Source organism: Chenopodium quinoa, unplaced genomic scaffold (assembly GCF_001683475.1).
Source record: "Chenopodium quinoa cultivar QQ74 unplaced genomic scaffold, ASM168347v1, whole genome shotgun sequence".
Lineage (NCBI taxonomy): Eukaryota > Viridiplantae > Streptophyta > Magnoliopsida > Caryophyllales > Amaranthaceae > Chenopodium > Chenopodium quinoa.
Window position 1 is genome coordinate 859085 of NW_018743850.1, and position 121896 is coordinate 980980.

Below are 121896 nucleotides of genomic sequence, written 5' to 3' on the forward strand. Positions count from 1 at the left end.
GAGCCAAAATTTATCAATCAAGAGACATAGTGTCTGAGAGTACATACGGAGCGATTGACGTGGGACAATGATTAATCCACATTTGCTCGGTTCCATAAGGTATGATTCTAGTTAAATGATGAGCAACATAATTTCCCTCCCTATTTACATGAGCCCAACAGAAAGAAGAGAAGTAGCTACTCAAGGAGATGATATCTTCAAGAGCACCATCAAAGTCTGAGAAGAACACTGCTGCCTTTGTAAGCCTATTGATGAGGACTTCACAATCTAATTCAAGAATGACGTCCTTAAACCCCTACCTTCTAGCGAGCTTAATAGCCATAACAAGAGCTTTGCCTTCTGCTATTTCAGCAGGCCACCAAGCCCTCACTCGTCTGCAGGCCGAGAACTTCACCTCCCCTCTGCTATCTCGCGCTACCACACCCCTCCTTATCCAACCCTCTTCAGCCAACCTCGCATCTTAATTAATTTTAATTACCCCCAAAGGCGGAGGTAACCACCTGGTAGGACTCTTCTTTGGTTTCAGCTAACGAATGTCATATATCTTCTTTGTATGACAATCAAACTCCTCAACCAATCAAACCAATCTCGCAAGAAACACATCATTTGGGGTAGTAGTTCTCTCAATGATCTTTTTATTGCGCTCACCCCATATAATCCACATCAGAAATGCTGCTTTCTGTTTCAATTTGCCATCCGTGTTCTTCCATCTAGCAATCAAATCACACCAATTCCCTCTCCTATCTATTAAAAGGTCTCCACATTTACTCTCCTCCCACAATTCCTGAACTCGGACACAATCAAAGGGTGCGTGAGAACTTATTTCCTCCTGCAAACCACACCAAGGACAAATAATATCTTCAATTAAATGACAGCGGTTCAGCAAGGCTTTTGTGGGTAACGAATTCGTGCACACTCTCCACAAAAAGTGACATACCTTTGGCAATACATTCATACCCCAGATTTCCACCCAAGCTTGGTGAAAATCGTCAAGATTACAGCCTTTCCCCAACATATAAGCTGTTTTTGTTGAGTATAACCTGTCCTTAGTAAACGCCCATGTTAACATATCCTTGGTTACCATAGAGTTATCCGGAATTGCCTGAATACATTTTTGATCAAGCTCATTAAAAATATCAGCTATAATATCAGTCTTCCATTCTCTCGAATGTTCATCAATCAAGTCACTTACAGTTGAAAAGCCCACCACCTCTGAACTTGTAACAAACCTGCCCTCCGAGTCAGCCAGCCAGGGTTCTCGCCATAAATTCACCTCCTTCCCACTCCCAATTCTCCATATGGTGCCTTCTTTAACGAGAGCTTTACTATTCCAAATGCTTCTCCAAGAGTAGCTTTACTATTCCAATTACTTGCCTTTCAAGACTTTGCTAAGCAAAGAATTTTCTTTATGAACGAGTCTCCAAGCTTGTTTCCTGAGTAAAGCATCATTAAACACCTCCAAGTCTTTAAATCCCATACCTCCCAAGCATTTCGGAGCACACATTGAATCCCAAGCTTTCCAATGTATCTTTCTTTGAGCATTCCATTGACCCCAAAAGAATCTATCCATAACCATTCGAATGCTATGAGTAACCGAACTAGGGAATTTGTAGACTCCCATTAAATAAGTTGGAATGGCTTGTATAATTGATTTAAGCAAAATCTCTTTCCCGGCTCTTGAAAGAAGCTTTTCCTTCCATCCTACAACTTCTTCCAAATTCTATTAGTGAGCGCCTCAAAAATGGCTTTTTTCAACCTCCCTGCCACCGTGGGGATCCCTAGATATTTGTCATGTCTCTCCACATGTCTCATATTCAAAACCCCCATCAAATCATCTTTTTGTTCGTCGCTAACTCCACTACTAAAGGAAACCTCCGACTTCTCATAATTAATTTTTTGCCCGGATGCTACTTCATACTGGTTGAGTATATCAACTATAATTTCGCATTCTCGTCGGTTCGCTCTAACAAATAATAAACTGTCATCGGCAAACAAAAAATGGGAAATAACAGGGCCACTCCTACTCGCCTTAGCACCATGAATCACCTTTTCCTGGACTTTGTTATTCAACATATGGGAGAAAGCATCAGCAACTAGAATAAACAAATAAGGAGAAAGGGGATCACCCTGACGGTACCCCCCGGTTGGGAATACCGAACCACATACTCTCCCGTTAATAATAAAAGAGTATGAAACAATCATAACACAATCCATAATCAAATTTACCCATCTACCATCAAATCCCTTTGTGAGCAATAGCTTTCTCAAAAAACCCTCACTCAACCCGGTCATAAGCCTTACTCATATCAAGCTTGAGGGACATCGTACCTTTTCTGCTCCGACTCCTCTTCTTCATAGTATAAAAAATTTCAAGAGCAATAAGTGAATTATCTGTAATCAAATGTCCCAGAACAAAAGCACGCTGATTTTCTGTGACTATCCGGAAAAATGGATTTTAAGCGGAGAATAATAACCTTCAACACAAGCTTATACAAGACATTGTAGAGACTAATAGGCCGAAATTCAGACATACAAGTAGGCGTATCAACTTTCGGAATCAAGCAACATTAGTTCTATTTACAAAGCTTAGAGAAGAATTATCTTGTAAAATGCTGCTCACGAAATTTGCAACATCACTCCCTACTATGTGCCAAAATTTTTGATAAAAAATTGCATGAACGCCGTCAGGACCCGAAGCCTTCACAGATGCATTTGGTTCAGAGCCAAGAAAATCTCCTCTTTTGTGTACGGTCTAAGCAGAGCTGCATTATCAGTCTTAAAGATGACTGATTTTACATGGTGGAGCACCTCATCCATACTAGCCTTCGAAGGATCAGTGGTAGTGAACAGATTCAAGTATTAGCCACAAACAATTTTTTCGATATTCCTCTCATCCTTCTGCCATACCCCATCAGCATCTAAAAGCCCCTCAATCCGATTTTTCTTCTTCCTTTGTGAGGCCTTGTGATGAAAATAACTAGTATTTCAATCCCCATCCCGTACCTCTAGCACCCTAGACCTTAAAAACCAATAAGCTTTGTGCTTCGAGTGAAGATCATCTAATGTAGCTTCAAGAGTCACACGATCCTCACAATTTATGCGTGTATTGGGCTGCTGTTGAAGCTCTTTTAGAGCACTTTCTAATTTATCAATCTTGCCCCCAATATCATCAAAATTCTTCTTGCTCCATTTCATCAACTCACCCCCCATAATGTTCATTTTCATCATAACGTCGCTACACATATTAGAACTTCAAGCTTCCTTGATCACAGCTTCACATGAGGTGTCCAAGAGCCACGCTGTCTTAAATTTGAAGCTTTTCCTCGGTCTTTTTTGCTGCTTGTCTCTAGGCCTAGTACGAACCACTATGGGAGTATGATCCGAACTATGCCTTAGCAAATGCTCAACATAAGCATTAGGGAATAAGTCCATCCAAGAAGGGGAGGCTAAATATCGATCCAACCGCTCTCGAACATAACTTTCTATTGAATTCCCTCGTTCCCAAGTCCACCATTGTCCTTCGAAACCAAGGCCCCTCAATTCACAAGTGTCCACCATTTCTCTAAATTTAGCAATTTCACTCCTTTCTCGATCCGAGCCCCCGTCCTTCTCTTCATGTGAAAGTAGCTCATTAAAGTCTCCACCAAAGATGATTGGCACATCAACATCTCTACAAAAATGTTCAATAAGCGCCCAAGTACGAAACTTATTTCCACTATCCAGCCATCTATATATCCCAACAAATCTCCAAGTCACCTCCCCTTTATTCACATCACCACAAATGTGATTTTGCGAAAAAGAAACAAGTGAGAAGTCAGTCACTTCTTCGTTCCAGAACAAACAAAGTCCCCCTGATTTACCTTGACTAGCCACCCTAAAAGCATTAGAGAACCCAATTCTCCCTTTTTTCATTTCCACCGCTTCCTTACTAATCATAGTTTCTGAGATAAAAACTAGATCAGGGGAAATATGCATACTCCACTTCCAGAGCTTTCGAACTGTCACAGGGTTGCCCATCCCCCGACAGTTCCAACATAAAAAATTCATTGTTGTTCGCAGGGTTGGTCTAGGCCAACCTCTGCTACTTCAAATTCTTGTCAACTTTGTCAAAACCCCACTATCATACTTTGGTTTTTTGACTTCAATAGAGTTTTCACCAAACTCCAAAATCTCACCAGCCATCTCATTCTTTCTCTTTTTTCCTTCCCTTTCATCTACAGCCATATCACTACTTTCCAGGTCCTTAGCTAATGGGGGTCGCACTTTTTTCTTAACTCTCTTCACATTGTGAGTCTTAGAATACCCCACCCCTATTTGAAAATTGTGACCATCTCTCTGCTATCCACCCCTGTACTACTCTCAACTACCATAGTACCCTACTGCTCACTTCCCTGGTCCGCCACACTTGTCAACAGGAGTTGGCCATTCCCCTCACTCTCATCCCCCACCTCACTGCCAATCGAATATCCCTCACCCTCTGAAATTTTTTGCCCCACTTCTTGTATCTCCAAACCCCCCCTCCTTCACCTTCCCCAACTCACCTCTCTCCCTCATATTACTCTCTTCAGATTGCTTTGTAATGAACAAAGTTTTCTTTACCCTACACAACAACTTCATCTCCTCTGACTTTAGTTTCCTCCCCCTTCTGGGAGAAGCTTTCAGCCAAGTCCCCCACCCCATTCCTCTCGTTTTCATATCCTCGGGCACATTAATTCAATCTTTCTCACTGTGGCCCATCATACCACATAAGAAACGAAAAAAAAGGAGTCGTTCATATTTAAAGTTAACTCTAACAATATTGCCTTCCCTATTTTTAATGTTCTGGAATCGACGCAGAGGTTTGTTAACATCTAGCATCACCTTAATCCTCCTATTCTTCCCAATCCCAAACTCATCTTCTTCAATTTCAATCAATTCCCCCAAATTCACTGCAATTGCCTTAACATGGGCATCGGTTCTACAGTTGAAAGGCCAATTTTCAATACAAATCCAAAAAGGGGAGTGTGTTAGTTTCACCTCATTCGGTTGCTCATCTCCATTGATGTTATTCAGTATCAAAAAAATTCTGCTCAAAACACCAGGGAGGACCCGATAAAACCTTCTCTTTGTCACGCCAATGGAAAAATTGGAATCCGAATAGGTTCGATCCAATATTCCTGATTACAACCTTTCCTTTCATAGCCCATGATTGAGTTATGGTTCGCTTAAAAGCTTTAAAGTTCACGCCCCTGCTAGTCAAGAGTCTCCCAACAAGCATTAAGGAAACCCTAGCATCTTGTTTAGAGATATAAACTGCTCCAATGTCAACAATTTCGTTCTCTTCCTCCTCGATGTTGAGTTTCGAATAGCGTTCAATTAATTCGTCGGCCATAGTAGTCGGAGAAAAACCACGAGCAGTGGTGGTATCGACCTTTACCGCGAGGGAGTCCGCCCTTTCTTTCGAGGGAGTTTTAAATTCTCTCCGAATCTAAAAGATCTTCTTTGTTTATTTATAGCTTTACTTTGTGCATTTGATTGATTGAGATTGTATACTTTATAGTACTAGAGTGAGTGCTTGACTTAGGTAATCAATTGATTTTAGATTTAATTTACTACATCCGTTCTCATATGGATTTTAATGGATATAACCTTCAATCTCGGTTGAAAGGTTTGGGATCTTGAGTCTCGGTCAAGAAACACTAAGCAACACGAGCTTTAAACCTTAACAAGGCCAAGAATACACAAGCACAAGCTTACGTAAAACTTTATAAATTTCAAATCAATCAATCATACTTTTCGTTAAACACCATCAAGTATTTATAAGCTAAATAATTAGCCTAAAAGTCGTGCATAACAAATTCTAATCTAAATAGGAAACTAACCTTAACTTGTAAAGATAATATTTTGCAAATATGATCTTTAAAGTTAAGCTTATCTTCTACTAACCGAATTAAACTAACAAAAATATCCTAATAAATTCGGTCACCTAATAATAAAATTAAAAATAACATAAAAATAATTAAAATAACAATATTGATGCCTTAGAACCACATCATACTCCCCCTCTTGAAAAAACTTGTCCCAAGTTTTAGCAAAGCATGGAACCAAGATATCATCCAAATTAATCGAACATGAACTAAAAGAATATGTCTCCATCCAACCACACCATGTGTAGACACCTAATTGTGTCTCCCCAAAAACCAAACCCAGTGATGAGTACCTTTCACGTCTTTGATTATTGAGTTAGGTGAAGAGTTGAACAGTCTCGTGAATTTCCCCTTTCTAACCCTTTCTTTAAATGTTTTTAGCCAAAATAGTTCATTTTGTGTCTTTGAAATCATTCATTTCGTGTCCTCTTTATGAAAACATCCAATCCAGTTAATTTTGGTCCATAATCTGGGTCCAATTATTGTGTAGTTGGATGGGGCTTGAAAATAGCTTTCCAACGATATACTATAAGCCCAAATCCGAGTTATAACGAGGAAGTTATGGCCAAAATACTAAAATGGGCCCAAACCGAGCTTTATATGCGGACCCGGTGATCATGTGGAGGGACCAATATATTTCTAAAATCATTAGGATTTATCTTAATCTTCTAGAATCTTTTAGAAGAATATTTTAGATTCTAATTATCCTGTTTTGAAAAGATAATGATTAAGAATTTTATTTCGAATAAAACGAGTGTTTTTAATAGGTTTAATTATGATAAAATAAGGATAAGTACGGATATTCGACTAACCCAATTTCATTGAAAGTCGGATTCTGTACGAGTCTTATCTTCTGAAAAGTATCGCGCAGCGATGGATCCATCGCACGACAATGAAAGCATCGCGCAGCGATATCCCCATCGCAACGCGATGAATCCATCGTCACGCGATGAATCCATCGCCACGCGATGAATCCATCGCCACGCGATGAAACCTATTTTATTCTGGATGGAATTCAGATCGTTTTCTAATCTTTTCAGTCGTTTTTCTCTATAAATAGGGGACGATTTCCTCCTTTTTCATTCACCAACAATCATCATCTAATTCCCTCTATAAGCTATAAGCTTCTCTCTCTCTTTCTAAGCCTAGCCTAAACACATCACACCCCACGTCCTTTGCGAGACTTGAATACTCCAAGCCCTTCTCGTAGTTGCCTTCGACCTCGACACGAAAGGTTGATATTTCTGAGGGTTTGGTCTCAAATCTATATTTCAATTCTTATTTGATTTATTTGTTTGATTATGTCTTTCTTGAAGTTACTAACGTGTGTATTGTTTTGATAGAAAGAGATACGAGGCATCAAAGTGAGTAGATCTACTATCTTTATTCCTTGATTTTGATATAGAAATCATGCTTAGAATATTATTTAATTCCTAGTATCATGTTAGGATGTTTATTTATGATTTCTAGTATCACGTTAGGATGTTTATTTATGATTTCTAGTATCATGTTAGGGTTATTTTAATATTTCTAATATTATCATGCTTTCTAGCATCTTGTTTAAGTTAAAGCTTTGACCTTTATTGTCTAGTGACATGCTATAGTTTGTTATTAATCCGTTAGTATCATGCCTAGGAGCTTGCTAATATTATTTTGATGACTATTATCATGATGATTGTTGTGTCAATATTATGCTGCTTGATTATTTATGATTTTATTGTTATTGCTTGATCACGCCCCTTTCCTACAGGTTTAAAGGGAATTTGTACTTGAATCACGCCTAATAAGATAATTAATAATTTGTTTTAGGCTTAATATGATTTTAATTCAAGTGATCGCCAATAATAGATTTATATTTTTTGCATTAATAATCAACCAACATAGAATAAACAGGTTTAGGGTTTACTTGTTGGATGTATGTTGATCGGAAAGCGCACATGAATATCATAAGAATTAAGTAGAGGGAGATTTAGGGGGCAGATTCAATCTCTTTTAGGTTGGATTTGTACCATCATCCCCGAATATCTAGTCATGGTTTCGGACCACTATGGAGTTAGCGATCTCCGTGATCGTGAATGGGGTGTAACCTTCACACCCGTGAACGATTTACAAGTTCCTACAACTTGTTGGCGACTCTTTTATCTCTAATTTCTTTCCCTTTGGACGCCACCATGCTTAACTGTATGATCACAGTGGGGCTCAAAGTTGATATTTGAAATATTCTCTACATCATGCTTATATAGAACAATTAAGTAGCCTAACCGTTCTCTTTTCCTTCATCATTTTACGATTTTAGGAAAGGAAAAGAGAACAATTGTGATTAACAACCGTTCTCTATCAGTCAGCACATAGAACGCCTATTTAACCCGTTCTCTATACTTTACACATCGCTTAGCAGAAGAACAATCCTAAGGCGTTCTATAAAGGCTATTCTAACCGTTCTCTAAGCCCTTTTTTATAGTAGTGTATTTTGCAAATATGATCTTTAAAGTTAAGCTTATCTTCTACTAACCGAATTAAACTAACAAAAATATCCTAATAAATTTGGTCACCTAATAATAAAATTAAAAATAACATTAAAATAATTAAAATAACAGTATTGATGCCTTAGAACCACATCAGTTTCATATTATTTACAGTAAATGAATATTTTATGTCTCATAAATAATGCACTTTGTTGCAAATAATATGAAACGAGGGTAACATATCAAATTGACTAGTTGTTTCTAATTATTTAAAGTATTCTACTTTTTTTATTAGTGAGAAGATAGTTGATGAAAGAAAAAAGAAACTTTGGATTAGTTTGTTCAAAAATGCAAAAAAAGTTTTTTTTTTAATTATTTCGTACGTTGTTATGATTAAGTTGGAAACTATTTTAGACCCCTCCATTTATAAATTTCTGAATTCGCTACTGGGGTGAGCTAACACTATTATGAGATTGAACCTTCAGAAAATTCACAATCTTAGTTTTACGTACGTTGTTAACAAATTTTTCTCTTAGAATATAAAAAAGGTACCACTAATTTTCTATTTTCCTTTTAGTTTAATGTGGAGAACAATAGTACTATATGGTTGGTTGGTTGCTTGCGTTGAATCAAAATGCTGGTCAAATACAATAATTTTCTTGATTGACAAGTAACCAACCTCCTATTACATCTCATCACATTTAATAATAACCACAATATTTTATGAAAAACGTAGTATTCGAAATTATTGTGGAATTACTAAAAAGGTAACACAACTACTACACAAGTACATAAATCTAATTGAAATCAAATTACGAGGCTTATCCTTATGGAATAAATTAAACATGCTTATTTCTATAAAGTTGAAGATCAGATGTACGTTTACATTACTTTAATTTATTCGGCCTTTTAAGTTTTAATTTAGAGAAATTTATTTAATTATTTTTACCGAAAGTTGTCAATAATGAGACATCATTTCAATGGCAAAGATTTTGTAAAACTTAAAGGGCTTGTTGATTGGTTCATTCTTGAGTGAGACAATGCAATTGCAAAGCTACTGAAAGAGTATATACGTAGGTTTATATAGGCTCTCCTTTTTCTTTCATAAGGACAACTCAATTATATTATTGCTTCATGTTCATCTATATTGGCTTAAGCTTGTGTATGTACGTAGTCCAGTTTCTTCAATGATCTGCTGTACGTGCTTGGATCGTGCATATACAAATTGAAATAATTTTCAAAGCGTATTCGACAATAAATTCTCAATTTGGATTAAATTAGCTTAATCGTCATTTTAATCTATATATATAAGAGTTCCATTGCAACTTTTTTTAACTTAATAATGATTTTTAATACAAGTACTACTATTGAGTTACTAGCAGGATGGATTGCTAGTAGCCAGCAAAATTTGCTATTTTATCTAAGCGCTAACAACTTGAAACAAGCTATTAGAAAGGTTACTATTAAAACCCTTCTTGATTAAGTGTAATTATCTTGATCTCTTAATGATTCCGAAGATTTGAACACATTATTTTTAGAGTATTTGAGACAAACTTAACACATCTATTTCAAGCAAGTACTTTGTATTTACTTTCCAATTTCAATAATTTCTTTACATCCCCAATTCTCTCATTCCTTTTACACAATTTTTTGTATGCGGCCTACTATACTGTGTGGTAAGGGTTACTCGAGTTACTCGATCAGGGGTTACTCGAGTTGTCAGGGTTAGTTACTCGAGCTTATCGGTCAGGGTTACTCGAGTTGCCGAGGTTACTCAAATTACTTGATCATGGGTTACTTGAGTTACTCCTGACCGAGTAAATTAACCCCTGACCGAGTAACCCCTTGAGTAATCCATGATCGAACCCCTCGAGTAACCCCTGACCGAGTAACCCCTAACTGAGTAACTCCTGACTGAACCTTCAAGTAACCCCTAACCGAACTCCTTAAGTAACCCCTGATTGAATTACTCGAGTAACCCCGATCGAACTCATTAAATAACTTCTAACCGAGTAACTCGAGTAACCTCTAACCGAGTAACTCGAGTAACCCATGACTGAGTAACCTCTCGAATAACCCTAATTGAGTAACTCATGACTGAGTAACCTCTCGAATAACCCTAACTGAGTAACCCATGACTGAGTAACCTCTCGAATAACCCTAACTGAGTAACCGTTGATCGATTAACTCGAGTAACCCCTGTCGAGTAACCCTTGACTGAGTGAACCCCTCGAGTAACTCATGTCCGAACCCCTCAAGTAACCCCTGACCGAATAAGTCGAGTAACCCCTGACTGAATAACTCAGATAACCCCTTACAAAATAACTTGGGTAACCCGTGCCACACGGTGTGGCCTGCTGCACTAAAAAGTTGCTGTTGTTTTTAATATCCCTCTAGTCTAATGTTTTCAAATCTTCATTCTGAGTATCCATAAAATTATTGTCAAACTCACATTGTGTAAAATAGCTATAGATAAACTGACAAAATATATATACTATACCTTTTAAAAAATAAATTACAAATAAAAAGCTCTTAATATACTTCGTATTATTGTTATGTAAGTTTGACGAATAAATTTTTTTCTCGGTCCAATTTATTAGTTTTTTGGGCCTAACTGACCTGCTGGGCCTTGCTTCCGGGAATCTCAATCTAATGTAAATGTAACCATTAGAAGTCCAGTTTGACGAATATACATTTATTAATTCTGCGAAATATTTAGAAAGAAATAGGCCCAACAGGCTCGAATGATGTTGGGTTTGGTTTGTGGATAGACCACTTTATATTGGGCCACGTTTTTATAATGATTCTGAGTAGCACTGAATTGCAGGCTTTGCAGCACATATATGATGGCCTATAGTCAACAAAACGATATGAGTCTAATTTTGATCCGTTTATTGTCTGTTTGGTGAATGGTTTTTATTAATAATATAATTACTACGTAATTAATTTGGTAAGTGGCTTTTCAATATGTTCAAAACTTTCCATCCAAATATGAAATAAGTTTATTTGAGTTATCGGGTGTACAACAGTACAAGTAAATTATAAGGTCATTTTGCACATAAAAAAAAATAAAAAATAAAAAAATAATAAATAAAAAAAACCCTAACGAATTACCACTTAAAGAGTAAGATTATCACAATACATCGCCAAATACTTCTTTTAAGTTGGTAATTAATTAATTACAATGGAGTATCATAATTTGGTAAGAACAAGAAGAAAAGTAATGGGCCTAATTTCTTGCGTAGACATTTCTTCATCAAGAAGTTGAGCATACTTATTAAACAAGGAATCAAGAATTTCATCACCAAAATGATGGCTGATCATTGATTCTTGTATAGCTCTCACTGTACTCGCCACCGCCATTCCATAGCTAACCCCATTTTTTTCAACCTCTGTTTCTATTTGAAACATCTCCAAATTTTCCATTTTAAAAGACCCTTCTATTTTCACTTCCTCTTCTATTTCTCCTTTGGAAGGTGCATAAAAGTGTATATCATATGAATCCAACTTTTCCTCATCAACTTGTCCCTATAAAATACAAAATCATAATGTTTAGACATAGTTTAAACATAACTTTAAAGTGAGAAGTTTTTTGAGAGGATGGATCGATAACCTGACTAATAGAGTACCTTAGAAATTAAAAAGGCGAAGGATCGAGTGAGAAGCTCCCAAAGAAATGAGTTGCCTCTATCAATGTGGTTAGGACTCTCTCTTCCTAGAAAGACTAACACCATTCTTCCTCCTGTGGTTAGTTCTTGAGATCGAAGCTTCAAAAATCGCGAGAAATCTTCTTGGAATTGTTGAGCATACGCTTCGATTATTGTAGGAGGACTACTTTCACATATGTAGATGCAATCTTTGTTCATGGATTCCCCATGCTCATCATAAATCTTAGGGGGGACCTGATCATATAAAATGTGAATCAATCTTTTTTTTTTTGACACAAATGTGAATCAACCCTTTAATAAAAGCATGTTTAATAAAAGTATGATGCATGTTACAAAACTCTACTTGTTACATTTTCTTTAGCAGGGTAAAATAATAGTCTCTGTTGGACCGACTTAGTTCCTACTACAATTTTTAGGGTACGAGTGTCCTGACACAATAAGATCATTTGCTTCAAGGATAGGGAAAGAGCCGGGATAAGGATTTTCACTCTCAACACATCTTTAATGGGATTTCATTCCATTACATCAAATTCACTAGAGAAAAGCATTAAACCTCTAACCATTAAGGGGGCATTTGGTTCGCGGAATATAGGTATGAGGTATGGGTTTAGAATGACTAAAACCCATACCATATGTTTGGTAGTCAAAAGTATGAATTTTAAACCCATACCTCAAACCCATGAGCTATGGGGTTTAGACACTTTAGGGGGGAAGGTGGGTTTGGCTCATTCCATTCCCTTAGGTATCAAATAAAAAAAGGGAATAGTGAGAGATTTCATTCTAGAATTGAACCAAACATATGGTATTAAGTATCAAGTTCCAACCCGATACCATCTTAACTCCATTCCTAATTTCAAACTCATACCACTCTGTGAACCAAAAGCCCCTTAAAAAGGGTTTAATAAGTTCAATTAGGTTTAATAAATTTTAATGAGTTAAATTAGGTCTAATAAGTTCAATAAAGTGATCTAATACATTTTTTTTTTAATTTATTTCATAATACTATATGTTGATCAATAAATTTCATTTGGAATTATTTGTAGTTAAACCCGTACTAGTCTATAAAGGAATTGAAAATACTCAATAAACTATTTATAAGACAGTTATTGAAAAAAAGGTGCTGGCCGAAAAAAACAAAACGAAGGGTAAAAATTAAAGTAATCCTATTGATGGAGCTAAGCCACTAAAGTGGGGCATTTAGTGGGGAAGAAAAAGACTCATTCCGTTGGAGCATTCGGGGAGACCCTAACAAAACTTGTAGTGGTCACAATCACAAGGTCAAATGGTTAATTTGGATGAATGATTTGATTGAGTATACATTTTGTCATAATGATTAACTAAGGCAATTGGTCACCTATTGCATAACATCAATCTACTATCGCGCTGATAAAATGAGTTAGTGTCTTTAAATTTTGTACGTCTTGTATGATTATTCAATAGCCAATAATACCTGCTCTTTTCTATGCGAAGAAAGAGAAGAAAATTGGTTCCGATCCCTTATTCAAACATAGATATTTATTAAAAAATATACTCAACTCATGTCCATATATGACTATATATCCATCAAAGCAATTTATGATTGTTAATTTGTTATGCTTTTCTAGTTCACTCTTGTCTAATTTAAGCAAAATTTATGGTTGGGGAGAAAGAGGTGGTGGCAACCTAACTTTCCAAAGTCTTTATTTATTATATTTTAATTCTTTGAAAAATTTGTTTGTCTCAACTTGGAATAATAAGTACTTTCCTCAAAAAAAAAAAAAAAAAAAAAAAAAAAAAAAAAATCTCAATCCGTCTATATTGCTAAACTTTTGAATAAACATAGAAGTGAAACAACTACACTACACATCACTTTGTTTCTAAATACTTTGTATATGTCATAGTTTAACTTTCACGCTTTGCGATGGCTAAATTTAACCATCAATAACAACTAATATATATTTACATATTAGTAAACATTTGAAGTCAAACTGTAAAAGTCAAAACATTACATGCATGTATTTTAAAATGGCAAAAGAACATGACTAAAAAAAATAATAAATAAAAAAAAAAAACCCTAAAATTTAAAACTTCAGCATGAATTTATTTATTTATTCTTTTTTTATAATTTATGAGTTCATTCCATGTAAATTTTTTTTTTCCTTTAGCTAACCTAGTTAATTACTTTTACTCTATCAGAATAAACTTGTTATTGAAAAGAAGTTATCTTGATGAACAAGTTGATGAGTTACCAATATTTTTTTTCCCAATTTTGACTCAAATTACCTTCATAATAAGCAATACATTAATGATATATTTTAATCAAAAGATTAAAGAAAAGAAGAAAAGTTAATTTACCTTGGAAAGCCAGTGCAAACTGTAAGAAGAGTAAACGAAGTGCAAAAAGTTGGGAGGAAAGATAGGATCATAAAAGGAGCCAGGTGAGGCTGCAACAAATAGAGATGGACTAAAATGCCCCTGTTCAAACATACTATCATCTTTCAAGAAATCTGGCAATGCCCTGAAGATGGAATTGAAGTCATTTGTTGGTAAATCATTCAGATAAACTGAAATTGAGGGTGCTGATTTTGGACCGTTGATTTGACTTTTCCGGTATGCATCCTGCACCGCACGATACAAATCTCTGATCATTGATAACGAGTTCCGGCCCGATGAGCAGCCCAAGTCTGCTATGGTTAGGATTTCTGGAGTTGTGTTTAAGTATACTTCTTGAATTGCCTTCATTGTTATGTGTTTCACCATATCCGAGGCCTTTTTCTGTGTGATATAATAATTTGTTAGATTATGCAAAACTCCTCAAATTGGAGTGATATGCATTGATCGATATTTACAGGGTTACAACATTAATAGTTCTAACTGTGTTAGGAACCTAGTACGATAAGAGGAAACATTTACATAAAAATATATCCGAACATATATACATATGGCAAAGAATATATTTCATGAATTCTCTCTATTATAATTTATGTACTAGCTAAAATAAATACTTTGTTTATAATCATCATCATGTTATTAAATAAGAAAATCGATTGTTAAGAATGAAGAATAGTGAGAGAGAATATGAGCACCTGAAGGGAGGAGTTTTTGGAGTAGCTAGTCTCATCATGTCCACCTTTCATGTGAAAGATTTTCTCAACATCCATTTTTTTTTCCCCCTTTGTTAATTAGTAGGAGATTTGGAGTGTACTCGTATTTGTCTTTCCTTGGACTAGCTACTTCATTTGTGTACATTATATAGGAAGTTGGATTTGAGTGATGGCAATTATTGATTACGTGTTTTACTTAGTGTCTCATCTTACAATAGTTAAAAGCAGTTGGAAAACCCCGGCTCAAGAAATAAATACAAGTAGATTATTTGAACCTTGTACATATAATTAAAAACACTACATATATGGGGTTCAATTAATCTATTTATTTACCAAGCCAAGCTTGGTCTAGTGGGTTAGTTTGTATCTCATAATCAAGAGGTTGTGGAATCAAACTCTACTAGAGGCGCTTTGGGGGTGGGATTCTCTTACCCTCTCCCCATTCTCAAAGTGCCTAGTCCACTATTCCGAGACGGGAGAACTTATGAAAGGTTTTGGCCCTGTAGGGCCCTTCTCCTTATCAACCTAAAAAAAAAAAAAATCTATTTGTTTGTAATATTAGGGCGTGCAATTTGCCCTGTAGCTTGCCCTAGGAAGGCAGGGCTGCGCAAGACATGACATGGCTATTTGGCCAATATAAGCGCCTTAAAATGTGCAATCTGCCTTGTAGCCTAACCTTTCCTAGTCCTCCGTACAAAATAGTGCTCCGAAGTCTAAATTGAACGATAATAAAATACACGAAATCAAACCATTTTTAGAGAATGCTAATGTTAAAAATTCAAGTAATAATGGGCTCCGAGTAGGCCTCCTAGCTGAAATGTTATATGAAGTATAATTATTTTGAACTTTGAAATTTTTTTTAAAAAAAAAAAAAAAAAGTTTTTGTTAATAATACCCATAGAGATAGAATGAAAAACAAGTGGTTGACAGTGTTATATGACGTGTAGACTTTCTTTGAAACGCTTTATAATAGATAAAATATAAATATGCTAAAATGATACTTAAATGACATATAAAATAAATAGTTGATTAATGTTTTTAATAAAAGATTAATCATTTCTTAATTTAATTATCTTAGAAAATGAATAATAAAAAAGTTTTGTTATTAATGGTTTACATCGTAAAACCTCTTTTGTCCCTCTACTCATAGCACTCAAGTAGGTGATTGAAGCTTGCAATGGACCATATCGAAAGCTCTAGAGAGCAACCATGACATTCAAGTACAAAACTGGTAAAAAGGGCGAATCAACTGCTTTCGGCATTTCTCTAGGCCACTAAAGTGTAAGCTAAGATTTCACAGCAACTTATTTCCACCTTTTTTTTTTGGTCCAACAATTTAATCTCCACTTTTTAATGTTAGCGTTATTATTTTTCCTTGTCAAATCTCCATAATTTTCTTTGTCTAATAGAGGGATCTCCGTAAATATCAGGGTACCACGAGTTGGAGTACGATCAAGGAAGAAGGATGAAGTGAAAGTAACCAAACTCACTTTTACGTACTTATTAATAAAGAAACACCTGTGTTACTCCACAGTTATCTTTTGAGAATGGACGAATTAGACTATAATCAGAACTTTGGAATACTATATTCTAGTTATCATTAAGTCATGTAAATACGTAGTATTTAAAAAAAAAAAAATTAAAGTTATATATAAGTAATCTAATCCCCTTGTGAGCTTGTTCTTATATGACATTCATTAAAGAGGGAAAGAAAAGAGTTAAAGTAAGAAGAACAAAATAAACTCAATTCTAAAAGTTTTACGAGCTTTATATTATTGTTAGAGGGTCAACTCAACCAAAAGGTTAAGCTGATGGTTGAGGTCCTTAAATATGTTTTATATTCTATCATGCCCTCTTACACGAGAGCCTATTGGGCTTGATGTGTGGATGCAGCATGTGTCCTCCTCATACCCAGCGCTATTTAAAAGTGGGGGGGTGGATGAGATTCCAACCCGTGACTTTTGTGTCACGTTGGCTCTGATACCATGTTAGAGTACCAACTCAACCAAAAGCTTAATCAGATGGTTGAGACCTAGGAATATGTTTTATACTCTATCAATTATACTCCCTCCATTTTTAAATACTTGCTCAATTTCTACTTTTTGCACTATTGATTAGTCCTACTTTGACTAATGTTTGTGATTTATACATAAGAAAAAATATAATTTTGTGGGTACTTGTTGGAATCGTCTCAATGAATAGATTATTTATTTTCAATTGTTAGAATTTATACTTTTTGATAATTTAAGATGTTATTGATCAAAGATTAGTATCGGCATACGTGCCTAGGAGAAATGGAGCAAGTATTTAAAAACGGAGGGAGTATTAGACACACTACTAGAAAACAGGTGATTTTCGACAGAAAAATTCCGTCGGAACCGGTTGTTGGAAACCCTTTTGTTGGAAAAACGGCCTTTTCCGTCGGAACACACTGTTCCAACGGAATTTCTTCGTCGGAAGAGGAATTCCGGTCACCGGAAAGTCCGTTGGAAATTTCCGACAGAATACAAATCCGACGAAAACTTCCGTCGGAATATGCTGCTAAAAAAAATAAAAAAAAAACCCTGCCACCTCCGACACTACCACCCACACCCAGACCCCCCCTCCCGACCAAACCACCACCGTTACCCAGAACCCCCCCCCCCCCACCCAGACCACCACCCAACCCAACCCAACCCAGACAAGACCCCGCACCACCCCAGACCACCACCCACACCCAGAACCCCCCCACCACCCAGAACCCCCTCACCCAGACCACCACCCAGAACCCCCCCACCCAGACCACCACCCAGTACCCCCCCCCCACCAAGACCACCACCTAGAACCTACCCACCAGTCCACCACCCTCATCCTAACCCGAAAAACATAACCCACCACCCTAATTATAACCCGGAAAATCCAAATTCGTACAAAAAATCAACAAAAAATTCGTAAAAAAAATCAACCCAAATTCGTAAAAAAAAAATCAAACAAAATTCGAACAAAAAAAAAATCAAACCAAATTCGTACAACAAATCAACAACAAAACCAAACCAAATTTGTACAAAAAATCAAACAAAAAAAATATTAATAACACAAAAACATACCTTAAAACCCAAATTGAATTCGAATTTGGTTTATTAAGGCCAAATTTGACCATGAAAAAGTCTAGATCTAGAATTTTTCATGGTCAAATTTGACCAAAAAACCCATTCATACCGTCACACCACTCGCTGTCACACCATCCGCCGGAAAACGCCGTCACAAAATTCCAAATAGAGGAAGGGGCGTATAGAGGAAGGAGAAAGAGAAGGAAGGAGAAGAGAGAGAAAGGGGCGAGGAAGGAGAAAGAAAAGAGAAGGAAGGAGAAAGAGAAGGAAGGAGAGGAGAGAGAAAGGGGCGAGGAAGGAGAGGAGAGAGAAAGGGGCGAGAGGCGGGGAGGAGAGGAGAGAGAAAACCGAAATGTTAGGGGAGGGAGGGGAAACCGGGTTTTGTAGGGTTTTTTAGGTTTGTGTTTTTTTTTATTATTTAATTAAATTCCGATGGAATTTTCCGTCGGAAATTCCGACGGATTTTATTTCCATCGGAAACATAATGTTCCGACGGAAAATTCCCTCGGAAAGTTCCGACGGATTTCATTTCCGTCGAAAGATTAAGTTTCCGACGGAATATTCCGTCGGAAAACCCATAAATTCCAACGGATTTGTATTCCATAGGAATTCCGTCGTAAATTTCCGACAGATTTTAATTCCGTCGGAATATTCCGTCGGATTTCATGTCTGTCGGAACTGATCCGTCGTAAATTGGCCTATTTCTAGTAATGACATACACATGTATAAATGGATACACCCAATGCATTCTATACACGCGCGTATCTCGTCTAGCTAGACTACATGCGGATGAACTGCATTACAATTTACTAACAAACGCAATCTTAGACAAACTTGCATGATTATTATTGTTAACAAAGAACCTACGGGCAGTGAATGCTCATTTAGTAGACAGCGAGCGAGCAGGCACAACAAAAGCGAAGCTAGTAGTGGATAATCTAGATTTTAATTAAGGTATTAAGTGGTAAGAGGGTAAGACACGTCTTCTAAGCCACTTGATTAGGGCTATACATATTAGATTGAGTGGGCAGTTGAGCAAATTAGGTGAGTGGGCAATTGAGCAAGGGGCCCGGGGCATTCCTAGCTAGCTTTAAAAGTTATCAACAAAAGTCCACCACCATGATTCTACGACTAGTAGTCAATTAGTCATATTCGATCTTCATCTGCTTTAAAATAATGATTGTATCGATTTTTAAATACGAAGTATTATATATACAATTACTCGGAAAAAAAACTTTGATCATCAATTATTACTAAAACATCATGAAAGACATAGTAAATAAGATTTTGTTAAAATCTCCATAATATATGTTTTCAAATATTTTAACTTTATATTTCGTATATTCTATACAAATCTACGGTTTAAACATATTCAAATTAGTGCGCCCAAATGTGTAATAGATTTAAAAAAATAAAAAAATAAACAATGCAACTATATTTTGAATGGAAGAAGTATATCTCGGTATATAAATATCCCAATAGTCCAATAGCTAGGAACTTTGGCCCCTACCCATTCAAGCAGAATATTTGTTATTATGACATGACTGACATCGTGTAAATGTTTCCATGACTTATCTATGAATCTTTGTCCTTAAGGGGAATCTGTACGCAAAAATAAAATAAAGACATTTTTGTCTTTAGAATATTGAAGCTGGGAAATTGGGGATTAGTACTACTCGTATTCCTTATTGAAAAGAAGAATGATCATTAATTAGTTCATCTCATTTACCTCAAGTTAATTATTTCAAGGAAATTTAGGTCAGTATAAATAAAGCTCGTTCATCACCGATAACTAGCATAATGATTATTTAGCTAATTAATGAGAGACCGATAAAATCGACTGAATTCAATTCATCACAAATACATTAGTTCTAGTATTAAGTTCAACTATTCATTTATGTAAGTTAAGATGAAGGGAAACCATGAAAAAAAAAACCGCACACGCTTACATTTAAGACTAAATCGATATAGGTTGATCCATTTTATATCCATAATATTGATTTTAGTGTGAAGTACACTTTCTTACAAAAAAAAAAAAACAAAAAATATGTACTCCGTCTTAGGATAGAACATTTTCCATCATCTACATCCGGTGTATGCACAAACGCACAATCAAATTATGGCACTTGTATAATGGATAATATAGTTAAGGTTGTGATAATCCAATCCATGGATAAGGAACTTAAGTTTCAAGGTGAAAAGACAGTTATGAAAGGAATGCCATTTAGAATTATATAAGTAATTAGTTTCAACAATGGAATTAGATGATTATTAAGCTAAACACAAATATATTGGATGGAATCGTAAAATGACCATTTGAGTTTCCTTACTGTCTTTGTAATTATTACTCCGAATATTGTACAAGCGTAATTGTGTATAGTATATTGCGTCATAGTACATTTAACTCAACACACAAAAGTATCTACATGGCTACATTGTACTATAAAAAGACGTGTGTACTTAGGAGAGATTCTTATGTTAGAATAAAAAAAAAAAAAAAAAAAAAAAAAAAAAAAGAGGATAATTTTGTAGGGATAATCTTTTGAGTATCATAGGATGAATTTTTCTTTCTTTCTTTTTTTTTTTTATAAAAAAAATTAATTTTAATTTTAATTAATTTTTTTTCTTTTATGCAAAAGTTTCTTTCTTTTATCATATGATATGGCTAGGAGTAGGAGTGTGTATAAATTGCCAAGTTACGATGTGATATTGGACGAATACCTAGCACGCTATGACTAGTACAGCTAGCGCTCGTCTTTGTTACATAATAGAACTTCACCTCTAGCCACCCATATTAGGCCGTTCCGTTAGACTTTAGCCACTAAAAAAGCAATTAAAAAAGAACGAAAAAAAATAAAAAGTAGAGTAGAATACCAGGTACACCACATAAAAATACAAAATAAATGAAATACAAATAAAATAAAATGAAGTAAAAATAGAATTAGGAATAAAATCAAGAGTGAGATACCATCAGAAGTCAAATTGCAAGTCCCCAATAACCATCAATAATATAACTTCATTAGATGGACTATGATTCTATGAATATTAATTATTTCTTTAGGAAAGATGGACATGCATTTTTATGATGATTGGACCACTATTTCTTATTTCTTGTACATATGGTGTAATTCATTATGTTGGCATCCTCAAGCTACCTTTCACTCTAAAGAAGGAAAAAAAAAAAAAACTTTCTTCAAACACTTGAAACTTGATGAACTAACTATTAAGAATATATAACTAACCATAAATCATAGTGAAAACACTAATGGAAATAATTTTGATTCAGCTATAATCTAATTTATTTTTAATATATATTAATTAGGATAGAAACTGATTAGTTCAATGTATACGGAGAGTCTTAATTATTAAATTCAAAGGTATAGTTGTTGAAATGTTTCTTATTAATCGTGGACTCATCGTTGTTATCAAATCAATATACACTTATCTTATTTCGTTCGATTTTCCGTGTTCCAATGATGTATGTAGCACTTAGGGGTATATATAAGCATTAATTATAGTTTCTAAAATGGAATTAAGTTGAAAATTTATGACAAAATCACGCGCAAATCGATATAATTAATGTTAATCTATCTTTAATATTTCCTTTTTAGCTTCTTATACATAGTCCTAAGGGCTATGTTTATCATTTTTCCTGTAAACAATAAAGCTAAGTTTAAGAACTATGCATGACACTAGGTTATGTCATATGGATGGGGAAAAAAATTAATTGCCTAAAAAAAACATTAGGGTTTTGGACAATTTTGGTATAATTTGAGTTTGTCATTATCCATGAGCAGCAGTGTAAAACACATGATTACCGCTCAAAGAGGAGCAATTAAAAGTGGTACTTATTTTTAATTAATCTAGTACTAATTTAATCATTGGTTGGTCTCTACCCTTATGATCACTACTTTTATCAGATCGATTTTGTCTGGAAATTTTTTGTCTTTTGTAACATTATTCTGGATATTTCTAACATATATGCGTATATGGTGCGTTGCAATAATTAATTATTGCTACATCTTGTATGATTAAAGGCTAATCAATGAAAAGTTGGTGATTAATAAGAAGAGTGAAATGATGATTCTAGGATTTCCAATAAGCACATAATGGCTACTAACTTATTGATCTAGAAGGACTCTCACTAGACGTAGTGAGGTGGAAGGATAAGGGATAGTCACTCATAAACTTATGAAAATTCAATTTTATAACCTTAAGGGTTTAAAGATGTATCTTCAACCAATTTTCATGGCTTGATATGATATATGAAATTAATATTGTAAATTCAGTGTTTATTTTAATTATATTCATAATAATACGAAGGTTAAATGTTCATTTTAGCACCCTATACACTTTTTTTTGGGGATTAGAAGTATGATTTGTTAATTTTCGACTTTCATATATATTTAAAGTTGATAAATGATGTAACAGAAGTACAGAAAAAAATAAAAATGAATAAACTATGTATGCATTAGGCCTTTAAGGCTTTAATACAGTTTTAGTGGCATTGCTAATTTGGTGTTGACTACACTAGTGGTTCTACATGCTCGGCAGACCCCATAGTGCTAGTTAGTCAGGCAATGAGTAAATGACTTTATTCACTTTCAAAAAGTATCGTGAATATATGTGTTATGTAGGTGGGTGACAAGCATATCATTTTGCGGAATCCCCCCAAAAAAGAATAAAATTTAAAAGTAAAGGCCTAAATTGGATTCTAAAGATTGTATGATGGGAGTAGAAATTGATTTGTACTTTGTATATGTTGTTTTCATTTGTAACTTTTGTAATAAGGTTAAATTTAACAGGTGTTTTTTTGATAGTATATTTTTATAATTTTTATTATCAGAAGTTAAATAATACTTCTTATATGATATTTATTTTTACACACTTTGTTCACCGCTGTACATCATGTACTATATAAAATAGCGTTGGAAAACATTTTTAAAGAGTGATCCTCCGTGGTTCATTCCTCCTACATACTCCTTGAGTGTTCCTCATACACAATTTCTATAGATGTTGACGTTATTTGAAATGCAAGAAAAACAGCCCACTCCAAAAGTTTTGGGCCTCCTTGTTTGGAAGCCCATTGCTAAGATGACTGGGATCCAACTCCACCTTGCACCATTTCATGACTTCAATCGATTTTTTCTCATGCTTCTGCTTCACATGATATTGATGATAAGTTCTTTGAGCTAAATTCAATTCATCCTTTATAGGCAAATTCGTGTAAATACATAATTTTTTTGTGTTGATGAAAGTTTTGTATATGATAGGTTGTAGCCTTGTAGGACGTTCTGTGTAAATGTTCCATTATTAATATAATAACGTAGCATAATGCAAGTTACAATTGATACATAAAACAATGTAGGTAACATGAGAGTATACCATAATAACTGTTATGAGAGATTGTGGCAATTTTACAAGAGGTAAAAAATCATCTATTCTAAGAGTAAGTTATGATGTCTCTCACCAACCATTAGTTAGTCGGTCTAAACCAAAGTATGAGACCTTAGCCTAGCTTTCGCATCAATGTTTTACTTAATTTGTCATCTTCTACAATGAAAAAGACCATTGATATGTAATACGATCATTATATTTACAAAATATGCTTAGTCATAATCTAGCAATTGCATTACAGATAAGCAATTAACATGTAGAACAACATATCTTAAAATCTTGTTAATTAATTCTTTACTACATGTTTCGGGTAAAAACAATGGGATCTTCGGCAAGGTCCTTTTCTGTGGGCTGAAGACTGATCTCGGTCCACGTGATGACTGGGCCGAGGATTTCCTGCACAGCAAACACGCGTAAATTGGCCTTGGGGGTTGTGCCGAGAAAGGCCCCTTCGATGCCAAAGTTAATACAATGTTTAGAGAGAGAAAGCTATGCAAGATTATTAATTGCTTGAGGCTTAATGTGAATGAATGTAAAGAGAGAAGCTTAAAGGCTTTTATACCTTTTCTCAATGGATAAGTGGACCGTGAATCAAGTGGGCTTGCCACATTAACCAGGCCTTAACTGACTTGACATGGTTTGGAGAGTTGAACCTCAGCCTTGGGCTATGTAATTAAAACATTTGTGGACCGGCCCAATTGAAGTAAATTGGACCCAAACAACTTGCCCCCCAGACCCGATTCAGAAGCATGAAGGGTCGGGTTTTGACTTGCAAAATGGAAAGAAGTAAACGATTTAATTAAAGTTTGAATTTGGATAGTTATTGAGGTAATAACGGTTATTTAAAGAGTAATTAGGGAAGTTGGAAAGTTTAGTGGGTAGTTAATTAGGGAGATGTTTAACGGTTGCATTGAAGTGGAGTTAGTGGGGGTTTTAGTGGCGCGGACTCCTAGAATTCCACTTCTGGAAAGTTTTTAAGCCACTCGTCCCACTCTCTCTCCTCATTTCTTTGCTAATTCTCTTCCGTTCTTCGCTAATCACCACTGTTAACCCGCTTTCCTTTTTCCGCTTATTCTCAGCAATCTGAAACCTGAAACCGAAATCTGTTGCTCCAAACTTGTAGTTCAGCGAATTTCGGTCCTAATAAAGGTAATTTTCTTCGAAATCTCTTCGGTTTTCTTTGATTTTTAGAGCACCCCCCTTTTTCTCGATTTTTCGAACTTCCACTGACAAGAATGGCTCGAGACCGAGGAAAGAGACCTATGGAGGTCGATGAGGATGAGGAAGTTCCTCAGCTGATTTCGCGACACAATCGTCCGTCGGAGATGATGCCGCCTTTGAGCGGCCACAACCCTCGTCCCAGGGTTGGGACATCAGCTTCTTCTAGCGGAGCCGCGATTCCTACGGTGCCGTTGTCATTTGCGCCTCCCCGAGATTTGGGGGAGGCTAGAACCTCCAGCCAAGGCGGGCTAGGCGCCCGGACCTTGGGATTTTTCCCCCTGGAGCAAGGGAGTAGGGCAACGTCCCCGAGAATTTTGCGTTAATGACCACCCCTCCTTATGACTGGTGGGTGGACGAGAGTCCCCTCTACCACTTTGCCGAGCAAATTGAAATTTTGTACGGCATAATGGAGGCAGATGGATATTGGTGTCGAATGCCCACAGCTCAAGATAGGATTCACCGTCCTCCCCCTGGGTACATCAGGGTGTGTACTCGGCAGCTGCAATTTAGGCTTCGGTTCCCTCCGCACTCCTTTGTTGTTGAAGTGTTGAACGGGTACAACATCTCGTTATGCCAATTAACCCCCGCCAGCATCCAAAGGATGATGACGTTCCTCTGGGTGTGCCTCTTTTATGGTTTTGCGCCGAGCCTCCATGTTTTTCGGAAACTCCACAAACTGGTGCCGAACTAACAATCAGACGAACATCATGGCACTGGTTGGTGGCGGATTGAGACCCATAGGGGGCATCTCACCACTTGGTCGAATGATACTTCGGACAAGGATTGGCGGGGCCAAAGGATCTGGGTTCGGGCGCCTTCAAAAGAGGACCATCCGAATTATTTTGGTGGGCTGAGGTACTTGAGCGAGCCTGATCCCCAGATGAGGAGCATCGGACTTGACGAGTTCGATGATCATGAAAAGGAGCTGCTGACTCTCTTCCGCAAAAAGAGGAATTCAGGGGGCACGGACCGAACGTCCCAAGTGCCCACAACTTGGCTGCCCTGCTACCACTACATCTTCCAGGAGAAGATGCTTCTGTCCTCGGCCTCAGCTGAAAATACCAAGGGGGTAAGGAGTTCAGGAGAAGATGCTTGCCGTCGTTGGCCTCAGCCGAAAATACCAAGGGGATAAGGAGTTCAGCTAGGGCCGAAGACCTTTTCTTTTTTCTTTTACTGTTTGTTTACTTCTGCTGACTAACCCTTGAATTTCGGCTTTTCAGTGCTGCACGAGGGAAATTCTGGTATTAACTACAATCGACTTGGGATCAACGCTGCAAGGCGGGTGGCGAAAAACGCTCCCGATATAACTGAGTCATCAGACCGGCCCCGTTCTCTGTGAAAAATTAAACTTCAGATAGTCAGCGTCGCTGAGTACGAGGCGCAGAAGGTCTGGTGGAAGAAACGTGACCTCTTCTTCCTTCTGAGCCCCGTAGAACAGGCTGTTGCTGGTGCAGCGCCTCTTGCAGCTGGAGTACCCAAGGCCGCCGAGGTTTTTGGGAGCGGTGCTGAACCTTCTACCTCTACTGCTGATCCTCAGGCAAAAGAGGAGAAAGTTGAAGAAGAGGACGGGGCGGCTGAAGATGAACGCCTGTTGAGGACTTTGGTGAGCCTTCCAAACTTGTCTTGATGTTGCCTTTCTTTTTCCGTTTTGTATTTTTTTTGTTTTGTTTTTGGGTTTTTTTACTTGGTGCTCATATCGCTCTTTGCTTCCTTATTCCTTCTGCTGTAGTCTGACAAAAAAGGAGGAAATAGAGGAGAGTCGGCTGAAGAAGAATCCTCTTCAGACGAATCTTTAAACGAAGAAATGTTCGGCCCGAAGAGAAGACGGGTTGTTTTTAATCCCGGGCAGTTTCAACCTGCCTTTGTTCCTACCAAGAAACCTCGAGGAGGACAAGCCAGAGGAAAGGAAAGAGAAGACTCCTCCCCCTCCTGAGATTCGTGCCGAAGGAGATAATTTGACGAAGACTACTCCTCTTGAGGCATTTGGGGAGGATGAGATTCTGCCGGAAGCTCCTCCTGAGACTCAGGAAGTTTAAATTTCCAGTTTGGCTCCTCCCACCTCTCCTCGGCATGTGGCCGAGCCTTTTATCGACTAGGTTCAGAGGGAAGCTGATGCACTGCTTGTCCACCCTGAGGACGAGGAAATGCCAATTTTGAATGAAGGCCTCAAGGGTCTAGATGCTGATGGTGTGAAGGAGGTCGAAAGGGGAAAGAAAGCTGAGGAGACCAAGAATGCCAAAATGCCTTCAACTTCGGTTACTGAATCTTTCAAGACGTTTCAGTATACGGAGATGAGGTTCGGTTCTGCCCTTTTGGTGCCTGTTCCCGACTATGCTAGGAACGTCTTCGAGTCTCGGTGTAGCTCGGCCATGGAATACTTTGGAAACCTCTCTAGCATGTCTGAGCTGGAGAGGGCAAGGGCTTGGACCATTGGAGCTGCCGCTGGCGCGTTTGAACCACTTGCTAAGGTCCCGAATCCCTTTGTTGAAAATCAAAGGCTGCTGATGCAGGTAAATCTTTCAGCACTTAAGCTTTTTCACTTAAGTTTTTTTTTATTATTTTTTTTTTATTTTTTATCCCGGCTGAGACCGAGAATGTAAGCTTCGAGGCGGACTCTTAGCGTTAGATTGACTCGACCGATATGAGCTTGTCCGCTGTTGAGAATGGTGAAAAGGTGGCCTCTCAGATGCAACCTTTTCTGAAGAGGGTGCCTCCGAAGAGGATGAAGAAGGTTGCGGAGATGGTGGAAAAAGTGGATTCTTCCTCACCGGAATTGGACCTTTCTTCTAGGAAGAAGGACCATTCTTTTTAGTACTCTTGGTACTCTTACCGCTCTTAGTCATTTTTGCTAAGATTGACTAATTTTTGGCTTACTTTTGAATTTCTTCCCCACAGACGGCGCCAAATAGTTTTGGGTAAAAACAATGGGACCTTCGGCAAGGTCCTTTTCTATGGGCTGAAGATTGATCTCGGTCTACGTGATGACTGGGTTGAGGATTTTCTGCACAGCAAACACACGTAAACTTGCCTCAGGGGTTGTGCCGAGGAAGACCCCTTCGATGCGGAAGTCAATACAGTGTTTAGAGAGAAAGAATTATGCAAGAGTATTAAAGAGAGAAGCTTGAAGGCTTTTATACCTTTTCTCAATGGATAAGTGGGCCGTGAATCAAGTGGGCTTGCCACATTGACCGGGCCTTAACTGACTTGACATGGTTTGGAGAGTTGAATCTTAGCCTTGGGCTTTGTATAAAACATTTGTGACCGGCCCAATTAAAGTAAATTAGACACAACATATTTGCATCTATACAATTTATCTAATTAATAACGATTCTCTCAACCGCTAGTCTGCTACATGCTATAATTTGATCCAATTATTATTTTTTTTTATTTTTGATCCAAGTGAAGATGCTTACATCCAAAGAAAAAGAAAATACCGAAATAAAAAAATAAACACAAGCAAAGCAAACTAACTAAGGAGGGATTAGCCGTGGCATAGCCACACCTCGAATGTCCTCCTCTAAAATACGACTAAGCTCCACCGGAATGTTATTATTAAAATTTTCAAGTTGAGAGTCTTGAATGACTCCGCGGTTGGCCAACCAATTCGGCGCTCTATTGCCCTCCCGGAACACATGGACCAACTTCACTTGCCATCGATTGTCATTAAGGAGATCTAAACATTGCCTAATGTCATGGATATTCTCCCCATAAGCAACTTGCTGCGTGTTCAAAGCGTGTACACAAGCCTGATTATCAACTTGGACTTCTAGCTTGTCAATCTGAAGATTGCGAGCAATTTCTAGCCCTCGAACTAAGGCCAACACTTCAGCTCGAAATGCAGAACAATACCCAAAGCTAGCTGCAAAAGCAGACACCATGTTTCCAGCATAATCTCAAATTATTCCCCCTCCCCCAGCTGGACCAAGACATCCCTTAGCAGCTCCGTCACAATTAAGCACATACCAGCCATAGGGGGGGGGGGCATGCCAAGTGATGTTGACTGGCACCTTGTAGCGTGGCTTTGCATTGCTATCGTCCAATGCATCCCAAATTGCCCGTCTAGCCTCTTCATACCTCACTTGAAGAAACGCTCCCGCATCAATGGGAAGTTCATTGCGTCTATTATAAACATAGCAATTCCTCCATCTCCATATCCACCAAACCGCAACTCCAAAGAAGGTTGCCCAAGACTCTGTTCCTTCCAAAGAGTCTTCTTTTATATTCTCAGTGATCCACTCTTTCAAATTGCCATGATAGAATCTGTCCCTAATTGAGTCATCCACCACATTACGCCACACAACTCGAGCAGCCGCACAGTCCCTAATAATGTGGAGGGTACTCTCATCAGCACCACCACATATGTAACACCTCGGGTTGTCAGTCATGCGCCTCTTGAACATATTTGAGTTGCCAAGCACCCTATCGTGACAAGCTAACTAGAGGAAAGCTCTAATACGCTGTTGGACAGGGGCATGCCAAACCGCATCCCAACATTCTTCATCTAAGACATCGGTATGATGTTGCATAATCTGGATGGCCGACTTGATTTTGAACTTCCCCTTATCACCATCCTTCCAATACACCAAATCACCAATCGAGGAATCAAGTCTCACCTCATAATTTTGAATTTTCTTAAGAACACTTTGATCAAGGAATGGGGCAAAGATGTTCCAACGCCATCCAAGCCCATCCTCCCACATCTCACCCACTGTCGAACCTGCCAATTCCATTTGATCCAATTATTTGGTTGTTATGTAATTAGATGTTATAAGTGTAGCTCTCAATTGAAATGTAGCTTATTGCACCATTTAATTATAAGATCATATTACTCATTTATATATAACAATCCACTAAATACTTTACACATATTAATATATTGTTAAGATATTGTAATACTGTAAATTACCCCGTAGTTTAAAAATTGTGTTGTACTTAATTAGTATGAGAGACACGTCGGCAGATTACATTTTGTAAAGTTGTGATAAAACTTTGGCTTCCCTTCATTCATTCATGAGCAAAGTATTTATATTACAATATGCTTAGTTTCCTAAGCCTTGTCAAAGCTGTGTACAGCTAGCTAACTATAGATAATCATAGGAAAATATATCTTAGTGAATCTAAATATTCACCCAATCAAATATGCACCTATATATTTCCTAAATATATCTCAATACATTTTCAAAATTTAATTCACCTATTTTTTATTTCAAGGTTTGCACGAATCATTTGATAATAAATCGTCAAAACTTTTCCTTAGCTCATGAGACTCATGAACTCATGACCAATTCTACCGACAGTTGTGTTTGATTTGTAAAAAGACATGACATACGTATAAGGTGAAGACAATTTTTTTAAATATACTTCGTACAAAAGTTTTTGTGGTGCTTTTTTTGTGTGACCACACTGTGTGACCGGGGTTACTTATTTAAGGGTTACTCATTCGATCAAGGGTTACTTATTCTGAGGTTACTAAGTCGGTTAGTGTGTTTTTGTTGAGGTTACTTATTCAAGGGTTACTCAGTTGGTTAGCGCATTACCGAGTAACCCATGATCGACCAAGTAACTCATGAATAAAGTAATTCGGGACACACGTTGTGACCAGTTACGAATAAAATTAAAGTTTTTGCAAGGTGAATGGGCCGGGGTGATGTGATGAGTTAGCCGAGGTCACGATATTCTAACAAGACACAACCTGGGAAATCATACGATTGCGATGATAATTGACAAGCCTCCAAATCCAATCCGATTTCTCTAAAATTCGATCAACAATTACATTATTAAAAAAAAAAAAAAACAAAAAAAAAAATTTCCTCTTTCTGGGTTGCGAGAAATTCACACCAAGAACTCAAATTAGCAGTAATTAGAAGAAATTCAAAAATGGGGTTGCCCAAAAATACAGTGTTTTGTGTAGGCACTGCTGATACAAAGCTTGAAGAACTCCGCTTTCTATGTCAATCTGTTGCTTCCCACTTTAAATCTTTTTCTCCCAATTCCTCCCATTCTCAGGTTTGAAGGTTTTTTATTTCCGTTTTATTTATTTATTTAATGATCTTATTTATGTTGGTCATTAAATTGCTAAGCTTGATTGATTAATTTTGTGGTTGGTTAGCATTCAATTTTTGTTGATTATGTCTCTGTTTTTGCAATTTGTTTTTCTTTTCTGATTTGTGCAGATATATATAATCTATTTTTAGGGATTGTGACAATTGATTTGTCCATGAAAAAGTATAAAGTACTCTCTTAGACAATTCTTGGAAAAATTAGCAATTATGTGGTGGGAAAATTTTAAATTAGCTTGGTACACTAAGGCTATTTTTTAATTTTTTTTTTCTCATTTGTAGAAGTCCAAATGCACCAAATAAGCATAAATTGCACTTGATTGTACGTAGAGATGGGAACACCCGTGTGTATAATAAATTCTCTTTATTATGTTGCTTAAAGGATTTTCAGATTTTGCTATATGCATGTTCATATAAATATATAATAGTTCTGACTGCTGAGTGTGACTATAATAAAACCAATCAAGTCTTCCCCTTAAACCCTTATAGAAAATACAAATTTATCTTCTTGATTAACTATGGCATAATTTTGCACTGTTCATAGGTAAAGCGGCTAACATTAGCGATTTTACCCCAAAATATTACAATTTTACCACTTGATAAACAAACTCGGCTATGAGAGACATTGTGCTGATTTATTATCATTTAAATCTCTGCTTAATTTTGTGTTACTTGTGGAGTTTCTGGAAACAGCGCAATTTTGACCCTGCACTTGAAGTGCTCTTTTATTAAATAACATCATTTCAGAAATTCAGACTGTGACCCTTGATTTCTTTTATCATAAGGAATTGAATTTGGGAATGGGAGGGAGTGGTTTAATTGATCCACAGGTTTGCAAATCTGATTACTCAAAATGGTAGTATAGATTAATATCTGTTCCAAATTGGATATAAAGTTGTCTCTTATCACTAGTTTATGTGTGCCTTGTATCATATTCAGGTCACTCTAGCTGATGTATGCTTTTATTCTGATTACTCAAAATGGTAGAATAGATTAAAATCTGTTGCAAATTGGATACAAAGTTAAATCTTAACACTGGTTCATGTATGCTTTTAATCAGGTTCAGGTCACTCTGGTTGATGTTTCCTCAGGTCAGAAGGTGATCCAGAGTTTGGAAGACTTTCATTTTGTTCCGAGAAAGGATGTGCTATCTTCTTATCTTGGTCCTGGAAACCAAGATTATTTGCTTCCTGATGATCGAGGCAGAGCAGTGAAAATAATGAGTAAAGCTCTTGAACAATTCATAAAGAAAGCTTACGAGGATCATGTAGTTGTGGGAGCTATTGGTCTTGGAGGCACTGGAGGAACTTCTTTATTGTCTTCTGCTTTTACAAGTCTCCCCGTTGGGGTGCCGAAATTCATTGTTTCCACTGTAGCAAGTGGTCAAACTCAGCCTTACATTGGTACGTCAGATTTGGTATTGATTCCATCTGTGGTTGATATATGTGGAATCAATCGAGTGAGCAGGGTTATTTTGTCGAATGCTGGAGCTGCATTCGCAGGAATGGTTCTTGGAAGCTTACAGCGGTCATCTAACTCTGCTAGTGTTGAGGGAAAACCTACTGTTGGAATTACTATGTTTGGTGTCACCACTCCGTGTGTGGATGCTCTTAAGAACAGGTTGCTTGAGGAAGGTTATGAATCTTTGGTGTTCCATGCAACTGGGGTGGGGGGCAAGGCAATGGAGGATCTTGTTAAAGGTGGTCTAATACAGGTAAATTTCTCATTATGGTACAAACTTAGAATGACATGCATGTTTGATTTGTTGCAAAGATCTGATAACCTACCTATTCATGTCTTATGTGCTACATGTTGTTCATTCAAGTGTGCTGCTTTCCTATATGTAATTATTTGCACTGAGATGGCTAATTTGTTTTTATTTAATTGTTGGTCATCTGCTATTCCATCCATGTCCTTCACAAGATCATTTGATATTGTTACATAATTTAATTGTTATCAGACTAGATTCTTGAAAACTTGGAATGAACTTATCATGTTTGCCTTTAGTTCATGATATTCTCAACTACTACTTTGGTTTCTTTTTTTCACCAACTATTATATCTTTCTTGAGTAGGGAGTGTTGGATATCACAACAACAGAAGTTGCTGATTATGTGGTCGGTGGTGTCATGGCATGTGACAGCTCTCGCTTTGATGCTATCATAGAGAAGAAGATCCCCTATGTCCTAAGTGTCGGAGCCTTGGATATGGTTAATTTTGGTGTGAAGGACAGCGTGCCTTCCAAGTTTCAGGATAGAAAGATTTATGTGCATAATGAGCAGGTAATCCTCAACATCGTCAGGTTTTGTGCAACATTGGTCAAGCAATTGGTTTTTGTTCAACTGTTATTGGTGTACTTACTTGCAAAATGGCTATAGAAAATCATTACAAAAATTAGATAAAATCTGGTATCATATTACAGTTCTGTGATGTTAATAGCATCTCAATTTTATTTCTGTAGTGTAGTTCTGTGCTCTGCTCTGCAGTTCTATTTTGTACCTCAAAAAAAAAAAATTAAAAAAAAAAAAAAATGAAGGCTTTTTAGAAACAACTTCTAATAATCTTCTATCACTTAGGGTTAAAATTGATTGTTTGGTGGCTTTTTATAGGACATCTGGGGTTTAATCACAGGTAACATATATTTGTAATCATGTACAGGTGACACTAATGCGGACCACACCAGATGAAAACAAAAAAATTGCGGAGTTTATTTCAGGTAAACTGAACAAGGCAACATCAAAAATTTGTGTCTGCTTGCCAGAAAAAGGTATCTCTGCTCTGGATGCACCTGAAAAGCCTTTTTATGATCCTGAAGCAACTGGCACCCTACTAAGTGAACTTCAGAGGTTGATTCAGACTAACGAATATCTGAAGGTTCTGTGGTTAAACAGATATCTTATAGTTCTTAGTTTCTTGTGATTTGTGAAAGCTATTAAATCGACATTCCAATTACCTATAACTTGACTACTATTTCTTTGATTAATAGGTAAAAAAATATCCTCATCATATCAATGATCCAGAGTTTGCAACTGCATTAGTTGATGCATTTCTCGAGATCAGTAGCAAGAGTGCAACAAATTCACATTTGAAAAAACTTACAGCTAATGGACACAATCAAGATCTTAGTGAAGATGTGAAAGCTAAAGCAGACTCATCTAGTTATCCATCCGTAGAATACAGCTTGAGTGAATTCCCGGACGCAAACAAAGGTTCTTACTTTATCTTCGCATACTTGATTGTTATAATTTTTAGTTTGAGTATGAGGATTTGGAATCTTTAGCTATGGTAGATTCAAATAATTGGTTTACGATGGCATTAGTAATCAAAACAATATGTGACGACAATTGTTCCTAACAACTGGATTACCTGCCTGACACCTAATATAACCAACTCCTTTATACTCCCTCCGTCCTTTATTAAAAGCCTATTTCTAATATTTATTACTCACATAATAAAGAGAAATAGGCTTCTAATATAGGGACGGAGGGAGTAGTATTTATATAATGTTCTGATGACATTTCAGATGTTAATGTGCAATACACCCACAAGCTCCACCTATTTTGGTGTATAGCAGAAGGCAAAGGAGGGGACAGGAACAGCAGGGGCTGCAGGACACTCCACCAACACCAACACAAGCAACGGTTATCTGAGTGTAGCAGGGGACACTTTTGGAGTATTAGCTTATTAACTGTGGTAACTCTAGCTTGTTGACAAATTGTAGTAAATTTAGCAATTAAGGCGTTTTGTCCGATTATGTATGAGTTGTAGTAGTATAAATAGGTGAGAAAAGAGTAGAGGAAAAAAGGAGAAATTTGTAAGGAACTCTTGGAGAGTAATGGCCTAAAGCCATTGTTATCTTTCTCGCAAGCTTTTAGCTGCCATTAATCAATCAAACAATTCCCGTCTTAGCTATTTATTGCCGTACCACGTAGTCCGTTGCACTTGGTATCAGAGCCGGAATGCCGCCGACTCCGTTAACGGTGACGCCGGAGAGGGTGGCGGCGCTAGAGGAAAGAGTGGAGGAAATCTTCGAAAAGCTCGGTGAAGGGGAAGGTTCGCTTCAGCATACACTCTTGAAGAAACAAGATGAATCCATTGACAAGGTGAGGTAATCGTTGGAGGGAAGAATGGATCGATTCCGTCAAGACATAACCCAACATGTGAACATGGCGACGAGCCGACAAGATAAGGTTCTAGACGAGATTCGCGACGCCTTGAAGGGACTGGGGGGTCAGCAGGCGCCATCGCATGGGGCGGAGGAAGAAGTGGAGCAGCCTCAACACGGGGCAGGGGGTTACCAAGACACACCAATCGGAGCAAGGGCTTTCAATGGCCTCCGCTTTGGAAATTGGGAGGCAGGGTTGGGTGGTGCATTTCGCCACCACGAGAACAACCAGGAGAATCGCAACTACCACGAGACTCGCAACAACTGGAAATTCCGTAAGTTGGACATGCCCACGTTCGACGGAAAAGACACAGACGGGTGGATCTTGAGAGGAGAGCAATTTTTTCTATTCTATCAACTGTCGGAGGCCGAGAAAATACAGGCGGCGGTAGTGGCGTTTGATGGGGACGCGCTCCGGTGGTATCAATGGGAACACCGTCGTCGACCGGTGGTGCTCTGGGAAGATTTGAAATTACGAGTGTTAAACCAATTCCGACCTATTAACGCCGGCTCGCTACACGAGCAATGGTTGGCGGTGCAACAAACCGCCACGGTGGTGGAGTATCGGAGGTTTTTTATAGAGAAGGCGACGCCTCTTCCTGACATTCCGGAGAACATTCTCAAGGCTCAGTTTATTAATGGATTGAGGGAGGAAGTAAAGGCTGAAATTCGAATGTTGAATCCGATGACCTTGGATGAAGCAATGGACTTGGCGGTGCGGGTCGAGGAAAGAAATCGGGTAGCCGGGTTCAAGAAGTCGGGTGGAGTGTTTACCAAACCCGGACCCTATTCCTACTTTAACCGGAGCCCCGCCACCACCATATTAGGGGCTGGATCCAACCAACCTCATCAACCCACAAATCAACCCAACCCCACTTGTAATACCCAACCAGCCCGAAGCTTCAGCCCAACTCCTACTGGCCCAACCCACAACAATCAACCCAGCCAATCCTCACAAAACTCCCTAGCCTCTGTAAACCAGCCCACAAATTCCTACTCAAACCGACCATACCCAAATTCCTCTCAGTTTAGTGGAAGTGTGAGAAGATTGACTGAGTGGGAAATGCAAGATAAAAGGGCAAAGGGCCTTTGCTTTAAGTGTGATGGAAGATGGACCGGACCTACCCATGTTTGTGGAGCTAAGGGGCTTAGTGTGTTGTTAGTAGAGGAGGAAGAAGGTGAGGAAGGGGGGGGGGACCTTGCCGTGAAATCAATAATAGGAATTTCTTAAAGGTAGTTTACTTGCTTACTCAAGAGGTGATGGAGGCACCGGAGTTGGAAAGTGAGGAGAGCCCGGTCGCCGTGTCTATGAACTCAATTATCGGGTTATCCAATCCAAAGACGATGAGGCTTAGAGGAAAGATCAAGGGGCAACCGGTGGTGATCATGATCGACCCGGGGGCCACCCATAACTTCATATCTTTGCACACCGTGGAGAGTCTTGGGTTAGTAGTATCGGGTGACACTAGTTTTGGGGTGTCACTTGGGAATGGGGAGAATATCAAAGGGAAGGGGCAATGTAGAGGAGTATGCGTGGAATTGGGAGAAGGGGTAGTGGTAGAAGAGGATTTCTTACCTCTTAAGTTGGGAAACTCGGATGTGATCATGGGTATACAATGGCTCGAGAAATTAGGAACCGTGCTCACCAATTGGAAGTTGCAAGAAATGAGTTTTTCCATGGATGGGAAGACCATGGTAATTAGGGGGGATCCAAGCTTGACCAAGTCGGGAATTACCCTTAAAGCCATGATTAGAACGTTGAGGAAGGAGGAAGGAGGCATACTAGTGGAAATGAGCAAGTTGGAGAAGCAAGTGGGCTGCCCCATTGAGGATGGGCCGAAAATCAGTGGGCCTCCAGAATACTTGCAAGAAGTATTGGAGGAGTTTGCCATGGTGTTTGAGTGTCCAAGTGGATTACCCCCAACAAGAGGACATGAGCATTCTATAGTGCTTAAGGAGGCTACTAACCCCATTAGTGTCCGACCCTATCGATGCCCACAATTCCAAAAAGATGAGATCGAAAAGCTCATCGGGGAGATGTTGCAAGCGGGTATCATAAGGCCGTCCACGAGTCCCTTCTCAAGTCCGGTGCTTTTGGTGAAAAAAAAAGATGGATCATGGAGATTTTGTGTGGATTACCGGGCCCTCAACAAAGAGACCGTTCCCGATAAATATCCCATTCCGGTAATCGATGAGTTGCTAGATGAGTTACATGGAGCAAGGGTATTTTCAAAGCTTGATCTCAAGCGGCTACCATCAAATATTAGTTAGACCGGAGGACACTCACAAGACCGCATTCCGGACTCACGAGGGGCATTACGAATTTCTTGTCATGCCTTTCGGTCTCACTAACGCCCCGACGACTTTCCAAGCTCTCATGAATGAGGTATTCCGACCCTATTTGCGTAAATTTGTCCTTGTTTTCTTTGATGACATTTTGGTGTATAGTGTTAGTGAAGAGGAACATAATGCTCACGTGAAGTTAGTCTTAGCCACCCTTAAAGAGAACTCACTGTTTGCCAACTTAAAGAAATGTGAATTTGGGAAGCCCAAAGTGGCTTACTTGGGCCACATAATCTCTAAAGAGGGATGTGCTGTAGATCAAGAGAAGGTGGGCTCAATGGTTTCTTGGCCCACACCGAAGTCCGTCCGAGATTTGAGGGGGTTTTTGGGTTTGACAGGATACTACAGGAAATTCATTCATCACTACGCTCATATCGCAAGGCCATTAACAGAGCAACTCAAGAAAGACTGTTTCGGGTGGACTCCGGCCGCCGATGAGGCGTTTAACGCCTTGAAGCAAGCGATGATCTCGGCGCCCGTACTCATCATGCCCGATTTTTCGAAGGAATTTGTTGTGGAGTCGGATGCTTCGGGGTACGGCCTCGGAGCAGTTTTGATGCAAGGTGGGAAGCCGATGGCCTTCTTTAGTAAGGTGCTCGGCCCTAGAGCACAAGGAAAATCGATATATGAGAAAGAATTGATGGCGGTTTGCCTCGCCGTGGAGAAATGGAAGCACTATTTGTTGGGTCGAAGATTTGTAATCCGAAGCGATCAACAAAGCCTCAAATACATAACACAACAGAGGGAAATTGGGATGGAATTTCAGAAATGGGTTCGGAAATTGGTGGGGTTTGACTTTGAACTTCAATACAAACCCGGGGTGGCCAATAGGGTGGCCGACGCCCTGTCGAGGCGTGGCGAGGATGAGAAAAAAGGGGAATGTAACGCGATTGTGGCCACGCAATTGGTGAACTGGGATGAATTGAAGGAGGAAATCGCGAGAAGTGGCGAAATTCAGAAATTAATCGCGGAGGTCGAGGGTGGACAAGGACCCCGTGGTTATACGGTGGACAATCATCAGTTGCTGTACAAGGGTCGGGTCGTCATTCCAAGGAATTCGGTGCACAAAACCACCCTATTTCGAGTCTATCACGACTCATCGGAGGGAGGACATGTCGGTGAAACTAAGACCTATTTGAAAATCGGGGCGGATTGGTTTTGGAGTGGGATGCGGAAGGATGTGATGCAATATATACGAAGCTGCTCAATTTGTCAGAGGAATAAACACTCTCAACAAACTCCGGCAGGGTTGTTGCAACCGCTGCCCATCCCCGAGAGAATATGGGAGGATATAAGCATGGATTTCGTAGAGGGTTTACCCCGGTCGAAGGGAGTGGATACCATATTTGTGGTAGTTGATAGATTGTCGAAGTACGCCCATTTTATTGGGCTCAAGCACCCTTTCTCGGCGTATACGGTGGCGGAGGTGTTTGTTAAGGAGGTGGTCCGGCTTCATGGAATTCCGGCCAGCATTGTATCGGATCGGGATAGAGTGTTTTTGAGCAATTTTTGGAGAGAGTTATTTCGGTTGCAGGGGACTGTTTTGAAGCGCAGCACCTCCTACCACCCCCAGACCGACGGACAGACGGAGGTGGTAAACAAGCGGCTTGAAACGTATCTCCACTGCTTCGCGGGGGGTCAGCCCAAGTCTTGGGCAAGGTGGCTGCCGTGGGCCGAATTTTCGTACAACACCACCCCTCACTCTGCTACACTGATTACTCCTTTTATGGCGGTTTACGGTAGAGAGACTCCCAAATCGATACGGGTGGGAGCAGGACATACTTCGGTGGGCACCGTGGAGGAATTGCTGCAAGAACGGGACTTAATCTTGGACGAATTGAAGTTCAATTTGGTGCGTGCTCAGCAGATTATGAAGAGTAATGCGGATGGTAAGCGTCGGGATGAAGAGTTTCAGGTGGGGGACTTTGTGTTCCTCAAATTACAACCCTACCGACAGCGGTCTTTGGCTAGGAGGCCTTTTGAGAAGCTAGCGGCTCGCTTCTATGGACCCTATGAGGTGGTGCAGCGTGTGGGTCAGGTGGCGTATAAGTTATTATTGCCGGAGGAATGTCGCATTCATCCCATTTTTCACGTTTCGCAATTGAAGCGCGCTGTTGGTGGTATTCATGTTTCCCCCACCATCCCCGCACAATTGACCCCGGAGTTGGAGATGGTGGTTGAACCAGAGGAGGTGTTGGATGTTAGGCGCAAGAATGGGCAGCAAGGTCGAGTTGAGGTGTTAATTAAGTGGTTGGGGGTTCCAGAATTTGAGGCTACATGGGAGGATGCCGTAGCAGTCAAAGAGCAGTTTACGAGCTTCCACCTTGAGGACAAGGTGGCTCTTTTGGGGGCCGGTATTGCAATACACCCACAAGCTCCACCTATTTTGGTGTATAGCAGAAGGCAAAGGAGGGGACAGGAACAGCAGGGGCAGCAGGACACTCCACCAACACCAACACAAGCAACGGTTATCTGAGTGTAGCAGGGGACACTTTTGGGGTATTAGCTTATTAACTGTGGTAACTCTAGCTTGTTGACAAATTGTAGTAAATTTAGCAATTAAGGCGTTTTGTCCGATTATGTATGAGTTGTAGTATGAGTTGTAGTAGTATAAATAGGTGAGAAAAGAGTAGAGGAAAAAAGGAGAAATTTGTAAGGAACTCTTGGAGAGTAATGGCCTAAAGCCATTGTTATCTTTCTCGCAAGCTTTTAGCTGCCATTAATCAATCAAACAATTCCCGTCTTAGCTATTTATTGCCGTACCACGTAGTCCGTTGCATAATGCAAGGATTATGTATTGATAGCCACTAGCCAGACCTAGTCATATTGTAATATGACACTTACTGCTGCTCATAGCCCATGGATCTGATTCATGTTCTGTTAAGTTGTAAGAGTGCAAAATTTAGTGCCTGATCATGATTGATGGATAGTTAAAGTTACAATTTGCTATAAAAGAGAACAGATACATATGTTTGCTAACTTTGAATTTCATCATATAATTATATTGAAGGCAACCAGCAACATGAAGTTATGAGTTTGAGCAGAAAATGAAGCTAGCTAATTATCAATGTGACTGTAATCTGTCTTATGTTTCTGACAGTTCTTTTTGCTGTCCAATTTTCTATGATTTGAATTATAAATAATGTAAATATTCTTGTTTTAAAATACTCAGCATCTTATAATCTGCAGTGTTTTCCCTTAGTATCATTATTTATGTTTATAGGTGCCACTATTCTGTGTGCGCAAGAATACTTGTTAATTCCACTTTGATATGAATAGAACTGGGTAAAGCATGATTTATGTGTGATTAATATGACACTTAGTATGTTTTATCACTTGAATCCTGCTTTTGGGTTATCATGTAGTGAAAAGTCATTAAAATGAAGCCATAATTCATGTATCTTGTATACCTAAATATATATTGGTGATTACAATCTGTTTAAGAAGCATATTTTCCTTTCTTGTACATAGGAATATTTCAATATTTCATAGTAATTTTGGACTTATTTCTCTGTACTACAACAAATTTGCACATCAAATTATGCATTTATGATTTTATGGTTCCATTTTCCTGATTTGACATTGATTATATTAATATGTTTAGAATAGTAATAACTTCTATGACCTTTGCAGACACTTTGCAAAGAAGGCATATGATACTGCAGACATTCACTCATCAAATAAGCAAAGGCATTCCAATAATTGGTGCTGGTGCTGGGACAGGGATATCAGCTAAATTTGAGGAAGCAGGTGGTGTTGACTTGATTGTCATATACAACTCAGGAAGATTTCGTATGGCTGGAAGGGGCTCTTTAGCCGGGCTGTTGCCTTTTGCTGATGCAAATGCAGTAGTTCTTGAGATGGCCAATGAAGTTTTGCCAGTAAGTTGCAACCTCTTTCAGATCAATATCCCCCTCCCCCCAGGGCTTGTTAAGTGGAAGTTCATCCTTATTATTTCCTTTTACACGTGTTATATTTTAGATTTTGTGTGTAAACCTAATTAAAGACTACCATAGGATACTTCAGCTTTTGGAGTCTTTGTCTGAAGGAAAGAAAAATGTCATCTTATAAAGCTACTATGATCCAACCTTGTTGCCTAATTCAAAAGTGAAACTACGCAATTGGCCCTCAAAAGAAATAACATGTTATGCAGGTGGTGAAAAATGTACCGGTTCTTGCTGGAGTATGTGGCACTGACCCTTTCCGCAGAATGGACTATTTTCTTAAGCAATTAGAGGCAATTGGATTTTGCGGGGTGCAAAACTTTCCAACTGTGGGCCTCTTTGATGGTAATTTCAGGAAGAACCTGGAGGAAACGGGAATGGGATATGGGTAATCTCATGTAATTTCTATTTTATAAGCTCATCCTTGCGTACCTTATTGCCCGTTACTATCTCTAACTCTCTCTGTCTTTACCATTTCTATGGCCAGCTTGGAAATTGAGATGATCAACAAGGCACACAGAATGGGCCTTCTAACAACTCCATATGCATTTAATGAAGATGAGTCTGTAGGAATGGCAAAAGCTGGTGCTGATATGATAGTGGCACACATGGGACTTACAACTTCTGGATCAATAGGTGCAACAACTGCTGTTTCCCTAGATGATTGTGTGATTCATGTTCAAGCGATTGCAGATGCTGCACACAAGACCAGGCCAGATGTTATAGTGCTCTGTCATGGAGGTAGATATTGCAACTTCTGAATTCTGTTAACTTTGAGTTTCAGCTTTTATTTCTGCTAATTGTTCTCTGTATTAGGGTTATTACGATAGTGCAGAGAAACTGCCTTTAGATCATAGGCAGTACAGTAGTACTATAGGTGAAGTTTTAGTGTAAATAGCTAATTTTGAAGAGGGAGGGTCTTTCAAGCTAATGTTTAAAGATGTTGATTAAATCTACTAAACACGTAAATGTAGTAAAATTTACCGCTCTGGAACCCAGGATTGTTTGTGCTTGCCCAAAAGTTTTGTTCTAGCCAAAGATAGTAGAAACCCTGCATATAGCTGCTAAGTATGAGTTCTCCTCTGACACTAATAGTTGTAAGACAGTAAGAGATGTACGACTTGGCTTCCTGACGTCTGCTATCATCCCTTATCTACATTTAACTTATAATATCCTTAAATAATTCATTCTGGTGTAAAATCTGTCTGTGTCACATACGTCACCTTGAAATTACTCTTTGTACATTTCTATATGATAAGGCAAACTAAAGCCTAATACATTTTTGGGACTTTCAAACTACCTGGTTGTGCTCTAAAGTCTAAACTGATATAAATGTGTATTGTACTATCGAAATTCTTGGCCTATGTGGGCTATGTCAATTTGTAAGTTTCTTTTTTTTCTAAAAGAATTTGCCGGTTACTCTTGTTACTCCCATCTTGAATGAAAGACTTGTACTTTAAGTTTAGGCAGTGTCGCAGTGAGTATATCAAGTTAGCTAACTCAAGCAGTTTAAACCTTACAGGTCCCATATCAGGCCCTAAAGAAGCAGAGTTCATACTAAAGAGAACCAAGGGAGTTCACGGATTTTATGGGGCATCAAGCATGGAGAGACTACCGGTTGAACAAGCTATAAAGAGTACAGTTGAACAGTATAAATTAATTTCGCTTTACTGAGGTTCTCTCAGGAATCAATTTCTGGATTTTCTATGTAACTGTTTCGCCTGCTGCCGTAGAATACCAAAGAGCTGCTGCTATGGTATGCGCTACTACCTGATTGACCTTATGGTAATATTCTCGAAGTTACAGAATAATTAAATAATTATATAAATGACAACACTTGTATGAGTTGTATCGTTGTATGTAACACTTAGATACTGTGATTTGCAACACTTCCATGTAAAATGTCTAATGTGTTACTGTAAATTGTAACATTCTTAACACTTTACTTTGAAGCTCATGAATAAATTCAAAATCCCATCAAAACCTTTTAATGTTGGTTATAATATTTTATAGTCTTTCAATTTCGTTTTTTGTAAACAGTATGTTGTAATATTCAGAATATGATGTACAGTATTTAACAAGGAGTCTATCCTAGCAACACGTGTAAATGTGGCTCAACATTATTACATTTCTAAAATATATTTATATTTTCTGTCGGTCTATATTCCATGATAACTTAATGTGAAACCAATGTTTGTCAATATGAGAAAATTAAGGTGATCGATTCGTAGTAATAAGGAAATTGCAATAGTACTCGTAGTATTTCATGTTATCCAATATCCACTAGTGAAAAGTATTAGGACCTAAATGCACATCAAGAAAGCTTCTTGCATATTGGTTATATTGGGGCTTTAGACGTGTTTTTCAGGGTCGTAAGTCAAAAAGGTTGAGCTTCAACTCTTTGGTATTTCGTCCGGAGACTTGAGCTTCAACTTCATAATTTCTACTACGTAATTTTTTTAGTCATGAAACTGCAATTTAGATATCATTAGCCAGATCCCTTCAAACTTGTTGATTACGGAGTAAATAGTTTGCTCAACTTATTTGACTTGTATCTTACTCCATTTTTACTTTTTACGCTTGAAAGAACTTATTTTTCTTGAACTTATTTAAATTGAACTAATATGAACTTAGAATATATTTTCTTCAACTTATTTAAAAAACTTGTTACTTATTCTTGTTAAAATTAGACACATTGAGATGAATACAATAACTTTCCAATGAGAACAATCTTGACCGACGACTTTGACATACTAGGATGCTCCGTTCACTTCACCTTAAAAAAATAGTATTAAGTAAAAATAATTTCAATTCAGTAAAAATCAGTTTTAATCAGTAAAAATAATTTAAGTTCAATAAAAATAAGTTTAGTAAAAATAATTTCAGTTCAGTAAAAAATAATTTCAGTTCAGCAAAAATAATTTCAGTTCAGTAAAAATAATTTCAACTCAGCAAAAATAATTTCAGCAAAATTAATTTAAGTTCATGTATTTTGATGCTTTATTTTTACTAGGTTTTTTTTATGTAAATTATTTTTTCCATATACTGTAAAATATTGTCGTACAAGATTTTTTTTAATACTTCACATATATTTTTTTATGCATCACTTTTGTCTACACTTTTATCACATATTGTATAGTTATAAAATATAATATCTTTTTTTTTGTCAAGTATAAAATATTATGTCTTATTGATAATATTGTAGTCGGTGATATTTGTTAAATACAAGTACTATATTTTATAAAAGGGTAACAAAATTCATCGTAATAGCATACCTAATCATTTACAATAAATTCAATAAGATTTTGAAATATGATATTCATATATGATTATATATACATGATCTATACAATACTACCAATATGTCGTTATATTTTTTTTGCTTGAATATCACATGCCTTGATATGATCAATCAATCTACCAATATTTGCTATAATTATTTGTAAATTCCATGCAATTAACCAACGTATACGTAGTAAAAAATTAATTGACAATTCAACAAAAAAATTTAATTAACAAGATTTTTTTCATGCATGTCATAAATTGTGCTAAAGTCTTTAGGTTTGAGATCGTTAACTCCAACTCGCTACTTTCGGAAATATTTTAACAATCAACTATATATTTTAATAGTCTCATATATATATCATAATAGTGTCAGTGTGTTTGACTTTTATTGTAGAATGTTTAGTTTTATGTTCAACAAATGTAATTAATTATTAAACCAAAATACAAATTTTTGTTTAAAAAGGATTGTTTAAGATATTTATTTTATTTGAAAGTAAATTCCTAAATTGAGTACATATATATGGTTAGCATATTGTGTGTAAGATTTCACAATATTGTACAATTTTTTTTTTTTGGAAAAATAAAGATCATAAATTATATGTCAAAGTATCTTTATAATACTCTATAGTGCCTATAAAAACCTCTTTTTCATAGTTCTAGTTCATCCAAGTCGAGCTTGTAGCTTTCAAATCTTCATGGGTTCGAGAACCAAATTCACCAATGACACTACTAGAAATTTTTTGGAGATTCTTCTCCAACACAAATTAGATGGAAACTCAAAGTTAGATCAGGAAAATTTTTTGCGTAATTTGAATGCAAACTGGACATAATTTTTCTGAGAAACCTTTGCAAAATCATTTTGCAGATTTGAAAAGAAAATATATAGCTTGGTATGGATTGAAGACGGGTGCTTGTTGGACGGGTCTTGCTTTTGATGCAGTGATTGGCTGCCCTCTCATCAAACAAGATGATAGGTGGGCTGCATTTGTTAAGGTATTAAACTTTGTTTTTTGTCATCTATTATTCAAATTATGTTAATGATGTATGGTAGTAATCTTAGTTACTGTAATTATTTTGTTATACAGAAACATAAAGGATGGCCCATACAATTCTTGAAGAGGCCATTACCTAATGAAGATCTGCTGCATGCTTATTTCAAGGGCACTTTTGCAACCAATAAATTGGTTATCTCCCCGTCAATGGCAAAAAATGCATCACTATTTTCTAATTATAAAGATCAAGAACCCACAGGAGACAATGATGATGAGCAAGATCATCCTTTAAACTTAACCCCCGAGGATAACAATGTAGATTATGAGAATGATTCTTCTAGAATATCACCTCCTCTAGGAAAGCGTAAGAGTTTGGGGGAAACTAGTAAAATTAATAAAAAGAGGATGAGCGACATTGATAAGTTATAGAGGTTGTGAAGTCAACTATTCAGGCTGAGTCATCAAAGGTACAAAGTAATCCAGTACAAGAAAAGTTCAATTTTCTTGCTGCAACTCTTAAATTGATTCCTCAAATGAAAGATTACATTGATGCTTTTTATATCCATGTTTTGGAGTACTTAACTAAGGATCACAATGGGGAATTTTTCATGGCACTTGCTACTAATCATCAGAAATTGCTTTGGTTGAAGTCGAGGGATATAGCTTTTCCTATAGACTATTATACTCCCTAATTAGCTGATGAAATAAATGACTTGGACTTGTCATAAGCAGTAAAAACTAATGTGGTGGAGATTATTATGATGAAACAAATGAGTGTTTATTTTAATAAAAACTTTGGTGCTTCGTTATAATATGAATAAAATAATTTCATTTTATTTGTTTTGACATTGTATGTATATTTTTTTTTTGAAGAAGAATTGTTGTATGCTTATCTATTCAATAGTAAAATATAATTAGAAATGATGAGAAAAAGATATTTTATTTCAATAGGGACAATTGGCCTGGGGATTACACAAAAATAATTAATAAACGAGTATATGGGCTATAGTAATGAGACTATTGACCTTTTTCACATGCAAAATCAAAAACCAATCGAACTAAAAAATAAAAATAAAAAAAAGGAAGTTTTACTAAAAACTTAGAAAATAGTTGTTTGATCCTGACCAATTGGATTTTATGCTGGCATATTTGATGTATAAAAGGAAAATAAAATACCGCTAATGTAATGTGATAATTAATTGAATCTTGGCATGAACATATTTTTTGACAGGACTTGAACATATATTGATCGATAAGACAAGTTTAATAAATTCTCATAAATATTGCTAATGATAGAAATTATCATCAACCTTTTAGGATTTTATTTTTTATTTTTTTTATTTTTTTATTTTTTTTTGTTTTGTTTTAATAATGAACAATTTATTACTTTCATTTTACTGAATAATAATAATAATAATAATCAATCTCTTTCCTTTGCGTTCTTTGTACTCCGTATATATGGTAAAACAAATAATTCCCTTGTATTACATGTAGTTTTACTGATTTAATATATATATATATACTACTTGGGTGGGACGAATTGGACAATCATAAAAATATACAATGCTTTTTGTAATCATCTACATATTGAAGGTTATATCTTAATATTATATTATATTTTTATTTTTATTTTTTTTTGTTTAAATGTGAGATCTCACTTCTTGTTGTTGCTTTTATATTGTAGAATGGACAATGAGTTGCTTCAAAAATGCATACTATTTTTGGTACTATATGAATTGTTGAGACTCCTTACCCCAATTCATCGCATACCTTTAAGGATCGGGGGTGAAAATGGATCAGCATATATAACAAGGTTGTTAACAGTTCATCCTGGTTTGTTTAAAGAGCAGCTAAGATTGGATAGGGATATGTTTGTGCGACTAGTCCAATTGAAGATAGAAAAAAATTTATTATCGGACGGAAGGTTTGTAAAAGTGGTTGAACAAGTAGGAATTTGTCTATTTAGGGGCATCTCAACGCCAAACTGCTGACACATTTAAGCACTCAATATCAACAATTCGCAAATATTTCAGAAGGGTGTTGCAAGCATTGACAAGATTGTCATGTGATTTAATTCGTCCTTATCAAGATTTGGCCGATACACCACCAGAAGTACAAGAAAACTCATTATATTGGCCTTTTTTTAAGGTTAGTATGTTATTTAATTTTCATATAAATACATTTATAAAAGCATTATTTTATAATAAAAATTTAATTTTCATGTGTTAGGATTGTGTTGGTGCTTTAGATGGAACTCATATTAGTGCAGTTGTGTCCGATGGTGATGGTCAACCATTTCGCGGATGTAAAGGAACTAAAACTTGGAATGTACTAGCCTCATGCTCTTTTAATAGGTTATTCACATTTTTCAATGTTGGATATCAAGGAAGTGCTCGTGATATAACGGTGTGGAGAAATTGCTTAACTGATCCTAAATTTGAATTTCTACACCCTCCTCTAGGTAGGTAATTCTTTAATATTATTTTCTTTTAGCAGGATAATTTATTGTAATAAAATTTTTATTTTCTTATTAGGAAAATATTATTTAGTGGATTCAGGTTATTCTAACACACTCAGTTATTTGAGTCCAATTAAAGACAAGCAAACAAGGTATAATATGCCGGAATTTCACAATGGTCCTCCACCTCGAGGAATGCTGGAACATTACAATTATCGTCATTCTTCATTGCATACTACAATTGAAAGGTGTTTTGACAACGTTAAGGGGCAATGGAAGATTTTGAAAAACATGCCACAAATGTCTCAAACATATCAATTATCAATAATCTTATCAACGTTTACTTCATATTTTTATCCGATTGTACACTTTAGGGATACCAATTTCAGAAAGATGTGCAAATGTTGAGCCTAGAGCGGAATACTCCATATTTGATGAAGGTAGGAAAGCTCAGATGGATATAGTACAAAATTAGCATATTTGGTAATCAATTAGGGACATCAAGGATGAAGATCATCATATGCATGGACGTTTAATAAAAAACTTAAATAGTCATATGCAATAAGAAGCAATCCTTGTAATAATTTATGATGATAATAAAGTTATGATTATATTCTTATTATTATTAGTTTTATTGTTTTGGCATGTTTGGCGGTAAAGTTAGGCAACGAAAGGCAGTATCCCTAAACCTAATATCATATACAAGTATATTAAATACATATTCCCATAATATATAGGCTAACCATTTTTATATACGAAATATTATGTAAAATTTATATGGTTGGCATAATATATTATCGTTATATATGCCAACAAAAATAGATTATTTTACCATATATATATATTAAATCAGTAAAAATAATTTCAGTTCAGTAAAAATAATTTCAGTTCAACAAAATTAAGGTGAAGTGCACGGGGCCGAAGTGTTGGTATAGATAGGGTGCTTCTTTCTCCATAACAAAAGAGACCCATACGTACTAAAAATCTCAAATACCTTCATACAGGCATTTTTGACAATCATACATAGAATGATAGAAAACTAATTACTTGATTAACAAGGCCAAAAATATTGGCTCATTATTCTATGAATTCCTTGGCTTCCAAATATATGTTAATCTGTAGATCCAGAATATTAAAACACTCTAATCTTATGTTTGTCACATGTCATATCTCATATTAGAGCAGTTGACCCAATTTTACGAAATATACTATACTCTTAAATTAAATTAAATTTGTCTTCAAAAAAAAATTAAATTAAATTTGGCCCCTAATTTGGGACACATCCCATTTTTTCATCCGTCCGTAAACCCACGTCACCGTCCATCGTTAGGACTTTAGCTTAAGAATTCATTAGTCAACCAAACGAGTCTTTGAAATTTCACTAATTACGGTCAATATTTATAATCTCACCTTCGTTGAATTTTCTAAGTAACGAATTTGAATCATCAATACATGTAATAAATAGTGCTCAAATTGATCACACACTAAAACATAACCAACAAACAGTCACTAATAATCCCATCATTACACAAATTCTCACTTTGATTATTTTATAAAACGTTCTCATTTCATGGCTTCTTCCAGCACAATGATGGCAGCAAAATCAGTGCTGTCGACGGTTGGCTCGGCAGCCGCCGCGGTAATGGTGGCGCGATCGGTCATCAACGACTTCCTTCCCTACGAAGTCCGTGACTACTTATTCTCCTCCATCCATTCCATCTTTAGTCGAAGGTTTTCCTCGGAGATCACTATGATCATCGAGGAGTTCGACGGCCTCGAATGTAACCAAATCTTTGAGGCCGTCGAACTCTTCATAGGGGCTCGAACCAAAACCACGTCCACAACGTCTGCATCAGCCACCCGGCTTAAGGTCCGGAAGCCTGAATCCGGGGATAAAATACTGGTCAACGTGGATCGAAATGAGGAGATCGTTGACGAGTTCGAAGGGTCAAGTTTCGATGGATGTTACATTGTCACACCATCCAGTCTAACAACTTTTACCATCCAAGAGATATGAACTCAACCTTGAGGTCAGAGGTTAAATCCTTTCACTTAACATTCCACAAAAAGTTTAAGGCTATTGCGATGGAAAAGTATATCCCTCACATTATAAAACAAATGGAGTTTCTAAAAATGGAGACGAAGACGATCAAGCTATTTACAGTTGATCCAAATAACTCGTATGGTAATCCTGCAAATGCGTGGACACCTATTACTTTAAACCACCCAGCCACTTTCGATACAGTGGTGATGGACACCGAGTTGAAACAAATGATCATCGAGGATCTCGAAAGGTTTTTGAAGAGGAAAGAGTACTATCGACATGTAGGGAAGGTGTGGAAGAGAGGTTACTTATTGTACGGGCCTCCTGGGACAGGAAAATCAAGCTTGATCGCGGCTATGGCAAATTACTTGAATTTTGATGTGTATGATTTGGCGTTGAGTGGGTTGAGGTTTGATTCTGAGCTCCGGAATGCACTGTTGGGTACCGCGAATAAGTCTATAGTTGTGGTTGAGGATATTGATTGTTCCATTGAGTTGAACAACAGGGAAAATGAAGAAGGTCCTTGTGGTTTTGATGGGCGTTTTCCTGGTGGGCAACGACAGCAAGACAAGGCTTGTAGTTTCCCTTTAATTGATGAAATTGATCATAATGTATTGAGGGACCAATTCAATCGAAAACTTATCAAGCAGATGGTTAAAATCTTAAGATTAGTTTTATACTGATCTATCTTAATTTTGATCAATGTATTTGTTTCTTGTCAGGTTACATTATCGAGATTAATGAACTTTATTGATGGAATATGGTCAAGTTGTGGGGATGAGCGAATAATAATATTTACGACAAATCACAAAGAAAAGTTGGACCCTGCATTGCTACGTCCAGGGCGCATGGACGTGCACATTCACATGTCTTATTGCACTCCTTGTGGATTTAATCTCCTTGCTAACAAGTACCTCGGCGTAAAGCATCATGAACTCTTTACAGACATTGAGAGGCTGGTGGAGGAAAAAAAATGTCACCCCCGCCGAGGTTGCTGAGCAATTAATGAAGCACGACAAGCCTGATCCAGCACTTAGAGGTCTAGTTGAGTTCCTCGAATTGAAAAAGGTGGATGAAGCAAATGAGGAGGCTAAGAAATTGAAGGATGATGAGTCCAAGCTTAAAGAGACTGATAATAAAAATGATGAAGTGAATGATGGTGAGGATGTTAAGGAGGCCAATGACAAGGAGTCAATTGAAAAACAAGATGTTAATAAATGAAATTTAAGGATTGTTCTTATATTTGCAATGTACATTTACAATATTTCTAATACTATGGATTTTTTTTTTTTTAATCTAGAGTTTCATCTGTACACAATACAAATCTAAGACTTATACGTTGACGCATAATAATATTAAGACTTTCATTTTTGAAGCCAATCCTACAAGATCACGGAAACATCACAAGACCAAAGCCAAAAACAAAAGTAAAACAATTTTGCAACCAATGAAGTTTTGCCAGTAAGTAGCGACCTCTTTCAGATCAATTTCCCCCTCCCCCTCCCCAGGGTTTGTTATGGATTAACACTTCAACATTTGTTTGTCAATATACTTTTATACATTTCTAAAAGTATACTAGCAGTACTTTTATATTCAACAAATGTAAATTCTATTATTTCATTTTTAAAAGACTAAAATATACTTTTATTATTTTCAGTTAGTTTACATTCCATGATAATAACTTGGGGAAACATATACTACTTTGTCAATTTGAGAAAATTAAGATGATCAATTCAGAGTAATAAGGGAAACACAATAGTACTCGGTATACCTATGTAATTATTTTTAGAAATGAGAGCGATAAAGAGAAAAAAGAGAACTCATGCGATATGAGAGAAAAATTAGATAATTGTAATGCATTTCAATTGAAACTTCGATATATAAAAGTACTTTGTAATGCATTAAGAAAAACGAATGAAGTATTAGAGATTAGGGAGGATCGACCAAAATTCACGTCATATTGGGGCTTTAGACGTGTTTTTGAGGGTCACAAGTCAGAAAGGTTGAGCTTGAACTAACTTTTGGGTATTTCTTCCGGAGACCTGACCTTCAACAAATAACCAGCTTCATAATTATTACTACTCCGTACTTTGCATTTTTTAGTCGTAAAAACTTGTTGATTATGGAGTAAATAAGTTGCACAACTTATTTTAATTTGCATCTTACTTGATTTTCATATTTTTTAAAAAAAATTACTCTGACTGAAATTAATTTAATATCAGCTTAAATCATGTTTTCTTCGACTTATTTTAAAAACCTGTTACTTATTTCATGTTAGAATTAGACACATTGTGATGAAAATAACAAAATCAACAAAAATGATCTAAATTGACGTACTAGAAGTGCTCTCCATATTAGACAGAGTGCTTCTTCTCCTAACCAAAAACGGGACCCATATAATCTTAAAGTCTCCCATATCTATCTTCATGCAGGCATCGTTCATTGACAAATCTTACATAGACTACAAAATACTTGATGAACAAGGCCAACAATATAGATTATTCTATGAATACCTTGGCTTCCAAGTATATGTTAATCTGAAGATCCGTAACATTAATTATAACACCCTAACCTTATGCACATGTCATATACCATACTAGAGCAGTTGACTTTAGCTTATGCACATTAACTATACTCTAAAATTAAAGTTGGCCCCTAATAACTTGGAACACACCCCATTGTTTTCAATTTTTCATCCGTCCTTAAAGACTTTAGCTTAAGCTTTCATTAGCCAAACAACGAGTATATGAAATTTCACCAATTTACTCAATTTTTCTACGGTTGAATTTTCCACGTAACGAATTTGACTTATCGATACAATGTTATAAATATAAATTAAATAGTGCTCAAATTGATCACACACTAAAACATAATTAACCACACTCACTAGTCATCCCATCATAATTACAATAATTCTCTCTTTAATTATTTTTATAAAACTTTCTCATTTCATATTTCCATGGCTTCTTCAAGCACAATGATGAGAGCAAAATCAGTCCTGTCGACGGTTGGCTCGGCAGCCACGGCAGTAATGGTGGCGCGATCGGTCATCAACGACTTCCTCCCCTACGAAGTCTGTGACTACCTATTCTCCTCCATCCATTCCATCTTAAGTCGTAGGTTTTCCACGGAGATCACTATGATCATCGAGGAGTTTGACGGCCTCGAGAACAACCAAATCTTTGATGCCGTCGAACTCTTCATAGGGGCCCGAACCAAAACCACGTCCACGTCTGCATCAGCCACCCGCCTTATGGTCCGGAAGCCTGTAACCGGGGATAAAATACTAGTCAACGTAGATCGAAACGAAGGGATCGTACATGAGTTCGAGGGGGTCAAGTTTCGATGGATGTTTTATTGTCACACCATCCAGTCTAACAATAACTTTTACCACCCAAGAGATATGAACTCAACCTTAAAGTCGGAGGTTAAATCATTTCACTTAACATTTCACAAAAAGTTTAAGGCTATTGCAATAAAAAAAAATATATCCCCCACATTTTAAAGCAATCGGAGTTTCTTAAAATGGAGACGAAGACGATCAAGCTGTTTACAAATAATCCAAATTGGACATCTATCACATTAAACCACCCAGCCACATTCAAAACAGTGGTGAAGGACACCGAGTTGAAACGAATGATCATCGAAGATCTCGATAGGTTTTTGAAGAGGAAAGAGTACTATCAACATGTCGGGAAGGTGTGGAAGAGAGGTTACCTGTTGTACGGGCCTCCCGGGACAGGGAAATCGAGCTTGATCGCGGCTATGGCAAATTACTTGAATTTTGATGTGTATGTGAAAGTCTAACTGGCTAATACAAGAGGGGGGGGTGAATTGTATTTGAGGTGAAATCTAAAAACTTTTTGCGGAATTTAACTAAATGAAATAGTGACGAGAGAAGATATAGGCTTTTCTAAATTTCCACTAAGTAATCAAACTCTTTACAAGTGAAGATTCAAACCCGTTAACAAGTTCCACAAATTAGGAACTTGTTCCCAACTCTCACAGAAGACTTCAGCAACGAAGCTTCCTTGACCTCACTTTACAAACTCACAATCCCAACCCCTAAGTACTTGAATACAATCTGTGATTACAAATACCTATTGCACTCAAAAATATATGAAGGAAAATAACTCTCTTTATGTTATTAGATGGCTACTGGAATTTTTATGCTCAAGAGTTATGTTTTTCTGAGATAGTTTGCACGAGTATTTATAGAGAAGGCTTAGTCATTAACCTCCACCATAATCACGTCCACATGTCAACAACCCACTAACAACTTGTGGAGTTATCTTGACAGATTGTGATCATGAAGAGGTTTCCTAGCCTTATCTAATTAAACCACTATCCTAACAACTTGATAACCATTAGCCGTATAAAAGATTTTCTCACAGAAAAACCACTTGCTAACTTTATCAAATATTTTATTTAAAAGATTATCAAAAGTTTGTTTAAAAAGATTTTATTTGAAAAGATAAATTTATTATTTATTAAAACAACTAGATAATTATCTTCGATAATTATCTTTATTAAAACTTTTACAAATTATCTTTTCTTTAAGAAATTATCTTTTAAAACTAACTTTTATTCCAGTAGTCTTTAACATAAGTCATTGAGTTCCTTTCCGACTTTATATTATTGAGTGCTCACAATTAAAACTAGAACGTGAGATTTGCACGAGGCTTTTTAAAGAATGCTACTCCGCATCCAAGTTCCTACTCCGGAACGAACTTTGCTTGAATCCTTTATTCACCAAAGACTCAAAACATTCATTAGTCGAGTTTGTCAATTTGTCCATCAAAACCAAAAGGCTCAACAAATTCCCCCTTTTTGATGATGACAAACATTGACAAACTTAGGTAAATAAAATCATCCAGGCATGCAACAAAAATTTAAAGTAAGGCATGAAAACAAAAAAACAATTAAAGAACTTAGAAAAATATTAAAAAGTATTTTTTTTTTTTTTTTTTTTTTTTTTATTATTATTATTATTTTTTTTTTTTTTTTAAAAAAACTGAGCAAAAGAAAAATTAACAAAGACTTTAAAAACTGAACTTAGCAAAAGTTTGTACCTTCGATGTGTGAGTTCCTTGGTAAACACCTTAGCCGCCATGAAGTTTGTCTTTTTCCCCCTTTTGGCATTATCAAAAGATTGAAAAAAACATTTTGCTATACTCCCACTAGACTACGTAGGGAATAGTGAGCTCAAATAATGCAAGGCAAAAATAAGTTAGGTACTAAATCATCAGCAAACACACACAATCATATGAAAAATACGAGCCAAGTTCCCATAGACGAAAATCAAAAGCAGGAAAGAGTAGCAAAAGTTATGAGTTACAAACTGAAATCCGAATGGAACAAGCAAAAACAAAAGAAGTAAAAGTGACAAGTTTGAAATTGCAATTATGGTGAGTAAGTAGGTTCATCAGCTGGGGTTTTGGGGTCATTGGAAGCTTCCTCCACCTCTTCAAAAGCCACCCTGTTAATCGTCTCCAATATCTCCTGAGTGCTGTGCAGTATGTTCTTCTCAGCAGCATCAACTTTGTTCTCCATCCCAGTAAAACTGGTTGCCTGAGCATCTGCCACAGCCTGCACTTGGCGTTGAAGAGAAGCCAGCTGCTTTGCCATGTCCTCCAGCTTTGTGCACACCATCTTTACCAGCTTCTCCATTTCTGCTTTCACCTGTTGAATATCAAAAACAGAAGCATTTGTTCCAGAGAAGGCAGCAAAGCCTGTAGGCTGTGATGTAGGAAAAGCTGGGGAGGGAGAGGGAGAAGTCTGTTTTGGTGAAACAGGAGGGGAAGAGGGTTTAGCTTGGTTTGTGGGAGAGGCAGGAACAGGAGATGGCTCGGAGGCAAAAGGAACTTGTGTAGGGGTGAAATCAGGGTCTGAGTGATCAGAAGAGCTAATGTCTTCAATGATCACAGGCTTTAGAGTAGAAGTAGCAGGTTTGACAATTTTCCTCTTACTCCGCCTTAGTCCTCCTGTATAAGGGAGGTCGAGACTCTCACTTTCTGAGCTAGATTCCCCCTCACTCTGAGTCTCCTCTTCTTCCACAGAAACTGCCTCCTGAGGTTCCCCCTCAGAAATTGCTTCCTCTCCTTTTTCTTCCTCTCCTTTTTCTTTATTTTCCTCTTTTTCAGACTCACTTTCCTCCTCTTCTGACTCACTTGTATCTCCCTCTACAACCTGTGTTTTCCCTTTTCCACGATTTTTCTCCTCACTTCCTCTCGTCAAGAAAGTAAGTGTCCCACTCTCAAGTTTAAGGCTCAGGCGAAGCAAAGATTGCTCCGAGAGAATGTTCTCAGGTTTAATATAAGTGGGTGACTCACTTTCAACATCAATCCCAAAAGACTTAAACAACACAGTGAGGAGAGATCCATATGGAATAGTAGATTTATTTGCATAGAAAGCCAAATGTTCAATCATCAACTTTGGAAAGTTTATTTTTATTTTCCGAGCAAGACAAAAGATGATGGTTGCATCTAGTAGGGATACTGTGCTACGTTTTTGCAAACGAGGAACAATGCCTCTCCATGTGAAATTGAACAATAATTTGTGAAGAGGGGTGAGTATGTTATGATGCGAAGTCTTGCTTTTCGGGTTTCCACCGATAAATTTAATAACCCTATTCTCATCATAATGCCCAATTTGCACAATTTGCTTGTGTTTTAGGTATGAACTATAGCCAGAGGTGGGGACTTGAAACAAGTTCCCTAAATATGCAACATCAAAATGAATGTGAGTATCTTTGACTGTAGCCGTGCAAACACCATTGTTGTGTTTGAAAGTATTTTTGAATTCAAACAAAAGCTTAGGGTAAATTGGATAGTGAGAACAATTTTGGAACAAATGCACCCATTCTTGATAATCAATTAAGGAGATGAATTCGGAGAACTTACTTGCCGTACACCAGTCATAATTGATGTGATAACCGTGAGTGTAATTCCAAGATGGAGACTTTTGAGAGCTTCGCCTCTTTCTGTCACCTCCTTTCACGGTTGTAGCCTTTCTCTTTGTCGAAGCTTTAGGGTGAACAACGGCAAGTGGGACTGGTTCAGGGGAGCCGCCAGCAGAGGAAGGCTTCCGGGTTTTTGGTTGTTTCGGGGTTGAGGTTAGGTTGGTTTTCATGGTGATGAGGATGAATTGAAAGGAAGGAGAAGATGAATAGTGTGAATAGGGAGGAGAGAGAGTGAGGCCGGTTATGGAAGTTTATGGGGAGTTTAATTGATTTGATGGGTGAAGGTGGAGTGTTAAAGAAAAAATTTAATTGGGAAGGGTGAGAAAAAGTGACGGTTTGTATGGTAAGGTAGTAGGGTAGTTTTAGGGGTAGTATGGGTTTAATAGGGTGTAATAATTGCATCTTTCAAACGTACCACAATAATAAGATAGATAAAAATACGGAAGGTAAGGAGTAATGAATATGTTAGCTCCTTATCTTACGTGAAAAAAAAATCTTTTTGTATTTTTGAATTTTATGAGGAATAGAAAAATTGATCATGAAAAAATAAGGAAGGAAAAAGATAAGAATAAAAAAAATGATAGAAATAAAAGATAAGAAAGAAAATAACAAGAAGAAAAACAGATAAATAAAAAATGAAAAAGATAAATAAGAGCAAATTGATTGTAAATTATGATGATAATTTACGTGATCATGATACAGAGAGTAAAGAATGATGAAAAGGGAACTTGAAACAACATGGCTCAATATTTTTAACATATTAAAAGTATGTATAAGTGACTTTTCAATACTTCACAAATCTTTCCCCTGGGTAATTTCAGCTGTGTTATTCACACAAGATTGAGCGTAGCATTGTTAGTTACATCCGATTTTACCTTAGGGGTTCCAAACAAAAATCACTTGAGCCGTAGCATCCCCAATTCCACACGCATCTTTTCAAACTTGTCTCTGCTTAAAGGCTTAGTTAAAATGTCAGCAATTTGAAATTCAGTAGAAATAAAATCTAGCTTAATTAAGCCCTTTTCAACATTATCTTTCAAAAAGTGATGCCTTACATGTATATGCTTAACTTTAGAGTGTTGTACTGGATCTTTAGAAATGCAAATGGCACTTGTGTTATCACAATGAATAGGAACGCACTCTAAAATAATGCCATAGTCACGCAACTGTTGTTTTATCCATAGCAATTGAGAGCAACATGCAGCAGCAGCCACATATTCTGCTTCGGCAGTGGATAGAGCAACAGTGTTTTGTTTCTTGGAACTCCAAGAAACCATGCAAGAGCCTAAGAATTGGACCATACCTGACGTGCTTTTACGATTTACCAAATCTCCTGCATAGTCAGCATCAGCATATCCTTTTAGGTCAAACGAGTCACTTTTTGGATAAAACAGACACAAGTCTTCCGTCCCTTTCAAGTATCGTAGAATTCTTTTGACGGCTGTTAGATGCGATTCCTTTGGATCCGATTGAAATCTAGCACAAAGACCTACACTAAACGAAATGTCAGGTCTGCTAGCAGTTAAATATAACAAGGAACCAATCATACCTCTGTATTTTGTTTGATCCACACGAGTTCCCTTGGGGTCTTGGTCCAACCTTGTGGTTGTTCCCATGGGAGTGTGGTTTATCTTTGTGCTTTCCATACCGTATTTTTTTAATAACTCCTTCACATATTTCTGCTGATGGATCATTATTCCTTCGTTAGTTTGCTTAATTTGGAGCCCAAGGAAGAAGTTGAGTTCCCCCATCATGCTCATCTCAAACTCACTGCTGATTGTAGCCTTTAACAACCAATCTTGCCTTGTTCCTTACAATTGTGCCATGTTCATCTAGCTTATTCCTGTATACCCATTTGAGACCAATAACCTTTTGATTCTTTGGTTTAGGTTCAAGGTGCCACACTTTGTTTCTTTCGAATTCATTTAATTCCTCTTGCATGGCAACAATCCAATCAGCATCTTCCAAGGCTTCTTTGTGATTTCGAGGTTCCAGTGTTGATAGGAAGGCATTGAATGCGCAAAAGTTTCTCAGTTGGGATCTCGTCTGAGTTCCCTTGCTTAGGTCACTTATAATTTTATCCAGGGGGTGTGACCTTTGATGTTTCCATGGCTTTGGTTGGAATGATTGAGCTGGTATAAAAGTGTTATTTTGAGTTGCTCTTTCTTCCATTTCTTCATGGTGTTCTGCTTCTGCATTTGCTTTGCCTTCTGTATTTTCTGTTTCTTCTGTATTTTGATCAGAGGCTTCAGTATTGTTTGGAACTTCAGTAGGTTCCTTATCAGCATTTCCAGTAATTCGAACAGGCTGCTTTTTGGGAGTTAATTCTTCATCTTGGTCTGTTGAACGAGTGAGACCAATTTTGAAATCTCCATCTTCATATTCCTGTACACATTCATAATTATTAGTTTCATCAAAAATCACATGTATACTTTCTTCTACACACATAGTCCTCTTATTGTAAACTCTATAAGCTTTACTATTAGATGCATATCCTAAAAAGACTGCTTCATCACTCCTTTCATCAAATTTTCCAAGATTTCTTTTATCATTATTGTGAACAAAGCATTTGCATCCAAAAGCTCTTAAATGAGTAATATTAGGTTTTCTCCCTTTTAACAGTTCATAAGGTGTCTTGTCCAACATTGGTCTGAGCATGGCTCGGTTGACGATATAGCATGCTGTGTTGACGGCTTCTGCCCAAAAATTCCTTGGAAGCCCACTTGCTATTAGCATTGTTCTTGCCATGTCTTCCAATGTTCGGTTCTTCCTCTCAACCACACCATTTTGTTGTGGTGTTCTTGGCGCTGAGAAATTGTGACTTATTCCCTGTTCTCTGCAAAATTCATCAAACTTGGAATTTTCGAATTCCGTACCATGGTCAGTTCTCATATGAATAAGTTGATTACCTATTGATTTTTGTGTCTTTTTCAAGAAAGTCATAAACATATCAAAAGTTTCATCTTTACTATGTAAGAATATGACCCATGTAAATCTAGAATAATCATCCACAAGAACTAAGACATATCTTTTTCCACTTCTACTTTGAATTCTAACGGGGCCACACAAATCCATATGAATGAGTTCCAATGGTTTTGTGGTGCTTACCATTTTCTTTGATTTAAATGATGATCGAACATGCTTTCCTTTGATGCAGGCTTCACAAATTTTGTCATTTAGGAATTTGATAGAAGGTAATCCGATTACCAAGTCCTTTGACCTTAATTTGTCAAGCAATGAAAGACTAGCATGTCCAAAACGTTTATGCCATAGAAGTGGATCATCCTCAATAACACTTAAACAAGATAGATTGTATTTTGGAACTTTGTTAAGGTCCACGGTATATGTGTTCCCTTTACGAGTTCCTTCCAAAACGATTTTACCAGTGTTATTGTTGATGATTTTGCATTTTTCAGAAGAAAAGCTTACAAAGTTTCCTTTATCACAAAACTGAGAAATACTGAGTAGATTATGCTTCAAACCCTCGACTAAAAATACATTGTCAATTGCATGGGAACTTGACCTTCCTACTTTGCCAACAGCAACAATGTTGCCTTTCTTATTGTCTCCAAAGGTCACTGTTCCCCCTGTATAGGCCGTCAGTGAGAGAAATCTGGATTCATCTCCTGTCATGTGCTTAGAACAACCGCTATCGAGGTACCACTGGTTGTTCCCCCTCACTGCGACCTGCAAAAGAAATTAAGGGTTAGTAGCAGGAACCCTTTCATTCATGGGTTCCTGTGTTGACACATTTAAATCAGATTTCTTCTGCCAAACATAGTTCACATTCTTATTGTACAGATTTGCTTTCTTAGTACATTCTTCACTGCGATGTTCCTTTTTACCACAAAAAGAACAAACAGTCTCACTAGGTAAGTTCACATATTTCTTTTTCTTTCCAGTGGACTTCTTCTTATGAACATAGCCTAGACCTTCTGTTCTTTTTGTCTGAGCTTCCTTTACCCACTTGGGAACACCCGTGCTTGCTGTATTTTTACTTTTTCTTGCAATTTCTAGGTCCTTTTCTAGTTTCTCATTTTTATCATTGGTTTCCTTTATCTCTTTCTTAACATGCTCTAGTTCATTATTAAACATGATTAAAGGAACTTCAGTAGACCTGCAAGAATCAATGTTAGTACACAACATTTTATATTGAGTCAATTCAATATTCAGCATGATATTCTCACTCTTGACTCTTTCAAGGGATTCTTTTAGCATAATATTTTTATCTAACAATTCAAAGAATCTGCCTTGAACATCATTTCTTAAGCTATTCAGATACTTTACATGATCTCTACAAATTCCAGTTGCCTTTTCGGCTTGCCTTAGTTTTGCACATAATTCTTTATATTCATCTAAGGTTTCTAACAATAGAGATATTAATTTATCCTTTGAGAGAGATTTCAAATAACTAGGTTGAATGACTACCTCATCATCATGCTTTGCCATTAGACAGAGATTGGCTACTTCATCGTCCGTGTGTTCCTGTTCCTCTTCTTCGGAACTTGATTCTCCCCACGTGGAAATCATTGCTTTCCTGAAATTTGTTTTAGAAAAGTTAGGCTTGGAATTTCTGCTTTGATCAGCTTCTTTTCCCTTGCCTTTCTCAGATTCCCATAATGGACACTCTTTGATGAAGTGGTTGGTGTTTCCACATTTGTGACAAGAAGACTTGACTTTGGATTCCTGATTTCTTTTACTGTATCCTTTCTTCTTGTCTAAAAACTTGTTGTTACGGTAGAATTTTTTCAACCTTCTCACCAACATTGCAGCTTCTTCTTCATCAATGTCGGACTTCTCTTCGGATTCTTCATTGGCTCTTAGTGCTAGCCCTTGACTTTTGACAGTCTCCTGAGTCCGATTGTTCGACTGGATCTCGTGGGTAATGAGGGAACCCGCAAGCTGTTCCAGATTAAACTTGGTGAAGTCTTTTGATTCCTGCACAGCTGCAACCTTTGCTCTCCATCTGTCATTGTCTGGAAGACTTCTTAAGACCTTTCTGACCTGCTCATCTATAGGAATTATCTTACCAAGACACGTTAGTTCGTTAGTAATACTTTTAAATCGAGTAAACATGTCTTTAATGGATTCTTTATTTCCCATTTCAAAGCGCTCATACTGAGATAAAAGAATGTCTATTTTGGAACGTTTAACATCTGACGTTCCTTCATGTGTAACTTCCAGAAGATCCCAAATTTCCTTTGCGGACTTGCACCCTTTGACACGAGTATGTTCATCGGGTCCAAGTCCCCAAATTAAAAACTTTTTGGCAGTAGCATTCATTTCAAGTTTTTCAAAATCAGTTTTTTCATACTCATCCATAGGTTTAGGGATTACCTCATTATTAGCATTCGTTTTCGTAATTTCGTAATCTCCTACTTGTATAATTCGCCATACCTGATAATTCTCTGCTTGGATAAAGATTTCCATCTTATCCTTCCAATAAGGATAAAATTTGCCGTTGAAGTATGGAGGCCTTTGAATGGATGTACTCCCGAATTCCTTTTCCTCTGTGTAAGCCATTTTCCCAGGAACTTACTCAACAGGGTTGCCTGCGTGCTCTGAGTTCCCGCTCTGATACCAACTGAAAGTCTAACTGGCTAATACAAGAGGGGGGGGTGAATTGTATTTGAGGTGAAATCTAAAAACTTTTTGCGGAATTTAACTAAATGAAATAGTGACGAGAGAAGATATAGGCTTTTCTAAATTTCCACTAAGTAATCAAACTCTTTACAAGTGAAGATTCAAACCCGTTAACAAGTTCCACAAATTAGGAACTTGTTCCCAACTCTCACAGAAGACTTCAGCAACGAAGCTTCCTTGACCTCACTTTACAAACTCACAATCCCAACCCCTAAGTACTTGAATACAATCTGTGATTACAAATACCTATTGCACTCAAGAATATATGAAGGAAAATAACTCTCTTTATGTTATTAGATGGCTACTGGAATTTTTATGCTCAAGAGTTATGTTTTTCTGAGATAGTTTGCACGAGTATTTATAGAGAAGGCTTAGTCATTAACCTCCACCATAATCACGTCCACATGTCAACAACCCACTAACAACTTGTGGAGTTATCTTGACAGATTGTGATCATGAAGAGGTTTCCTAGCCTTATCTAATTAAACCACTATCCTAACAACTTGATAACCATTAGCCGTATAAAAGATTTTCTCACAGAAAAACCACTTGCTAACTTTATCAAATATTTTATTTAAAAGATTATCAAAAGTTTGTTTAAAAAGATTTTATTTGAAAAGATAAATTTATTATTTATTAAAACAACTAGATAATTATCTTCGATAATTATCTTTATTAAAACTTTTACAAATTATCTTTTCTTTAAGAAATTATCTTTTAAAACTAACTTTTATTCCAGTAGTCTTTAACATAAGTCATTGAGTTCCTTTCCGACTTTATATTATTGAGTGCTCACAATTAAAACTAGAACGTGAGATTTGCACGAGGCTTTTTAAAGAATGCTACTCCGCATCCAAGTTCCTACTCCGGAACGAACTTTGCTTGAATCCTTTATTCACCAAAGACTCAAAACATTCATTAGTCGAGTTTGTCAATTTGTCCATCAAAACCAAAAGGCTCAACAGTATGATTTGGCGTTGAGTGGGATGAGGTTTGATTCTGAGCTCCGGAATGCGCTGGTGGGTACCGCGAATAAGTCTATAGTTGTTGTTGAGGATATTGATTGTTCCATAGAATTGAACAACAGAGAAAATGAAGATGGTTCTTGTGGTTTTCCTCTTGGAGAGCGTACCAGACGTATTCCTCTTAGAGGGAGTACCCGACGTTTTCCTGGAGGACAACATCAAGAAGATAAGGTTTGTAGTTTTTATTTACACGCTTTATTTTTTAGACTCGAACAATAAGTATCGCCTACCTCTATTTCATATTATGTACAACAACACCAATTCCTGTTTCATAGGCAGAATTTGTTTGAGTGTTGGATAGAGAAAGAAAGATACATTTAATGAAGAGAGAGATCAATAGAGAGAAATGATAACTTAAAAAAGAAAGAAAACATTTGTTGCATGTAATGTGTGTTATGTGCAACAACTATTTTTAGTAAATGTTACATATATTATGAAACAGGGATAGTAAATGAAAATGATCATACTATGTCATAAGACCAACTTAATTAAAAGTTTAAACTGATGGTTAAAGTCTTAAGAGTAATTTTTATACTCTATTAGATTGTTGATCAATGTATTTGTTTCTTGTCAGGTTACATTATCGGGATTACTGAACTTTATTGATGGATTATGGTCGAGTTGTGGGGATGAGCGAATCATAATATTTACCACAAATCACAAAGAAAAGTTGGACCCTGTATTGCTACGTCCAGGGCGCATGGACGTGCACATTCACATGTCTTATTGCACTCCTTGTGGCTTCAAGCTCCTTGCTAACAACTACCTCGGCGTAAAGAATCATGAACACTTTATGGACATTGAGAGGCTGGTGGAGGAAACTAATGTCACCCCCGCCGAGGTTGCTGAGCAATTAATGAAGCACGATAAGCCTGATCCAGCACTTAGAGGTCTAGTTGAGTTCCTCGAGTTGAAAAAGGTGGATGAAGCAAATGCCGAGGCTAAGAGATTGGAGGATGAGTCCAAGCCTAAAGAGAATGATAGTAAAAATGATAATGTGAATGATGGTGATATATATATATATATATATATATATATATATATATATATATATATATATATAACCATTATTTTTTTCTCATAAACATCACTAAAGCCAAAAATGAAAGGAATTTGAGACTAATAATAAGAGAAGAAGGAGAAGTAATATATAAAGAATAATGTTGATGAGGGGGTGGATACATAATAATTAATAACTAATAAGTAGCCAAAAAGGGACACAAATTATTACTTCTAATTTAGTACGTATAAAGTTTGGACGTAAGTTATTTTCTATGTAATTATTGAAAATTTGAAGTCTTTTTTAAGCAATGCATAGAGTTGTTACATGCTTGTCTTTGCGGCCACTTTTAATTTCCACTACTATTCAATTCTTTACTACTAGTTGGAGTCATTTCATTCCCAATTAATGGATTTGATTTGATATAAACACTATAGGTTAGAACACAAAAACATTTTTGATTGAGATAGGTCTATCATTAACATTTTTGTGTTTATAGGGTAGGATGACTTGTTATGTTAATTAAGGTATTAGTTTAGAGGTGACTTTTAATATTATCTTAGGGTGACAGTTTATATATCTTATGGGGTGGCCATTCTTTTTTTTTTTTTTTTTTTTTTTTTTATAAAGGTAACTTGTTATATATTCCGTAGTTAAGAGGTGATCGAGTTGTTAGTTGTGCAACTCAATCTGGTCTCACTTAAGTCGGCCCTCTAGATAGCCAATTGTATACTTTAATCTGTATAACATTACTAATCCTGATACTGGTAATTGACAATATTTTTTGTTGTTATTAATTGTAAAGGCAAGGCAAATTGAAACACGTACTCTTGCTCCGTAGATTACACAAACTTAAAAGGCTCTATAACTACGAGTATGACATCATTTCCCTCATCCAAAGTGAATAAGTTTGGTTCTAATAGATGCTTTTCTTTAAGGCTTAAAGTACTAGTATTTCGAATGAACTCGTCATCTCCACCTAATGTCTCATAATTGGCAAGGGCGGCATCTATATACTAAATTAAATTGATGATAGTTATTGGTCCTAGCATAATTATGCTGTATCCTTCATATCCACATCAATCCCTCAAGTAGCAGCACCATTTTATGTGAAAGAAACTACTTCAACCAACAACAAAAGGCAAAAATAAGCACCAATGAATTGAAGATCCCACATTCTAGTGTCAAGAAATAGACCACGCCCGCATATATATGGCTCGTTCTCAGAGCCTCCGTATCACAGGTTCCTCATTGCTACACGACTTCAATACGTCCATGAATAATTAAGGCCACCATTTACCAATGCTTTGCCAAGTTTTCTAGCTTGAGCGTGCACCCCCCGAACCACGTACAAATGTAGCCATGAGAATTAACGGGGTGTGCACCCACGCACTTGCCACTAATGTAACATAATTCTAAAATAGTCACATAGTTGAACCAAACTCACTTTCCGGACTTAATAGACCTATTTTTGCTATGGTTCCAAACCAACTTATATGACCCCGGGGGGTACACCATGTATTTACTTCAACTTTGAGAAAATTTCTCGAAATTGATCTGAAAGTGTGAATTGTACCCTTCAATTTGAATGTCAATGTACATAGTTGTTACATATACACCTCTTTTTATTAAATCAAGGCCACTATGTTACTTTGTATGACTGACTAGCTAGTAGAAATATATGGTTCCAAACAATATTATAAGACTCCAAGATGCATCCCTTAACATTTGGGTGGTTGGAACCTTCTATACCTTGACCGACCCCTGGCCTCATAGAAAAAAATCCTGACACTTAGCTTCACCTTTAGCTTATATACGATCACCCTTTCTTTTAGGACATTTTGGGTTGATTTTCTGCAGCGAGCTAAGTGCATAGACAATGGTTGGTTTTTCCATGATTTTGAATGGAAAAACCTTTTAAAAGTCAGCAGGGTCGTCAACTGTTCAGAAGCAGTACATTTTGCACTCTGCTACAACACTTTAATTTTGTTGCAAATTACAATTCATTTCACCAAAGTTTCTTGGAGGCCACTTAACGTCTTAAGTTTTAACCTATGATTGTTGTTGATTCTTTATTGTATTTATCTTCAACCCACGCCATCCCTCCTTTTTAAAAGTTAACCACTCATTTCTCCCCTAAACTCTACCCTTTTTCAACAAAAAATTATATAATTCTACACTTGTTATACAACTTCTCTGAAGCCTACAAAAAGGTTACTAACAAACAAAATTAATGGGTGAAATTAATGGATCACAATTTTCTTCCATTTTGTGATTTTCCTTTGATTTTCCATCCCAATAGTCCATGCTAATTAATTAATTAAGTAGTAGAGTTGGTAGTTTACTTTCCCTCCCTTTAATTATCTTTGTCCACCGAGTTTGCTCTAGGGCTTATTTAGGGTAAAGGAAATTAATTCCGTTTTTTTTTCTTTGGGAACATAAATTAAAGTTTTATACAGAGTACTTTTATCATTTCACTATAACCTTAAATTGTAATTTACACTAAGCTATCTCATATGGTAGGAATTTGATTTTCAACTTTCTTCCTACTTTTCAATGAATTTAGTCATGGTATGTATTTACATTTTCTTTCTTTATTTATTTTGTAAAAAAAACTATGCTACCTCATTTTTAGGTAGTGTGCTTTAGCATTTAAAATAAGTTGAAATTTGCACTCCAAAAAAAAAAAAAAAAAAAAAGACCTTAAAGAACAAACCATGCCCAAAAATGATTCACCAAATATAGTACAACTATATATACATACCCTTCACATAGCATACATCATCTCATTTATTCACAATCCCAAATAAAAACTCTCATAAAAAAACAAAACCAAAAACAACAACAATACAGAAGCATCAACTAACCATATCATGTATTTCTCCCAAGCCCAAATGCCGACAGCAACCTCCTTATTCTCAGCCTACGCCTCACTTTCCGCCTTAGCCATGCTCTTACGCTCCATCCTCCATGACTTCATCCCGAACCCGATCCGAAACTACATTTTCTCCCTTCTCCAACGCCTCTTCAACCACCGCTCCAACACCCTCACCCTTGTCATCGAAGAGGTCAACTCCACGGGCATTGGCCGCAACCAAGTCTACGACTCCGCCGAGGTCTACCTCTCCACCAAAGTCATCACTCCCTCGACGGAACGCCTCAAGATAAGCAAGTCCCCCAAGGACAAGTCCCTCACCATCCGCTTAGAAAAAGGTGAAGAAATCGATGACTCATTCGATAACATCCCCCTTCGATGGCGATTCCTTTGTATGGAACCCGAAAAGCAACGTAACTCTTCAAGCGGAAACGACGATGATCTACTCTCTTCACCCGCCCCTGTCACCCGGTACTTCGAGCTCACCTTCGAAAAGAAGTTCAAAGACAAAGTCATAAACTCGTACATACCTTACATGTTAGCTAAATCGAAATCCGTTATCGATAAAGAAAGGCCCTTAAAGTTGTGTACCCTAGGGAGTAGGTTTAGTTGTGGTAACGTCTATTGGGATACTATAAACCTAGAGCATCCCTCGACATTCGAGACGTTGGCCATGGACACGGAGGCGAAGACCGCGATAATGGAGGACTTAGATCGATTTGTGAAGCGAAGGGAGTTTTATAGGAGAGTTGGAAGGGCTTGGAAAAGAGGGTACTTACTTCATGGACCTCCAGGAACAGGGAAGTCTAGTTTAATTGCTGCTATGGCTAATTACTTAATGTTCGATATTTATGACTTGCAACTTGGAAATTTGATTAAGGACTCTGATTTAAGGAGATTGTTACTTGCTACGGCTAATCGCTCTGTATTGGTAATTGAAGATATTGATTGTACTATCGATATTCAAAATCGACGTAAGAATTTGAATGAGAATGGCCAATTCCCTAATAAGCCTCCAGAAGTTCAGGTTAGTTCTTTAGTCCTTTCATTTTTATAACATGTTGATTTATTTTTACACCCGTTAAAAATCGACTTAACCATATAATGAACGCGATTCTATATTGTTTGGTGTATACGTTGAACGTATCAATCTTTATGTTAAGAATTCAATTTCCAAGTAATTTTTTAGTACAAAGTATGTAGTAAACTTAGTTTTAAAATCGAACTTATGTGAATTAGGGAGAAAATTAAATTAAATTTCTTATTTAAACTTTCTAAGACTGTTTTAATAATGTAATTAATTAGTTTGTAGGTAGTAGAAAAGGTTTTCCACTCAAGTTTAATTTGCTTGATGTTGACGATCCCTCCATCATTTTGTAGCTAGTCGGCCGTTAATGTTATTGATTAATGATGTTAAAAAGTTTTCCATGTGTCAAACCGACTTTTATTTTCCAATTAATATTAGAAATAAAAACACTTGGTTGATGGCAAACAAAAAAGGTGATGAGTAAGATTGCAAAAATATTGTTTTGTTAGTATATGGACAAATAATTGAGCAACATTTTATTTTGGGTGTGAGCAAGGTGTACTATGTCTTTTGGCTGTTTAGTGAGGTTATAATAAGAGTGTTATTTTTGTCACCAAAATTTCATTTTTAATTTCATGGTCATTTGAATGCTCGAGCGTACGTTGCAGCATGAACCAATCCACTTTATTCAGTTTAATGAACAAATTATGCTTGTTCTTTTAAGACACCATCATCAGAACGGTCCTACGTGGCCAACCATCGAGTTACTGTGATTTTTCAAAAAAAAAAATCACTAGTTGAAGTAATTTCTTAAAATAAAAAATTATTCTTACTATCACATTTTAAAAATTAGTTACACTAAAAATAGGCTGATAATCGAAAAACAACGTAACTCCTACATTTTACAACATACTCGTAGTACAAAATTACTCCGTGATTTGTTAAGCAATAACTTACGTCTCATAATAATTGTTTATGGACAAGAAAAAGTACCAAACAAAAATTACATAATTTTATAATATAATTTTATTTTAGGTGCAGTTGACACTATCAGGGTTACTTAATTTCATAGATGGCTTATGGTCAAGCTGCGGGGATGAAAGGATCATAGTCTTTACAACAAACCACATGGAAAAGCTTGACCCTGCCTTACTACGACCAGGGCGAATGGACATGCAAATTCACATGTCTTATTTAACATTTCAAAGTTTTAAGATATTAGTCTCCAACTACCTTGAATTCGAAGGAGAACACCCCCTCTTTGATGAGATCAAAGGGATGTTTGAGATCGTCGAAGTGACTCCTGCTCAAGTGGCGGAAGAGTTGATGAGATCGGAAGATGTTGATGAGGCTCTTGAGGGAGTTCTTAAGTTCCTTAAGACGAAGAAGGAGATGATAGATAATAAAGATGAAGTAGTAGTCCAGGATGAAGGACTAGGTGATGGTGTTATAGATGAAATTTGTCCTAGCCAAAATTTTGAAATATCGAATTAAATATCACCTAATACGCATGCTAAGCTTAGTGTTTTGGGATTTGCTATGCTGTTTTGAGGAACTAACACGATTGTTGTACTATAGAACTCCATTGACACTGTATTACCACTTATGATGATATATATAACACCAAATAAATTGTTCAACGTTGCCATTACTTTTTATATTTTAGTATGTTACACTAAATACAACTACATATGACATTCCAATTCTTTATCAGTTACTTGTCAATAGCATATATATGAATTTTCAGTTTTGATTACTTTTTATAATGAAACGGAGAAAGTATTTTAACCAAGCCTATACATATTGGACCAACCAAACAGTGAGGCAAAAATTACTCCGTGATTTGTTAAGCAATAATCCTATGCTACACTTGTTGTTATCATGGAAATAGGACATAGGAGAAGTCCAATTCAATTAATGGGCCTAATTTCCAGAAAAGCCCATTTAAACATGTACGGAAAACATGGTTAAACAATTAACAAGTTGTTTGAATCCTGTTAAAAATTTTGTCCTCCTAACAATTGGTTGGCAAGTTCAATTAACATAGAATGAAAACATGAAACATGAAACATGAAAACGTGAGTACAAATAGAACATACAGTAGTCAATAGTGGCGGCCCTTGATTGGAGACACTACCTAGTGCTGCCGTGTGACACTTAAACTTCTATGTCCTTTCCTTCCCCCTTCTTTTACATCCAACTTTTATGCATGTCATACACTCACAATTGCTACTGTTTTTTTATATGCTTTTTTAGGTGTTTTTTATGCTCATTCTTGTAAGCCCGGCCCCACAACATTTGGTAATTTCAAGATGTGCATATTTACGTTATTTTTGCATATCTAATCTGACTTGAACTTTTTTGTTTAGATCTAATTTAAGTTGATCTTAAGTTATTTTTCCGAAATAAGTAATAAAGTGAATTAAATAGAGCCTTACATTTCCTCCTTTTGGTAAGTCATAAGTCCTATGTCAATTCCCATAATTAGCCCATGTTCTCTTCACCTTACAATAATAATTTTAGTTCTATAAAAATAACAAGTTTGGTTTTATAAAAATAATTTCAGTTCACTTTTAATTAATTAGTAAAAATCAATAACCTTGAAGAACAGATATAATATAGAATCGATAAAAATACGTTTAATTAGTAAAAATAATTTCAGTTTTATAAAATTAATTTAAGTTCTTTAAAAATAATTCTAGTTCAATAAAAATAATTTCAATTCAACAAAAATAAGTTGAAGTGAAACAGGATCTTACAAAATGCTTAAAATACTAACCATAATTATAAAGTTATTTTCTAGGATATTTACAAGAGAAGTAATTTAACTTCATAGAAAGTTGGTACCCATGTGATCATGTGAACCAAATAAGCACTAAATATGATGAAATTCCACTACATATGAATTAACAAAGACTTTTTTGAAGGAGCTTTTGATTTGAGATTTTCAAGATTGAATCTACAATAACAACATCTTTTGAAGACTAAAAATCATATTTTATTAGTTTGCCTACTCTTTATTCGATATCATCAGAATTATAATTTTTTTAATATTTTTTCTTCGTTTTATATCCAAACAAAGATGTAGTATCACATGAACGTTTGTCATAAAATATGTTTAATAAATCTAGTATTTTTTTTTGGGCATGTTTTTATTATGAATGTATATTTTGTAAAAGTTCCTCGAGTGCAAATCAACAAATTCTCTGAAAAAAACATTTGCCATTTGGACAAAATTGTACAAGTAAAATTTTTGTAGCCTTTCCCATAGAGGAAACTCTTGTTCCTTTTCCATCATCAACCATAAAAAAAGTTGCAAGTAAGAAAGCAAACCCAAACAAAAAGCTTATCAATTAAAATTCATGAGGTGGCCGTTGCCTGCCACGTTGATAGACTTTCTCATCTTTTTAAATTTAATTTATTAATGTTTTGACAACTGTAACGTTCTTCATAACATTGAACACCTACACATAGGCCTTGTTTCATTGACATGAGAATTAAATTTCCATAGAAAATTGTATTTTATGGGAAATTATTTCCCTAATGAAATTCCTAAGAATTTTCTAAATTTGTTTGGTTGGCAATATGGAAATTTAGAAATCCCATGAATTTTGATTGACCTAGGGGGGACTAAGTAATTTACTTCCCTCATTTTTGTTTTTTTTGTGTCAACCAAACAACTCCTCAATTTGTCAAATCCCATGAATTTCCACTTCCCCCATTTTATGTTGTCAACCAATCAAGGCCATAAGCATCTGTTTTATATTATGTGCAACATTTTTTTCCTTTTCTAAATTGCCATTTCTCTCCTTATCACATGTATTTATATATTTCTCTTTCTATTTAATATATTAACAAACAAATTTTACCTAAGAGTTTGTGTCAACACCTTTGTTACACATAATATGAAATAGTAGTACTCCGTATTTTTTTTATTTTTTTTTTTTCTGTTCCACCCAAACCTTTGGGCTAATCTAAATTCGAAGGCCAGTTCTGAGTAATTAGGTTCCAATCTCTTCCCAATTGTTATTGCGGGAATCAATATATTATTATTTCGTAAATACTTTAATTTTAAGCATTTGTCCTGCTCATTTTAGAATCTTTGTGTCTGACAAGAAAGTCCATTTCCACTACCTAATTAATCACATCTAAAACATCAAGTACGTGCCAACTTTCTATTTGTTGGGTTTAAGTTCAAAAGCAAACGTCCAAAAAAGAGCCCAAAATAAAATAAAGGTGCCATGCCAACTTCTAGCCTTTAAATATCTCTCATTTCCAAATTGGCAATGCATCAACTTACGCTGCTCAAGTGAAGGCAATAGCCAATTCTTCTAAAGAGGCAAGTTTTCTACGCTTTTCAAATTTGAAAATTTTGAATGTCTTTACTTTATATTTTTATTATTATTTTTCTTTTTGGGGGTGGGGGGGGGTGTTTGATTAATGTTAATTAGTACTCTACTAATTATATTATATCTGTTCACTATTATAATTATTTCACGTTGCTGCAATCTTTAAAATTAAAGATCTTTATTTTGTTTACGTCGTCTAAGGTGGGGGTGTACTGTACATACGGGTACATCAAACCATAGACCCTACCTCGACGTGATTTAAATTGGGTTGTTGCTTTTAAATCAACCCGACAAATATCCTTGAACAGGAACGATTTCAATACCTTGACGGGATTTATTTTGGGTGGTTGTTTAGGCATATCCTAGAATAAGATCAAGCCACTAGGGCCGCTATTTTTCCCCCGGAAAAAAAGATTTGCTGTTTTCTTAACCAATCCAATAAAAACCTGATTACTGTCATGAAGACTTTAACAGGAGGAATTTCAGTAGGTACAATGCCAATGTTCTCTGCATCATCCTTATTCTCAGCCTACGCCTCATTGACAGCATTAGTCACATTAATTCAGCAATTCTACCATCAGATTGTTCCGAAACAGGTACGTAACTACATTAGTCTAAAACTCGAAGAATGGTTCACTAAAGCTAGCTCCGCCACTACATCATTCACTCTAGTCATCGAGCAATTTGAAGACGGCGAATTTGACTCGTTCAATCAAGTGTATAGTGCTTGTGAGGCTTACTTAGCTAGCAAGCTGAGGTCTACTTCGACACGTCTCAAGGTTAGTAGGCCTAATAAGAAGGATCGTGTATCGTTTAAGTTAGCACAAGGTGAGAAGTTTTCTGAAGTTTTTGAGGGTATTCAACTAGAGTGGAGTTTTATATGTAACAATGCTACTAATTACAGTAGTCATTCTGATGTTGAGGATAGTAGGTCGAGTAAATCACGTCTACGAAACAACTTTTACTTTGAGCTTTCCTTTGATCCTGATTATAAGGATAAAGTTTTAGATTCGTATTTACCTTATATACTTAAATTTTATGATGACATGGTGGAGAAAAAAAAGGATTTGAAATTATACACCCTTGATTGTGGGGGTGGAAAATCTGGTAGTTGGAGATCAGTAAAGTTCAAACACCCCTTTACATTTGATGCTCTTGCTATGGAACCGGAAGTGAAAAAGGCGGTGGTTGATGATTTGGAAAGGTTCTTAGGAAGAAGGGAGTTTTACAAAAAAGTTGGGAGGGCTTGGAAGAGAGGGTACTTGCTGTATGGTCCTCCTGGAACAGGAAAGTCTAGTTTGATAGCTGCTATGGCTAATCACCTCAAATTCGACGTCTATGATCTGCAGCTTTCGTCTGTGCTTAATGATTCAGTGTTGAGAAGATTGTTGCTTTCAACGTCGAATAAGTCCATACTTGTCATTGAGGATATTGACTGCAGCTTGGGTCTGGCAGATCGCCAAGTCCATCTTGTTAATGAAGGCAAGGACAAATACAGAAATGATGTTGACATGGATTCACATTCACAGCAATCACAGGTCAGTGAATATGTAGAAGTAATTTCCAGTTTTTTGCTCAGTTTTTTTTTTATAAGATTATGTGCAACTGTGTGAGTGTTCATATTTGTAAATTAACTGCTTAAGAGTCATTATTGTCTTGGACCACTGGTTTGTGAATGCAGATATCATTGTCAGGTTTGCTGAATTTCATTGATGGTCTATGGTCTAGTTGTGGGGATGAACGAATATTTGTCTTCACGACGAACCATAAGGAGAAGCTTGATTCTGCATTATTGAGGCCAGGGCGGATGGATATGCACATTAACATGTCCTACTTGACCATGCCTGCTTTCAGGATCCTCGCGCTTAATTACCTCAATATATCAGGGGAGCATTATCTCTTTAAGGAGATTGAAGAACTCATTCAAGCTACAAAAGTGAGCCCTGCTCAAGTTGCAGAGGAGCTAATAAGGAGTGATGATCCTGATATCGCTCTTTCTAGTCTTGTCAAAATGCTGAAGGAGCAAAAAATGGAGCACAGTCCGAAAAAAGTAAACTTTACAAAGTTGATGAATGGAAAGGTTGGAAATTGTCTAGGAAGTTATAACAATGGTGTACATGATTTTTCAGATGATTATTCTAGTGATTAGGCTTAGAATAGTAAGTACTACTCTTATCTGACAAGAAATATGTTAGAAATTAGAACAACTTTTCCCTTGTTCATTTGTGCCAGCTTCTTATGAACTTTTAATGTTTGTTTGTTCTTCCACGAAATAAAAGCATACTTTTTTGTTCTAATTTTACTTTTGATTTGGTATTGTTCTGTACTTCTGTTTCACAGTTGGCAGCACACTCAAACATCATCGATTGTGATGCTGAATCATCCTCGAAACGATGTCGTTCTGCTGTCACACTTTAATTAGTAACAAAATCATATCAGATTATGTTATTTTTAGAATTGACATCCTAAAATACTTGCTTTACTTCAACTTGTATGTGAATTGTATAAGTAAACAATAAACATATATTTGTCATTCCTATAAATACTATGATTAAATGAGAATAAATTTCAAAAAAAAAATTGCAACACTTTGACCAAAAATGTGAGTGTTTTTTGGACTAAGTTTTGCAATTTTTATGAAACAGAGGAAGTGTGTTTGACTAAGAAAAACAATGCCATTAAATATCTTTCAGAAAAGGAAAGAAATCACATTATTTGATTCTTTTACAAATCTTGTAGCAAATATGATATCTGCAAAATCACAAGGGATTTATTTCCAAGTTTTCTGATTTATATGTCCAAAGAAAAAGATTATAAAATCAAAGAATTATAAAATCCAATTAATCAGTCTCTAACAAACAAATTAAAGCTATGATGAACTCTCTGACAGGCATGCCTTCAGTAGCATCAGTATTCTCAGCCTATGCAACCTTATCAATTTTTCATCACTCTTTTCCAACAAGCATACATTCAATTCATACCCGAAAGAGTTAGAGACTACATTACTGAAAAACTCGAGCAATGGTTCAACAACTCAAGGTCATCTCCTTCCTCATTCACCTTAGTAATCGAGGAATCAGATGACACCCCATACCGCGATCATAACCAAGTCTTTGAAGCCTGTGAGAGGTACTTGTGCAGCAAGCCTATCAGCAAATTTGCTAGCCGCCTCAAGGTAAGTCGTCCAAATGCTGAAGAAACTCTTAAATTCAAGTTAGCACAAGGAGAGCAATTCACAGATACCTTTGAGGGTAAGGAGCTTGTGTGGCACTACATAATCTCCTCAAAAGAGAACACCAACCAACAGGAAGAAAAACCACATTTCGAATTAGTCATTGAAGATAAGTATAAAGAGGTCTTAAATTCCTACTTGCATTACATACTTAAATTAAATGATGAAATGCAGGAGAATTCAAAAGAGTTGAATTTACATACACTTACAACCTACTCGGATTGGCACTCAGTTGATTTCAAGCACCCCTTTACATTCGATTCTTTGGCTATGGATCCCGAGGTTAAGAAGTACATAACCAATGATTTGGAAGGTTTTGTAAAGAGGAAGGATTTCTACAAAAAAGTAGGGAAGGCTTGGAAAAGAGGGTACTTGCTTTATGGTCCTCCAGGCACAGGAAAATCAAGCTTGATCGCGGCTATGGCTAACCCTTCCTCAAGTTTGATATCTATGATTTACAGCTTGGTCAAGTGGAGAGTGACGCGATTTTGAGGAACCTTATGCTAAGAACAAGCAATAAGTCTATACTTGTTGTTGAGGATATTGATTGTACTCTTGGGTTGCCAAGCTGCAGGGAGAATTTGGACGGCTCATTCGACAATAATGAGGACTATGTACGTTTTAATGAGCATCAGACATCAAAGGTATGTTCTGTATTACAATTTCCTTAGCTTATTACCAATTTACTTAATCATATCATATGAACATTTAAGAGATAAAAGGATCATTGTTCTGCATACAAATAAGTTTTGTATCAATAAATTGAAAAAGTACTTTTTTATCTTATATCAAAATTGCATATGACAATACAATTTATACAAAAACATAGTAAATCTGCATAGATCAAAAGTACCAATTAAAAAAAAAAAAAATCAATTTTTTTTATCAGCAAAATCCAATTGAAGAGAACAGAGAAAAATGTAATTCACATTGGTACATGTAATGAATACAGCATGAAATATACGGACTTACAGAGTATGTTATATGTACACTTAATGAATACAAGGGTAGGCACTAAAAAAAACTAATGTACAAAAACATAAGTTATATGTACATTGTTATATATGTGTATGACAATTTTGGTGCAAATTAATGTAGATATCACTATCAGGGTTGCTGAATTTTGTTGATGGATTATGGTCAAGTTGTGGAGACGAGAGGATTATAATCTTCACCACCAACCACAAGGCGAAGCTAGACCCTGCCTTGCTACGAGCAGGGCGGATGGATGTGCACATACATATGTCCTACTTGACTATGCCTGGTCTTATAATACTTGCATCCAATTACCTGGAAATTGCGCTTAATGATGATCACCCTCTCTTTGGAGAGATTGAGACATTGATCCAAACTGTGAATGTTACTGCAGCCGAAATCTCAGAGGAATTACTGAGAGCTGATGATGCTGAGACTGCTCTTAGAGGAGTTGTGCAGCTGCTCAAGAAGAAGCATTTTGAAAGAAAAGAGAGCAAAGGAGAATGTAAGGAACTCGAAGTCATATATAATCTCATGGACACCTAGTAGGAAGGATTTGCATGCAACTTCAATTAATAAAAATAAAAATCAAAAAAATAAAACCATTTTCTTCATGTTTAATTAGGCAGTGAATTGCTAAATTACTTTAATGTTGATTTTGGATTCTTATTTTTAAAAGAAATTGAGATATTAGGCATATGACTTGAATTGATTTCTCTTGTTTAGGAAGGCTAACAAACAAATTGGTTGAACACATTTAGAATATTAGATAAATTAATAATAATAATAATAATGATACTTGGCCATATTTATAATTCTGCGGTTATTCGTATAGGAGTAAAATTCTATTGTTAATTGGATATTCATATTCATTATAATATATGGTGTGTTGCTGTAAGTAAAATTCTATTGTCAATAAAAAGATAATTTTTTATTTCAAAAAAATTATAAATTATTTTATGTATACTTTATAATTTTATTCTAAACAAATCTATCCAATCTAATCTAACGTGACATCTATTCTAATTACCATAATATCTATTTGTCGCCTACATGGCTCGACACTTGACGAAAAACTGGAACGCCAAGTGTGACTGTCTCGTGGTCTGGCTGCGTGACCGACTTTATTTATTAGTGATATGATATGATATTGGTAAAAAAAATTATCTAGTTTTGTGCCCGGGCAATGCCCGGATTGTTGATAAAATTTTAGGATAAACTTTTTGGCTTGAATATTTATTAATACGGTCATGTAATCCCTTTTGATAATGGAGGATATTTAGACATACGATATCCTATCGCTTATTTATACAATAGTGTACTTTTTGTAATTTTGTTTGTAAATAGATATCTATGTTATTATTGATTTGAAATTATTGTTATTGAACTTAAATTATTTTTACTGAACTGAAAGTACTTTTACCAAACAAAAATTATTTTTACTGGTTAAAATTTATTTTTGTTGAATCTCTATTTTTTTTTACTAAATTTAATATATTACAAATTGATCTTATTTTAAAGAACTTTTTGAAACGAATGTTATGATGGAAATAAAACTGAGTTATATGATATTTATTAAAAGTTATGATAAATTTTTTATATATGGTATATTAGAAGTATAGTGATAAGAAAACTCTGTACACCATTTTTATCTTAAAAAATCTATCCAAAAATCGCTTAATTAGCATCTTATGTGTCACAATTAGAGCTGTCAAAAGCTAACTCAACCCGAAAAATTTACCCGAACCCGATTATTAACCGACCTGTTTGAACCCGAAAATATGGTGACCCGAACCCGATATGACCCAACCTAAAACCAACCCTATACCCGAGTTAACCCGAGTATTTGAGACCCGAACATGAATCGACCTGGAGATAACCCGACCTGAATATAACCCGTAAATTATTGATATGAACCGAGCCCGAGAATGACCCTAACTCGTTTTAACCCGTTAACTCGAATTAAACCCGACCTATTATTAACCCTACCTAAACCCGACCCAAACCCGATAAGATGTATGACCCGACCTAAACCCGACAAGATGTATGACCTGACCTAAACCCGACAAGATGTATATGACCCGACTCAAGCATGACCCGAAGCTCAATTATAGGCTATAGTTCCCTAGTATATTGCCGTATATATTGTTATATAGTCAAAGGAGATAATTAGCTTGATAATTATTTGCATATAGTTAGCTAGAGCTTAGCCTATATGATGATTGACGAAGGCATGTACATTGTATATATGCGGTTATTCTCTTAATGATAAGCAAGGAAAATTTTCCCTCAATATTTCATTAAGAACCAGATTATATTGGCATAATCGCATAAGCTTGTCTATTATCATTCTAAAATCAATTATAGCCATAGATGTAGTCTTTTTGGGTCTAATTCTAATAATAACTTAGAATATTATTTGCTCTCCCCTAATTTGCTTGACTAATTTCCTTAATTTTTTTTTCTAATTATTTTGACCTTGCTCGATTTGGAAGAGATACTCAAGAATCAGGATCGAATCATTTTTAATAGCTAAATAATAATTAGAGCAAATAATAACTTAGGTTAATGCGTTGGAATTTATTGGCTTTGTGAACGTCAATACATGAACTGTTAACAAATCGACCAAAAAAATGTACCCAAACCCGATATGACTCAAGCTGAAATCAACCCGAGACCCAAACTAACCCAATATTTGAGAACCAAACGCGAACATGACCTAACCTGATTATAACCCGCAAATTATTGACTTAAACCAAACCCGACTCGAACCCTAAAATGACCCTAACTCGTTTTAACCTGTTAAAACCCGACCTATTATCCACCCGGGCCGAATGTAACCCGACCCAAACCCAACCCAACCCGATAAGATGTATGACCCGACGTGACCCGACTCAAGCATGACTGAACTCAAACTCGAACCTGACCCGCATAATTTATGAAATTAACCCGAATTGACCTGACCCAAGTTGACCTAACCCACACTAACCCGACCCGTTTATCCAAACTAACAGCTCTAGTCACAATAATACCTATTTGTCGCCTATGTGGCGCGACACTTGGCAAAAATTGGAATGCCAAGTGTCGTTGTCTTGTGGCCTAGCTGCGAGACCGAATTTATTTATTAGTGATATATATAGTGATTTGCTAGAATAAAAAATGAGGATATGAAAAAGCCAATTAAAAACTACATTATTAAATAGCTAATAATATATATATATATATATATATATATATATATATATATATATATATATATATATATATATATATATATATATATATATATAAAGAAAATCAGTAAAAATAAGTTTAGAGGTTATATGATCGTATTTATATTCAAGCTAAAAAGTTCAGGAAAATTCGGGTATTGCCCGTGTACAAAATTAGTAGCCCAATAAAAGTTGACCTCAATAATTAAGGATTCCTTAACCTTAACCTTAATCACTCTACTAAATTAAAAGAACCGTTAGTTTGCCACTACAATAAGTTTGGCTTTTGCGCGGTAACATTATTTTTTTTTATTAAAATAAGATTATAAGTATAATTAAAATAATAATAAATTGCTTCAAAAAAAAAAAAATAATAAATAAATTGGTAGTTGTTCTCCAAAAAAAAATGCAGAATTGTCTCTCTCAAACTCTGTTAATACCTGTAACAATGGAGAGGACTGCCAACGATTTCGTCAAACTCTTCTCTTCACCATTTTCGGACATATTTATTCTCCTTTTTCTCCCAATTTTTTGCAAAATTCAATTTTTTTTTTTTTTTTGAAAGAGGTGAGGTAATCTAATCACTTTCTCTCTCCTCTTTCTCTATTATTGAACCCCCAAATCTCCATGTTCGTCAAATTATTACTTCTATAATTTTTTTTTAGCAAAAATAAATGAGTTAGATTCTCAGAAGCCGTTCAATTTTTGTACATTTAGCTAGTAATAATTCATCCCCTCTTTTATTTTTATTTTGTAATTTCATGGGTATTTTTGTTCTGGGTTATTTATTAAATTTACAGGCGTAATTAATTTATTAATTTATATGTTGGGAGTTATATGATTTGCTTTAATAATGAAGAGCATAATAATTAATAATGTGAACTAATTATATAAATTTGTCTATACTACAGGAAATTATCTATCTATAATTTCGTAGCATCGCTGGATAATCCTCCTCTTCTACTCTTCCTCCTGGATCATTCATCTTCTTAGCACCATGGCTGATGTTTCGCTTGTTGACCGAGGTAATCTTTGTCTTTTATTATTACATTATTATTTTGATTTGGTCAAAAATTATTATAATTAGGGTTTGTTCGTTAATCTTAATTAGGTTATGCTTAATTATATGTTTATAATCAACTTCAATTGCTTTGTTTGGATAATAGCTGATTAAATAAGCAAATATTGACTATATGATCGTGTTAATGATCAAGGGAATTAAGGTTGATGTTAAATATTGTTTAGCACAGTAAATTTTTAGCTATTTGAAACTTTCAATGTTTCCAATTACTAAATTTTTTTTCATAATTTTTAATTGCTCGTTGTTATACGAAAAATATTAAGGAACGGAATAGTATTTTGTGGGATTATTCTGTAAGAGTAACATTTTAGTATTGATGTAATTGAAAGCTCAATGATGCATTGATAATAAATTAATATCCATTGTTGACTTGAAGATGAAGAAGAAGTGGTTTATTGAATTGGTGGGAGTTGAATTAAGTGATGCAACCCAAATTTAAAGTTGGAATGATTGTCTTGCTAATACATGGATGTATGTTTATGGTATGAAGTGGTTGACATGGACAACTTAGATGATGATAAGAAGAATGCCGTGGGATCTTTCAAGAAGAAGGCGATGAATGCTTCTAGCAAGTTTAAGAGCTCATTTTCGAGGAGGAGGAGGAGCAGTAAGGTCATGTCTGTCGAATTTATAGATATTCATGATTTTGAGGAGGCCCAGGCTGTTGAGAATTTTCGCCAAACTCTTATACCGGAAGATTTGTTGCCTTCTAAATTTGATGATTATCATGTCATGCTCAGGTATTTTTTTTTTTTTAATAATTGTTCTAAATCTGTTTTTTTGTTGTATCATTCAAAATATTGCCTATTGAATTTTCTATATTCACCTTCTATACAAGTATACAACTGAGATGGAAACTCCAACCGTTACCATGAAACTTGTTGCTTCTTCGTTATACTTAAAGCAAGCACTGCAGCCTTTATTAACTGTGAATTGACTTGTAATATAGATAATATTCTTTTCCTTCATTCAGCAGTATATAAAAACTTTATCACATCATTTTTTGGAGCTAAAATTTTGTGTTAAGAACAGAATGTTGCCTCTTCCTGCGTAGCAGGGTATGTTGATTTGAATTTGGATATAATTAACAACTTTTGAGTTCAGTGGAAGACCTTATGAGCGTGATATTAAACTGTTAACAGATTTCTAAGGGCGAGAAAATTTGATCTTGAGAAGACAAAGCAAATGTGGACTGATATGCTGCAGTGGAGGAAGGAGTTTGGTGCTGACACTATTATGGAGGTGCATGTCTATAAACTTAAGTGCTGTCATATTTAGTCTAGTGATGCCATTGTGAACACATACTAAATTTGACTTCTTGTTCTTGTGTTCAAGGAATTTGATTTCCATGAAATCAATGAAGTTTTGGAGTATTATCCTCAAGGACATCATGGAGTAGATAAAGATGGAAGACCTGTTTACATAGAGCTTATCGGAAAAATAGATGCTATCAAGTTGATGCAAGCCACAACCATAGACAGGTATATCAACTATCACGTAATGGAGTTTGAGAGAACCTTTGCAGTTAAGTTTCCATCTTGCTCAATCGCTGCCAAGAAGCATATAGACCAAAGTACAACCGTATTGGATGTGTCTGGAGTGGTATGTAGCTGATTTCCTGCAATGGAAAGAAATTTCTATTTTTGTTTGGCTCAAGATTTAACTTATGGATTGTGTTGCCTTTGTTCAATCATGAAGAATATAAATAATTATATCAGCTCTGTAAATTGTCATAGGGATTTAAACAATTCAACAAATCTGCCAGGGACCTGATCGGCCGCCTTCAGAAAATTGACGGTGACAATTATCCTGAGGTACAGAATACAGCCATTAACTATCATACCTTCAGAAACTTCATTGCTAGTTTCCTCTGGCATTTACCATGGCCAATTGTCTCAGATGTTGGCATTGTGATGGTTGAGAATACTTTTCATTCTTTTGCAGACCCTAAACCGTATGTTCATCATAAATGCTGGTTCTGGATTTAGACTTTTGTGGAATACTGTCAAGAGTTTTCTTGACCCGAAGACCACAGCAAAGATTACAGTTCTTGGTAACAAATACCAGAGCAAGTTACTTGAAGTGATAGATGCTAGGCAAGTCTTTAATTTTAGTCTTCTAGATTTTCCATTTCATAATCTTCTGTCTTTTCTAACACGGTTCTTAAATGGATTGGTATGTTGCTTTCACTTGACTTTCCATCAGTGAGCTGCCCGAATTTTTGGGAGGCACCTGTTCTTGCGTGGACAAAGGGGGTTGTTTACGTTCTGACAGGGGACCCTGGAAGGATCCAGAAATATTGATGGTCTTTTTCTTTCTCCTTTCATGTTTACTGGTGCTGATGCTTGTTCTACTACAACTTAAAGAAACAGCACTAAGCTTAATCTTTTTGATCTGCAGAAAGTACAGAATGGTGGAGCAAAGTGTAAGCAACATGGAAATCACCACCATTGTGAGGAGAAGACAATACCTGAGGATGAGGCAGCTAAGGTCTGATTTAGTTATCTAGCCGAATTGTATACCCGGTGTTATTGTTAAGAGTTTTATTGTGAAAGTTCTTATTTTTTTCCACCGCCGGCGGCCCGGCAGTGAGGACTGACCTATTGATATGTGGCTGTTGCGTTTTAGGTGCAGAATGAGGAGGCACCGAAGAACAATGTTGAGCATCAACTTCCTTCCATTAGTGAAGAAGTATGTATAACCTGTCCATCAGAAAACCAAACAACATAAGTTCTTGAAAAGATTTATATTACTACGTATAAAAATCGTACTCGGTACATCATAGATAATGAATCTAGCCCTCTGTTGAGAAGCACAAAGTCACCGCAAAAAGTTTTAGTACTGGTGTTAGAAAAAATTACACTTGCTTATCCATCTTGTTTGTTTTGGACCTGGCAGGAGAATAACAAGGTAGTGAGCCCTAACAGCTTAGTTCCTGTAGTTGTTAAGCCTGTAGATGATTCTTGGCACAAAATGGTGAACAGAAACAACTATGCCCTCGTTAAAGGTACTTGATCCATTTCCTAGGCCCAGATTTTATGTATATTCTTTCTAAGCACTTTACTAATGATTTCTTAGAGATATGTAAATTGTTAGCAAGCGCAGAACTGTAAGCTAGCGAACGTTTCTCTAAAAGAAGAGATAACAGGTTTATTAAAGGAAAAGAAAGTACTATCATAGGAACTTGAGGGAAGACATATTTTATTTTATTTTTACTTTTAAACCAGTAGAAAATGTATTTTACGTTTTATTAGCCTTATATATGCAAATCGGTTCTTTTAGTCTTCCCCCATAGTTTCCCTGTAACTGCAAACAAGCTGTTTTTATTAAATCCTCACTTATAAGGCAACTGGTTGAATTGCTTGCCCTGTATTCCATGGTAAATTAGAAGTAAAATAAAGTTTAGCAAAGCCATTTAGTTGTAACCCAACCAGTAGAAGATGCATTCTTGATTGTGAACAGTAATATGAGTATTTACTATGACATTTAACAGAGATGAATCCTTTCAGTCATTTTAACTCAAGTTGTACCTAGAATAATGTAAGTGCATTTTAATTAGAAGGGTCCGTTATAGCACGTCTTTCAAAGCATAACAAAGAATTTCATATATGAAGGTTCCTTCATGTTATTGTTATGAATTAAAGTGTCTAAATGTTTTTCTCATCCGACAGCAGCTGATTGCTACAGCATAAACAGTGGTTTTAAACCACCAGAAGGAATTAGCAATCAGATAGTAGCTGGTTTGATGGCCTTTATTATGGGTATAGTCACAATGGTGAGATTGTCTCGTACCATGCCCAAGAAAATGACTGATGCCAATCTCTATGCTGCCCCCATGTACTGTTTTGACTCAATGGCTAAAGCTCAGGGCCATGAGTTAGCTGCCCCAGGGATCTCCAATGTTGAATTCATGACTGTCATGAAACGCATGGCAGCTATGGAAGAGAAACTCATGGCAATGGCTGTGAAACCCGATGCTATCACCGAGAAAGAGGAAATGCTTCAGGTTGCTTCCAATCGGGTTGATGCCCTCGAGCAAGAACTTTCAGCAACAAAAAAGGTAACTTACCTCTTTTAGAGCATAACCATGAATTAAGAGCATCTTTCTTACCTCATCAATACTTAACTCACCTTTTTTCTTTTCCACATACATCTTAGGCCCTGGAAGATGCTTTGTCAAAGCAAGAGGAGCTCTTAGCATTCATGGATAAGAAAAAGAAGAAGAAGAAGATCTTTGCCTGGTGAAAAAAGACGGAAAAAAAACAGGAAAGAATGATGCTAGAAGGTTGGTGTTTTTGATCCAAACACACGAATTTCTTAGGGAATGTTAATAGTATAGGCGAATAGCCCACCCCCCTCCCCCCCCCCCCCCCCCCCCCCCCCAAAAAAAAAAAAAAAAAAAAAAAACAATCTTGGTGTAACTCTCAGGAAATATGTTGTAAAAAGTTTGTCCCATATTATAGGAGCCTTGAAATTTTCTGTTTAATTCTCCTGGTAATTTTGCTATATAGTGAGAGATTTTAATAAAGCATATCCTTCTTTTCCTACATTCTATGATTCTAATGTTTTATTTTTGTTAAGTCATTTATATATTTCGCGAAATTAGATTGTGAATCTGGTAATTTATCAGAAAAGAGGCAGTTTTCCCGAAGAACTTAAAGTGATGGTATGAAAAACCTTGTCTATCCTTTATGACATTAATATTAGGAGATTTAGCAGATTTTTCTGGTATACACAGTAAAAAATGTATTGCCTAAATGGTATTTCCCGGTCGTCATTCTTATGAATTGTAAACATTCAGAGCAAATTTCAATGATTGTACAAGGGGAAAGAGGTTTGGTAAACTTATGTAGTGATTGTTGATAGCTAGTCAGCTGCTACTACTTTCAATGATTGTATATAACATACAAAAACCCTCTTTTTTCAAAATTTGAAAATTATATGTTGAACCCAACACAAAATATACACCAAACCCATTCTATAATTTTTGTCATCAAACCTCTATTTATCAAAAAGGAAGTGGTTACATCAGTTTCGTAAGCTGAAAGATTGAGTGGCTGTGTACAAAGAAACAACTATATCATTTGAAGATCAAAGGCTGTAAAAAATGCTTCATAGCTGTACAATCTACATTTTTAACCAAAAGGGGAATATACAGGTATATTCTTACCAATGTCAACAAAATTATCATCACCAAGCTGCCTTTACATAATTATCTGGATGTCTATACATGTGTCTACTTATTTTTGTGTGCTTGTTTTTAGTACTGTACATATTCACATAATTAAATAACATATTAACTGAACAGAGTACCCATAGAACTTGCATATGAATAAGGCATGTCAGGCCAACGGTTGGTTCCAGATACAAAGATACCTGCAAATAACTGCATATATAAGTCCCAGATCAAATTTTGTGAAGATAGCCAATGTATGTTCTCCCTACTTCATATTAAACATATGGAAAAGGAAGAGAGGAGAAGTGAGGGAAGACTGACATTGTGATACGAAACACGTCATGTCCACTTTTTTTGTTTGGACCTGAACTGCTTGAGTAAATCCTTCCATTGGGCTGCATCGACAGTAAATTGAACCATGAATGGAAGGGCAAATAGGTTGCGATTATAGAAAAGAAAAGCTAGGCAGGAACATATAAAGAACTATGGTAACCAACCAAGCTTCCCATAATACAGCAGAGTATGAAGTACTATGTAATTTTTAAGGAACATGTCAAGTCTGTTGATTCCACTGCTACGTGAATTACTTTTCTTAGACATCTAGTACAACAGTCGACCATAACCAAAAGCTTAAAAAAGGTACAAATTAGACACATAATTGTGTTAGATCCATGCTAAGCTTCAAGAAGCAAGTCATTTTTTAACCTAATTTTTGAGATAAAATATGAATTAAAATAAAAATAAATAAAAATGCCAAAAGATCTAATGCCAGAGTCAGGAGAATACAGATCCAGGAATAATAGGACTTAGAGTTTAGACCCAGCCATGTCACTCGTATAACCTATAAGCTGCTTCAAGCCTGCAATAACATACTGGCCTTATTTTGTAAATGGCTTAAGATAATTTAATTATTGGCTTTTAGCTTATTGATGTAGTCAACCAAATGGTAAATGTTAATCAATTGGGAGAAAAGCTGGTGTTCAAGCCAAAACAGCTAATAGCCATATAAGGCAATTTTACATTTATTCCAAACATCTTTAAAACAGAGCTAAAACTAAATTACTAATAGCCTTTTAGGTGACTATAAACATCTCAGACAAACAGCTAACACTAAAAATAATCCGAAGTAAGGCCACTATACAACCTCAAAATGAGAAATAAGCCAAATGGCTTGCAGCATGTTTCCGGTGATGGACTTATATTATAGTGGCATGGGAAAAAAATGGTTTTCACAGGTTCTGCTACAACTCTCTTCCCCAAAGTGTTTCACTAAAAACATACACTGAAGTTACAGTATAATTTTAATGCCTGTAATTAATCAAACTCTTAGGGCCTGTCGCATATTTATAAACAACAAAAGAGCATGTTGTCATGATACCAAGCCATACTCCTGAAGGATAAGACAGTTCTAAACTCCATAGAGACAGGGAAGGGCAATACAATCACAATTATCAGAAAAAACATGCAACTTACCTGCATCATGATAACGCTCCTCGATAGCAGCAATCAACATGTTGCGTAGAAGGACAAATTCTTCACTTTCAGGACAGGGCTGCCCATCTGGTCTGCATCATATTATTGTTGCTATCAATAGATAATTTTATAACACCATCAACTTACTTGTAACTAAAAAAAAGATTCTGAAAAGAAAATAAACAAAAAAGGGCCCAAACCAGTAACATGTACATTAAGTCTACAACAGTCCCTTGTAATCTTATGAAGAAACAAGGAAGCAAATTGTCCCTTTGAAACCTTTGTTTGTCAATCTAGCCAGATTAGGGCCATCTATAAGAAACATAGAAACCCCCTCCCCCTTTAAAACCCAAATTTAAACTTGGAAGCAAATCTTAGTTGATACTCGATATTATTCATATAAAGACTGGAGCAAACAAACTCCTTCACACTACAATGTAATGATATCTTTATCTGCATGCCCCCACACCCAAGCCACACTGGCACACTCCCACTTAAAAAAATTCACAACCTGCAGAATAAATTACCGCTTTACCTGCACTAATAAAATTTTAGGTGCGAAGGAGCCAATCAGTAGATTTTTTAATTAAGTGACGCAAAAACTTTCCATTTACCTATCCATTTCCAATAGCAAAGAACCATCAGAGTGAGGAGGTATCATTGTTGGATTTGTAGGCTCAACAATTTTCAAACCATCTTTGAGTGCTAAAGACTTGTTAACTTGTATAGGGGCCTGAAAAAATGAGAAATTTCTTACTTAGATATTAAGCATTGGAAAAGGCACAAAAAACAGTTAACTAAAAGATAAATATTGGAAAAGGCACAAAAATCAGTTAACTAAAAGATAAATATTGGAAAAGGCACAAAAGTCAGTTAACTAAAACACACAGCATCCATTCATACAAGTCTCATGACTTAGAGAGTCCAGCAAACAGGGTGCCAGGAAATATGCTGTAAAAGCTACAACAATTACTAAGACTTGTACCAATTGCTAAGTCTTTTAAAATTATAAAAATAAATAAAAAAAAAAAAAAAAAAAAAGGAATTGCTAGGTCAGTTACAAAGAAGAAGATTTTAAAATGGCACCTTCTTCCTTGGAAATAAACATAGATAAATTGGCAAGCATTAGCACCACCTCTGCCCCACATACAGGTGCAAGTTCCAGATAATATCTTTGTACTAATTGACTATACATAGTTATCCAACAAGAATATAAAACAGAGCCAATTCTTGCACTAAACCTAGACTATTAGATTTTTAGAATACTGTAAATAATACCTTGCATCTTACAGCAATGTTGATGGCATCAGAAGGTCGGAGATCAAAACTAAGAGACTCTGTTTCAGAATCCATCTATGGGACCAAAACAAATTAATTAGTCTCAAAAATTGAAGAAAAATTTAAAATTGATAAAACAAAAAATAAAATAAAAACAAGCTCAATAAAATTACTTTCATGACACAAAGTTCTGCAAAATAAGCTTCTTGCACCCTCTTGGTTAGTCGAACATATTTCACCTTCAATAGACAATTGGATGAAGTTCATCAATAATGATTGTGCACAAGGCATCAGTCAAAAGAAATACATAACACTTGGAAACCTCAAAAGTAAGAAAAGAATTTTGGAGAAAAAATTACCATGTATCCAATAGTTTCTATCATTTCCTTCACTATTTGGTACATAGTTGGCCTAGCCTAGCAAGTTAATCCGCCATGATAAATGATTGACACAAAAGTTAATACGCTAAATTAAAAGTGCATATAAAAAGACATAGAGGCCAAAAGGAAAATGGCAATAAAATTCATGAAACAAGAAGGAACGATGTACCATCTCAACATTGTGAAGCGCTGCCATCAACAAAGCACTAGGCATCTCCACTGAAAATAGAGTTTAACAGATTCAAAATCACAAAATTGTCCAAAGGTGTAACAGAATAATTTCTTTAAAACAGCTTCCTAAGTTTTATTGACAAACATGTTTGTTTTGATAAACTTACAAACAATGATTGGGAGTAGAATATTGCTTCCATCATCCAGCTTCAGCACAATAGCAGGGTGTGAAATGTAGTCAGGTGGATACCCCCCTTTGGGATGATTATATACACATCTTAAGTATCTTCCATCCCTCATTTTGATCATAAAGCCATCTGATCCATTCTTCACCTCAACTAAACAGAAAAACCGCATATCAATGATAAACATGACAAACCTAAGCCATGGTCAACAGACAGTTATGAATGGGATTATTTAAGGGCATAGTACAAGCTTATAAGAAAGAAGACAAAAGGGTAGAATTTTTCAAAAGACTATAGGCAGCTTAAACTAGCAAAGACCAAAATGAGGCTGGGTATGATAGGAAATCTTATTACAGACATTCCAATCCAAACACTAAATAAGTTGAAACTCAAAAGAGAACGGATGTGTTACAAAGAAGCGTTATAGTCTTCTAGAGAAATGGTAGTGGTACTCAACATTGAATAGTTTTGAAAGGGATATATAATTGCTACTTACAGCTTGGCAAAAGGAAGCCAATTACTCACTTAGGGCAATATATGCATCATCGTATTGAACAAATTCATGATGGCGCCCATGGGTTCACTCTCTCACAAATTCCCCTTCTCCATCAGCATATAACTAATCAACATAAAGGTATATAAGCATTTAGAGATTTGAGGTTTTTTTAAACATGTTGGTTACTGAAGGACTTTTTGGAGTCAAGGGAAGATGGATCAATAGAAACTATCATTACTGGTTTAGCTGAGAGTAGTTGAGTAAACAAAAGAGTCTCTGCTATTGTTTACTTGTTTGGTGATTAAGTATTTGAGGCTTCAATCAATAAACCAGCTTGACTTCTGGCCATGATGTATGTGGTTTTTAAGAGCACTAAGTTATCTATAATAAAGATTTTGGTCAGCATTCACTTGATTAGTTGACTAGAGGTCCTTATACTTAATGTTTGCTTTGAGCATATCGAACATCACATTTCTTTCATGAATCCTCATGTCATCTACAACACAAATTTGCTCATGTAAACATAAACCGTACTTGATACGATTCAATACTTCAAAATTTCCTATTTACTCCCGCAATGAGTATACAAGCACATGCTCACATGCATAAGTATGCACTCCCATGTTATTTATAGCTAATCCTATTTACTCGTTTTAACAGCTTGGCTAGTCTCTTTGATATTGGAACACGTGAATGTTGGTTTTCAATCACCATAACCAGAACAAGCACGAAACCGTCAACACACTCAAAGCCTAATTCAAACGAGTCCTTCAACAGGAGAAAATAACGGCAATCCAACCAAGCAAGGAAAACGAATAAGCAATCCTCTTCACATGTAATATATTGATTAATACATCAAACGACTAAACGTTATGCAAACCAAATTGAAAGTTATAAAGGAATCACAATTTCAATTTCATCAATCGAATTTACAAAAATTGAAGACAAAACTAATAACCCAGATCGTATCAATTAACGGCAATATTGCAGGATAATCCATATATTCAATCGCAATTTTTTTTTTTTTTATCATAATTTGAATAGCTAACCGTCAGAATTTCAACTATAAAGTCAAGCAGAAATCAAAATTCACAAGGAAACAACAACAACAACAACAGATAAGATTCGGAATAAAAAAAAAGCTAGTGAAAAACAGCTATACCAGCTTCGAGGACAGTAGAATTGACGTAATCAGCATCACCGGGTTCAAAATTACCAGTAATACTATCACCATCATTCGGCGAGCTAAAACGACACCGAAATTTGGAAGAAGTTCGAATACGAGGACAATTACGAACCCTAACAGAAGCACCGCTAGAATTAGTGCTGCAATCACTCTTCAGAACCGCCGAAAGATGAGAGTTGATGAACATAGCATTAGTACAGAGTTGTTTGGCCATGAAAGTAGTGAAATATGCAGGATTTCTCTCTCCTCCTGAGATTCTGGAAACGATTGGTGGTTGAAGAGCCGCCATTTTTGCAGCGATTGAGGAAAGAGAGAGAGATTGAAGGATTAATCGGTGCGGTGGAGAGGATTTGAGAAGGATAGATGAGAAGAGGAGAGAGAAAATGAAAGAGAGAGGAGTGAAGAAGAAAGAGAGAGATAGAGAGAAGACTTATAGGAGAGGGAAATGGAAGACGGAAATGTTGAGAAAGAAGGTGATGAAGACGACACTTTCAAAAGAAGTAACCTGTATTTGTATTTGGGGGGAGAAAAACCGGGAGAAATTAACAGAAGAGATTGGAATGCCTTGGAAACAAAGATTTGCGATATGCATCAAATCAACACAAGCGTTTTTTTTTTCATTGGATTGGCTACGGGCTGTGGCAGCCTAGAAGGTACCGGTGACTCGGTGAGGCAGATCGATTTTTGATTTATGTAGCGTACATTAAGTCTAAATTCAGTTCAATTCAATTCATCCGATTAATTTTGAATCATGGAATAATTTTTTTTTTTACTCTGTATTTAATGAGCGATACATAAGTATGGTTTGAATGAAACTTATTTACCATTCTGCTTTGGAGTAAAACTTAATTACATATTTGCTGTCCACCTAGGTTTGGATTGAAATAATTTTACTTATTATATTTTTGAAGGGAAAAACCATACATATTTTTTTTTTAGGGGAAAAACCATACTTAATAAAACCACTATAGAAGCAAAACCATATAGTTTTACTGCTTCTTTGTAAATGCCATGGGTAAAGCGAAAGAACAATCTTGTCAACCACTCCCCCCACTGCTCTTAACCAGCCAGCCACCTCAACGCCGACACCGCTGAACCACCTTCGCATCGTAACCTTATTGCCGTGGTGTCTGTAAACCCAACATATGTGGCCATTTCACGCTTTTTGTGTGCTTTCTTCTTAATCTAATTTTAATTTCTGCTGATAATAATCAAGCTTGGCTGAAATTGAGAAAATTTCTCTAATTCTTCATGTAAGCACATGAACTAAACTTTGGAAATTATTGTTGTATTCCGTATTTTCTCCACCGCACCACTTATATTCACATTGGTATGGCAGCCCGCTTTTTCTAGTTCACCCATTTTAGAGATGGATGAGACATATCTAGATTCACCATCATCACTCATCGTAAGCAACAACATTTGGAGATAAATCTGCTGGAATCGCAAGATTTATTTGCCGAAAGTATACATGGAAAATCGCGTTATATCTTGAGTAGTGGTTCACTGCTTCTGCTCTTCTAATTTCATTTAAAAAACAAAATTGTATACATCCTAAGTGGGCAGTAATTTTGTTATTAAGTTTCATTTCGAAACACAATGGTGAATAAGTATTAATGTAACCTTAATTTTGTACATCACCCGTATTTGATAGGATTGAACTTTAATATTAACTAGTCTTAAACTCGTGCAATACATTGCTGTTTATTATATTGTAATTTTTTATTTTAAAAAAATAAACATCAATAAAATAATATGGGATCTCAACATTATATATAATGGGTTAATATATACATACATTTTTTTTAATATACAAACATTACTATCGAATCTTATAGTAATAGGCAATATTATAACAATAGTGTTAGGTTAGCATTTTTAATGTACAATACACTTAAAAGTCTGTCAAATTTAAACAATTTTTCATTTATAATAGTTACAATTTATAAATGTTGTTTGACAAATTTATTTCTTTAATTCATTGTTCTGCAATATTCATAAAATAGAAGAAACATACTTACCAAAAGAAAATTTGTAGCCCAATTTGAACTTCACTCACTATTAGTCATTTGGTCCACAATGACCTTTCTGCAAATCAAACATAGCAATTCTTTTAAATGTGGAAAACAAATTTTGATCATACATAAGCGAAACTTTAATTATAGTGAAATGGAAATAGAAAAGAATTTACAATTTTCAGTGTTGGGTTTATGATGAACAATTAACTTCCTTTGAGATAAAACACTAAATTTGTTTTAATAATTTTTTTTGATGAAAAAATATTTTCTTGAATAGGCATGATTAGGAGAATTATTTTCTTGAATAGGCATGATTACGAGATTGGGATGGAAGATATGTATGGTTTTTTTTTTTTTTTTTTTTGTAATTAAAAAAATTATTTTAAAACAGGAAAAATAGAAAGAGGACAAGTGTCCTTCTTCCAATTTCCTGTTTTAAAATAATAGTATTGATTTGTACACTATTATTTTTGGGAGAAAATATTCCCGATGAGATATTAGAAGCTTCATATTAATGGGTAATTTTCTTAAAATTAAATTTTTTAGATCGATTTAAACAAAAATAAAATAAATAAATATAAAGGTACAATATGAAATGATTTGGTCATGTATGAAATAAGCGGCGGCGTGGTGCTTAAATAAGTCGAACTAAACACATCCTAAGTGAGTAAGTGGCAACATTTTTTATTTTATTTTTTTTTTTTTTTTTTTTTTTGTTAATGCATCACTAGAGATTTTACACTATTTATGTATTACTTGATTTTCTACTAATATATTGTAAATAAATGTTACTCAATGTGTCGTTGGATTAGTCACAATGTTTAATTTATTTATTTATTTTTTTAAAAAAATAATTTTTATTATATCTAATTAAAGATATTGTTGGTCAAAGTTATATCTCAGCAAATGTGCAAACCTAAGTGATGCTTTTTTTTTTAAAAAAAAAAAAAAGAGAGATAGGTAATAGTACGGAGTAATTATTTATTACTCCCTCCATTTTGCATTAGTTGCAACACTTTTTATTTTCGGCCGAAAGTTATATCTCGACAAATGTGTAAACCTAAGTGATGCTTTTTTTTTAAAAAAATAAATAAATAAAAGAGGTAGGTAATAGTACGGAGTAATTATTTATTACTCCCTCGCGCTCCGTTTTGCATTAGTTGCAACACTTTTCATTTTCGGCTGTTTCATATTAGTTGCAACACTACTATATTTGGAAAGGACCCACCATTATTTTATAACTAGGTTAGTTCCCGTGCCATGCACGATGATTTTCAATAACCATTATTAAACTACGATTATAATTAGTTTTTTTTTATAAACATTCTAAATATATAGTTGACAAATTTTGATTATAATAAAGAATTACGAAAGATATGTTAGATACCAAATGATGTAGAATGATTAAAATTATGTTAAAAAAATTTTGATAGCTATATAAATATTTGAGTTAAACATATGTCAAATCTTTTTTTATTTTAAGTAATTATATTGTATAAGATTAGGAAATTATTTTTGTATAAGATTTATTTCTTTAATTGAATTTCATTCAAAAAAAAAATACTAAGGACACACCAGAAGATTACAGTGCACGTGTCATTACTGGTGTGTCTTTTAGTATATTGTTATTGATTTCTTTCTCCCACTAACCTCACTTTCACAAATATTTTACTATTTCTCTTTCCTACCAACCCCACCCACACAACTTTTTTTTTATTAATTCTATCTCTTACCAACAATACTTTGTATTATAAGCCTAGTTTATAATTTTCTTAAACTACGAGCCAAACCTACTGTTGTAACTAATGCGAAACGGAGGGAGTAAAAAAACTATCATCTAGCTATTTATCAATAATTTCATACTTTAAAAACTTGGTATATTATATGTTTGGTATAAGTGCTTGACATACCTAACTATTGAATTAGTAAAATCAAATTTAAATAATGGTAATTTTAAAGAAAATTTGGTAGCTTGTGACAAACACTAGGCTTTTATGAAACACTTTTCGTATACTAAAAACTAATTTTGAAAAAGTCATAATCAATACATTTAGGGACCACAAGTTCAAGCAAGTTAATATAACTTCAAATTGATTATTTGGGATGAATAAAACAATCCCTCAAAAGAACATGCATGCCATATAGTGGTGTAACACTCTATTATTTCTACTTCTAACTTTATACTTTTAATTAAACACCACTTCGTATTACAAATTACAAAATAATAAGTATGGAGTACATGAAAATGTTCTCACCTACCAAAACATCATTATTAATATAGGAAAAATCACAATTTTACAAGAAATTATTGCTTTTAGCTACTAGCTAGCCAGTTAGGTCAAACAATATAATACCTCATACGAGTACTTCATTTAGTTATTTTTTCTTGATAACTTTCATAGTTTATTTTATCCGGTAAATTGAACCTAATTGGCTCAAAAAAGAAAAGAAAAAACAACATTGTTTTTATTATGTTTTGGTAGTATAATAAAAGTATACTTGATCTATGCTCTCCTTACATTAATTCCATGAGTGGAAACATGCCTAACGATACAAAAAGAAATGAAAACTAAAAAAAAGAAGGATGATTGGACGCATCCACTTGGGTTGGCGTGAGATATGATGTCCACGAGTATGGCACAAGACATAATCCTCTCCTTCGAAGTTCTATTCTTTCTTCCTCTTTTCCCTCTTCTTCACTTCCTAGCCCCTATAATCAAGCAAATAAACACAATTCAAGCAACAAATTAGAATTTTTTTTTGTTATCCAAAAAAAATTGTTTTTAATTGTAGAACTTCTGAGTCATGATTTGCTTCACTAGTATACATTGGTAATAACATTTTTTTTTCTTTTTCTATTTTGAAGGAATAAATCAATATATGAGTAATTCCTAGTTTTACTAATAGTATGGAAATAGAGTGTTGCTTTTAAATCCTATTTGTAGTACATGAAACTTATAAAGACTCTAAAAAGAAACTCCATAATAAAAGTAACTTAACAACTTACTTTTTGAAAAAAGTCCTCAATTTATAGTTTAGGTTATAATAATTGAATTATCAAATGATGAAATTTTTCTTCTTACAACTGAGGTAGATAGGACCCGATCTCATATTTTAATTAATTCACTCAAATATATATTTTTTTTACTAATTAATTAGAATAGTTTGTAAATTAAAGAGTACAAAGTATACGTTTTAAAGAACCACACCATGGAGCTTAATTCGATCGCCTTATAAGTCAATAATTTGTCACACTTAATTAGGTTAAATTTAATGGTTAATTAGTAAAGTATTTACCATTTGGAAGGGTCTAGTAGGCTTGCTACGAGAAGGCTTAGCATGAGGCATGCAAAGTGTCTGCGAAGAACAAATAGATAAATATCAGAATCAATTCAAAATGAAGGAAAACAAATACATTATACGTACATTTGGCATAACATAAAGGAGTATATAATAATAATAATAATAATAATAATAATAATAATAATAATAATAACAATAATAATAATAATAATAATAACAACTTACATGAATTTGATCTTGAAGAAATTGGATGTATCCAATTGCCTCTGTCAAAACAGAAGCTGTATCCGTCTAAAAAGCAAGAATGTAAAATATAATTAATTAATATAATTCGGTACGTACAAAAGTATGTATGTATGGGCAACTCATTAGTTTAATACATGCTTAAATTGATCATCTCTCTAATTATTCTCTCTTTAATTAATTAATAATCACAATTAACTAAGATAATAGTGGTACGTGGCTTGATTTGTAGGAAGAGAAAAAGCATAAGTGGGAACTTGAACATACCTTGCCGAAAGGTGAAACTAATTGGTGTAGTGCTGCTATCCTCTCTCCTAGTTTCTCCTTTCTAACCTAACATACATAATTACCAAATTATTGGAGTGTTAGATCAAAGGACAAACTTAATTATAGTATAATTAGATAGAGGTTTAATAATTGGCGCACTGTTTATTTTTTGGATTTGATTATAACAGTAAAAGAATTTCAAAATAATACTGTGAATGAATCTGTGATAATAACTAATGGTGCATCTTTACTAATTGTGTCACATAATATGATACTTCTAATTATCACCTATGTTTTCAATTCATTGAAATTAAGAAAAAGTACACTAAACTTGATTATATATATATATATATATATATATATATATATATATATATATATATATATATATATATATATATATATATATAATCGCTCCACTTTCTCATAATTAAAAGATGTGACACAATTTTACTAAAAGAGTTATATTGTTTTATATAGGTGTATCGTCATTCCCACAATATGTCCACTAATCTTAAATATGTCTTAAACCCCCTTCATTTATTATAGTCACCAATCACTTAAGAATCATTTGATAAGTAATAGTATAATCACTTTACTAATTTACTATAAAATAGAAACTGACGCACTTATATAAAAAACGGAGAAAGTATCAATATATATGTCTTAAATATGTCTTAGCTTCTTTGTTTTTGGATAATCCAGTCACTGTCCATTATTAATTACATTTACAACTTACAAGAATGATGCAATAAACACCCTCAATTACTTGAGAATCCTTTGATTAGTACTAATAATATGATCATTTTACTATATTTTCTTTAAATATAAACCCCTTCATTTATTATAGTCTCCAATCACTTAAGAATCATTTGATTAGTAATAGTATAACCACTTTACTAATTTACTATAAAACTGAAACTTACTCACTTATATAGAAAACGGAGGAAGTATCAATATATATGTCACGAAACATGTACGATGTAATTATATTACCTTAAATGGAGGGCAAGAAACCTTGGCTTGAGATTTCTTAGTAGCAACTGGATTGTTGGATGCTGATGCCTTTGACTGATCACAACTTGAACTCCCGGCGGCTCTTTTTGTTCCCGTTAGTGATCCATTCATCAAACTTGATGTCTTCATTCAAAAAGGTATAAAATTATAAATAAATATTAAATTAAAGAATCATGAAAGAAATAAATTTTAAAAAAGTTAATAAGATATGAAAGGGGAAAGACTTTAATTTGTAAATTTAATCGTCCTTTTTTTTTTTTTTTTTTTTTTTTTTTTTTAGCATGCACTGTATAAAGCTGGAACAATAAAAACCCAAATTTAAACTTCACGAGCATGCATGCATGCATGCAATCGAAGAACAGCTTTCTTTTGTGGACTGCTAAAATGAAATGTTTGACTCTTTTGTGTTCATGCTTGCTCTGAAAGTGATAATATTTGGCAATTAAAGTCTATCTACAATATAATAATTAAAGACATGGAGTTCGATCTTGATCTTTGATTTCAGCTCATCCATATTTTTGCTAATCTGTAAGTAGCCATTCCATCATAAATTTTCGGGTTTCACCGTGCTCAACTTTGACTGCTCATCTAGATCAAATTGATGACTACTTAAATTGGGATGTGTTCAATTCTCTTCAACCGAATGAAATTAATCACTGTATATAATTTTAATTAAGTTATTGAAACAAATCTAAATTTATCTAATAAGTCATAAGTGCCAAAATATTCATATAATTAGTTTCAACAAGTTCAAGATCAATAATAAATGCTATTCAAGCTCTATTCAGAATAATAAGAAGTTCATATTAGCTTAGTGAAATTCAAATGAAAAGAACACGCCTTTATAGAATAATTGTACATATGAAAGAACATGCTATGAAGGACATAGTATAACCTTGAATGATGATTATAAAGACAACCATGCAATTAGTAGCACATAGCTAAAAAAAATATTATTTAGGGATATATATTAAAGTTTTTCAATGAAAAAATTAAATATATTGTGCACAAACAAACTACCACAAAAAATTTGAAAATTTCTACTACGAATTATATAGGGTAGTAAAAGGATAATATTCGTGGGGCCACGGCCCCTTCTAGCCATGGATCCTTTGGTTCCACCTCTAATTTCAGGCAGGCCTAAACTATAGAACTATAGAGAAGGAAGAAGCTATTCACATGCCATTTTATACAGTATAAGCAATCATAGTCTACAAACATGCCCCCCATGCACATTTACAACAATCTACGTACATACTACTACAGTCCTATTTAATTATAGATTAGGTCTCTCAAATTTTAATTATACTCAATATTTTAGAGAGCAATTTATGCCAATAATCAACATGATCTATACTTCGTATTTATTTTGTGTGCATCCATAGCCAAAAACAAACCCAGAATACCGCCGATAGAAAAATTTGCATAAACAGTTTACCTTGTTAGACATGATCTTTCCAACGGGGCTAATAACTTCTTCTCCCACAACATCATATGACATAGGGCGGTTTTGAGAGCCGAAACTTGAATTACTTCCAAGGAAATCCATAGCTTGCAAATTAAGGCCTAGTCGAGGACTACTACTTGATACTGTGGATGCTGTTGAGTTATTTGGCGAAGACACTAATCCAAGCTGATTTAGGAAACTTGTACTAGGATAACCTTGATTATTATTACTCCAGTTGTTAACCTCCAAGGGGAGCTGCATTAATCCCCTACTGTAGGGCATACCAGAAGCAGAAGAGATCAAGCCGGTGAATGACCATGGATTTATATTATCCAAAGTAGTCGCGGTTGTAGGATTATGGATTAGGCCACCATAGGTAGGGAATGAGCTTAGCATGTCGTCTTCAATTTTAGGCATGGACGAGATTGATGTTGTGCTACTGAGGAACTCGTTTTCGTATGGCTTGTCGTTGAACGTAGTGTTAGTTGATGTTGTACTCCTGCAGCTTAGAATAATTAGACAAGTTAGTAATCCAATTAACCAATCAAATAAAATCTAAAGGTAAAAAGGTACTACTTCAGAGGAAAAGTAGATTGGCGCTCATACAATAACTAGCTTCAATTCGTAGCTAAGAATATAACTATTGAGCTTAAAATGAAAATGTTACATTATTGTATTATAATTAAATTCATAGATGAGAAAAATAAGCTTAATTTGTACATGTATTTTACAGCAAAGAAATTCCATAATTTTTTCTTTCTATATACGAAGTATGTTCTTCTAATTTCTTTTTGTAAGAACTATATGTGTTCTAGCTTTTAAGCACCTTTTCTTTGCAACTGGAGCAATATTCTAATAGTAAGGAATAAAAGGAACAAAACTAAAATAATACTATTTACATTCACACGCATCAAAAAAGGGTATGTAGAACAAATAAAGATTGACTAGATAAACATGTAATAGATCATGTATATTAAACCAAATGATTTTAAAACCAAGTAGACCGACATGCAATTCAACTTAAGCTAAACCTGTAATCTACTAAGCTCTAAGTGCCCTTAATAATCTCTCCTCTGATGCTAGTTTAATAACATGCAATATATACATAAGAGTGAAACAAGAAATTTGCCCGGATTTTGGAGAGAAAAAAAAAAAAAAAAGACCTAATTATAAATCAAGAATATGTATATGAAGAACTAACATTTATAATCAAAGGAACATGTATTTATGTTCAACTATTATATAAAACTCATGATAGCTAGAAAATATCGAGATTTCATATTCTTATGGAATTCCGCTGAAAGCAGCTAAGTTAAGAAAAAGGTGGTATATAAGCTTGATTAGTGTTAAACAAGCTAATTAATAAGTAATATGGTGAAGAAACTTACGTTGGTAAGATGTTCGCGTTCCAGGGGTGAAGAGGTAATTAATAAGTAATATGATGAAGAAACTTACGTTGGTAAGATGTTCGCGTTCCAGGGGTGAAGAGAGGAAGAAACTCCATAGCCAGAAGAAGGAATGTTTAAAGGAGAGCAATTAACAAAGTGGTCTTGAAGATGTTGTTGCTGCTCTTGTTGTTGTTGTTGTTCGTGGTGCTGAAAATTGGTGGAGTCCATAATGAAGTAATAATAATGGGGTTATAAAAATTTAATTGGATCCTTTTAATTTTTTTTGAGATCCCAAGATGGTGTAATTATACTTTGTTAAAATTATATGGCTAGCTTCTTTTTAAACTTTCTCTCTATTCAAGGAAACAACTCAGAAAACATACCCATAAAACCTCTTGCTTTTTAAGCTAGTGTACCACCTTTTTTTTTTTTTTTTTCTTCTAGGTTTTGTTCTTTACTCTTTCATGGGTCATCTCCCTCTAAAGTAGTCTTATTAAAAGATACTACTATTTACAACCTTGGCCTCTTCTTTTCTTTATGTATGTTTATCAATTTAAAGCTTTATTTTCTAGCATTTAAACTTTGTTCATTATCATATATAGCTAGCTCCTCTCACTTTTCCCTATGTAAGATCTTTTTGTTCATCAAATAATTGTTGGCTCCTGAATGATTATTCCTTCTGTTCGAAATTAGTAGTCACATACTCATGCCAATGCTATGTTACGGTTGTTTGTTTCAACTAATTTTATCTTTGTTATATTAAATAAAATAAGTTCAGATGAGTTAAGACAAATTTAAAAACTATAATTAAGTTAAGATAATGTAAGTTCAGATAAATTGGGATAGGTTTAGACAAAATAGATCAAGATAAATTATGATAAACTTTGTATATGTTATATAGTTGTGTCTCTCCTACTCTCTTCTTACTCTTGTTAAGTGAGATATCATGATAAATTGTTCACTTAATTATAAATTCATACTATTTTAGAAATCGTGAAAATTGTTATGGACAAAATAATAGTAATAAGTAGGACTATAAAGTTGGAATGAGAGCATCTATATGTATGCATGATTCATGATCCGTTCAAATTGTGTTTTATAGAAAAAAGAAAAATCAAACCATAGAATAGTATGGATGTCCCGCTAACACTTATCTAATGGTCTCAACCTTGTCATAACATCCAATAATGTGGATTCTAATTTCTTAAGGCATAGCAACTACTTTTATAGTGGAATTATTTCAGTGATTATGCTATATAGTATAGACCCTACAATCTGATCTGAGACTAGTTCAAAATCAACGATTATATAAAACTATACAGAAAAATTGTAAAATATCAATGACGTGAGTTCTATTCAGGTTGATGTTTGGGAAGAAGTCTTAATAAATGTAACCTACCTAATTAATAAATCACCATTTGCAACATTTGCTTGCTTATTGCGTATCTTAAATTAAACGTACGTCATAGCTATAACCTTTTGAGAACAAAGGTGCTATTAGGTTTTTACAAATTATTTCATGTATCTAATAGCATATGAGCACAATGCTCAAACTATTATGTCCGATCCACTTATTTATGGGGGCTGGTATCCACTCGATCCCGTGTTTGTTAATAATAATAATAAGGGATCTGATCAGAGCTCGCTCAATGACATTACCCTAGTACTACATGCATTAGTTTATCAAATAATTAATGAAAAGAAGTAGCTGGAAGTTAGCTTCCTATTCACTAACAATGATCTGGTTTCACTTTCAAAGCACAGAACGCAAAAAAAGGATCAAAGCATCACTATCAACAGGAAAAAAAAAAAACAGGTTTGCTAGAAATTTGTACAGTAATTCGTTGAAATCAAATCAATCATAATACGGAACTTATTGTACGTGACTTTACCTCATAATCTGGTTTGATGTCGCCCTTAAAAGGACTTAGTTATAAGCTACTTAAGCTGGCTCACTGTATAATACAGTAATATATATTGTCACGTTATTTGTATAAAGTATCTATGCCTTGATTGAACATGCATGCAAATGGTTGTTTTCTGCACCAAAAACCCTACGGATATTAATTATCAACATATTCACCATTCCACATTCGATAATTGATTGTACTAGCATTATCTAAAGTACTTCTCCGTCCACAAATATAATACCCGTGTGTTACTTCGTAGCTAATCATGTGTACTTTTTTGAGAAAAATGTCAAATTTTCTAGAATAACAAATTAACAATATACAGTTGAGGATAATAATATCCAAACAACCCTACTAAAATGGACTCATACACTAGCCTATTATGACGGGAATTTCAGTGAACTTATAGTGATTATTTGATTAATTATGAAGAGTTGGGACAATTCATATATACTACAGTACAACATATCAATATACGAAGTAGTATAAAAAAGATAAACTTTTCTAGAGGTTAGGAAATCGGAGAATCAAAGACATTCGATGATGGAATAAAATCTTGTTAAGAGTAAGATATAATAGGATGGGAGAGACAGAAGCAACAGAAACAACACATTCTTCCACAATGCCCATAAATATTGACAGACAAAATGAATAAAAAAAACTTGAAAAGGAAATGAAAAGTTTGATGATGAAGAATAATAGAGTATATATAGAAGTATGAGCATTTTAATTTGCACTTCTTCTCCATACATGCATGGTCTGATCTCTCTGGAACATGTATACATGCTGACAAATTTACAATCAAACCTTTTTCATAAAAAAATATTTTTGGTGCAGACATGCTTATATATTCAATGTTCATAAATGTATCAGAAAACAATGTATCAATCTGCTGCGACTGTATCGTATATACGATTGGTTTATAAAAAGATACATTCTAAATAATAAGTCTAAAAGAATGAAGGGAGTAGTAGTATTACGTAATTCGTATTATTAAATTGGGCCAATTTGGCAAAGATGCTTGAAACAATTCTTCTAATTCGCGATTAAAGTTAAGGGAAGGCCAGGGTGATTAAGTGATTTTAGTTTCCCTTAATCAAAATCAAAATATATTGAGTTTCAATCACAAATATTTTGGCAATATATAGAAAGGAGCCTTGCACATTATTACAAAAATCACCACAATTTTTGTTGTAAATTTTGATGATGTACTTAACTCTCTATTAAGAATATGAGAATATGATTACATGAATGGTATGTGCTCGAGAAGTTAAAAGACCAATAATTAAGTACTCCTATTACATTATACGAAGTACAATATACTCAAAATTAGATATTAATTCATCATTTTGTTTAAAGTACCTTATTATGTCACTGTCTGCCCCGCCTCCTATAATATCTTACTTCCTTTATGTATGTGCAACCTTTCTATGTTCTGGCTATTCCATCTACCAAACAGTTAGTTGATCCATTTTTCAACTTATCATTTTGCAAATTAATATTTAAATACAAAGTACATTTGCTAATTATTTATTTGCTTAAGTGCGATGATAATCAGCAAAAAGTACTGGAGTTGAAAACAACAGCTTAATTATTTTAGCACATCTCTTAATAATAAAATGTGGCTGCCCTTAATTGTATACAATTTTTACTACAAAAGTAGATCGAATATTTTTTTACAATAATTATTTTATTCTGTGCATTTATCTTATTATATTAGTATCAGAAAAATTATCAGCTAATAATATGAAGTCAAATCAAACTTTATTTTATTTTTTCAATATTTTTGCTTTAAATCAAACTTTTTAAAACTTTGATGATTAGGACCCAGCTCCCTAGCTCTTATATTATCTGGACAATGGACACAATTTTATTGGTCAAGCTACTTTTGTATGTTATACTTCTATATTTATTATCAATTTATGTATATAGTGTTTTATCTAATAAAGTGACGGCTTGCAGAATGAACTTTTAAGTCAATTAATTAGGACTTAGGAGTAATATTTGAAATCACCCTTGATTAAATATATTGTGTAACAATATCTATGAATATTATCCGCTTATAATCGAAACATTGGGATTCCCAGATTCCCTTTGCATTGCTACATTTCATTTAATTATAAATAGAGACTATAATTCCCAGCTAGGTCTACCACACACATCGAAGATAAGATATATAATAGTTGCACCATACAAGCCCCGTAATAATTAAAGTTAATATAAGTTGGCTCACTTGATAAAATTCTTACTATAATAACGTTGTAGCGAGTTTAAACAGGAGGTTGATAATTAGAGATGGAATATATGATAATGTGGTCAAGGGGAGCCTGGAAAGGATGGGGATAAAGTTGGTATGAGGCGGATTAAAGTAGGGTGATTCAGAAGAAGACAAGGCATTGTAAGCAGAGAATCTACATCTTTTTCCCTATTCAAAATTTTAATTTTATTAGGGTATGCATCCAGCTTTCAGGGACCATGGTCCTACTACTTTTTCTCATTTCCAAAACTCTACATTATAATTTTATGATTAAGGTGTTTTCATTATCTATTTGCGATCCTACCGAAAGATGAGTTGTTAATTAATATAGTAGTTTATCTATGATTGTGATTTGTTTCAATTTAACTTTGATTTAGGTTTAAGTTTTGTGAAATTACTCATTATATTCGATGTTGTTGAGTTTCCATTACGCACAATCATATATATCCTACAAGCTACAATCCACTTTCATCTAAAACAATCTAGGTCATTGCCAAAGTCTGGAATCTAATTTGATCAAACCTCCTCACCGATTCAAAGTGGGATATTGTTTTTGCAATTGATTTTGAAGTGAAAACTCACTTAACATTTTAGTATTAATTAATAGTTATTGTTTTTAGAAGAAATAAATAAAACTTGTAACAAACATCGATCCTTTAGTTTAATTACTTAAGGGCTCATTTAAAATTAATATACTCTCTTCATCTACAAAATTTTTATCCACTTTATGTTTAATGTGATTCATTCATGTATATGAATACCTTCATTCTTTCTTTCAAAAAAATGAGTACCTACATTTTATTCATGTATTTTTTTCTAATTTTTTTTGGGGCGCAAAGGCTTCTTCTCCCTTTTACTTTGATATTTATAGTCCTTATTATTAATGGTTAACTTACAATTTTTTTTGCATTATTCATATACTTATTTTGGTTATCTTAATCTAATTAATATTTACATACTATTAAAGACATTAAACTTGGTATCAGTATGTGTTTCTATGTTAATTATGTGAATAATTTGTGAAAGAAAGAGAGTTTAGAGTATTGTACATTACACATTAATTATTTTGTGTGCTATTATAATTTTTTTGGTGTTTAGAGAGTCAGTATATGCTTTATAATTTGATTATCCTCGTATATGTAACTTTTTCGAATGAGATATTCAAGTTGAATAAAAGGTCAATAATGTTTGACTAATTAATTAATTAAGCAAGCAAGCTAAGAGCTTCTAAAATGAGCATCTACATTTTAGCAGCCGACCAACAAAGCAAATTTTAATACTTGTATATGACAGAACTTTTATATTTTTATTTATGTAGAAACACCACTTGGTTTTATTATTATTATTTGGTGCATGCGAAAGGAAACTTTCAGTGCACTATCAATGGCCAAAATTCGATCTGCATCAATGTTTTAATTACAAAGTAAAACATTATAATTGGTCATACTGTATTTAAATATCCACCTCTTCATCATATATTATCCATAATGTTACCCTTAATTGCATTTCTCTACCGATTGCCTCGTTTGAATATATAATAGTTTGTTGCAAATTAATTACTCGAATCATTTTAATACAAGTATATGTATATTTTAGTTTCTTTATTTATTATATATATAATTAAAATACTAATTGTCAAAGTTTTATCAACCATTGTATGTTGGTAAATATATCCAATGTGATTCTAGTATCTCGGTCTCTCGGACGGACAAGAATTGTAAGAAAAATAGAAAATGAGGGAAGAAATAGTATTACATTCCTCTTAAAATAATGCTTTGTACTGTAAGTAAGTTTTATTGGTTTGAATGATGGAGTATCAAATTTTTTTTTTTTGAAACTATGGAATATCAATATTAATGCATTGCGAAGGTATTACTTCTAACATACTGTATTTTCTATAATTTGCTTAACAGTAATAAGTGAAGCTTTAGAGTTTAGATTTGATACTGCATACCATAGTACAAAACAAATTCATGCATATTATATGACTTAAAATATACTTTGTACAACATAACTTATTTTATTATTCACAATATTTATACACCAAAGTGGCTGTAGTTTAGTGGTTAGAATTCCACGTTGTGGCCGTGGAGACCTGGGCTCGAATCCCAGCAGCCACACTTTTTTTGTTCTGCCTGCTTTTTTAACGTAAAGTCTGTTTTTCAACAATCCTGCCCAATGCTTGGGCCAGGATATGAGAGCCCACTGGATCAGATAAAGCCCATTGGACCCAATGACCTAGAGCTTTAGAGATTATCACTTTGAAAATGTTGACATGCTGAGACAATTCCAAAACTCAAATGTAACCCAATTAGTCAGTTGCAATAAATTTAGGATTGGACCTGCCTCTTATCTTCCTAGTTATATGACCCAATTGCAACCCAGGAAGCTATAATACCTTTGTTTTCTTTTGTTTCCTTTAGGAAAATTGGCTTAAAATAATTCCAACTATCAATGGTATGTGTAAAATAATACAAACTCGACTATTTGCTATTAGCGGTAAACCTGGGCATCTCGTGCCGGGCCATGCCGCCACAGGACACGAGCTCCGGCGTGCCGTGCCGGTCGTGCCGCCGTGCCCAAGACAGCATGTCGTGCCGTGCCGGCCATTTTCACAGGCCAGCCCACGGCCTGACACGACCCTCGTGCCTGGCGGGCTCGTATCGTGCCGGCCACGTGCCGGCTTGCGTGCAGGCCTGGCGGGCTAGCTGCGGGCTGGCAGTTTTCCTATTTTTTTTTAAAAAATGTTTACACTATATAAATATATATATTACGGGCTTGGGCATGCCTGGACGGGCCGGCACAGGGGGCCAAGGGGCGGGCTCGTGCCGTGCCGAAATGTCCACCACTCGGGTCGTGCTGTGCCCCGTCGAAGGGCGGGCCGTGCAGGGCGGCACGCGGGCCAACCCGGCCCGTGCCCAAGTTTAATTAGCGGTACCACCTTTTATATTATATGTGCAAAATAGTACGCTGATCACTGAAAAAGTATTTCGAGGAATATTCTGTCTTTATTTGTTATTACTTTATTTTATTTTTATTAATTTTCTATTTCTTTTCAAAATACATATTATGTTAACAATTTTTCTTTACAATCCAAATTAATAACTCCCCACCCACCCCCCCCCCTTTTTTTTTTTTAATTTTCAATATGTATTTAAATATTTTTTAATTAAATAAAATACATGTAGTAATTTCTACTATTACGCAATAATAAATAGGGTATTTAAATCCATTATTATATATGTTGATCTAATTAGTTTCAAAAATCCAAAGTTTCCCTACATTCACCAACCAAAATAAAGAGGGGAATTTTTCAATTTTTTAAACAATTTTAATAACTAATTATATCAAAATAATAATACATTTAAATACAATATTTACTATTGTGTGGTATTAGAAATTACTATAGGTATTTTGAAAAAAAAAATATTTAAATACATATTAATTTAGATTGTAAAAACATAATATGTAGTTTGAAAAGAAAACATAAAATTAATATTTCCTCGGAATACATTTTTGGTGACCAGCGTACTATTTTGCACATATAGTATAAAAGGTGGTACCGCTAATAGCAAATAGTTGAGTTCGTATTATTTTACACACACCGTTAATAGTTGGTATTCTTTTAAGCCAATTTTCATTTACTTTATCGGGATCCAACTGTTATTTTGATTGGTTATAAACTTATAATTGTTGAAACCATAGTGAATATGGAAATAAACATGCATGTTTAGGAGAAATGATGGGTTGGTGGACAACTCACGTAGTGACTTTGAGATCAGAAGTTTGAGCCCCGCCATTCTTCAACTCCATATATCATTACATCCCACTATATTAATGGCAACAAATCTATACTTAGTATTTAAAACACAAACCATCATCCCCATCATGGCACATGTAAACTTTATTTTTCACCGATGCCACATGTCACCTCATTTAACCTTTCTTTTTTTAATCCCTCTTTTCATATTAAAAAATAAAAAATAAAAAATAAAACACACACACACACTAGCTTTAATTCCATACATTTATGCATGTTGTTTGGTTCACTTTCTCCTACCTTATCTTCTACAATTACATTTAATTTTCACCCTTTCTTCTCCCTTATAAACTATTTATTTTTCAATAAAAATATTTTATAAAATAAATAAAAATTTATATCATATACCTATAAACAACTCGTACATTGCACGGACAGAAGGCTAGTTAAACATCAAATTTTATAACTATTTCCCTTGCTATGATTGATATTGAATTATATTCTCACTTTATTTAACCGAAATGAGGATAAATTAATTTGGTATACATTAAATGTTGAACCTAAATTATCTTTGCTTGTCAATAAAAAATATTATACAAGTTTTAGGCGATTTGTGCAATATAATTTATAAATACAAAAGCCTCTCCGGAGCACTAATTATAAATAAATACTCAAACTTAAAAAATAAAAAACAAAAGATGGGCAATTTCAAAGTACCTATGTTAGCATCTCTATTAACCACCAAATATGATAGGAAATCTCCAAGCCTTAAAAAAACAGAAAGAGTATGATAAGAAATCATTGGCGTTGAATCGTTGATGTCGTGTGACAGCTTACATTTGGAATGATCCACCGCCACCATTTTAATTAGAAACATTTAATCTACTCCTTATTATAATTTTGTTAATTTAGTTTTGAAGACTCCTTCTGTGAAGAGTGCTCCAACTTCATACTCCGAAACTTCGTAAAATAGAACACCCACGTTGTCCTAATCTCAAATTCTCAAAAACTTTAGCATGATTAATGTATAGAATATAGAATCTGAATTTATAATTAATAAGGTTTTGATCTAGTGGTTAAAAACGAACATTTGTGTACAATATAAATTGTATGTTGAAATTTTCCCACCTCGCATTGAGCTGATGAGCTCTATTTATAATTTGCTTTGCGAGATAAATTGTGATTTAAACATTTTGTAATGACAAAAAACTTGTAGTGAGTATATATTAGTAAGAATTTTTAATATTTTTTTCTCTAAATGATCTAATGACATCAACTAACCTTTACAAGTTGCAATTAAATATATACATAACTATACAAATAATACATGGTCTAAACTCAAAAGTTATACACTTAGGTGAACAAAACAATCTCAACCATTGATTTTGGATTAAAAAAATTAATGAAATAGTACTCAATTAGGTTGGACTACTATAAATTGCCTATTGGAGTACTTTAAAAAGTATCTTTAGAATTAATTAGTAGTAAACAATAAGCAATCACTTGTTATAAAATACAAACTTCACCCATCACCAAAACCTCTTTAATTTCTCCTCCACATTTTCCTTCTCTCTTTTTGGTTTATTAAGTTTTGTTTTTTCTCATTACTGTTTTTGTCAAGTTTTTCTTTCTTCATTCTTCTTCATAGATTGCTTCATTTTATAAGCTTCCTCAACCCAAAAATAATCCAACCAAATTCTCTTTCGATCTTGATTATACATCTTGATTCCATATTTACATACACGTACCAAACACAAACATGAAATAAAATTAGATGATTAAGATTGAAACCTACCATTTGTATTCTTCATGTCTCCTATAATCAGTGAACTCCTCCTCTGTGGGTTCACCATCAATTCCGCCCTTCGCCGCCGTACCCACCTTGTCTCCTCCTTCTCTGTTGTCTTCCTCTACTGGTTCTACGTTTTCTCATGAACTAACCTTCTTCAACAAATATAAATATATATACATACACTAGATCATTTATTTTATTTGTAACGACATATATAGTATATTAAATATATTGTTAACATAGATGGCTAGTTCAAGTTCATCTGCAAGTCAACAACAGCAAGTTACTCATAACAACAATTCATCATCTGGATCCGAGGCAGACCCTCAACAAGTCATGGATACAAGGAAGAGGAAGCGTATGCAATCCAACCGCGAGTCAGCCAGGCGATCCCGCCTTCGAAAGCAGAAACATCTGGACGATCTAGCAGTTCAGGTGAACGAGCTTAAGGCTCAAAACAACAAGATCTTGTCTACCACGACCGGTACCACGCAGCTTTACCTAGACGTCGAGGCAGAGAATTCTGTCCTCAGGGCTCAGCTAGCTGAGCTCAGTAATCGCCTTCAGTCACTTAATGATATTATCAACTGCATCAGCGTCAGCAGCAACAACATTAATAATAATAACGTTATCTTGAGGACTACTACAAGCAGTGAATGTGATGATCAAGAGAGCTTTGGTAGCTTTGATCTTGATTTCGATGATGGTTTTTCGATGAATTCGTGGGGGTTTTCATTTGCCAATTATCCTACCGTGCCTACCCAGGACATATTCATGTGTTGATCGGTGTTATTAATTAAAGGTACCTACTTTAAATGGGTTCGTGTATAAAATTAATGTTAACAACCCCGGCATAAATCCCGCAATTGATAATTAAGATTTTACTTGGTATGTGTTATTAATAAGGGAGAAAGTATGTGCTTTTGATATGTTGTCAAAGTGTAATGTCAACGCACATTGGAATCAAATTACATGTTAAAACATCATTAGAATGCAGGTATTGTTGTATTGTAGTCATTATTGTGTGTAATGCGTCATATGATGCAGATACTTTAATTTGGACTTTTTCAATTAAATTTTGCGTACATGATTTAAGGGTCTTCTTATCGTGACCTTTCCAAATACTTATTTTTATCAAATTTTGATTGGCTGTGAAATTATTGACCATTTAAATAATGGTGGCTTTTTTGGCTCCTCTTAATCATTGGTTTGAGGAATCAATGCTAATCATGCAACCCACAAATGCCACATTAATAAACCTATATATAAAAATAGAGGAAAAGGTAAGAGAATTTCCACCCTTTAAGATATTTAAGAGTATTAAAGTGATTTAAACCTTACTAATTAATTAATCACCACTTTTAAATAATTGTAATTGGAGTAATTACCGTGCTATGACGCAGTTGAATTGGACAGCTACCACATTCATGTTAGTATATTAGTCACCATCCTCATTGTCCACCTTCATGAAAAGTTAACACAAACCTAACATGCATGATTACAATTCTCCAATATTATATAAGTGCTTTTCAAACCTAAAAAGTAGAAATTGTTAGTTTGGTGTTGCAAATTACGAGTATTTTATTAAACCTTGTTTTTGCCTGGCCTTAAGTATATAAACTTACTTTAGGAGAAATTAAATTTAAATAAGAACACTATTATATAACTTGAAATTATAATAAGTTTACATAACATTTACTATTTAATCATTTCAAAAGTATACAACAATCCAGACCGTTGAACTTAAATGGTCCCTATATGTCAAATGTCATTATTTGTGCACATTTAATTTATACAAGTAATATGCAAAGAAAATAAGTACTCTGTATGTCATATACCCATTTTACAAAATATATATGCATAACACTATTTGTGCAAACCAACAAATAGTCTTAGACAAATCTTAAGAAAATAAACTCCTTAAAGATAAGGTTGCAATAATTATCGAGCAAGTATATCCAAGGGTGGATTGTGGATAAATCATGAGAAATTGAAAATAGATAATAATAAAACAATTTCTATTATACAATTTTGTTTTATCATGGACATTTTGTATACAATGGATTTTTTAATATTTGCTCGAATTCACTATCAATCATTGTAACATAAAAAGGACTATTAATTGAGAAAATATTAATGTAGGAATGCATAATTAAACTATGATTATTTTTTGTATACAAAAAGCCATAAGGACAGTGACGGATCTATTAAGGGGCTTGGGTGACACCGGCCCTGCCAAAAATTAATTTTTTAATTTTTTATTTAGGTAAAGGTGTAAATTTATCGGTTAAATACAATTTTAATGCAATAAATAAAATCAAATTAGCTTTGTCATAATGGTAATACATTGAGTTTGTGCTAAAAGTCTTAGATTCAACTCCTCATGCAAGCATTTTATTTTTAATTTTTATTCAGTGCCCCTCCACACTAAATATTATACATCCGTCACTATATAAGGACAAATAATATAAACAAAATTTAATCTCATGTATTGAGTACCACGTACTCCTCAAGATTTTAACCAAGCTAATCGATCATTCTCCCATAACTATGTGTCAATACCCAAACTATGTTACTGATTTTAGTTATGTTTTTTTTTTTTTTGACAGGTTATGCTTGATTTTTAGCTCCTTGTATATTTACAATTCTTAAGAACGTATATATCTTTTTTTTTTTTTTAATCTAACAATATCCAAAATTAATGTCATTATTAAGGTTGTAATAATAAGCTTGTAATAAGTTGTAACCCTTTTGTGAGTGGTTGGCCACACCCACGAGTAATCCATGATCAAGTAACTCCTGACTAACCGAGTAACCCTTTTCTTCATCTTCTTCTTCTTCGATGGATCTCCTTCGAAGCTACTCCAATGACGCCGAAGCTAGAAGATGACGACAACAAACAACCCCAACTCCAACCCCACCAAACCAACCTAGAAACCCAACAAAATGACAAAGAAGACGAAGAAGAAACCTCATTCATCTCTCTCCCATAAAAATCCGCAACCCCAAAATTAGACAACACTGCACTCTCTCTCCTCTCCATCTCTTCCGTCGTCTCCTTCTTCGTCGCAAAACCCTTAGACCCAACTCAACATTTGGTCTCCAACCCCACCGTAATAAGAGCGATTTGCGGCTTAATAGCAACCTCGCCTTTAGGATTATTATGGAAAGTGAATTTCAATGTCGCCAATCCATTGAAAACCCTCAATCATTGCGACGAAGACGGCGGCGGAGGTGGTGGAGGTTGGGTTGGAAGGAGGAAGGGCTACTAAAGAGGATGAGGGAGTCTTGAGGACTAAGGGTGTGGAGGTGATTAATGTGGTCAGCCACATATAAAAGTTAGTGTAAATGATACTTGCACTCGGAAAAAAAAAAATAAAAAAAAAATTGATACTTTGACCAACTATATACGAGTTGAATTAACTTAATAAACATAATTATACTTAATAAAAATATCCTCAAATTTATTTCAAATAAAGTTGAATGAAATGTATGAACACAAGTATTGGACAATTGCTAGCGTCACAACACTGTACCAGTAGTACATATAACAAACATTAATAGCAACATATACCCAATAGCCAGGGGCTTAGGTGTGTGAGGTGCCAAATTGTTTGGTCTTATTCTTGATGAGGTGTGGGAAAAAGCCGCATTATGAGCTACTTAAACTATAAATATTCATTGATATGAGATCAGTCGTTGATTATATGTACCTTCATTAATTGGATGTCTAAGAATATCAATCAATTAATTAGAATTATATATCCTAAGCATCTTTAATTGGATAACTAATTAACTAGAGACTAAGAATTGAACATCAATTATTGTTTATTTTAAGTTTGTAAGTATGTATAGAGATCAACAATACATCGTTAAATAGTCTCAAAATAAACTAGTGTGAAATTGAAATTGTAAGATAATTTTAAGATTTATAACAGAGTAATCTTTATTCCTTTTTAAAGGATAACTCTATATTTCGGTATTTTCTAATTATGCAATACTAATCGTCCTAAAATAAGCAATAATATAGTCCTAAAATATGAATGTTGATCTTAGTAAGTGTTTCGGGTGAAAACAATGGGACCTTGTCGAAGGTCCGATGAAGTGGAGAAGACTGGATTTGGTCCAAGTGATGTTGGGCCGAAGGTTTCCTGCACAGCAAACACACGTAAACTAGCCTCGGGGGTGTTGCCGAGGGAGGTCCCTCCGATGCTAAAGTCAGTACAGTGTGTAGAAAGAGAATGCTATGCTAGAGAATTAATTGCTTGAGGCTTTGTTTGAATGAATGTACAAATGTAATATTGATGGCTTTTATACCTTTGCATATATGGAGAAGTTGGGCCTTAGCCCAATTGACTTGCCTTGTGGACTGATCTTGACTTTAGCACAATTGGAGAGGTGAACCTTGACCTTGGGCTTTTAATTGGATCATTTAATGACTAGGCCCAATTGGACTAAATTGGACCCAAACAACTTGCCCCCCAGACCCGATTTGGAAGGATGACGGGTCGGGTTTGATTAATTAGAAAAGGAGGGAAGTGAATGATTTAATTAATCCAAGAAATTTGAATTTAAACCGTAATTAATGAGATAACAACGGTTAGGCGAATAATTGTGGAAGTTGGACGGATAATGGGCGGTTTAATCGCGAGGTCGTGTGTTTAACGGTTACTTGGTGGGGTGTTTAAGAGAAATTGAAGCGCGGACTCCCAGAATTCCCATTTCTGGAGATATAATTAGAGGCGCGTCATCTCTCCTCACTTATTCACCAACACAAACCCAGAATCCTCGAGAAAGCCCAAGAACCCGCGTCAAAACTTCGCAAATTCCCCGAGCATTAAGCTTAGAAACTGAGACTCGTCACTACCAATTCGTAAATCGGCAACTTTCGCTTCAGATTAAGGTAAATTCCTTTGATTTTAGTTTATTTTTCTTCAAATTTGAACTCCTTCCCCTTTTTTCGACTTTTTTCTTCGAAACTCATCCATGGTGAGAGGAGTTAGAGGTAGAGCCCGTGCTCCAAGAAGAGCAAGGCCAATTCCCGATCCTAGGAACAGGATTGAGACCTGGAATGGACAGAGAGTAGAGCCTGACCCTGCTGAAGGGATTAGGGCGACTCCCATTTCTTTGGCTCCTCCTCAGGGAACGGAAGGGCCGAGCGTTTCTGGGCGGGACGATGAAGTTCCCGCTATCCTTTGGGACATCCTTCCTGGGTTTTCGGAGTGGGAGGATGCTGAAGTAGCTTCGGCCATGATAAAGAACCGCCCCTACTCGTGGTGGGTAGAGAATGCTGAACAGTATCGGTTTGCCGAGCAGATTGAGTTGCATTACGGCATCCTTGAAGCTGATGGGTATTGGTGCCGAATGCCCGTGGCATCCGATAGAATCCATCGTCCACCCCCGGGGTATGTGGGGGTGTACACAAGACAACTTCAGTATGGGCTGAGGTTCCCTTTGGACGTATTCGTCCGAGACTTGCTGATCCATTATAATATTTCCCTATGTCAGCTAACTCCCATTAGCATCCGAAGGGTGATGACATACTTATGGGTTTGCAAGTTCTTCAGGTATGTGCCGAACCTGCACTGCTTCAAAAAGCTCCATCGGCTAGTGCCAAATATTCAAAGTGGGCACGGAAGTCACGGTTCTGGGTGGTACCGGATTGAGTCTCGGCCCCAGTACCTAACCATGTGGCCGAACGACTCTTCAGACAAGGACTGGAGAGGTCAATGGATTTGGGTTAGGGCGCCCACGGACCCGGGCCACCCTTGCGTCTTCAGCGCTCCCAGGTATCTTGCTGAGCCTGATCCCGACATGGGAAGTTTAGGTCCCCCCGAAGATAACGACCCAGATCCGAACCTTAATCAACAGAACATTTTCGGCAAGCTGCCGAACCGGGGAGGCAGCGGTCGAATGCAGCATATCCCGGAGACTTGGCTCCCCGATACGCATTATGTCTTCCAAGAGAACATGTTAGCAGCTGTCGGCCTCAGCCGAAAGTTTAGGGATGGTAAGCTTCTTCGGCTGGGGCCGAGGCCTTTTAATTATCTCTTTTCCTCCGTTTTCACTTCGCACTTTTCTGCTTTGCCAACCTAGCTGAACTGATCTTTTCCCTCTTCTTTTTCAGAGCGAGATGAGACCAACGTCGGCATTAACTACGCTCGTCTTGGCGTCAACCGAGAACGAGTTGTAACTGATCGGGCCCCCTCTATCACTGAACCGAGGCATAGGGAAGTTCGTCTAGACTATTCCCATTTCCAAATTGAGGTTGTTGCTCTGTATCAGAGGCAGAAGCCTTGGTGGAAGAAGAGGGATCCCTGGTTTCAGCTGTTAGACGAAGAAGCTGAAGCTGCCCGTACGGCCGAAGAGGTTGCACGGGTTATTGAAGCTTGTGAAGGAGGAGAAGGGTCCTCCAGGGCTGCTGAAGAAGAAGCTGCAGCTAGGGCAGCTGAAGAAGACGAGGCTTTGCTGAAGACCTCGGTGAGCTTTTAGACTTAGTTTTGTTTTGTTGTGTTTTTTTTTTTTTACTCACATTCTTCCTCCCCCCTGTCTTTTACAGTCCGAAGAGAGTAATAGACATAGAGAAGGGAAAGCCCCTGTTCGTCCCGAAGACCAGGTACAAGAAGAGTCTTCAGACTCAGACATGGATGAGCAGCCGCTTCAGAAAAGGCGACGAAGAATGGCCATCATCGGCCCGCATGACTTTCAGAGGAGGCCGATGACCATCGTCATCGAGATAAGGGAACCTGAGGAAGGCAGTGGATCGCCGAGGGTTCCCCGGTCGCCACCTCAATCACCTCCAAAGACCCCTCCGCCACCTCCCGAGATGGAGGTGGATCAGAAAACTCCCGAACTTAAGGGAGGGGTCTAAGAGGAAGTTCAAGAGAGTGTTGCTGAGCACAGAGATGAGGATGCTGTGATGCCCAGTGCTGAGGGTTTCACGGCAGACATTGCAAGAGAGGTTGAGGCTTTCGTCCTCACACCTGAAGAAGAAGAAGAGGTCATAATAATTGACTCTGCTGAGAAGAAGGGGGATGCCGAGCCATCCAAGATTCAAGAAGCTCCATCGTCATCCTTCCCTTCCTTCCAGACGCTGCAGTATGGAGAAATGGGTTTCTCGGCCCCCCGAATTCCAATCCTAGATCACATCTGGGACCTCATATGGGGTCAGAACCGAGAAGGTGCTGCAGCCTACTTCGGCGATTTTGCTGGCATGTTCGAAGTAGATAGGGCAACAATCTGGTCGCTAAAGGCCACTGCTGGGATGGGCGAATCCAGCAGATCAGTTCCAGACCCAGCCAGGTCTAACTAACTGCTAATGATGCAGGCGATTCTCCTTCCTTGCCTTTATCTCTTTTTCAATTCAGCTCTTCAATTCAGTTTTTTTTTTTTTTTTGGCTGACTTGTGCTTCTGTTTCCAGTTTGTGCACAATCAGAATCTCACTGTAGAGCTGATAGATACCTTACAAGATAGGGTAGACGCTGCCGAGTATGACAAGAAGGTAGTTGAGGAGGAGCTAAAGCTTGCTAAGATGAAGCAAGCAGCGGCTGAAGAGAAGCAGCAGAAGGGTGAAGAATATGAAAAGAGAGCTGCTGAAGCCCTTAAAACCTTCTGCGATGCTATGGAGAAGGAAGTTTTTCCCCCACTGATGGAAGGGGAAAAATTCCTTCAAGAACACATGGGAGTGGACATTTCCAAGTTCAAGGCTACCATTGGGAGCCGAATCCAGGAAGGAGCTGCTGCACAAGCTGAAGTGCAGCAAAAGCTGGAAGCTCTTGAAGCCAGTAGAATGGCCACTGAAGAGATGCTATAAGCCCGGAATGTCCAACTCTCAGAGGCTGCTAATGCTGCTGAAGCTCAGAGAGCTAAGCTCCAAGAAATTGAGGATCAGCTGATGGCCAAAAAAGAAGAACTGACCCAGGCTCAGACAGAGGCTTCCCAAGTTCAGCAGGAGCTGAATGAACTGAAAGGTTCCTCCTCCAAGCTCGCCGATGAGCTGAAGAAATCCAAGGAAGACTTGGAGGAGACAAAGAAGAAGTTGGCTGATGCTGAGGCTCTACTCAAAGTCCGTATCTATACCCAAGAAGAGTATGAAATGGGTTTCAGAAACGGGTTCAGAGTGTGCCGACGAGTCTGCCTACATGCTGAGCCGAAGTTGGACTGGTCCAAATGTGCTGAATGGGTCCAGGATCTCGAAGACCCTCATATGAAATATGCAACTCCAATCGAAGCTGAAATCCTTAAGGCTGAGGAAGCCGAAGAAGAAGCTGAGATAAGGGAGTTGGAGGCTGAACAGAGGGAAATGGAGGCTCGGCAGAGTGCAAAGCCTGCTTCTTCTGCTGCTGGGGCTGAGGCCACCATGAGGCCCCACAATTCTAATCAGTCTGATCCTCGGGCTGAAGCATAGGAACTCGGGCAGTCGTCTTCAGAATCTTGCGGTTCATCATGCGCTCAACTTTTGACTTGCCGCTTTCTGAATTTTTGCCTTGTTTTTTTGCTTCAGCTTGCCTTGTCGTACAAACAGTTTATTTTTTGCTTATGTACGTATTTCGGCAGCTGTTATTTTCCGCTTGTGGGCGATACTCTTTAGTTTATTTGAACTTGTAGCTCTCTTTCTGAGCATGAATTATTAATCTGATGTTCCTTTCTTCAACTGCTTTGTCTTACAATGAATGCTTTACTGTTTCTGAGCTTGAGAAATATGCTAAGTACAAAGCTTCCGGTACTGTTTCTTCAATTCTGCTGAACATAAACTTGCACTGGTAGTGCCTCTTGCCCCCCCCCCCCAGAAATTGAAGTTTGACTTCAGCTGAATAAACAATTTCTCAATTTCTTAAAAATGGGTATCCAAAACACGGGGCGAACTGAAGGCAATGCTTCGGATAATGGCTTTCTGGGATATAAGGCTCAGTTAAAGCAATATCCCAGACTTGTCCATGGACTCATGCCTTTGGAGAACAAATCTTACTGAAGTTTGACTTCAGCTGAAAGACCAGAGTTCTTTAAAAAGACGAGTCTGTCAGCAATCTGAAACCAGTTACCCGAAGGCGAAGGTTTCAGACGAGGCTGAATAAACAATTTCCAACAATTGCTGTTATCCTTAATTTTCTGGCTATCTTTTTAAAAAATGGATATCCGAAACACAGGGCCAACTGAAGGCAATGTTTCGGATAATGGCTTTCTGGGATACAAGGCAAAGTTAAGGCAATATCCCAGACTTGTCCATGGACTCATGCCTTTGGAGAACAAGTCTTACTGAAGTTTGACTTCAGCTGAAAGACCAGTGTTCTTTAAAAAGACGAGTTTGTCAGCAATCTGAAACCCAGTTACCCGAAGGCGAAGGTTTCAGACGAGGCTGAATAAAAACCCTTAAAGAGTAGATAGAACAAAGAAAACTTTGAAAGAATAAAAAGTTGCAAATATTTATATAAATGGTGGCTCCAAGGCCTTTCATTAATTCAAAATGTACTTACAAAGATTGTTCTGCCCCGAAGGGTTTACACATGATATTTTTTCAGTACATCAGCGTTCCAGTGATTTTTCAACTCAGTTCCATCCAATTGCCGAAGTCGGTATGTCCTTGGCTGAAGCTCGTCACAGATTTCGTAGGGCCCTTCCCATGCAGCTGAGAGTTTCCCATGGATTCGGCTTTTCTGAACTGCAGCAGCATTTCGAAGGACAAGGTCTCCAATTTTGAGAGGCCTTGCTTGGACCCTTCGGTTGTAAAATTTGCTGATTCTCTGCTTATAAGCAGCCATTCTGTCTCGGGCCGAGTCTCTTACTTCGTCGAGGAAATCAAGAGATTCCTTCATCAGTTGCTCATTCTCAGCCGAGAAGTGGTGCACTCGTAAACTCTCAGAGTCGATTTCCACTGGAAGAACGGCTTCGGCACCATACACCAGTTCAAAAGGTGAATAGCCCGTTGCCTCTTTTTCAGTTGTCCGAAGGGACCAAAGGGTTCCAGGGAGCTCCTCCAGCCACTTGAACTTTTGATCTTCCACCCTCTTTTTGAGGGCATTTAGGATCTGTTTATTTGCAGCTTCAGCTTGTCCGTTACTTTGCGGGTGGCATACCGCTGAATATGCCAGTTTGATGCCGAACTGATCTGTATACCGCTTCAGCGGTAAGTTATCGAATTGCCTCCCATGATCGAAGACAAATACTCTCAGGATGCCGAAACGAGTGATGATATTCTGCCAGATAAATTTTCTGACAGTTTTCTCTGTAATGTTCGAGGCTGCTTCGGCCTCGATCCACTTACTGAAAGTAGTCAACACCAACTATCAGCCATTTTTTTTGGTACACAACATCTGGAAATGGTCCTAGTATATCCAGTCCTCATTGGGAAAACGGGAGTGGATTAAGGATCGGCTGAAGATCCCTTGCTGGCTGGTGGATAACCGGTGCGTATTTTTGACATTTTTCGCATTTCCGGACCAGCTCCTTAGCATCTGCGATCATGGTGGGCCAGTAATATCCGGCCCCTCAATGCCTTGTGGGCTAAGGTCCTTCCCCCGATGTGGTTCCCGCAGATGCCGAGGTGAATCTCCCGTAGGATATAATCCGCATCTGTTGGTCCCACGCATTTCAGCAATGGGGCTGAGATGGACTTTTTCAGAAGCTCCCCCCTGAAGACAATGAACCTTGAGC

General features: G+C 35.7%; 10 protein-coding genes, 1 non-coding gene and 2 pseudogenes across 17 annotated transcripts; 9 read left to right on the forward strand and 4 right to left on the reverse strand.

Annotated features, from left to right (window-relative positions):
• Positions 1–3252: 3252 nt before the first annotated feature.
• On the reverse strand, positions 3253–4017 carry LOC110686251. The gene has a single exon (XM_021862870.1). The coding sequence runs from the start codon at positions 4015–4017 to the stop codon at positions 3253–3255; it is 765 nt and encodes a 254-aa protein (XP_021718562.1).
• A 7332-nt stretch (positions 4018–11349) lies between these two features.
• On the reverse strand, positions 11350–15312 carry LOC110685832 (salicylate carboxymethyltransferase-like). The gene is made up of 4 exons (XM_021862360.1): positions 15105–15312; positions 14374–14793; positions 12001–12273; positions 11350–11899 (listed from the first exon to the last, which is right to left on the reverse strand). The coding sequence occupies exons 1-4, from the start codon at positions 15177–15179 to the stop codon at positions 11564–11566; spliced, it is 1104 nt and encodes a 367-aa protein (XP_021718052.1). The 5' UTR covers positions 15180–15312; the 3' UTR covers positions 11350–11563.
• Positions 15313–30454: 15142 nt separating this feature from the next.
• LOC110685833 (UPF0261 protein y4oU-like) lies at positions 30455–43314 on the forward strand. Its single transcript, XM_021862361.1, has 9 exons — positions 30455–30835; positions 31949–32602; positions 32963–33169; positions 33546–33761; positions 33874–34096; positions 41029–41276; positions 41549–41727; positions 41827–42080; positions 42862–43314. Exons 1-9 carry the CDS (start codon positions 30707–30709, stop codon positions 43011–43013), a joined length of 2262 nt encoding a protein of 753 aa, XP_021718053.1. The 5' UTR covers positions 30455–30706; the 3' UTR covers positions 43014–43314.
• Positions 43315–49498: 6184 nt separating this feature from the next.
• LOC110685834 (AAA-ATPase At3g50940-like) lies at positions 49499–51592 on the forward strand. The gene is given in 4 exon segments (XM_021862362.1): positions 49499–50020; positions 50023–50690; positions 50841–51080; positions 51082–51592. Coding segments are annotated over 4 exon segments (1542 nt in total). The 5' UTR covers positions 49499–49644; the 3' UTR covers positions 51340–51592.
• A 1413-nt stretch (positions 51593–53005) lies between these two features.
• Positions 53006–65251, forward strand: LOC110686252 (annotated as a pseudogene).
• A 2231-nt stretch (positions 65252–67482) lies between these two features.
• LOC110685835 (AAA-ATPase At3g50940-like) lies at positions 67483–70290 on the forward strand. Of its 2 annotated transcripts, none has more exons than XM_021862363.1 (2): positions 67483–68649; positions 69685–70290. In XM_021862363.1, the coding sequence occupies exons 1-2, from the start codon at positions 67621–67623 to the stop codon at positions 70141–70143; spliced, it is 1488 nt and encodes a 495-aa protein (XP_021718055.1). In that variant the 5' UTR covers positions 67483–67620; the 3' UTR covers positions 70144–70290. The 2 variants fall into 2 exon arrangements, with proteins under 2 accessions (XP_021718055.1, XP_021718056.1); XM_021862364.1 differs by having other exon boundaries at positions 69691–70290.
• A 2619-nt stretch (positions 70291–72909) lies between these two features.
• On the forward strand, positions 72910–75307 carry LOC110685836 (AAA-ATPase At3g50940-like). Of its 2 annotated transcripts, XM_021862366.1 has the most exons (3): positions 72910–72988; positions 73473–74536; positions 74680–75307. In XM_021862366.1, the coding sequence occupies exons 2-3, from the start codon at positions 73493–73495 to the stop codon at positions 75145–75147; spliced, it is 1512 nt and encodes a 503-aa protein (XP_021718058.1). In that variant the 5' UTR covers positions 72910–72988; positions 73473–73492; the 3' UTR covers positions 75148–75307. The 2 variants fall into 2 exon arrangements, with proteins under 2 accessions (XP_021718058.1, XP_021718057.1); XM_021862365.1 differs by lacking the exon at positions 72910–72988 and having other exon boundaries at positions 73016–74536.
• Positions 75308–75746: 439 nt separating this feature from the next.
• LOC110685838 lies at positions 75747–77797 on the forward strand (annotated as a pseudogene).
• A 2956-nt stretch (positions 77798–80753) lies between these two features.
• On the forward strand, positions 80754–86029 carry LOC110685837 (phosphatidylinositol/phosphatidylcholine transfer protein SFH12-like). Of its 4 annotated transcripts, none has more exons than XM_021862367.1 (13): positions 80754–81137; positions 81329–81442; positions 81989–82238; positions 82641–82740; positions 82834–83100; positions 83235–83312; positions 83443–83594; positions 83704–83803; positions 83899–83988; positions 84127–84189; positions 84397–84505; positions 85170–85558; positions 85657–86029. In XM_021862367.1, the coding sequence occupies exons 2-13, from the start codon at positions 81415–81417 to the stop codon at positions 85741–85743; spliced, it is 1713 nt and encodes a 570-aa protein (XP_021718059.1). In that variant the 5' UTR covers positions 80754–81137; positions 81329–81414; the 3' UTR covers positions 85744–86029. The 4 variants fall into 4 exon arrangements, with proteins under 4 accessions (XP_021718059.1, XP_021718062.1, XP_021718060.1 ...); XM_021862370.1 differs by having other exon boundaries at positions 85173–85558; XM_021862368.1 differs by having other exon boundaries at positions 80754–80989.
• A 527-nt stretch (positions 86030–86556) lies between these two features.
• On the reverse strand, positions 86557–92543 carry LOC110685839 (bifunctional nuclease 2-like). Of its 2 annotated transcripts, none has more exons than XM_021862372.1 (10): positions 91820–92543; positions 90144–90314; positions 89975–90024; positions 89785–89841; positions 89599–89664; positions 89426–89500; positions 88762–88880; positions 88148–88239; positions 86996–87069; positions 86557–86884 (listed from the first exon to the last, which is right to left on the reverse strand). In XM_021862372.1, the coding sequence occupies exons 1-9, from the start codon at positions 92130–92132 to the stop codon at positions 87014–87016; spliced, it is 999 nt and encodes a 332-aa protein (XP_021718064.1). In that variant the 5' UTR covers positions 92133–92543; the 3' UTR covers positions 86557–86884; positions 86996–87013. The 2 variants fall into 2 exon arrangements, with proteins under 2 accessions (XP_021718064.1, XP_021718063.1); XM_021862371.1 differs by having other exon boundaries at positions 86557–86874; positions 91820–92542.
• Positions 92544–96305: 3762 nt separating this feature from the next.
• On the reverse strand, positions 96306–102241 carry LOC110685840 (transcription factor bHLH110-like). The gene is made up of 7 exons (XM_021862373.1): positions 101594–102241; positions 100130–100637; positions 98671–98814; positions 97675–97740; positions 97390–97455; positions 97159–97218; positions 96306–96571 (listed from the first exon to the last, which is right to left on the reverse strand). Exons 1-7 carry the CDS (start codon positions 101752–101754, stop codon positions 96431–96433), a joined length of 1146 nt encoding a protein of 381 aa, XP_021718065.1. The 5' UTR covers positions 101755–102241; the 3' UTR covers positions 96306–96430.
• A 5500-nt stretch (positions 102242–107741) lies between these two features.
• On the forward strand, positions 107742–107813 carry TRNAH-GUG. The gene has a single exon. It is a non-coding gene; the product is annotated as a tRNA-His (tRNA).
• A 3105-nt stretch (positions 107814–110918) lies between these two features.
• Positions 110919–112340, forward strand: LOC110685841 (bZIP transcription factor 11-like). Its single transcript, XM_021862374.1, has one exon. It carries the CDS (start codon positions 111489–111491, stop codon positions 112026–112028), a length of 540 nt encoding a protein of 179 aa, XP_021718066.1. The 5' UTR covers positions 110919–111488; the 3' UTR covers positions 112029–112340.
• The last annotated feature ends 9556 nt before the right edge of the window (positions 112341–121896 follow it).

Bases quoted from the DNA above. Each gene is read 5' to 3' on its own strand.
- LOC110685832 (XM_021862360.1), bottom strand. From the start codon at position 15,179: ATGGATGTTGAGAAAATCTTTCACATGAAAGGTGGACATGATGAGACT. The intron at 14,794-15,104 runs GTGCTCATATTC...TATATCACACAG, and splicing joins CCAAAAACTCCTCCCTTCAG to AAAAAGGCCTCGGATATGGT. The intron at 12,274-14,373 runs GTAAATTAACTT...TTATATGATCAG, and splicing joins GTTTGCACTGGCTTTCCAAG to GTCCCCCCTAAGATTTATGA.
- LOC110685835 (XM_021862363.1), top strand. From the start codon at position 67,621: ATGTATTTCTCCCAAGCCCAAATGCCGACAGCAACCTCCTTATTCTCA. The intron at 68,650-69,684 runs GTTAGTTCTTTA...ATTTTATTTTAG, and splicing joins ATAAGCCTCCAGAAGTTCAG to GTGCAGTTGACACTATCAGG.
- LOC110686251 (XM_021862870.1), bottom strand. From the start codon at position 4,017: ATGGGCAACCCTGTGACAGTTCGAAAGCTCTGGAAGTGGAGTATGCAT.
- LOC110685837 (XM_021862367.1), top strand. From the start codon at position 81,415: ATGGCTGATGTTTCGCTTGTTGACCGAG. The intron at 83,101-83,234 runs GTATGTAGCTGA...AAATTGTCATAG, and splicing joins TATTGGATGTGTCTGGAGTG to GGATTTAAACAATTCAACAA. The intron at 83,989-84,126 runs GTCTGATTTAGT...GTTGCGTTTTAG, and splicing joins CTGAGGATGAGGCAGCTAAG to GTGCAGAATGAGGAGGCACC.
- LOC110685836 (XM_021862365.1), top strand. From the start codon at position 73,457: ATGAAGACTTTAACAGGAGGAATTTCAGTAGGTACAATGCCAATGTTC. The intron at 74,537-74,679 runs GTCAGTGAATAT...TTGTGAATGCAG, and splicing joins CACATTCACAGCAATCACAG to ATATCATTGTCAGGTTTGCT.
- LOC110685839 (XM_021862372.1), bottom strand. From the start codon at position 92,132: ATGGCGGCTCTTCAACCACCAATCGTTTCCAGAATCTCAGGAGGAGAG. The intron at 90,315-91,819 runs GTATAGCTGTTT...TTTTCTGTTTAG, and splicing joins TTCTACTGTCCTCGAAGCTG to TTGAGGTGAAGAATGGATCA. The intron at 89,501-89,598 runs GTAATTTTATTG...TTGGTCCCATAG, and splicing joins CAGAACTTTGTGTCATGAAA to ATGGATTCTGAAACAGAGTC.
- LOC110685841 (XM_021862374.1), top strand. From the start codon at position 111,489: ATGGCTAGTTCAAGTTCATCTGCAAGTCAACAACAGCAAGTTACTCAT.
- LOC110685833 (XM_021862361.1), top strand. From the start codon at position 30,707: ATGGGGTTGCCCAAAAATACAGTGTTTTGTGTAGGCACTGCTGATACA. The intron at 32,603-32,962 runs GTAAATTTCTCA...TTTCTTGAGTAG, and splicing joins TTAAAGGTGGTCTAATACAG to GGAGTGTTGGATATCACAAC. The intron at 42,081-42,861 runs GTAGATATTGCA...TAAACCTTACAG, and splicing joins TATAGTGCTCTGTCATGGAG to GTCCCATATCAGGCCCTAAA.
- LOC110685840 (XM_021862373.1), bottom strand. From the start codon at position 101,754: ATGGACTCCACCAATTTTCAGCACCACGAACAACAACAACAACAAGAG. The intron at 98,815-100,129 runs GTAAACTGTTTA...TTTTGAATGAAG, and splicing joins GAAAGATCATGTCTAACAAG to ACATCAAGTTTGATGAATGG. The intron at 97,219-97,389 runs GTAAGTTGTTAT...TGTTCTTCGCAG, and splicing joins TTCTTCAAGATCAAATTCAT to ACACTTTGCATGCCTCATGC.